General features: G+C 44.1%; 2 protein-coding genes across 3 annotated transcripts; one reads left to right on the top strand and one right to left on the bottom strand.

Moving 5' to 3' along the window:
* Positions 1 to 51030: 51030 nt before the first annotated feature.
* On the bottom strand, positions 51031 to 52197 carry LOC138637676 (trichohyalin-like). Its single transcript, XM_069726518.1, has one exon. It carries the CDS (start codon positions 52195 to 52197, stop codon positions 51031 to 51033), a length of 1167 nt encoding a protein of 388 aa, XP_069582619.1.
* A 550-nt stretch (positions 52198 to 52747) lies between these two features.
* CFAP36 (cilia and flagella associated protein 36) lies at positions 52748 to 115043 on the top strand. 2 transcript variants are annotated; one of them, XM_069768923.1, is made up of 10 exons: positions 52748 to 52830; positions 71807 to 71871; positions 91774 to 91875; positions 100585 to 100699; positions 101120 to 101207; positions 102697 to 102739; positions 102822 to 102897; positions 103244 to 103404; positions 112205 to 112354; positions 112503 to 115043. In XM_069768923.1, the coding sequence occupies exons 1-10, from the start codon at positions 52770 to 52772 to the stop codon at positions 112593 to 112595; spliced, it is 954 nt and encodes a 317-aa protein (XP_069625024.1). In that variant the 5' UTR covers positions 52748 to 52769; the 3' UTR covers positions 112596 to 115043. The 2 variants fall into 2 exon arrangements, with proteins under 2 accessions (XP_069625024.1, XP_069625023.1); XM_069768922.1 differs by lacking the exon at positions 52748 to 52830 and adding an exon at positions 53177 to 53395.
* The last annotated feature ends 29136 nt before the right edge of the window (positions 115044 to 144179 follow it).

Here is a 144179-nt window from a genome sequence, read left to right as displayed (position 1 = left end):
GTGAGGTCAGACTTGTGCAATAGGAAGCTACCAGGTGCCACTCCAGGGTGATGTCTGGCTGTGGCTGCTGATCCCACTAAGGAACGGAGCGGGCACGGCTGGCACTCTGGCTGACAGGCGGGTACGGCTGGGACACAGGCATGCAGACGGGTACAACAGACACTGGCGGGCAGGCGGACACGGCTGGCTCTCTGGTAGGCAGGCGGGTACGGCTGGAACATAGGAAGAACCGGTAGGGACCGGTCTGCAGGCAGGTCTGTGTAACAGGTTGGAACCTGTTCAGACAGGAGGACTAAGTAACAAGTAGAGAAAGACCGCAAGAGCGGATGCAGAGCGAAAGCACAAGAGCTAGAACCAAGAACAGAAACGCAGGAGGCTGAGTACAAGTAGAAGGTGGAACTAAGAGAAGAGAAGGAGAAGGCAGAGCCAAGGGCGGAGCCGCAAGAGGCAGAGCCAAGGGCGGAGACACTGGAGGCAGAGCCAAGAGCGGAGACGCTGGAGGCGGAGACGCTGGAGGCGGAGCCAAAAGCGGAGATGCTGGAGGCGGAGCCAAGAGCGGAGACACTGGAGGCGGAGCCAAGAGCGGAGATGCTGGAGGCGGAGCCAAGAGCGGATATGCTGGAGGCTGAGCCAAGAGCGGAGATGCTGGAGGCGGAGCCAAGAGCGGAGACGGAGCCAAGTGCAGAAACACAGGAGGCGGAGCCAGATAGAACCGCAAAGAGCGGAGCCAGATAGAACCGCAAAGAGCGGAGCCACAGAGCAAAGCCAGAGAGTGCGAAGCAAGGTCTGAGTGCAGAGCCGCAAGAGTGCGGAGTGTAAGCAGACTGAGAACACAAGGAAAGACAAAGCAGGGAAGGAAGCCACAGACAAGGAGACCGAGATAAGACTAAGTACAGACAAGACAATAGAACAAGACACAGGGACAAAGACACAGGGACCAGGATATTCTGCCTCCTGGAGGGCAGACTACAAGATCAAGGCAATAGCACAGAGAAAAGCCTCCAGAGAGGGAGTAACTCAGAGCAGGACCTGGCAAACTCAGAAGCAAGAAACAAACTGAGCTAACACATTGCACAGGCCCAGACCACAGTGTGGAGCTGCACTATATACAGGAGGCCTCTTGATAATTGGTCAGGAACTGATTAGACAGATGCACCTGATTCCTATAAGAACCAGAGAGTTCAGGCGCCGGCCCCCTATACACACAGCCATGAGGCATGCACAGAGCACAGACACAGAACATGGAGCTGGCATTAAACAGAAACCACATCATGACCTGGAGCAGTGGGTAAGAAAGTGTGAGAGATGTGAGGCCATGACGTGATGCCAGCAGAGTTGTTACACCGCAGCGCTTTACAGTTTAAATACATACATCCACATATGGGGCATTTCTACATTCAGCAGAAATTATGGGACAAAAGTATGGGGCTATTTATACCCATTTCCCAGTTTGAAAGTGTAAAACTTGAGGTTAACACACAATCTTAGTGGTAAAAATGTAAATTACTTTTTCTTCACTGCCCAATGGTATAAAAGTCTGTGACATATCTGTGGTGTTAATATGATCACTGTACCCATATATATATATATATATATATATATATATATATATATATATATATATATATATATATACAGTGGGGCAAAAAAGTATTTAGTCAGTCAGCAATAGTGCAAGTTCCACCACTTAAAAAGATGAGAGGCGTCTGTAATTTACATCATAGGTAGACCTCAACTATGGGAGACAAACTGAGAAAAAAAAATCCAGAAAATCACATTGTCTGTTTTTTTATCATTTTTTTTGCATATTATGGTAGAAAATAAGTATTTGGTCAGAAACAAACAATCAAGATTTCTGGCTCTCACAGACCTGTAACTTCTTCTTTAAGAGTCTCCTCTTTCCTCCATTCATTACCTGTAGTAATGGCACCTGTTTAAACTTGTTATCAGTATAAAAAGACACCTGTGCACACCCTCAAACAGTCTGACTCCAAACTCCACTATGGTGAAGACCAAAGAGCTGTCAAAGGACAACAGAAACAAAATTGTAGCCCTGCACCAGGCTGGGAAGACTGAATCTGCAATAGCCAACCAGCTTGGAGTGAAGAAATCAACAGTGGGAGCAATAATTAGAAAATGGAAGACATACAAGACCACTGATAATCTCCCTCGATCTGGGGCTCCACGCAAAATCCCACCCCGTGGGGTCAGAATGATCACAAGAACTATGAGCAAAAATCCCAGAACCACGCGGGGGGACCTAGTGAATGAACTGCAGAGAGCTGGGACCAATGTAACAAGGCCTACCATAAGTAACACACTACGCCACCATGGACTCAGATCCTGCAGTGCCAGACGTGTCCCACTGCTTAAGCCAGTACATGTCCGGGCCCGTCTGAAGTTTGCTAGAGAGCATTTGGATGATCCAGAGGAGTTTTGGGAGAATGTCCTATGGTCTGATGAAACCAAACTGGAACTGTTTGGTAGAAACACAACTTGTCGTGTTTGGAGGAAAAAGAATACTGAGTTGCATTCATCAAACACCATACCTACTGTAAAGCATGGTGGTGGAAACATCATGCTTTGGGGCTGTTTCTCTGCAAAGGGGCCAGGATGACTGATCCGGGTACATGAAAGAATGAATGGGGCCATGTATCGTGAGATTTTGAGTACAAACTTCCTTCCATCAGCAAGGGCATTGAAGATGAAACGTGGCTGGGTCTTTCAACATGACAATGATCCAAGGCACACCGCCACATTTCAAGGTCCTGGAGTGGCCTAGCCAGTCTCCAGATCTCAACACTATAGAAAACCTTTGGAGGGAGTTGAAAGTCCGTGTTGCCAAGCGAAAAGCCAAAAACATCACTGCTCTAGAGGAGATCTGCATGGAGGAATGGGCCAACATACCAACAACAGTGTGTGGCAACCTTGTGAAGACTTACAGAAAACGTTTGACCTCTGTCATTGCCAACAAAGGATATATTACAAAGTATTGAGATGAAATTTTGTTTCTGACCAAATACTTATTTTCCACCATAATATGCAAATAAAATGTTAAAAAAACAGATAATGTGATTTTCTGGATTTTTTTTTCTCAGTTTGTCTCCCATAGTTGAGGTCTACCTATGATGTAAATTACAGACGTCTCTCATCTTTTTAAGTGGTGGAACTTGCACTATTGCTGACTGACTAAATACTTTTTTGCCCCACTGTATATATACAGTACAGACCAAAAGTTTGGACACACCTTCTCATTTAAAGGGACACTGTCACCTGAATTTGGAGGGAACAATCTTCAGCCATGGAGGCGGGGTTTTTGGGTGTTTGATTCACCCTTTCCTTACCCGCTGGCTGCAATATTGGATTGAAGTTCATTCTCTGTCCTCCGTAGTACATGCCTGCACAAGGTGCAATCTTTCCTTGCGCAGGTGTGTACTATGGAGGACAGAGAATGAACTTCAATCCAATATTGCAGCCAGCATGCAGCCAGCGGGTAAGGAAAAAGTGAATCAAAAACCCCAAAACCCCGCCTCCATGGCTGAAGATTGTTCCCTCCAAATTCAGGTGACAGTGTCCCTTTAACCCCTTCATGACCTTGGGTTTTTCCATTTTTCCGGTTTCAGAACCATTCATTTTTTTATTTTTCTGCCAATATGGCCATGTGAGGGATTATTTTTTTGCGGGAAGAGTTGTACTTTTGAAGGACATTATTGATTTTACCATGATGTGTACTAGAAAATGGGAAAAAAATTCCAAGTGCAGTGAAATTGCAAAAAAAGTGCAATCCCATGCGTGTTTTTTGTTTTGCTTTCTTGCTAGTTTCACTAAATGCTAAAACTGACCTGCCATTATGATTCTCCAGTTCATTAGGAGTTCATAGACACCAAATATGTCTGGGTTATTTTTTATCTAAGTGGTGAAAAAAAAATTCCAAACTTTGCTAGAAAAAAAAAATGGCGCCATTTTCCGATACCCGTAGCATCTCCATTTTTCGTGATCTTGGGTCGGGGTGCGGGCTTATTTTTTGTGTGCCGAGCTGAAGTTTTAGTGATACCATTTTGGTGCAGATACGTTTCTTTGATCGCCCGTTATTGCATTTTAATGACCAAAAAAACGTAATTTGGGCGCTTCTATTTTTTTTCTCGCTACGCCGTTTAGCGATCAGGTTAATCCTTTTTTTTATTGCTTGATCGGGTGATTCTGAACACGGCAATACCAAATATGTGTAAATTTGATTTTATTTTTATTGTTTTATTTAGAATGGGTCGAAAGGGGGGTGATTTCAGCTTTTATATTTCTTTTATTTATTTAATATTTTTTTAAACTTTTTTTTAACTTTTGCCATGCTTCAATAGCCTCCATGGGAGGCTAGAAGCTGGCATAGCCTGATCGGATTTGCTACATAGCAGCGATCATCAGATCGCTGCTATGTAGCTGAATTACAGGCTTGCTATGAGCGCCGACCACAGGGTGGCGCTCACAGGAAGCCGGCATCAGTAATGATAGAGGTCTCAAGGAGACCTCTGGTTACTATGCCAACGCATCGCTGACCCCCGATGTGATGGGGGTCGGCGATGAGCGCATTTCTGGCCGCGCAGCCGGAAGCGGTAGTTAAATGCTGCTGTCAGCGTTTGACAGAGGCATTTAACTAGTTAATAGCGGCGGGTGGATCGCAATTCCACTCGCCGCTATTGCGCGCACATGTCAGCTGTTCAAAACAGCTGACATGTCGCGACTTTCATGTGGGCGTGAGGTCAGAAAGGGGTTAAAGATTTTTCTGTATTTTCATGACTATTAAAATAGTACATTCACACTGAAGGCATCAAAACTATGAATTAACACATGTGGAATTATATACTTAACAAAAAGTGTGAAGCAACTGAAAATATGTCTTATATTCTAGGTTCTTCAAAGTAGCCACCTTTTGCTTTGATGACTGCTTTGCACACTCTTGGCATTCTCTTGATGAGCTTCAAGAGGTAGTCACCGGGAATGGTCTTCCAACAATCTTGAAGGAGTTCCCAGAGATGTTTAGCACTTGTTGGCCCTTTTGCTTTCACTCTACAGTCCAGCTCATCCCAAACCTTCTCGATTGGATTCAGGTCTGATGACTGTGGTGGCCAGGTCATCTGGAGTAGCACCCCATGACTCTCCTTCTTGGTGAAATAGCCCTTACACAGCCTGGAGGTGTGTTTGGGGTCATTGTCCTGTTGAAAACAAGTCTCTTCTGCTTGTTGCCTGTCCTTAGCAGTGGCTTCCTAGCAGCTATTTTACCATGAAGGCCTGCTGCACAGTCTCCTCTTAACAGTTGTTGTAGAGATGTGTCTGCTGCTAGAACTCTGTGTGGCATTGACCTGGTCTCTAATCTGAGCTGCTGTTAACCTGCGATTTCTGAGGCTGGTGACTCGGATAACCTTATCCTCAGAAGCAGAGGTGACTCTTGGTCTTCCTTTCCTGGGCCGGTCCTCATGTGAGCCAGTTTCTTTGTAGCGCTTGATGGTTTTTGCCACTGCACTTGGGGACACTTTCAAAGTTTTCCCAATTTTTGGACTGACTGACCTTCATTTCTTAAAGTAAAGATGGCCACTAGTTTTTCTTTACTTAGCTGCTTTTTTCTTGCCATAATACAAATTCTAACAGTCTATTCAGTAGGACTATCAGCTGTGTATCTATCAGACATCTGCACAACACAATTGATGGTCCCAACCCCATTTATAAGGCAAGAAATCCCACTTATTAAACCTGGCAGGGCACACCTGTGAAGTGAAAACCATTTCCGGTGACTACCTCTTGAAACTCATCAAGAGAATGCCAAGAGTGTGCAAAGCATTCCTCAAAGTAAAAGGTGGCTACTATGAAGAACCTAGAATATAAGGCATAATTTCAGTTGTTTCACACTTTTTTGTTAAGTATATAATTCCACATGTGTTAATTCATAGTTTTGATGCCTTCAGTGTGAATGTACAATTTTCATAGTCATGAAAACACAGAAAAATCTTTAAATGAGAAGGTGTGTCCAAACTTTTGGTCTGTACTGTATATATATATTTTTTTTCTCTATTTAGTTATTGGATGTTGGCTGCATCCAGACTGATCTTGCACTCCTCCCATTGACCTTGCAGGTGGTGGTAATCAACTCTACCTGCCCATATATTGTCGGTTCAGCCCAGAGTGACATGTTTTGTCCATAGTTATAGGCTGGTGGCCCAAAGGTGACATGTATGGTAGAGTAGGACCCATCAGGAGATCACCTTGCCGTGGTTGATGGGCACACATGAATTGGCCAATTTATGCGCTAAGAATCTTCATTTCATCTATCACTGTAAGTTTTATGAAAAAAAAATTTTTGAAAAAAATTTGTGAAAAATATTTTTGAGAAGTATAATTCATATTGAATATTTGTCTGTGATTTCACATGGCCTAGATTCATGTACATGTGCTGCTGTGTTCTTTATCTCTCCCTCTCGCTCTCTATATATATACATACATACACACAGTGTATGTATATATACAGTGGGGCAAAAAAGTATTTAGTCAGTCAGCAATAGTGCAAGTTCCACCACTTAAAAAGATGAGAGGCGTCTGTAATTTACATCATAGGTAGACCTCAACTATGGGAGACAAACTGAGAAAAAAAAATCCAGAAAATCACATTGTCTGTTTTTTTAACATTTTATTTGCATATTATGGTGGAAAATAAGTATTTGGTCAGAAACAAAATTTCATCTCAATACTTTGTAATATATCCTTTGTTGGCAATGACAGAGGTCAAACGTTTTCTGTAAGTCTTCACAAGGTTGCCACACACTGTTGTTGGTATGTTGGCCCATTCCTCCATGCAGATCTCCTCTAGAGCAGTGATGTTTTTGGCTTTTCGCTTGGCAACACGGACTTTCAACTCTCTCCAAAGGTTTTCTATAGGGTTGAGATCTGGAGACTGGCTAGGCCACTCCAGGACCTTGAAATGCTTCTTACGAAGCCACTCCTTTGTTGCCCTGGCGGTGTGCTTTGGATCATTGTCATGTTGAAAGACCCAGCCACGTTTCATCTTCAATGCCCTTGCTGATGGAAGGAGGTTTGCACTCAAAATCTCACGATACATGGCCCCATTCATTCTTTCATGTACCCGGATCAGTCGTCCTGGCCCCTTTGCAGAGAAACAGCCCCAAAGCATGATGTTTCCACCACCATGCTTTACAGTAGGTATGGTGTTTGATGGATGCAACTCAGTATTCTTTTTCCTCCAAACACAAGTTGTGTTTCTACCAAACAGTTCCAGTTTGGTTTCATCAGACCATAGGACATTCTCCCAAAACTCCTCTGGATCATCCAAATGCTCTCTAGCAAACTTCAGACGGGCCCGGACATGTACTGGCTTAAGCAGTGGGACACGTCTGGCACTGCAGGATCTGAGTCCATGGTGGCATAGTGTGTTACTTATGGTAGGCCTTGTTACATTCGTCCCAGCTCTCTGCAGTTCATTCACTAGGTCCCCCCGCGTGGTTCTGGGATTTTTGCTCACCGTTCTTGTGATCATTCTGACCCCACGGGGTGGGATTTTGCGTGGAGCCCCAGATCGAGGGAGATTATCAGTGGTCTTGTATGTCTTCCATTTTCTAATTATTGCTCCCACTGTTGATTTCTTCACTCCAAGCTGGTTGGCTATTGCAAATTCAGTCTTCCCAGCCTGGTGCAGGGCTACAATTTTGTTTCTGGTGTCCTTTGACAGCTCTTTGGTCTTCACCATAGTGGAGTTTGGAGTCAGACTGTTTGAGGGTGTGCACAGGTGTCTTTTTATACTGATAACAAGTTTAAACAGGTGCCATTACTACTGGTAATGAGTGGAGGAAAGAGGAGACTCTTAAAGAAGAAGTTACAGGTCTGTGAGAGCCAGAAATCTTGATTGTTTGTTTCTGACCAAATACTTATTTTCCACCATAATATGCAAAAAAATGATTAAAAAAACAGACAATGTGATTTTCTGGATTTTTTTTTCTCAGTTTGTCTCCCATAGTTGAGGTCTACCTATGATGTAGATTACAGACGCCTCTCATCTTTTTAAGTGGTGGAACTTGCACTATTGCTGACTGACTAAATACTTTTTTGCCCCACTGTATATATATATATATATATATATATATATACATATAGTATATATACACAGTGGTGTGAAAGAAGTGTTTGCACACTTCCTGATTTCTTATTGTTCTGCATGTTTGTCATACATAAAGGGAACCTGTCACCAAGTTTGACGGATGTGAGATATGGCCACCACCTTTCAGGGCTGATATACAGCATTTTATAATGCAGTATCTATGCCCACAACCTAACCTGAAAGACAAGAAAAAGACCTTTTATTATACTTATCTGCGGGGCGGTCTGGCCCGATGGGTTTCGCTGTTTTTGATCTAGAACCTCCCTTCTTCTTGCGATACTGTCCTCATTCTTGCTTTTTCCCCCTATGCTTGGTTAAAAAAAAGTAACCATTACTGACTACCACATTTTGTGTTCTTGATATCTTTTAGTGTTTCTTAAAGCCAGAAAGTTACCATTTGAAATGACTTTACTTTTGTGCCATGTCTCTGAACTGCTTTTTTTTCTACAAAATTAAACAACTGAATGAACATCCTCCAAGGCGAGTGATTCCATAATTTTTGCCAGGGGTTGTAGATAACTGTGTGCTATTTTATGTAGAGATGAGTCCTGGCTGGAATAAGTGATGGCGGTCTGCACTAAATGAAGGAGAAAAGCGAAGTTGAAGGACTTCAACTAGAGACATCACCAGTGAGTCAGTGTGTTATCTGTACACTGACACTATATACTGTGTACAAAGCTCGTTTGTATAATGTCACTGGTGATCACTGAATTACATGTGCACTATATACTATATACAGAGCTCTTGTGTATCATGTCACCGGTGATCACTGTATTACCTGTACACTAACACTATATACAGAGCTTACAGAGCTCCTGTGTATAATGACACTGGTGATCACTGTATCAAATGTACACTATTTACTATATACAGAGCTCCTGTGTATAATGTCACCAGTGATCCATGTATTACCTGTACACTGACACTATAGACAGAGCGTCTGTGTATAATGTCACTGGTGATCACTGTATTACCTGTACTCTTACACTATACACTGTATACTATGTACAGACCTCCTGTGTATAAAGGCAGTTATGGTAATATTAGTTTTTTTTAATTAATGATCTGTATTGAAGAACTTGGTCACTATGTGGTGGCAATATGTGGTCTCGTCATGATATGGCAGTATTTCCTCCTTGTATGTGGTATTATTCTGTCACTATGTGGTGGTAATTTGTGGTGTGGTCATGGTTTTTGCGATATTTGTTTCTTGTGTGTGGTATTATTTGGTCACTATGTGGTGGTAATGTTATCTGGTCATGGTGTGGTGGTACTTGTCCCTTGTATGTGGTATTATTCAGTCTCTGTGTGGTGGAAATGTGTGGTCCGGCCATGGTGTGATGGTATTTGTCCCTTGTATGTGTTTTTATTGGTTATTTAAAAAATGTATGCGACATAATCCCTTAAAGAAAAATAAAGAAATATATACCTAAAAAGTGTACTGGATATTTTAAGAAACATTTAATAGGTTAGAGTAGAGTAGGACTTGCCAAAAAGTCTAACTTTTCATGGTGGCGGAACTGGTAATGTGTGATTGGTGAGGACGAGGTGCAGAAGTGACATTTTTCTATTGAGGGGTGGAAGCGGAGCTAGGGTGGAGCCTGGGCAGAGTCTCAAGGGGGACCCAAAAATTTTGCCACTATGGGGCCCTAAAATTCCTAGTGGCAGCCCTGGGTATCTGTGTACTACAACTCACTATTGTCCAAATATCCATGGTTATTATTCTGAAAATATCTATCATCACAAAGCATAGAAGTGCTCTCACACCTTTTCTAGTTATCTGAGAGTGGGCATCGCAGGCCTATCTTACAGGGGTTGTCCACTACTAGGAACCCTTCTTGATCAAAATGTTTAGCCCCGATAAAATAATAAAGCCTATACTCAACTCCCGTGCCGTTCCTGTGGTGTCGGCACTCGCTCTCCCCGGGGCTCTCATGAGGTGTTGTGGCAGGTGACGCCAGCACCCAATCAGTGCTGTCATGACTGTGCCTGCCTTTAGACAAATTGAACATGAAGAGGAAGTCCAGGCTGCAACTGATCTTGGAGTTCCTCTTCATGTTTGCTTTGTCCAAAAGCGGAAACAGTGATGACAGCCCTGATTGGGCGCCTGCGTCACGTGTCACAGCAGCACAGGAACCCCCAGAGAATGAGGGCCGACACCGTGGGAACGGTGATGGCACGGGAGGTGAGTATAAGTTTTATTATTTTATTGGGGCCCAGTGAGGGGTATGACAAGAAGTTGGACAAATAGTAGACAACTTAAGTTCTTTTACTGGAATCTCACCTACTGGAAACTTCTTAGCCTTGTGTGTTATGAATTTACCAAACTCATACCAACATTTTAAGCTACCCGTAAGATTTACCTGTAACAATGGACACTCTGCCCACCCCACAATTTGGACCGGAACCACATGGATTGTGGTGAGGTTTCTTCCATTGTAAATGGGCTGAATCAAATGTCTCTTGGAACAGCTGTAGTTGAAAGCCTCATGTTAGGCTAGTGACACTTATTGAGAATTAGGACAAGGGATGCATAGTCCAAAGGAGCATTATCATCACTACTGCTGCCAGGGTTCAGGACATTTTTGCAGTGACTGGCGTGGATCCAAGTATCTTTGCCTTGGAGCTTGAAAGAAATGGCAGTGGTCAGTAGTACCGTACTTGAAATGACTCACTCTTTCTGGGTTCCAGTGGTCTCCTCACATGACCACGACCCAGTCTCTTGGTATGTCTGGGATGGAGTAAAAAACACAATTATGAGAAACAGTAAGATGCTTGTGCAACTCCAAGACAAATTCAATAAAGTGACTGTAGGAGACCTGCAGCTGCTGCGGGAAATACAACCCTGTTTTATGGACACTACAAAACAGTATTTCATACAGGGACAGCTTCTTTCTACCTCTCAGGGCCATGCTCACTGAATGGAATGGTAAGTAATCTACTCAGTGTGTTTCTTCCATGCACTTTTGGATTTTTAATTTCAGAGTGCCATTAAGGCTAAGTGCACACGTTGCAGAATTGCCACGGAAATTTCCGCGGCAAATCCGCAACTCCTGCCGCGGGTATATCGCATGCGGAATTGGCATAGTAAAAAGATAGAACGTTAAAAATAATAAAAAAAACAAAATCATGATATTCTCACCTTCCGTCATCCCCGCGATGCTCCGGTCCCAATAATGCATTGCGGCAATGACCTCAGATGACGTAGTGGTCTTGCCAGACCGCTACATCATCACAGGTCATTTTCGCAATGCATTATTGGGAATGGAAGCATCACGAGGAGCAGGAAGACTGCCGGGGACACCGGAAGGTGAGAATATCATGATTTTTTATTTTAATTCTTTTTTTAAACAATTATATGGTTCCCAGGGCCTGGAGGAGAGTCTCCTCTCCTCCACCCTGGGTACCAACCGCACATGATCCGCTTACTTCCCGCATGGTGGGCATAGCCACATGCGGAAAGTAAGCGGATCAATGCATTCCTATGTGTGCGGAATCCCTGTGATTCAGCACAAAGAATTAACATGTTCCTTTTTTTCCCGGAATGCGATTCCGTCGCGGAAAAAATCACAACATGTGCACAATTGCGGATTGTATTCTAATAATAGGATGCTTAATGTAAGCGTTTTTTTGCGGTTTTATCGTGTTTTTATAACGAAAAAACGTGAAAGAAAAACAAAAAATCCTGAACGTGTGCACACAGCCTAAGGCATTCCAGCTACCAACTACTTTGTGGGTGATGGTGAACATGGAAAGGCTGTTCTATCCCAAAAGTGGCCATGATTTGTTTAATCAATTCCCCAGTAAAGTGGGTGCCTGTTTTCCTCGCTATAGTTTTCAGCACCCCATATCTACAAACCCCTCACTGGTAATTTTTATATTTTGTTCTAACTTTGGTCACGGCCCAAGCTTCAGGCCACCTTGGGAAGAGAGCAATGCATACCAGGACATATCAATAAGTGGCCACCTTAGGTAGCTGTATGTAGTCCACTTGCAGTTTCTTAAAAGGGTAATCTGGTTTTGGTGCGTATTTCTTTGGGATTCGAATAGGCCTATCGGGGCTATGTTTCGCACAAACGAGACATACTTTGTAACCACATTCGTGAAAACTGGGGAGCACCAGTTTTGTAGCATCACTGCACACATCATACGCTTTGTGCAGCGGGAAAACATGGGGAACAAGCAGCATGGGAGGCAAATCCTGCAATACCCCTGACAATGACCGTACATCACCCACTTAGACCCATACGCTTTGTCTGTGGGGGGGTGCTGGTTCTGGAAGACCTGCAGTAGTTTGTGATCAATGGCAACTGGGCTAGTGCGGTAACATTCTCTTTTGTTAAAACTGGCTTTCCGCACTTTTAGTTACTGAATCCCCTGAGTCTGCTATGGCCAATATACTTATCAGGCATTCCCTACTGCAAAACTTATTTGTTCCTGTGTGTGCTGATAGCTGCCCTTCTGGGAATGGTGAGTGTTGTGAGTAGCTGATCTACTGCCTGATAGGTTTGCTCTCAAAGGCCAGAAAATTACAGCTCCTCCAAATGGTTCCAGTAGTGTATCATAACTACCATTCGTCAAACTCAATCTGACAGGTGCCCCGCCCCTAGCAAAGTGTATCAAAGTGTGTAACCCCTCCCCTCCTCTGTCTGACAGCTGGTAGCCAGCTGTCCCTGAGTCTGGCTGGCTTCCCCTTTTGATATAGTTTGATACAGTTTGATATTATCCCCGGTATTTCTTTTATATTAGATTTTGATAATCCCCTATTAGATGGACCAGTTATATAATTATATCCTAGTTGTTTGTGAGCTCTGTAATATGTATTTTAGAAGCATTGTTCTCTGCTGCGCGATTAACACAAACTTGTTTTATTTTATATCCTATTAGATTTTCATATTATATGTATGCGGCTGTAGTTGCTATGAGTATCAGGGCATTGTGTGTTATTCATGTTTTATAACACACCATGTTGTTTTACATATTTTATATCCTAGTCGTGTATTTATTTTACACGTGGTTTATAACACCATTCTCATTATATGGGGCATGTTATATATATGACCCATGTTACAACACCCGCAAGTATGAAGCGGTGTGTTTTATACGTTTATAAAAAAACAAAGACACGATATTGTAAAAGTTTAAAAGATTTTATTGATACAAAATAAATACATCTCAAAGACATTTCAATACTATAAAAATTCTTACAGAATATAAAAAGTAAAAACATTAAATAGTACAATGAACATACATCATTACACTTCTTACAAAATAATTAATATAGCGTTACAAGGCGAGTACAGCATTTATCCAGTACATTCATTACATCGTGAGCCACATGGTTTGTAGCAACGGTAGAGACCTTTTTTTAGGTAACAGAGTTCCGCGTGTGGAACCTAATGACGGGGAAGATTGAATTGTACGTGGCAACGGGGTTAACTTCTGGGGGGTAGATACAGCGTGTGCCTCAGTGTTGGAAATTTTTAATTCATCTAAAAGCTTCCTAGTAGTGGGGTTACCCACAACTGTAGACGGCATATTTAGCTCGGCCATAGCCTGCATAAATGAATCCCAACCCGGAGGTAAATTCCGGCCGGGCAGAGCATGACTCTGCGTTGTACTATGTACCAAATCCAGTAAGTTAGACCCTGGTATTACGGATCCTTTGAAAATAAATTCAGCTTTATTATTCCAGGCTGTGACATTTTTATTCTGCAGCAACCTGTTTAGTAAAAATTCAGCATTCTTTTTATATCTTTGGTTTATATGGCTGACAATTTCAGCGATCTCTTGATTTTTATCAAAGTCGGTATTTGGCAATTGTTGCTGACCAGGATCACGAGTGCTAACGAGATTTAAAGCCGTTACTTCTTTTGAGCTGTGCCTCGTATGTACCAAGTAGCGTTGTAGCACAGAGCTATACATTTTAATTTTCACATCATCGGGAATGTCACGACGCTGTAAAATGTCGCTAATTTCACCATCAAGGCGTCGAATAACACTGTCGCCTATGTTATCTGTAGCACCGGGTCTTAGTTTGTCTAGCTCCTGTTTGGGCACTAGATACATTTTCTCTGTATGCTCCATTATCTTCCGGCGAGCAGGCTTGTTATTATTGGAATTGCAAAAGCTAAAAGAGGGCCGATAAACCCGCCGGCCTGCTTTAGTAGTCGCTTCTTTTTCTTTATGGGCTGAGATCTGTCGCTCAGGGTTCTTATAGCTTTACGCCACTTCTTTAATATACCTTTTTGGCGCTCTTTCAGCGGAATCCTGCCTTTTAAGATATTTAAAGCAATCTCGCCTATGGCTGTAATTAAATCATTGCTTGCATTGCGCAAAATAGACTTTCTGACAGCGGGGGTTGCTTTCATCAGAGTTTTTAAGAGAGCCCAGTTACGCCGGAGTCTCTCAGACATCTTTACATCACAACGCACACAGCATAGAATGTCTGATACCGGCTAAAATTCACTTTTTAGAAGTGTTTTTCTTTTGAACATAAACAGCAGGCAACGCGGGTGGAAACAAGCCAGTCCTTAAGCGCAGATCCTCAGGGGTATTAGCTCTCAAATCTACAAGCATATACCCGTAAGGGTCCCGCGTGGCATCCTCAAAAGCTTCTAGGAAAAAACGTGTTTTTCCGGGATACATCTGACGAGCTAGAGTTAAAATTTGTAATTTATCTCGGAGGTTATTAAAAAGCACCATGTATTTTGTGTTTAAATTTATCGTACAGCTTTTCTTACCCTGACAAAATATGTTTTGCACCAGGTAGAAAATGCTGAGATTTCTGTGGTGCACATACTTGGTAAAGGCTTTTTCTATCTCACTAGCACTCTCCATGAGATCATCAACAATCGCCAAATACCGACTCTGATAAAAATCAAGAGATCGCTGAAATTGTCAGCCATATAAACCAAAGATATAAAAAGAATGCTGAATTTTTACTAAACAGGTTGCTGCAGAATAAAAATGTCACAGCCTGGAATAATAAAGCTGAATTTATTTTCAAAGGATCCGTAATACCAGGGTCTAGCTTACTGGATTTGGTATGTAGTACAACGCGGAGTCATGCTCTGCCCGGCCGGAATTTACCTCCGGGTTGGGATTCATTTATGCAGGCTATGGCCGAGCTAAATATGCCGTCTACAGTTGTGGGTAACCCCACTACTAGGAAGCTTTTAGATGAATTAAAAATTTCCAACACTGAGGCACACGCTGTATCTACCCCCCAGAAGTTAACCCCGTTGCCACGTACAATTCAATCTTCCCCGTCATTAGGTTCCACACGCGGAACTCTGTTACCTAAAAAAAGGTCTCTACCGTTGCTACAAACCATGTGGCTCACGATGTAATGAATGTACTGGATAAATGCTGTACTCGCCTTGTAACGCTATATTAATTATTTTGTAAGAAGTGTAATGATGTATGTTCATTGTACTATTTAATGTTTTTACTTTTTATATTCTGTAAGAATTTTTATAGTATTGAAATGTCTTTGAGATGTATTTATTTTGTATCAATAAAATCTTTTAAACTTTTACAATATCGTGTCTTTGTTTTTTTATAAACGTATAAAACACACCGCTTCATACTTGCGGGTGTTGTAACATGGGTCATATATATAACATGCCCCATATAATGAGAATGGTGTTATAAACCACGTGTAAAATAAATACACGACTAGGATATAAAATATGTAAAACGCCATGGTGTGTTATAAAACACGAATAAAACACAATGCCCTGATACTCATAGCAACTACAGCCGCATACATATAATATGAAAATCTAATAGGATATAAAATAAAACAAGTTTGTGTTAATCGCGCAGCAGAGAACAATGCTTCTAAAATACATATTACAGAGCTCACAAACAACTAGGATATAATTATATAACTGGTCCATCTAATAGGGGATTATCAAAATCTAATATAAAAGAAATACCGGGGATAATATCAAACTGTATCAAACTATATCAAAAGGGGAAGTCAGCCAGACTCAGGGACAGCTGGCTACCAGCTGTCAGACAGGGGAGGGGAGGGGTTACACACTTTGATACACTTTGATAGGGGCGGGGCACCTGTCAGATTGAGTTTGACGAATGGTAGTTATGATACACTACTGGAACCAAAATCATGTGTGACTCTTTAAAACATATCTTGAGTTCAAAATACAATAATTTCTTTACCTTTTCACAGATTGTATGCTGCAGTGAGTGCCTTCAGCTCAGCCTCTTGTGCAGAGCAGCAGGACGGAAGTGGTTCATGCATTACTGCCTTACCATTATAGACTACTGTATGCCCGGTGATGAATCATCTTTGATCTCTGTACCAAACTCTGGATCAATCTACAAAAATACTCAGCAGAGGGGTTAGTGAATGGTACATCAGTGATATTTGCCAATCCTTAAGTTTGTGCCTCCATCAATGCCTGACAGTCATAGTTACATAGTTATAGTTACATAGTTATTAAGGTTGAAGGAAGACTATATGTCCATCTAGTTCAACCCATAGCCTAACCTAACATGCCCTAACATGTTGATCCAGAGGAAGGCTAAAAAAAACCATGTGGCAAAGAGTAAGCTCCACATTGGGGAAAAAAATTCCTTCCCGACTCCACATACGGCAATCAGACTAGTTCCCTGGATCAACGCCCTATCAAGGAATCTAGTGTATATACCCTGCAACATTATACTTTTCCAGAAAGGTATCCAGTCCCCTCTTAAATTTAAGTAATGAATCACTCATTACAACATCATACGGCAGAGAGTTCCATAGTCTCACTGCTCTTACAGTAAAGAATCCGCGTCTGTTATTATGCTTAAACCTTTTTTCCTCCAACCGCAGAGGATGCCCCCTTGTCCCTGTTTCAGGTCTGTGATTAAAAAGATCATCAGAAAGGTCTTTGTACTGTCCCCTCATATATTTATACATTAAAATAAGATCACCCCTTAGTCTTCGTTTTTCCAAACTAAATAGCCTCAAGTGTAATAACCTATCTTGGTACTGCAGACCCCCCAGTCCTCTAATAACCCTGGTCACTCTTCTCTGCACCCGCTCCAGTTCAGCTATGTCTTTCTTAAACACCGGAGACCAGAACTGTGCACAGTATTCTAAGTGTGGTCGAACTAGTGACTTGTATAGAGGTAAAATTATATTCTCCTCATGAGCATCTATGCCTCTTTTAATGCATCCCATTATTTTATTTGCCTTTGTAGCAGCTGCCTGACACTGGCCACTGAATTTAAGTTTGTCATCCACTAATACACCCAGGTCTTTTTCATTGACGGTTTTGCCCAGAGTTTTAGAATTAAGCACATAATTATACATCTTATTACTTCTACCCAAGTGCATGACCTTACATTTATCCCCATTAAAGCTCATTTGCCATTTATCAGCCCAAGCTTCTAGTTTACATAAATCATCCTGTAATATAAAATTGTCCTCCTCTGTATTGATTACCCTGCAGAGTTAAGTGTCATCTGCAAATATTGAAATTCTACTCTGAATGCCCCCTACAAGGTCATTAATAAATATGTTAAAAAGAAGAGGGCCCAATACTGACCCCTGTGGTACCCCACTGCTAACCGCTACCCAGTCCGAGTGTGCTCCATTAATAACCACCCTTTGTTTCCTATCCCTGAGCCAGCTCTCAACCCACTTGCACATATTTTCCCCTATCCCCATTATTCTCATTTTATGTATCAACCTTTTGTGTGGCACCGTATCAAAAGCTTTTGAAAAGTCCATATACACTACATCCACTGGGTTCCCTTGGTCCAATCCGGAACTTACCTCTTCATAGAAACTGATCAAATTAGTCTGACATGAACGGTCCCTAGTAAACCCGTGCTGATACTGGGTCATGAGGTTATTCCTCTTCAGATATTCCAGTATAGCGTCCCTTAGAATGCCCTCCAGGATTTTACCCACAGTAGAGGTTAAGCTTACTGGCCTATAATTTCCGAGTTCAGTTTTTGTTCCCTTTTTGAATATTGGCACCACATTTGCTATACGCCAGTCCTGTGGCACAGACCCTGTTATTATGGAGTCTTTAAAGATTAAAAATAATGGTCTATCAATGACTGTACTTAATTCCTGCAGTACTCGAGGGTGTATCCCATCCGGGCCCGGAGATTTGTCAATTTTAGTGATTTTTAGACGCCCCCGCACTTCCTGCTGGGTTAAGCAGGTGACATTTAATTGGGAATTTTTATCACTAGACATTTTGTCTGCCATGGGATTTTCTTGTGTAAACCAGACTATTTTTAAGGGGGCCAACACTATCATTTTTTAGTTTCTTACTATGTATGTAGTTAAAGAATATTTTAGGATTATTTTTACTCTCTCTGGCAATGAGTCTCTCTGTCTCAATCTTTGCTGCCTTGATTTGCTTTTTACAGAATTTATTTAATTTTCTGTATTTATTTAATGCCTCCTCACTACCTACTTCCTTTAATTCTCTAAATGCTTTCTTTTTGTCACTTATTGCGCCCCTTACAGCTCTATTTAGCCATATTGGTTTCCTCCTATTTCTAGTATGTTTATTCCCATACGGTATATACTGTGCACAGGTCCTATCCAGGATGCTAATAAACGTCTCCCATTTTCTTTGTGTATTTTTGTGTCTCAGGATATCGTCCCAGTTAATTGCACCAAGATCCTCTCTCATCCGTTGGAAATTTGCCCTCCTGAAGTTTAGTGTCCTTGTAACCCCTCTACTACACATCTTTTTAAAGGATACATGAAAACTTATTATTTTGTGATCGCTATTTCCCAAGTGACCCCCAACCCTTATATTTGATATGCGGTCTGACCTGTTGGTTAATATTAGGTCTAGCAGTGCCCCCCTTCTTGTTGGGTCCTGAACCAGTTGTGAAAGGTAATTGTCAAAAACCGATTACCTTTGCTGGAACTGCAGGTTTCTGTTCCCCAAACTATTTCATGGTAGTTGAAGTCCCCCATAATAATGACTTCTCCTTGAGTCGCAGCTTCATCTATTTGCTTTACGAGGATATTCTCCATTGCTTCCATTATTTTTGGAGATTTATAACAAACCCCTATCAGTAATTTATTATTTTTTCCCCCTCCCCTTATCTCCACCCACAGGGATTCTACATTTTCATTAAATTCACCTATATTATCGCGCGGGATGGGTTTTAAGGATGATTTTACATATAGACACACCCCTCCCCCTCGCTTATCTGTACGGTCATTTCTGAACAGGCTATAGCCCTGCAAGTTAACAGCCCAGTCATGGCTCTCATCCAGCCACGTTTCAGATATCCCCACCATGTCATAATTATGCTCCAACAACATTAGTTCTAATTCGTCCATTTTGTTGGCGAGGCTTCTGGCATTAGTATACATGCACTTTATGTTCCTCTCTGTACTTCTATTTCTTAAATTATTAACTGTTCTGACCCAACCCCCCAGTTCAACTGAACTTTCTCATCTGTAAGTTTGAAAAACAGGGAAGGGTTTTGGTTCACAGTTCCACCTTTTTTTGCCAACCTGATATTCTCCTCCCTTTTCTAAATCCACTGGTAATAGTGTAGCTGAATTTAGAACATTACATCACTTGATAGTTATATGGGAGGGTGTTAAATGGAGAGTGCCACGCCGTTCTGTCTGTATTTGGTTTTCGGCTTGACAATACACGTTTGCTTTAACCCTTTACTCTGTTCCCCCTAATTTGAGCTGGGATACTGTTGGCTGTTACCTGAATGGAGCCTTCTCAGTTCGCAGCTCTGCTGCGCAGTCGTACATGGGCATTTAGGTATTTGCCCTGCTGCATACCTTCCTCATGTGCAGTCCCTGGTTGCTGCTGTGAAGCTGTCCGCGGGTTGTGAGGTCATTTGCAGCTGGTGCATGATTTTCCACGTGGATCAGTGTATGCAGTTTCAGTCAGGTGCCCTGAGCCTCAGATCCTGCACTGTTGGTGCTGTAATGGTTTCTGTGTTTGCTTAGGGCGTGCGCGGCCACACCTCCCCTGCTTTTATCAGGGTTACGGTGTGTACGTCAAAAGCTGTCCCCAGTCAATTGCTGAGGGGCAGCTCATATATAAAGTTCCCCTGCCCTATGTCTGAATTGTGTCTGCTGTGATTATGTTCCTGGAATCCCTCTTCATCTGGAGCCTCACTTCCAGTCACTTTGAGTCTCTTGAAACTGGTGTTTCTGCTGAGCATCTACTACTCTGTGCTCTGACTGCCATGCGGTGTTAACCCCGTCTGGCTTATGTCCAGTATGGCGGTGTTTGCACTATCACGCTTGAGTTCTTTCCTAGGTCCGATGCCCGGAGCCTGACGACCGCAGTCTGGAACCTGATGACCGCTGTCTGGAGCTTGGAGCCGGATGACTCTGGTGGTGCCTTTAGGTCGTGCCGGATGTCCGGAACCAAACGACTCCTGTCTGATGTCTGCCGGTGACCCTGGGTCCAGATGTCCTGTCTGAACCCTGATGTCCTGCCTGTGTCTTGATGACCTCATGGACCCTGATGTCCTGATATCCTGTCTGTTCCCTGATGTCCTCCCTGTGTCTGATATCCTGATGTAACTGATGCCCTGGGCTGCCACGCCAGTGTCCTAGCCGACGACCTGGGCTGCCACGTCAGTGTCCCAGATGTCTATCCGTGTTCTATGTCCTGATGTAACTGATGACCTGGGCTGCCACGCCAGTGTCCCAGCTGATGACCTGGGCTGCTACGCCAGTGTCCCAGATGTCTATCCGGTATTCCTGTGTCCTGATGCCCTGCCTGTGTCCTGAGGTCTTTCCTGAGTCCAGATGTCCTGATGTCTTGTTTGTATCCTGATGTCTTGCCCGCACCCTGATGTCCTCATCTACCCTGATGTCCTGCCTGGGTCCTGATGTCCCGCCTATCTTTGCCTCGGTAATCCATTGGTGCCTTGGGGTCCACTGGGTGGTACCCTTCTGAGGTGTGGAATCAGGAGCCTGACATCGTCATGTTTTGTTTATGTACTGTGTGACTTTACTTTAGTAAACTTTACTTTCTCTATGATTTACATAGATTATTATTATAGTATGTAAAAGATTGTTAAAAATGAATTGCATTCGCATATGGATGCTAGACGAGAGAAAAAACGCACACTAGCATAGCACTCTCCTCACATACGGAATGACATACGCATGACACTCGCCAACTTTCCTGGCTGAGAATCTATGAGCCAAATGTGAGTGAACCATAAAGGTGTTGTCTGTTACTGGACAACTGCAGCTTAATAAAGTAAAAATAATGAAAACTAATTTCCTACAACTATGCCATCCTAGTGATGTCGGCGACTGTGACGTGACACGTTGTGTCACATGCAGGCTGCAGGCAATGAGCGGCCGATGATCAGCAGCAGCTCAACAATGTTCCGTCAGAATTTACGTCCGCTCTGATAAAATAATAAAGGATTTGGATCCAGTTTGCACTTGACACAAGTCACGTCACACTTTGGTAATAGCGGAGCTGGCATCACTGGAAGGAGGTGAGGATACACTGTTTTTGTTTTAATAAAAGTTTTAATAAACTTTATGCATTTTTATGTATTTTTCCTAGTCACGCACCTTTCCATAGACACACTAATTGGCAGCAGCAGTAATGTCCTCCAAAAGAATAAGAGCTTTGCTTTGTACAGTGTTTTTCAATTGTAGGAGACTGATGGACAGGTCCGGTCACATGCATCTCCACCAGTGGCTATTTTGAGACCAGAAAAGCTGTGAAGTCATTGAATAAAGCTGCACTAAGAAATGCAGGAAGAGAACCTGTAAGGACACAGTCATACAGCTGTATTGGACCAATATCTGAACACTGCACAAACTGACCGGCAGCTCTCTCGGCTTGAGCATGACACCTTCATGTATTTCTATGCAGCTGTCATGCTTAGGTCAGGAGCGCCACCGACCAGTCTATGCAATGTGTTCTCCGATCTCGGTCCGATTTGTACGGTGCCTGACTGCACCCTCATACTTACAGTTGGCTCAAAAGTTTACATACCCCATCAGAAGTTTTGATTTCTTGCCATTTTTTCAGAGAATATGAATGATAACCCCAAAACTTTTCCTCCACTTATGGTTAGTGGTTGGGTGAAACCATTTATTGTCAAACTACTGGGTTTTCTCTTTTTAAATCATAACAACAACCCAAAACATCCAAATGGATTCTGCCTGGGTATGTAAACTTTTGAGCACCACTGCATATATCAGTCAAACATGTTCCCACCACATATGGCAAAAGTGCATTGGCATTTTGTTTTTCTGTTCGCCGTTGTGGGCAGAATTTAGGGATTCCAGATATTGTTGCCCAAATTATCATTTTCGACTTTTCAAAAAGTTCAGTCCCCGTGTGGAGTGATTTTATGTATGCCAGAAAATGCTTGTGCAATTCTTTTTTGTACAAAAAATAGTTGGAAAAATGTTAAAGACAAAAAAAGATTTTAGACTTAAAAATTCATGGACCACATATACCAGTTTGAAAAATTTGGTCCAAAAAAATTCAGCGAATACCACAATACAACAAAAGAAAAGTGACTTCTCAAAATTGCAAATGATGAATCGGACCCAATATGGTCAACTTATTTATGGACTATTTAGTAAGTCAGGTAGAGGATGCTGAGAGGATAATACTACAGTGCACCATAGAGTCAGGCCAACAGGCAATAAGATTATTTTACTATCCACTTGTAAGTAATAAGATTAGTCGTTAGATGCCTTAAGTTAATATTAGAAGTGCTTGGCAAAGGCCCATATAAAGAACAACTGAATGCCAGAGCACTGTATGATAGCGTATTATAAGGTTTATCTATCTATCTATCTACAGTGGGGCAAAAAAGTATTTAGTCAGTCAGCAATAGTGCAAGTTCCACCACTTAAAAAGATGAGAGGCATCTGTAATTTACATCATAGGTAGACCTCAACTATGGGAGACAAACTGAGGAAAAAAATCCAGAAAATCACATTGTCTGTTTTTTTATCATTTTTTTTTTGCATATTATGGTGGAAAATAAGTATTTGGTCAGAAACAAACAATCAAGATTTCTGGCTCTCACAGACCTGTAACTTCTTCTTTAAGAGTCTCCTCTTTCCTCCACTCATTACCTGTAGTAATGGCACCTGTTTAAACTTGTTATCAGTATAAAAAGACACCTGTGCACACCCTCAAACAGTCTGACTCCAAACTCCACTATGGTGAAGACCAAAGAGCTGTCAAAGGACACCAGAAACAAAATTGTAGCCCTGCACCAGGCTGGGAAGACTGAATCTGCAATAGCCAACCAGCTTGGAGTGAAGAAATCAACAGTGGGAGCAATAATTAGAAAATGGAAGACATACAAGACCACTGATAATCTCCCTCGATCTGGGGCTCCACGCAAAATCCCACCCCGTGGGGTCAGAATGATCACAAGAACGGTGAGCAAAAATCCCAGAACCACGCGGGGGGACCTAGTGAATGAACTGCAGAGAGCTGGGACCAATGTAACAAGGCCTACCATAACTAACACACTACGCCACCATGGACTCAGATCCTGCAGTGCCAGACGTGTCCCACTGCTTAAGCCAGTACATGTCCGGGCCCGTCTGAAGTTTGCTAGAGAGCACTTAGATGATCCAGAGGAGTTTTGGGAGAATGTCCTATGGTATGATGAAACCAAACTGGAACTGTTTGTTAGAAACACAACTTGTCGTGTTTGGAGGAAAAAGAATACTGAGTTGCAGCCATCAAACACCATACCTACTGTAAAGCATGGTGGTGGAAACATCATGCTTTGGGGCTGTTTCTCTGCACAGGGGCCAGGACGACTGATCCGGGTACATGAAAGAATGAATGGGGCCATGTAGCGTGAGATTTTGAGTGCAAACCTCCTGCCATCAGCAAGGGCATTGAAGATGAAACGTGGCTGGGTCTTTCAACATGACAATGATCCAAAGCACACCGCCAGGGCAACGAAGGAGTGGCTTCGTAAGAAGCATTTCAAGGTCCTGGAGTGGCCTAGCCAGTCTCCAGATCTCAACCCTATAGAAAACCTTTGGAGGGAGTTGAAAGTCCGTGTTGCCAAGCGAAAAGCCAAAAACATCTCTGCTCTAGAGGAGATCTGCATGGAGGAATGGGCCAACATACCAACAACAGTGTGTGGCAACCTTGTGAAGACTTACAGAAAACGTTTGACCTCTGTCATTGCCAACAAAGGATATATTACAAAGTATTGAGATGAAATTTTGTTTCTGACCAGATACCGTACTTATTTTCCACCATAATATGCAAATAAAATGTTAAAAAAACAGACAATGTGATTTTCTGGATTTTTTTTTCTCAGTTTGTCTCCCATAGTTGAGGTCTACCTATGATGTAAATTACAGACGCCTCTCATCTTTTTAAGTGGCGGAACTTGCACTATTGCTGACTGACTAAATACTTTTTTGCCCCACTGTATCTATCTATCTATCTAGATGTACAGTACCTTGGAAAAGTATTCATACCCAATGAACTTTTCACGTTATACCAACAAACTTAAATGTATTTTATTAGGAATTTATGTGATATACCCACACACAGTAGCAAGTATTTGAGACGTGTAAAAGAAATGATACATGGTTTTCTAATTATTTTAAAAATATAAATTTGAAAACTGTGACATGCATTTGTTTTCAGCCCTCTGAAGTCTGATATCCCAAAAAGTAAAATTGTGAGTAACCAATTGCCTCCGGAAGTCACGTAATTCGTAGACTGAGTCCACCTGTGTGTAATTTATTCTCAGTATAACTACAGTTGTTCTGTGAAGGCCTCAGAGGTTTGTTTGAGAACATTAGGGATAATACGGCACCATGAAAACCAAGAAACACACCAGACAGGTCAGGGATAAAGCTGTGGAGAAGAGCAAAGAAGGGTTAGGTTGTAAAAAAAAAAACCCAAGCTCTGAACATCTCACAGTGCACTGTTCATCCATCATCCAAAAATGGATTATGGCACAACTGCAAACCTACCAAAACACTGCCATCTAAACTGATATCACAAGCAAAGAGAGTACTAATTAGAGAAGCAGCCAAAGGGCCCTTTGTCACTCTGGAGGAGCTGAAGGGATACACAGCTTAGGGTGGACAATCTGTCCACAAAATAACTATTAGTCCTATATTCCAGAAATCTGGTCTTTATGGAGAAGAGGCAAGAAGAAAGCCATTTTTGAAAGCAAGCCATAGGAAGTCCCATTTGCACTTTGCAAAAAGCCATGTAGGAGACACATGTAACATGAAGAAGGTGCTCTGGCCAGATGAGACCAAAGTAGAACTTTTTGGGGTAAATGCAAAACACTAAATCACAACTAACACTGCACATCACATCACTTGTAAGCCTCATTCCACCAAACCACTGCACGACCACCTCTACCCTCACCTACTGTATCGTAAACCCATCCCTTGTAGGCTGTGAGGCCTTGTGGTCAGGGTCATCTTTTCTTGTGTATCGGTAGGTGACATGTTTTGATCAAGATTATTGTACGTTTTTTATTATGTATACCCTTTTGACATGTAAAGCTCCATGGACTAAATGTCGCTATAATAATAATCACCCTAAAAACATCATCCCCACCGTCAAACATGGTATTGGCAGCATTATGCTGTGAGTATGTTTTTGTTCAGCAGGGACAGGGAAGCTGGTCAGAGTTGATGGGAAGATGGATGGAGCTAAGTACAGGGCAATCCTGGAGAACCTGATAGAGTCTACAAAAGACTTGCGACTTGTGCATAGTTTCACCTTACAGCAGGACAAGGACCTTATACATACTGCCAGAGCTACAATGGAAGGGTTAAAGATTAGTGATGAGCGAGTATACTCATTGCTCGGGTTTTCCCGAGCACGCTCGGGTGACCTCCGAGTATTTGTTAGTGCTCGGAGATTGTTTTCATCGCGGCAGCTGAATGATTTACAACTATTAGCCAGGCTGAGTACATGTGGGGGTTGCCTGGTTGCTAGGGAATCCCCACATGTACTCAGCCTGGCTAATAGCTGTAAATCATTCAGCTGAGGCGATGAAAACTTAATCTCCGAACACTAACAAATACTCGGAGGTCACCCGAGCGTGCTCGGGAAAACACAAGCAACGAGTACACTCGCTCATCACTAGTTAAGATCAATGCATATTCATGTGTGTGAATGACCCTATTACCATCCAGGACTATATCCCATTGAGAATCTATGGCAAAACTTGAAAATTGTTGTTTGCAGAGGCCTCCATCCAATCCCATTAAGCTACAGTCAGTTTGCACAGAAGAATGGGCAAATATATAAGCCTCTATATGTGCAAAGCTGGTCGTGTCAGACCCCAAAATACTTGCAGCAGTATTTACAGCAAAAGATGGTCCTAATAAGTATTGACTCGTGGGGGCTGAATACAAATGCACATCACAATTTTCAGATCTATATTTTTTGAATTTTTAGAAAACCATGTATCATTTCCTTTACACATCACACTTACTACTTTGTGTTGTATCTACTATATAATTGTCTAAGGGGTACTTCCGTCTTTCTGTCTGTTCTTCTGTCTGTCTGTCTGCAACTTCCGTCACGGAAATCCCGTGTCGCTGATTGGTCTCGCCAGCTGCCTGTTCTGGCTGTCGCGACCAATCAGCGACGGGCAAAGTCCGGCCGAGAATTAGTCCCTCCCTACTCCCCTGCAGTCAGTGCCCGGCGCCCGCATACTCCCCTCCAGTCAGCGCTCACACAGGGTTAATGCCAGCGTTAACGGACCGCGTTATACCATGGGTAACGCACTCCGTTAACGCTGCTATTAACCCTGTGTGTCCCCAACTTTTTACTATTGATGCTGCATAGGCAGCATCAATAGTAAAAAGATCTAATGTTAAAAATAATAAAACAAAAAACCTGCTATTCTCACCTTCCATAGTTGCGAGACCGCTAAGTCATCTGGGTAATTTCGCAATGCATCCTGGGAACGGAAGATGGCGGCAGCCGCGCGCGCATCGGCACAGCTTCGCTGGACGCTGGAGGGTGAGTATATAACTATTTTTTATTTTATGTATTCTTTTTAACAGGGATATGGTGCCCACACTGCTATATACTACGTGGGCTGTTATATACCGTGTGGTGTTATGAATTCTGTGGCAGAGCTCCCTCCTGTGGTCACAAGTGGTACTTCGGCTGATTCTCTCTGTGAGCTTCCGTTGGTGGAGGAGAGTGGTACTGCGGCTTCTGAGTTTCCTTCCTCAGGTGATGTGGTGAAGTCGTTAGGTGCTGCTCTATTTAACTCCACCTAGTGCTTTGATCCTGGCCTCCAGTCAATGTTCTAGTATTGGACCTGTTTCCTCCTGGATCGTTCCTGTGGCCTGCTGCTCTGCATAGCTAAGTTCCGCTTTGCTATTTTGTTTGCTGTTTTTTCTGTCCAGCTTGTCTATTTGTTTTTTCTTGCTTGCTGGAAGCTCTGGGACGCAGAGGGTGTACCTCCGTGCCGTTAGTTCGGTACGGAGGGTCTTTTTGCCCCCTTTGCGTGGTTTTTTGTAGGGTTTTGTGTTGATCGCAAAGTTACCTTTCCTATCCTCGCTCTGTTCAGAAAGTCGGGCCTCACTTTGCTAAATCTATTTCATCTCTACGTTTGTCTTTTCATCTTAACTCACAGTCATTATATGTGGGGGCTGCCTTTTCCTTTGGGGTATTTCTCTGAGGCAAGGTAGGCTTATTTTCTATCTTCAGGCTAGCTAATTTCTCAGGCTGTGCCGAGTTGCATAGGGAGCGTTAGGCGCAATCCACGGCTGCCTCTAGTGTGGTTGGAGAGGATTAGGGATTGCGGTCAGCAGAGTTCCCACGTCTCAGAGCTCGTTCTATGTTTTTGGGTTATTGTCAGGTCACTGTATGTGCTCTGACCTCTATGTCCATTGTGGTACTGAATTACCTTATCATAACAGTGTGGCTGCTATATACTACCTGGCCAGTGTTAGATACTATGTGGGCTGTGTTATATACTGTGTGATATATAATAATCTACCGCACTCCCTAGGTGGAATATCTTTTCAAAATGCTAATTTATTTAAATACAACAACAGACATTAGCTCAAATACGAGGTGATTGGTATACAGTGCATATGCGACACAACAGTGGTGACGTTTCGACCCTCCCGGGTCTTAGTCTAAGGTCGCTGTGAAAATAAAACAACATACAAAAATAAATACAATAAACATAATATTTACAAAATATCATCTTGGAAGTAGTTTACATTTGTATACATACTAGTATTATTAGCCCAAGGTAAGGTAACATTTACATATGCTATGAGGCTAAAATGGTTGTTTCACCGAACCTAATGTAATACATGAACCGGTATCTACAGAGAACCCCATCGGTGGTAATCGGATATTACCTTAATCCAGGTACTGTGAATGGTAGATTATTATATACTAGATTGTGGCCCGATTCTAACGCATCGGGTATTCTAGAATATGCATGTCCCCGTAGTATATAGTAACATAGTAACATAGTTAGTAAGGCCGAAAAAAGACATTTGTCCATCCAGTTCAGCCTATATTCCATCATAATAAATCCCCAGATCTACGTCCTTCTACAGAACCTAATTGTATGATACAATATTGTTCTGCTCCAGGAAGACATCCAGGCCTCTCTTGAACCCCTCGACTGAGTTCGCCATCACCACCTCCTCAGGCAAGCAATTCCAGATTCTCACTGCCCTAACAGTAAAGAATCCTCTTCTATGTTGGTGGAAAAACCTTCTCTCCTCCAGACGCAAAGAATGCCCCCTTGTGCCCGTCGCCTTCCTTGGTATAAACAGATCCTCAGCGAGATATTTGTATTGTCCCCTTATATACTTATACATGGTTATTAGATCGCCCCTCAGTCGTCTTTTTTCTAGACTAAATAATCCTAATTTCGCTAATCTATCTGGGTATTGTAGTTCTCCCATCCCCTTTATTAATTTTGTTGCCCTCCTTTGTACTCTCTCTAGTTCCATTATATCCTTCCTGAGCACCGGTGCCCAAAACTGGACACAGTACTCCATGTGCGGTCTAACTAGGGATTTGTACAGAGGCAGTATAATGCTCTCATCATGTGTATCCAGACCTCTTTTAATGCACCCCATGATCCTGTTTGCCTTGGCAGCTGCTGCCTGGCACTGGCTGCTCCAGGTAAGTTTATCATTAACTAGGATCCCCAAGTCCTTCTCCCTGTCAGATTTACCCAGTGGTTTCCCATTCAGTGTGTAATGGTGACATTGATTCCTTCTTCCCATGTGTATAACCTTACATTTATCATTGTTAAACCTCATCTGCCACCTTTCAGCCCAAGTTTCCAACTTATCCAGATCCATCTGTAGCAGAATACTATCTTCTCTTGTATTAACTGCTTTACATAGTTTTGTATCATCTGCAAATATCGATATTTTACTGTGTAAACCTTCTACCAGATCATTAATGAATATGTTGAAGAGAACAGGTCCCAATACCGACCCCTGCGGTACCCCACTGGTCACAGCGACCCAGTTAGAGACTATACCATTTATAACCACCCTCTGCTTTCTATCACTAAGCCAGTTACTAACCCATTGTAGCATGGCTAAAGGGTGTGTAGTTGATGGGAGGTATGTGCCACATAAGTGCCTTGTTGCTGTAATGTAGCCCGGAATATTGCGTTGTTTTATATAACCATATGTTTGTGTTTCAGGACCTGTGGTGATGTCAGACCACATGGCTAATCATGTGATAGATTACTGGGTGTGGTTAGTCCTATATAAGACTGGCTAATCCTTTACACAGCAGATATGTGTGGAGGTGAAACCCTCCTGAGTGTGTTCGGCTTCAGGACTGAGCCGGATGAACTGGACACCTGTTTTCCTTTGCCTGAACCAAAGGCTATTTTGCTTTCTGTTGTTTTGCCTCATGGTTTATGAAGCAATAAACCCAGTGAACTTTAAAGGAACACGTCTCCTGAGTGTCAGCCTTCGCAGCTGAGTGAGTGAAATCGCTACAATTGGTGGAGAATGCGGGCAGCGTTCCCAGCGGAGACGTGAGTTTATTTTTGAATGTCCTGGGTCAAGGCTGTTGCAAGCCAGCAAGCATTGCCGGAGAAAATGGAGGACCTGCTGAAACACTTGGTCCAGCAGGAGCAAAGGCAGCAAGAGATACAACAGAGCCAGCAGCAGATACAACAGAGCCAGCAGGAGCAACGGCAGAGTCAGCAGGAGCAACGGCAGCAGTTACAACAGAGCCAGCAGGAGCATCAGCAGCAGATGCAGCTTCTGGCAACCGCCATCCAGGGCAAGGCGAGCGCCCCAACCCCAGGTTTGGCTGATGACACCCACGTCCGGAAGACGGTAAGACGTGCATTGCAGAAAATGACTCCCGGGGATGATGTTGAGGCCTTCCTGACGGTGTTTGAGAGGGTCGCTGAGAGGGAAAAACTTCCGCCAGAGCAGTGGGCAGAGGTACTTGCGCCATACCTGACGGGAGAACCCCAGAAGGCGTACTATGATTTGACCTTGCAGGATGCCAAAGAGTATCACAAATTGAAAGCCGAGATTCTCGCACGTCTGGGGGTGACACTGACTGTCAGGGCACAGCGAGTTCACTCCTGGGGCTATCACCGGGACAAACCACCTCGTTCCCAAATGTTTTATCTGTTGCACCTGGTCCAGAAATGGCTGCAGCCAGAGACCTCCGCGCCTGCACAGATGGTAGAACGGGTGATGATGGATCGGTTTGTCCATTCCCTCCCGAGGCCTATACAGTCTTGGGTTGCCCAGGGTGATCCCCAGAATGCCGACGAGCTGATCGGACTGGTTGAGAGATACCAAGGGTTGGAAGGCTCCTTCGGGAGGCAGCCCATGCCGTACTGGGGGTCCCAGAGGGCAGCTGAGTCCCAAAAAGGGGTGGTGCGTCCAAGGTCACAAAGGGCGGGGGAGGTGGTGCCCAAGGTCCCCACGGGTGATGTTATTTGTTGGAGGTGCCACAAGCCAGGACATATAGCTGCCCGTTGTTCCCAAGCCACTGAGCAGATGGACTGCAGCATGGGACGCCGTTGTTCATACTATGCGTATCCAGTCTGTAGTGTGAACTCTCCATCCAACGAGGGACCTCAAGCGTGTCCCGTAAAGGTGAACGGTCGAGCAGTAACGGCACTGTTAGACTCGGGGAGCCTAGTGACCCTGGTGAGGGCCACTTTTCCTCTTCATCTGCTCCCAGGAAAGAAGGTCGGAGTGCGGTGCATACATGGTGATGCAAAGGACTACCCTATGGCCAGGGTGGACATTGAAACGGCATGTGGCACTGAATCCCACATAGTCGGCGTAGTTCAGGACTTGTTGCACCCTATAATTATTGGCCGGGATTTCTGTTTGTTTTGGGATTTGTGGGGAAAGGGTTCTGAGCTCCCTGGCAGGGAATCAGTGAACCCTGGAACGGTATCGCCACACCCAGAGGCAGACAGCTTTCCTTTTTGTGTTCTGGTTGGGGATGAGGAGGAAGTATCCCCTACATCTGACATTCTGGAGTTAGAGGTTACCGGTGAAAATTTTGGGACTGCCCAATATAGGGACCCCACTCTGAGGGAAGCCTTTAATAATGTCACAGTTATTGACGGGGTGGTACAGGAGCCGGGGGCAGACAAAAGATTTCCCCATTTTCTGTTGAGGGGGGAATTGTTGTACCGGGTCACGAAAATAAGGGAGGAGTTGGTAGAGCAGTTGATAGTGCCGGGTCCGTATAGACGGAAAGTGTTGGACATGGCCCATTCACACATCTTGGGTGGACACCTAGGGGTGGAAAAAACGCAGGAACGGGTTGTGCAGAGGTTCTATTGGCCTGGGTGTCACCGGGAAATAGTGAACTATTGCAGGTCCTGCCCTACATGTCAGCTAACTGCTCCTACTCCTCATTTCCGGAACCCCCTTGTGCCACTGCCCATTATTGAGGTACCGTTCGAGAGAATTGCCATGGACTTGGTCGGTCCCTTAGTTAAATCAGCTCGGGGCCATCAGTATATATTAGTCATCCTGGACTATTCCACACGCTATCCTGAGGCAATTCCCTTGAGGAATTCTTCCTCAAAGAGCATAGCCCGCGAGTTGGTCCATGTCTTTTCCCGGACAGGTCTGCCAAAGGAGATCCTGACTGACCAGGGTACACCTTTCATGAGCAAGGTGATGAGGGAGTTATGCAAAGCCCTGAAGATCTCCCAGTTGAGGACCTCGGTGTACCATCCCCAGTCAGATGGTCTTGTTGAGAGGTTTAACAAGACTCTAAAGAGCATGCTGAGAAAAGCTATAGAGAAAGACGGTAGAGACTGGGATTGTCTCTTACCCTATCTGATGTTTTCCATTCGTGAAGTTCCACAGGCCTCCACAGGGTTCTCACCGTTTGAGCTTCTATATGGCCGACATCCACGAGGACTCCTGGATATAGCCAAGGAAACCTGGGAAGCCGAAGTCACGCCCCACAGAAGCGTCATTGAGCATGTGGCCCTGATGCAGCAGAGGATTGCAAAGGTGATGCCTATCGTGAAAGAACACCTTCTCCAAGCACAAGAAGCTCAAGCCAGGGTCTACAACCGGTCTGCAAGAGTGAGGCAGTTCAATTCGGGAGACCGAGTTCTGGTGTTAGTTCCAACGGTGGAAAGCAAGTTCTTGGCCAAATGGCAAGGGCCATATGAGGTTGTCGAGAAACTTGGTGAGGTAAATTATAAAATTCACCAACCAGGAAGACGGAAACCATTCCAAGTTTACCATGTCAACCTCATCAAGCCATGGCAAGATAGAGAGCCGACAGTTACTCCGTCATTGTTAAGCAACCCAGAAGGTGAGGTTGGAGCGGTTACTATAGCAGAGACGCTATCGAAAACCCAGAAACAGCAGTGCCGGGAGTTACTCCAGAAAAACAGGGACCTGTTTTCAGAATTGCCAGGATACACGAAGGTCATAGAGCACGAGGTCCTAACAGAGCCCCATGTGCGGGTGAATGTGAAACCTTATCGTATTCCTGAGGCTCGTCGAGAAGTTATCTCCAAGGAAGTGGAGCGTATGTTGAGGCTTGGAGTCATTGAGGAATCCAAGAGCGGTTGGTCAAGCCCAATTGTCCTGGTCCCAAAACCTGATGGAGAGTGGAGGTTTTGCAACGACTATCGGAAGTTGAATGAGGTCTCCAAGTTCGACGCTTATCCCATGCCCCGTATTGATGAGCTCATCGAAAGGCTTGGGCACGCCAGATATATATCCACCTTGGATCTGACAAAGGGGTATTGGCAGATCCCCATGGCGCAGGAAGCCAAGGAGAAGACAGCCTTTTCGACACCTGATGGATGCTTCCAGTATGCCCGGATGCCGTTTGGCCTACAGGGAGCTCCGGCGACCTTCCAGAGGGCTATGGATAGAGTTCTTGCACCCCATAAGGCCTACGCTGCTGCGTACCTAGATGATATCGTCATCTTTAGCCCGGACTGGGAGAGTCATCTGGAGAAAGTCCAAGCGGTGTTGGATGCTATAAGAGAGGCCGGATTTACTATAAACCCAAAGAAGTGTGCCTTGGGTAAAGAAGAAGCTAAGTACCTTGGATACATAGTGGGTCACGGAGAAATAAAACCCCAAATCAGTAAAGTGGAGGCAATTCAAACGTGGCCAAAACCAGTTTCCAAGAAGCAAGTTAAAGCCTTCCTGGGAATCGTGGGATATTACAGGAGGTTCATCCCAAACTTCGCCACGATGGCTGCGCCTCTGACTGACCTGCTAAAAGGGACAAAACCAGTAATGGTTAAGTGGTCCGAAGAAACAGAGTCAGCCTTCCAAGAAATGAAAAACGCTTTGTGTAAGCAACCCGTTCTGATGGCCCCAAACTTCAAGAAAGAGTTTATTCTTCAGACAGATGCCTCAGATGTTGGGGTGGGAGCAGTCCTTTCCCAAGAACTACATGGGGAGGAGCATCCTGTTCTCTATCTGAGTAGGAAGCTGTCCTCATCTGAAAAGAACTACTCAGTCGTTGAGAAGGAGTGCTTGGCCATAAAATGGGCAGTGGACACATTACGGTACTATCTGCTGGGACGTAAATTTAGACTGATATCCGACCATGCCCCACTTAGGTGGATGAGGGAAACGAAGGGTAGAAATGCTAGGGTCACCCGTTGGTTCTTATCCCTGCAGGACTTCAGTTTCCATGTGGAACATCGGGCCGGAAAGCTGCACGGTAATGCGGATGCCCTATCAAGAATCCCTTGTTTAGTGGGAGAAAGTGCCAAGCCCCACGGCTTTAGGCAGAGGGGGGAGGTATGTAGCATGGCTAAAGGGTGTGTAGTTGATGGGAGGTATGTGCCACATAAGTGCCTTGTTGCTGTAATGTAGCCCGGAATATTGCGTTGTTTTATATAACCATATGTTTGTGTTTCAGGACCTGTGGTGATGTCAGACCACATGGCTAATCATGTGATAGATTACTGGGTGTGGTTAGTCCTATATAAGACTGGCTAATCCTTTACACAGCAGATATGTGTGGAGGTGAAACCCTCCTGAGTGTGTTCGGCTTCAGGACTGAGCCGGATGAACTGGACACCTGTTTTCCTTTGCCTGAACCAAAGGCTATTTTGCTTTCTGTTGTTTTGCCTCATGGTTTATGAAGCAATAAACCCAGTGAACTTTAAAGGAACACGTCTCCTGAGTGTCAGCCTTCGCAGCTGAGTGAGTGAAATCGCTACACCATTTACACACAATTTCCCCCAGACCAAGCATTCTCATTTTGTGTACCAACCTCTTGTGCGGCACGGTATCAAACGCTTTGGAAAAATCGAGATATACCACGTCCAATGACTCACCGTGGTCCAGCCTATAGCTTACCTCTTCATAAAAACTGATTAGATTGGTTTGACAGGAGCGATTTCTCATAAACCCATGCTGATATGGAGTTAAACAGTTATTCTCATTGAGATAATCCAGAATAACATCCCTCAGAAACCCTTCAAATATTTTACCAACAATAGAGGTTAGACTTACTGGCCTATAATTTCCAGGTTCACTTTTAGAGCCCTTTTTGAATATTGGCACCACATTTGCTATGCGCCAATCCTGCGGAACAGACCCTGTCGCTATAGAGTCCCTAAAAATAAGAAATAATGGTTTATCTATTACATTACTTAGTTCTCTTAGTACTCGTGGGTGTATGCCATCCGGACCCGAAGATTTATCTATTTTAATCTTATTTAGCCGATTTCGCACCTCTTCTTGGGTTAGATTGGTGACCCTTAATATAGGGTTTTCATTGTTTCTTGGGATTTCACCTAGCATTTCATTTTCCACCGTGAATACCGTGGAGAAGAAGGTGTTTAATATGTTAGCTTTTTCCTTGTCATCTACAACCATTCTTTCCTCACTATTTTTTAAGGGGCCTACATTTTCAGTTTTTATTCTTTTACTATTGATATAGTTGAAGAACAGTTTGGGATTAGTTTTACTCTCCTTAGCAATGTGCTTCTCTGTTTCCTTTTTGGCAGCTTTAATTAGTTTTTTAGATAAAGTATTTTTCTCCCTATAGTTTTTTAGAGCTTCAATGGTGCCATCCTGCTTTAGTAGTGCAAATGCTTTCTTTTTACTGTTAATTGCCTGTCTTACTTCTTTGTTTAGCCACATTGGGTTTTTCCTATTTCTAGTCCTTTTATTCCCACAAGGTATAAACCGCTTACACTGCCTATTTAGGATGTTCTTAAACATTTCCCATTTATTATCTGTATTCTTATTTCTGAGGATATTGTCCCAGTCTACCAGATTAAGGGCATCTCTAAGCTGGTCAAACTTTGCCTTCCTAAAGTTCAGTGTTTTTGTGACTCCCTGACAAGTCTCCCTAGTGAAAGACAGGTGAAACTGTACAATATTGTGGTCGCTATTTCCTAGATGCCCGACCACCTGCAGATTTGTTATTCTGTCAGGTCTATTAGATAGTATTAGGTCTAAAAGTGCTGCTCCTCTGGTTGGATTCTGCACCAATTGTGAAAGATAATTTTTCTTGGTTATTAGCAGAAACCTGTTGCCTTTATGGGTTTCACAGGTTTCTGTTTCCCAGTTAATATCCGGGTAGTTAAAGTCCCCCATAACCAGGACCTCATTATGGGTTGCAGCTTCATCTATCTGCTTTAGAAGTAGACTTTCCATGGTTTCTGTTATATTTGGGGGTTTGTAACAGACCCCAATGAGAATTTTGTTACCATTTTTCCCTCCATGAATTTCGACCCATATGGACTCGACATCCTCATTTCCTTCGCTAATATCCTTCTACGGGGACATGCATATTCTAGGATACCCGATGCGTTAGAATCGGGCCACAATCTAGTATATATATATTTGTGTCGGGTATTCTAGAATATGCATGTCCCCGTAGTATATGGACAATGATGATTCCAGAATTCGCGGCAGACTGTGCCAGTCGCTGATTGGTCGAGGCAACCTTTATGACATCATCGTCGCCATGGACACCATTATGACATCTACGTCGATACTGTGCCCGTCGCTGAATCAGAAACGTGAGATGTCTACGTCCTTTATGACATCATCGTTGCTGTGCCCGTTGCTGATTGGTCGAGGCCTTGCGGCCTCGACCAATCAGAGACGCGGGATGTCTACGTCCTTTATGACATCATCGTCGCTGTGCCCGTTGCTGATTGGTCGAGGCCTAGCGGCCTCGACCAATCAGAGACGCGGGATTTCTACGTCGATGCTGTGCCGGTCTCTGATTGGTCGAGGCCTGGTGGCCTCGACCAATCAGAGACGCGGGATTTCCAGGACAGACAGAAAGACAGACGGAAAAACCCTTAGGCAATTATATATATAGATTGCTACTAGACCACACGGTCTGTCATACCAGCACCCCCACCCTTATATAGAGTGCAGGCTAATATTATACATTTATATACTGTGTGGGCTGTGCTATATATTACTTGGCCAGTGTTATATTTTGCATGGCCTGTGTTATATACTACGTGGGGAGTGTTATATACTACGTGGCTGCTATATACTGTGTGGGCTGTGTTATATACTGCATGGGCTGTGTTATATACTGTGTGGGCTGTGTTATATACTGCGTGGGCTGTGCTATATATTACGTGGCCAGTGTTATATACTGTTTGGGCTGTGTTATATACTACGTTGCCTGTGTTATATGCCGCGTGGCTGCTATATACTGCTTGGGCTGTTATATAGTACGTGGGCTGTGTTATATACTGTTTGGTCTGTGTTATATACTGCGTGGCCTGCATTGACGTATCAGGTATTCTACAATATGTATGTATGTATGTATATAGCAGCCACATAGTATATAGCACAGGCCACGTAGTATTTGTCTGCTATATACTACATGGCTCTTATATACTTTGTGGCCTGTGCTATATACCATGTGGCTGCTATATGCATACATACATATTCTAGAATACCCGATGCGTTAGAATCGGGCCACCATCTTGAATCATATAAAATACAAATAAAAAAAATTACTATAACATATACCTTCACATATAACATATACCATATATACTCGAGTAAAAGCCGAGATTTTCAGCCCATTTTTGGGGGTTGAAAGTCCCCCTCTCGGTTTATACTCGAGTCATACCCAGGGGTCGGCAGGGGAGGGGGAGCGGGGGCTGTCTAATTATACTCACCTACTCCTGGCGCGGTCCCTGCAGGTCCCTGGTTCCCCAGCACCGCAGCTTCTTCCTGTACTGAGCAGTCACATGGTACCGCTCATTACAGTAATGAATATGCAGCTCCACCTCCCATAGGGGTGGAGCCACATATTCATTACTGTAATGAGCGGTAACGGTGACCGCTCAATACAGGAAGAAGCTGCGGCGCCAGGGAAGCAGGGACTGCACAGCGTCTTCTGCAGTGACGCTCAGGACGTAGGGCGCGATGACATGGTTAGTGCACGCCCTCTGCCTGAACATCAGTGCAGAAGACGCTGAAGATGGAGCGGCACCGGAACGAGGAAAAGTGAATATTGAAAGTGCCGGGGGCCTGAGCGACGGAAAGGTGAGTATGTGATTTGTTTTTATCGCAGCAACAGTAAATGGGGCAAGTGTCTGTATGGAGCATCTTATGGGGCCATAATTAACGTTTGTGCAGCACTATATGGTGCAAATACCTTTATGGAGCATCTTATGGGGCCATAATCAGCGTTTGTGCGGCACTATACAGCGCAAATATCTTTATGGAGCATCTTATGGGGCCACAATCAGTGTTTGTGCAGCACTATATGGCGCAAATATCATTATGGAGCATCTTATGGGGCCATAATTAACGTTTGTGGAGCATTATATGGGGCAAGTGTCTGTATGGAGCATCTTATGGGGCCATAATCAAGGTTTGTGCAGCATTATATGGGGCAAATATCTTTATGGAGCATCTTATGGGGCCATAATCAACATTTGTGCAGCATTAAATTGAGCAAATGTGTCTATGGAGCATCTTATGGGGCCATTATTAACCTTTATGCAGGATTATATGGGGCGTATTTTAATATGGAGCATCTTATCGGGCCATCATAAACTTTATGGAGCATTATATGGGGCTCCTGATTCAATATGGATATTCAAAACACTTAATGTACTGATGTCTCAATTGATTTTACTTTTATTTTGTATCTATTTTTACTTTTACCAGTAGCTGCTGCATTTCCCACCGTAGACTTATACTTGAGTCATTAAGTTTTCCCAGTCTTTTGTGGCAAAATTAGGGGGGTCGGCTTATACTCGAGTATATACGGTATATTATAGTGGATAATTGTTCTACTAATAAGACTGGCAACATTTATGCACTGGATATTATAAATGACATCCTGGCATTGTTGTGCCTATCAAATCACGGAAAATTTGGTGGAATTATACACAGTACCGTACAAAAGTTTTAGGCAGGTGTGTAAAAAATTCTGCAACATAAGAATGCATTCAAATGTGCAAGTGTTAATAGTTTATTTTTATCAATTAACAAAATGCAAAGTGAATGAACAAAAGAGAAATCTACTCAGATTAGCATTTGGTGTGACTTTGCTTTCAAAACAGCATCAGTTCTGGTCACAATCACACATAGTTTGTGAGGGACCTTGGCGGGGAGGTTGTTCCAAACTTTTAGGAGAAATGACTACAGATCTGTGAATGTAGGATAGCGCAAATCCTTCTGTTTCTTCACGTAAGCCCAGACGGTCTCGATGATGTTGAGATCGGGGCTCTGTGAGGAACATATCGCTTATAGAACTGCTTGTTCTTCTTTACTCGACGATAACTTTAATTTTATTCTGCAGCAAGACAACCACCCCAACAATACAACCAATTTCTTTGAAAACTATCTTCAGAATAAGGCCACGTTTACACGCTGAGTATTTGGTTGGTATTTTATATCAGCATTTCTAAGCCAAAATCAGGAGTGGCACAATCAGAGGAAATGTATAATAGAAACACATCACAATTTCTGTATTTATCACCCACTCCTGGTTTTGGCTTACAAATACTGATATAAAATGCTGACCAAACACTGAACGTGGCCTAAAGTAGGAAGTCTAAAATGGAGTACTTATAATCACAGGAAAGCACAGGGACTAGATTTTTGTGATCATTGTACTGGCTTCCATAGTACAATTGAGAGCTTGCATTTTGGAGGTCACAAACCATCTTCTTCCTTTACCTTTGTAATTAATCAATGTAGTTCAATGTTTTAGTTCTTCAAAAATTGGTCCTAAAAATGGTTCCATCAGTGCTGCCACCAGGAATTTCAGGGACCCATACTGTCAAACTTTTTGGGCCCCCTTGAGACTCCACCCAGGATTCACCACAGCTCTGCCTTCACCCCTTGAACCTTCCAGAGTCCCACCGCCCACTCTTGGAAAAACTCCACTTCTGCACCACATCCTCACCAATTACACATTAACAGTTCCCAGTGAGCACCATATCACATACATAGCCAGCAGCTTTTGTTTTGGCCAAAAGATTTGTCAGCCACCACAACAAGGAGACCCTTTTGGCAGGGCCCTACTCTAACCTACTAAACACGTAAAATATCCAATACTCTTTGAGGTATATTTTTTTTATTTTTCTTTAAGGGAATGTGTCACATACATTTTTTAAAATGACCAATAATGCCACATACAAGGGACAAATACCATCACACCATGGCCGGACCACATACTACCAACACATAGTGACCGGATAATAGCACATATAAGAAACAAATACTGCAAAAACATAACCACACTACAAATTACCACCACAGTGACAAAATAATACCACATACAAGGAGGCAAATACTGTCACACCATGACCACACCACATATTACCATCACATAGTGACAGAATAATACCACAAACAGGGGACAAATACCACCACACCATGACGAGACCACATATTACCAACCACATAGTAACAGAATACTGCAATACAATAAAAAAACAATACTAATATTACTATACGTGCCATTATACACAGGAGCATTGTATATAGTGTCAGTGTTCAGATAATACAGTGATCACCAGTGACATTATATACAGGAACTCTGTATATAGTGTCAGTGAACAGGTAATACAGTGATCACCAGTGACATTCTACACAGGAGCTCTGCACATACTATAAAAAGTATATTGTCAGTGTACAGATAACACACTGACTCACCGGTGTTTTCTCTAGTTGAAGTACTTCATCGTCGCTTTTCTTCTTCATCCAGTACAGACTGCCATCACTTCTTCCAGCCAGGACTTCTTCCAGAAAATAACAGTCATCTAGAACACTGCTGTAGAGCAAATTCCCCAACTTCTACACTACACCAGATGAAGAAAAAAGCGACATAGTGTCGCCCTGAAAAGTAACAGGACCTCTCCCCCTCACTGAAAACAGTATGCTAAAAAATAAAATACATCACAAGCAGTAATAATATCCCTTAATTAGCCCCTACAGTGATAATATCCCACAACCTGGTCCCATAAGTACTCCATTCTGGACCCATGTTTCATTCCTGAACCCTTGTGTTCTCCCATTCCTGGCCTCTTGTGTTCTACAATCCTGGCCCCATTTTACTTCATCCTGCCCCCATGTGCCTCCATTCTGCCATGTGTCTCCATTCTGCCCCATGTCTCAATTCTGCACCTATTTGTCTCAATTGTGTCCCCATGTCATCTCCATTCTGCCCCCATGTCTCATTCCTGTCCCCTTGTGTTCTCCCATTACTGTCCCTGTGTCTTCTATTACTTGCCTCATTTTACCTCATCATGACCCCATGTGTCTCCATTCTTCCCCCATGTGTCTCCATCCTGCCCACATGTGACTCCATTCTGCCATGTGTCTCCATTTTGCCCCACGTGTCTCCATTCTGCCATTTGTCTAAATTCATCCTCCATGTCTCCATTCTACCCCCATTTATCTCCATTCTGCCCCCATGTCTCTTCATTCTGCCCCATATGATCTTCCATCCTGCATTCATAGGCTTTACAAACAACAAAAATTAGAAAAGTTTTGCCTTACGTGGTCGTGGTCCAGCAGAATTCTCTCCCTAATCTATTTGAGACACTTACAAGCCGATGCATGAGAGTGATATCATATGCCGGCAACGTGCACGCCAAGATCAGCTGCCAGCCTGTGATTGGCTGGCGGCTGTTAACCATTGCCACACGGCAAAGTATTTCAACTTAACGTGCGTCCTCAGTTGCTGAACTGGCAGAAACCTGGCGCTTGGGCCCTGTGAGAAGCAAAAAGTGGGAGGGCCTGGTCTGGGCCCTCCTCTGCTTACTGGACCCCATATGCCTGTAAGGGCAGTAGTGCCCTGATGGTGACCCTGGATTCCATACGTTATGTTTTTGTGGAGGCTTCCTGTTTACAGCTCAAAATTTAGAAATTACGGTATTTTCTACATTCAAAAGACAATCCAGAAAAATACAAATTTTTTTTCTAGTGTTAGCTATTGGCCTCTTGTAAGGGAGTTGATTAAAAAAGGGCTGCTGCACTCAAATACTGTATATCCTTGAACTGTATTGCAGCATATAACTAATAATGCGATTAAAATATTCTGGATACTGGCTCTTTGAAAAGAGTAATGATGGCTCTTCAAAAGGAATGTATTATTAAAAAAAATCACCCATTATTTTATCATTGCAAAGTAATTTTTTTACTTCTCACCTTCTAAGGACTGTTTTATTATTTATTATGCTTCCCTATATAGCGCCATCATATTCCACAGATCTTTCCCCATTGGGGCTCACAATCTAAATTCCCCATCAGTATGTCCAAAGGGTTTAGGAGGAAACCCATGCAAACACGGGGAGAACATACAAACTCCTTACAGATGATGTCCTTGGTGGAATTTGACCCCAGGACCCAGTACTATAAAGCAACAGTGCTAACCACTGAGCCACTGCGCTGCCCATATTTTTTTTTCTGCTCACAATACCGTGATATGGGCCTGTTTTTTACATGCTGGGATGTAGTTTAGAATGGCATTATTTATTTTACCATATAATGCACTGAAAAAGCGAATGGAAAAAAACAGAACTTCCACTGTACCTTTTTGGGTTTTGTTTTTATGACATTAGCATTGTGGTAAAAATAATCTAGTAACTTTGCTCTATGCATAAGTACAGTTACAGTTGGTTGTGTTAAATGGTTGTGCGTGACAGTGTAGTACTACCCCAGAAGAAGGCTAACTGGCGAAACGTGCGTTGGGTCTTATGGTGTGTGCTATATCCTACACTACAGGTATAGCTTCACTTGTATTATGTTTACTGTCGTTGAAGTGGCTTGGGTCTCTTGTTCTATTTTGGGTGTGGGTCTGTTCTAGTGGTGGTAAGTGTCTAGCCATGTAAGGTTTCATATCTAACCATAGGTACTTACTCCCTGAGTTTTAGATACCCCCCACTCTATTTATCTGCTCTATCTTCCCATTTCCACTGACGACATACCAATGACTTTGTAAGCTCCGTGTGGATGTTGTTAACATTATGGCACCACCTTGTGGTTTCTCGCTTTTTTAATGTTTAATCTATGTATGCTTATCCTTTTTGATATTCAATCAAATTTATGTTTGTACTTTTCTGGTTCTAGTATACATTTTTTGCTATAAGATGGTATAGGTAGTTATGCTGATATCAAATTTATATACTGTATTTTTCGGATTATAAGATGCACTTTTTCCCCAAAAATTTTGGGGGTGCATTTTATAATCCGAATGTAGCTTACGGTGGAACAAGGTCCCAGGGTCGCTGCTGAAAGAAACATCCGGTGGGGGCGGGAGTGGAGCGATGCTGTGGGTCCCAAGCTGGTAGGAGGGGATGGTTGGCAGTGTGGGGGCTCAGCTGACATTTTGTGAAAGCCCAGAGCCCCCACACTTTCCATGCTTTTCAATGTGGTGGACTCCGGGGAAATGGTCACAAGAGGCGGTGCATGCACAAATTGAGATCTCGGCACCAAGATCTCGTCTCCCGCTGCATAAAAGATTCCACAACCGCTACATAAAAGATTCAATGTTTTAAAGCGATCACACACATACAGATAATTTTTTTCACTATATTCTAGATTTTAAATAAATTTGCCTGCTCTTCTCATCTATCTTCAGTTCTTTTTTCTGTTGATCACTCTCTCATCGTTGTGGCACACCAGCATCATATCACCCACGCCAGTTCTTACAACTTCCTTGAGTTCTAGCCCATTTGTACATTGGCGTTCTCATACCACGATGAACAGTATATATTTTAATCGATTAAATGAATCACTGCAACATATATACAGTGGAGCAAAAAAGTATTTAGTCAGTCAGCAATAGTGCAAGTTCCACCACTTAAAAAGATGAGAGGCGTCTGTAATCTACATCATAGGTAGACCTCAACTATGGGAGACAACCTGAGAAAAAAAAATCCAGAAAATCACATTGTCTGTTTTTTTATCATTTTATTTGCATATTATGGTGGAAAATAAGTATTTGGTCAGAAACAAAATTTCATCTCAATACATTGTAATATATCCTTTGTTGGCAATGACAGAGGTCAAACGTTTTCTGTAAGTCTTCACAAGGTTGCCACACACTGTTGTTGGTATGTTGGCCCATTCCTCCATGCAGATCTCCTCTAGAGCAGTGATGTTTTTGGCTTTTCGCTTGGCAACACGGACTTTCAACTCCCTCCAAAGGTTTTCTATAGGGTTGAGATCTGGAGACTGGCTAGGCCACTCCAGGACCTTGAAATGCTTCTTACGAAGCCACTCCTTCGTTGCCCTGGCGGTGTGCTTTGGATCATTGTCATGTTGAAAGACCCGGCCACGTTTCATCTTCAATGCCCTTGCTGATGGAAGGAGGTTTGCACTCAAAATCTCATGATACATGGCCCCATTCATTCTTTCATGTACCCGGATCAGTCGTCCTGGCCCCTTTGCAGAGAAACAGCCCCAAAGCATGATGTTTCCACCACCATGCTTTACAGTAGGTATGGTGTTTGATGGATGCAACTCAGTATTCTTTTTCCTCCAAACACGACAAGTTGTGTTTCAAGATTCAAGATTCAAAGAAGCTTTATTGGCAGGACCAAATACACATCAGTTTTGCCAAAGCAAGTGTATAGAGGCAATAGGGATAGGGACTGAGGGGATGTTGGGTAGGAGCTGTGGGGGGAGGTGGATGGGGCAGATCCAGGGTGGGGGCTATAGTCCATGGCATAGGGGAGATGGATGGGGCAGATCCAGGGTGGGGGCTATAGTCCATGGCATAGGGGAGGTGGATGGGGCAGGTCCAGGTTGGGGGCTATAGTCCATGGCATCATAGTTCTCTTTCTCGCAGTCTATGACATTCGCTCACATACCGCGCTGCTATCTCCACCGCTCTCTCTTCTTCTCTTTCTACCAAACAGTTCCAGTTTGGTTTCATCAGACCATAGGACATTCTCCCAAAACTCCTCTGGATCATCCAAATGCTCTCTAGCAAACTTCAGACGGGCCCAGACATGTACTGGCTTAAGCAGTGGGACACGTCTGGCACTGCAGGATCTGAGTCCATGGTGGCGTAGTGTGTTACTTATGGTAGGCCTTGTTACATTGGTCCCAGCTCTCTGCAGTTCATTCACTAGTTCCCCCCGCGTGGTTCTGGGATTTTTGCTCACCGTTCTTGTGATCATTCTGACCCCACGGGGTGGGATTTTTCGTGGAGCCCCAGATCGAGGGAGATTATCAGTGGTCTTGTATGTCTTCCATTTTCTAATTATTGCTCCCACTGTTGATTTCTTCACTCCAAGCTGGTTGGCTATTGCAGATTCAGTCTTCCCAGCCTGGTGCAGGGCTACAATTTTGTTTCTGGTGTCCTTTGACAGCTCTTTGGTCTTCACCATAGTGGAGTTTGGAGTCAGACTGTTTGAGGGTGTGCACAGGTGTCTTTTTATACTGATAACAAGTTTAAACAGGTGCCATTACTACAGGTAATGAGTGGAGAAAAGAGGAGACTCTTAAAGAAGAAGTTACAGGTCTGTGAGAGCCAGAAATCTTGATTGTTTGTCTCTGACCAAATACTTATTTTCCACCATAATATGCAAAAAAAAATGATAAAAAAAACAGACAATGTGATTTTCTGGATTTTTTTTTCTCAGTTTGTCTCCCATAGTTGAGGTCTACCTATGATGTAAATTACAGACGCCTCTCATCTTTTTAAGTGGTGGAACTTGCACTATTGCAGACTGACTAAATACTTTTTTGCCCCACTGTATGTTCGTCATGGTTTTATTTTATATTTTTATTTTATATTTTTTCATTTGGATATTTTACTGTATTATATGCAAGGATATTTCTTCTTTTTAACCTTTTATCACCATTATTTCATCCCAATCATCTGTAATGTATAAATGTTCATGACGAACTTTGACACATCATGTGCCCCGTGTTTGTTCACCAGTATAAATGTGACTGCATTTTGTTAACCGACATAAGGTTTTGTCCTGAAGAAGTATGGAGTTTCCAAACGAGTAGACACAATAAAAACCGCTGAAATATCCCAGCGTGGACCTGGATTTACCTTTATTCACCAGCAGCGTGGATTTTCCACATTTGATCTTTTTTACTTAATTCAACTTGGTTTTTGGACCTGCAGCAGCTGGGATTATATGCCTTCTTAATGTTGTTTGATCTCAACATAATCAGGTTAGCATAACCTTTATTTGCTTGAATTTTAACACAAGATAAGACTAATGCGCTTTTTTCCTACCTTAGCATTATAAAATACACTGTAATACCATAGGACTGCAGTCTGTTGTATAATTGCCAGGGCTGGGCTTCACAGGGTTACAAACATGGCAGACACATGGACATTCAGTAGAGACTCAGGGCTTGTCTCCCATCATATACATCTAGGACATCAATGCCTCACTGCTTTGTAATTGCAAAAGGAACTGCCAGCAGCGGAGCTTGATGATTTACATGCCCAAATTTCTTCAAGGTAGAATCTCAGACAACCATTAATTATGCAAAGGTATGTAAGTGTGGGTATTTGTTCGCATGGCACTCATACTCTATTCTGAATAAGTTGAGATATTTTTTAAACGTTGTTCCCATTTTTTCACCATTTGCAAATCATTAACATATCTATCCTTCCATAACTGGTTTCCATAACTTTTCCTTCTTAGTGTTGCAGTTGACTATCATAAACTGTCCTAAAATAATAAATCTTTATTGATAAATCTAAAGAACCAATACACTGGTTCACACCACAAAAAACGGACAAAAATGACAAAGAAAACAAAAACAGAACAATGTGCTCAAAAACTACACACTAAGTTAAAAATGGGGGGACTAGGTGTCCCTACTTAGTACTGTGCTCACAGCCTACCTGTCTGTGGAGGTTGGCACCCTACGGGGGAGCGTTGTGGCGCCCCCACTCCGCGGCGGCTGTCCCTGGGTTACTGATGCACCCTACAATGACCACGGGACACCCACTACCCACCGCCTAGGGCCCACTGTAGGCTAAACAGAGTAGCTCCTATACTAAGGGAACACTAGATCCCCACAGACTAAAAACAAATGTGCGGAACACATACGGCACATCGATATTGACGTATTTGTTAGGGAGTATTTATATGGGCTCAGTCTTGTATAGGTACATAGTGCCAGTCGTGGCCGATCCCATTGACTATGGCTGAACCCATAGACCAGTGTCACCCACAAATGCGTACATTCACATATCTCGATATTATGTTACATGCACTTATCTCCCTCTGTACGCCGTTTGCCTCAGATCACGGCGCCTCAACGCGTTTCGCCCTCCGCGGGCTCCTCAGGAGGCAAGATACACTGGCATAGTGTGTCCTGATGTGGTGTCATGGCTGAATCGCCCTTATTTCCCCGCTCTTTAAACTTCTGCCATACTCGCGGCGTGCTAGATAGCCCCGCCCCCTACCTGCGCATTTCCGGTGAGTATGATGTAACCACGCATGCTCCTATCGGCCCCCAAAGAAGCCCACCAGCGGCGGCCCGGCATCCGACTACCCGCCACTCTTGCACTTCCGGTGACTCGCTAGACAGCCCGCACTGCTTCCGGGTCGTCCCTCACCTGTCCCAACTGCGCATGCTCCAGCTATGCAAACTGGCACTGCGCACATCTCCTAATGTTTACTGCGCTTGCGCGTCTTTATTCTATATGCCATTACGATAGAGTAATGCGAAGATCAGCATTTTAATCAGGCATTCGGGCTATGCCTCATTTTATCCCCCGTACATCCCACTCCTTTATTGATTAGGTATTTTGACGTCCGAGGATAACACCATACCACACCGCCACAGATCATTAGCGCATGCGTATGGCCACAATCCACCAGACATCACTTTCTCACGCCAGAGTTGGGGAGGGAGAGGGGGGGGGGGGGGGTTGGTCGGTTGGGGGAGGGAGGATGGGCCTCACCAGCCCTTATGATTAGGTCACGCCTCCTCTAGAGTCCTAGCCAAAGCATAGGAACAAGTAGTACCTGTACCCCCACTTGTCCCCCGGTGCATATAGCACCTGCGCACTGTTCGTGTATATGACATACCAGGGAGTACTCAAGTCTTATTACGATTAGACGGTAACTCGGATTTATTTACGGCAGTGGTGTCATAAGAGCGGGGTATTATATATGAATATTGATACAAGGATATTGCACACCAATCTATGCTGCTCCCTTATTCCGTCGGGAGACTCCAGACAGAAAGTTGGACATATGCACGGCTATAAAATATTGACCCCCAGCTAACCTTTATATTATGACTGTACTACAAAAAGCAGGCATATGGCTACGTTCACATTAGCGTTGCGCCGCTGTTGCGTCGGCGACGCAGCGGCGACGCGCCCCTATGTTTAACATAGGGGACGCGTGCGTTTTTTGGGTGGCGTTTTTCGCCACGTGCGTCGTTTCCGACGCTAGCGTCGGACGCAAGAAAATGCAACAAGTTGCATTTTCTGTGCGTCCGATTTTTGTCAAAAACGACGCACGCGTCGCAAAACGCGCGCGTTTTTGCGCGCGTTTGCGCGCGTTTTAACATGCGTCGCGCGTTGCGTCGCCGACGCAGGGCGGCGCAACGCTAATGTGAACGTAGCCTATGATAATTGGTCATTCAGTCCTCTAGGTTCAAGACTCCCCATTCTGAATATCCATTCACATTCTCTCCTTAGAATGGTCTTATCTGTATTTCCACCTCTGGGGTTGATGTTCACCACTTCTATCACAGTAAAGGTCACACTTTTGACATCTCCCCCATGATGGGTTTGTATATGCTTTGCTAGTGGGGTATCCCGGTTGTTTCTGATATCTCCCATATGCTCCCCCACTCGTCTCCTAAATTCCCTTTTTGTTTTACCTATGTAATCTTTTGGGCAAGAGCATTTCGCCATATACACCACCCCTGTAGTTTTACAGTTGGAGAAGTTCCTCTGATAGTACACTTTCCCTGTGGCCGAACTATGAAATGATTTCCCTGGTTCCATCCATCTACACATGCTACAGTTGCCACATTTGAAGAACCCACATGGCTTTCTGTCTAGCCAGGTGCCGCTTGGTTCTGGTCTTCTATATTGGCTATGTACAAGCATGTCTCTGAGCGACTTTCCTTTCCTGAACGTTATGCTGGGGTACTCTTAGTAACTTAGTGTAGTTTTTGAGCACATTGTTCTGTTTTTGTTTTCTTTGTCATTTTTGTCCGTTTTTTGTGGTGTGAACCAGTGTATTGGTTCTTTAGATTTATCAATAAAGATTTATTATTTTAGGATAGTTTATGATAGTCTATTGAGATCCTATTTGGCATTACATTTTCTTCTATATTTTAGTGTTGCAGTTGCCATCACAAGGTTGAGAAGTATAGGTCTTTTATCAGATCAGAGTGTTGGAAGCAGGATCAGAGTGTGATTACCGTAATCGGATCAATTTTCTCACATAAAAAAAAAAAAGTTGCGTGACCCCTCTGTGCCTCCATACTGTAATAGCGCCCCTCTTTGTTCCTTCATGCAGTAGTAGCGCCCCTTCTGTACCTCCACAGTTCATTTGAATTCTAAATGCACCCCCACACAACAATCTCCTCCATTTGTGTTCCCATGGGGTTCTTCTATGCCCAATGAAGAATAAATATTAACTACATCAGCCTGCTTCCATGATGACCAGGCTACCGAGGTGAGTTGCGGAGCAGAGGGCTCCCTGCTCCCCATATCTTCTTACTGCATCCCTGACCTGAGGACACAAATATAGTTGAAAGCAGTTTCTCTCTGGGAGATTTCCAAACTCTCACGGGAGTACAGGAGGTGTACTGTTTCTGGGAGGCTTACGGATATTCCGGGAATTTGTATGTTCTATAAATTTTATTGACAATATAGGGAAATTGCCAAAGCAAAGCCACTTTGTTGCGGAGCGTTCACATTGAATTCTGTATTCCTGTCGGAACATACATTGAAATACTCCTGCAGAACAGGGTCCGGACGCATGTGCCAACGCGGCCATAGATTGTAATGTGAACATTGTAATGTGTAATGAGAACGAATGTGCTCCTACAAGAGGCGGACACTGCTCAATAAAGTGCAGGTCAGAGCACATTCACCCTGCAAACACCATTAGTCTATGGCCCCTTCAGCGCATGTGTCCAGGCCCAGTTTTGAGGGAGACTTCAGACATATACCCCGAGGAGGATACAGAATGCAATGTGACAGACATATGCCCCGACGAGGATACAGACTGCAATGCGACAGACATATGCCCCGACAAGGATACAGAATGCAATGTGACAGACATCCTTATGCCGGGGTCACACTACTGTTTTTATTCTCATCTGAGAAAATTGGTCTGATTATGGAAATCACACTCTGATCAAAGCTTGCTCAGACCGAGACCATAATGTGCTCTGATTTTCTGATGTGAGAAGTTGGAAAAACATTTCTGCAAATCCTACATGCTGCAATGTTTTCCTCTGATCGGCTCCATTGGTCCGAGTGTGATCTGATGTTTTGTTGAATTGCACTCTGACCGAAAATACTTCTCTACGAGCCCTTACAAAGAGTTATAAAAATGGGTGTTTCCAGCACAGGGCTCTGCTGTCTCCGGGCACCGTGATCACCAGCTGCATGCTCTGCCATCTCGGGTGCGTCCTACGGTCAGGGCTGCAAGATCCGCTGTCATGGGACGCCATCCTGCGCCGTCTTGGGGTGCCGTGCCCCACCGTCTCCATACTACATGCTCCGCCGTATTCATGCTGCATCCTCCGCCGTCTCTGTGCTGCATGCACCGCTGTCTCGGGGCACCGTCCTCCACCATCTCCGTGCTGCATGGGGCGCCATGCCCCATTGTCTCCGTGCTGCACGCTCCGCCATTTTGGGGCACCGTCCTCCGCCATCTCCGTGCTGCATGATGCGCCATCCTGTGCCGTGTCGGGGCACCGTGCCCTGCTATCTCAATGCTGCATCCTCTGCTGTCTCCGTGCTGCATCTTCTGCTGTCTCCGTGCTGCATCCTCTGCCGTTTCCGTGCTGTATCCTCTGCTGTCTCCGTGCTGCATCCTCCGCCGTCTCTGTGCTGCATCATCCGCCGTCTCCGTGCTGCATCCTCTGCTGTCTCCGCGCTGTATCCTCTGCCGTCTCCGCGCTGTATCCTCTGCCGTCTCCGTGCTGCATCCTCCGCCGTCTCCGTGTTGCATCCTCCGTCGTCTCCGTGCTGCATCCTCCGCCGTCTACGTGCTGCATCCTCCGCCATCTCCGTGCTGCACCCTCCGCCGTCTCCGTGCTGCATCCTCCGTCGTCTCCGTGCAGTATCCTCTGCTGTCTCCATGCTGTATCCTCTGCCGTCTCCGTGCTGCATTCTCCGCCGTCTCCGTGCTGTATCCTCTGCCGTCTTCGTGCTGCATCCTCCGCCGTCTCCGTGCAGTATCCTCTGCTGTCTCCGTGCTGTATCCTCTGCCTTCTCCGTGCTGCATCCTCTGCCGTCTCCGTGCTGCATCCTCTGCCGTCTCCGTGCTGCATGCTCCGCGTCTCCGTGCTGCATCCTCCGCCGTCTCCGTGCTGCATCCTCCATCGTCTCCGTGCTGCATCCTCCGCCGTCTCCGTGCTGCATCCTCCGCCGTCTCCGTGCTGCATTCTCCGCCGTCTCCGTGCTGTATCCTCTGCCGTCTTCGTGCTGCATCCTCCGCCGTCTCCGTGCAGTATCCTCTGCTGTCTCCGTGCTGTATCCTCTGCCGTCTCCGTGCTGCATCCTCCGCCGTCTCCGTGCTGCATTCTCCGCCGTCTCCGTGCTGTATCCTCTGCCGTCTTCGTGCTGCATCCTCCGCCGTCTCCGTGCAGTATCCTCTGCTGTCTCCGTGCTGTATCCTCTGCCGTCTCCGTGCTGCATCCTCCGCCGTCTCTGTGCTGCATTCTCCGCCGTCTCCGTGCTGCATTCTCCGCCGTTTCCGTGCTGTATCCTCTGCCGTCTTCGTGCTGCATCATCCGCCGTCTCCGTGCAGTATCTTCTGCTGTCTCCGTGCTGTATCCTCTGCCGTCTCCGTGCTGCATCCTCTGCGCTGCATTCTCCGCCGTCTCCGTGCTGCATTCTCCGCCATCTCAGTGTTGCGTCCTCCGCCATCTCAGCCCCCAGACACACTGAGCAGTTGTCAGATGCCACCACATGACCCCATACAATCCCGACAGAATACGGGAAGGAGACCCCGTACAGACGTGTTTGGGCACCTTGGGTTTTTGGAAAAGTTTCTACAGAATAAAATTAAGTCCAGTCACATAAATGGCTTTTCTTTGGTGGACGCACAGATGTCTGCAGGCCCCGGCCACATTAAAGGGAATCTGTCACCCCCAAAATCGAAGGTGAGCTAAGCCCACCAGCATCAGGGGCTTATCTACAGCATTCTGTAATGCTGTAGATAAGCCCCGATGTATCCTGAAAGATGAGAAAAAGAGGTTAGATTATACTCACCCAGGGGCGGTCCTGCTGTGGTCCGGTTCTGGTCTGATGGGCGTCGCGGTCCGGTGCCTCTCATCTTCATACGATGACGTCCTCTTGTCTTCATGCTGCGGCTCCGGCGCAGGCGTACTTTGTCTCCCTGTTGAGGGCAGAGCAAAGTACTGCAGTGCGCAGGTGCTGGGCCTCTCTGACCTTTCCTGCGCCGGAGCCGCAGCGTGAAGACAAGAGGACGTCATCGTATGAAGATAGGAGGCCCCGAACCATTGGACCAGAACAGGACCACAGCAGGACCGCCCCTGGGTGAGTATAATATAACCTCTTTTTCTCACCTTTCAGGATACATCGAGGGCTTATCTATAGCATTACAGAATGCTGTAGATAAGCCCCTGATGCCGGTGGGCTTAGCTCACCCTCGATTTTGGGGGTGACAGGTTCCCTTTTATGTTATTTTACAAGCATTTTGCAGCATCATGTAAGCAGCTGTAGAGCACGGAGCACAAACGCAGCAGAGCGGAGTCTTCCCATATTATCACCGGATGACAGCTTAGCTCTCCCGCATCCTCAGGCGCAGCCGCTCACCGTGCAGGATGCGCGCTCCCGACTGTTTAGCGTTCGCTGTGACGCCGGTTGTCCAGGAGACGCCTCCGCCCTCAGCGCCTGCGCGTGCACGGTCCCTCACACTCCATCCGGGGTCCTGACTCTAACGACGCAGCCGAGACCTAGAGGAGGCTCCCGGTGTGTGCGGCCGGAGAGCGGCTCCCGATGGCCGAGGACGCAGAGTGGGTGCTGGAGAGCGTGCTGGCCTTTCTCGGTTGCCCGGCCTGGTCTGCGCCAGTCAGCGGCTTCATAGAACACAAATGCTCAGGTACCGGGCGCCCTTCTCCCGTCATGCATTGCTGTTATCTGTGCCTGTATACAGCTGTGTGCCCTGTGTACAGCGCTGTGCGGGGTGTGGGCGGTAACACGGGAAAGTAAGTGAACCCTCTCTAGTCCTTGAGCTTGGACAATCGCCAAACGTGCATTCACTAACCCCATGCACCGTGATCGCCAACCCCATGCTCCGTGTTCGCCAACCCCATGTGCCATGATCGCCAACCCCATGTTCGCTGACCCCATGCTCCGTAATCGCCGACCCCATGCTCCGTGTTCGCCAACCCCATGCGCCGTAATCGCCAACCCCATGTGCCATGATCGCCAACCCCATGCTCCGTGTTCGCCAACCCCATGCTCCGTAATCGCCGACCCCATGCTCCGTGTTCGCCAACCCCATGCTCCGTGTTCGCCAACCCCATGCGCCGTAATCGCCAACCCCATGTGCCATGATCGCCAACCCCATGTTCGCCAACCCCATGCGCCGTGAACCCCATTATTATTATTATTATTTATTATTATAGCGCCATTTAGTCCATGGCGCTTTACATGTGAGAAGGGGTATACATAATAAAAACAGGTACAATAATCTTGAACAATACAAGTCACAACTGGTACAGGAGGAGAGAGGACCCTGCCCGCGAGGGCTCACAATCTACAGTAGGCGAGGGCAGAGCTGGTTAAGCAGCGGTTTGGTCGATCGGTGGTTACTGCAGGTTGTAGGCTTGCCGGAAGAGGTAGGTCTTAAAGGGAACCTGTCACCTGAATTTGGTGGGACTGGTTTTGGGTCATATGGGCGGAGTTTTCGGGTGTTTGATTCACCCTTTCCTTACCCGCTGGCTGCATGCTGGCTGCAATATTGGATTGAAGTTCATTCTCTGTCCTCCATAGTACACGCCTGCGCAAAGCAATCTTGCCTTGTGCAGGCGTGTACTACGGAGGACAGAGAATGAACTTCAATCCAATATTGCAGCCAGCATGCAGCCAGAAGGTAAGGAAAGGGTGAATCAAACACCCGAAAACTCCGCCCATATGACCCAAAACCAGTCCCGCCAAATTCAGGTGACAGAGTCCCTTTAAGGTTCTTTTTGAAGAATGCGCTGTTATCGCCAACCCCATGCTCCTTGTTCGCCGACCCCATGCGCCGTCATCGCCAACCCCATGCGCTGTAATCGCCAACCCCATGCTCCATGTTCGCCGACCACATGCGCCGTGATCGCCAACCCCATGCTCCGTGTTCGCTGACCCCAAGCGCCATGATCGACAAGCCCATGCTCCTTTTCCACTTTTGTCTTTTTTTTTTTTTTATTTAAAAAAAAAAAATCCTTTTTAGTTTTGGGTCCTTACATTTGTGTGTCTGTAACTTTTGTTTACTTTTTTCTTTTTACGACCCGCTGAGCATCATAAAGATCTCTCGGAGAACTTATTTTTTCTATTTCTTTCTCCTTGTGCATTTTTCCATTGTAGCGGAGGCATCCAAATGACCTTAGTCACAAGATAAACCAGCCCCACGTCACTGGCAGAGCTGGCGGGCAGATGTCCAGTGGTCATAGGTCTCCGGCATTACCGATGCCTCTTGTGATGCAGTGACCCCTGTGGCAGCTAGGGGGCGCTGTGTGTGCTCCTCGGGATATGCATGGAGGCGTATCTGTTGTGATAATGGTGGTGAAACAGTGATTGGCAGAATTCTGAGTGGCCGATGTTCGCCGCAGAGGGAGTCTGCGTGGTAAGTCTGATGTAATGTTGTTGTTTTGGGACCTGTAGTCCCACAAGTGTTTGTGTAGTTGTAAGGGAGACTTACTAGGCTAGTTATGTGAGATGGGTGGGACAAACTAGCCACACTTCCACACTCCCACCCAGGGGAGTGGTTAAAGGTACAGTGGGGCAAAAAAGTATTTAGTCAGTCAGTAATAGTGCAAGTTCCACCACCTAAAAAGATGAGAGGCGTCTGTAATTTACATCATAGGTAGACCTCAACTATGGGAGACAAACTGAGAAAAAAAAATCCAGAAAATCACATTGTCTGTTTTTTTAACATTTTATTTGCATATTATGGTGGAAAATAAGTATTTGGTCAGAAACAAACAATCAAGATTTCTGGCTCTCACAGACCTGTAACTTCTTCTTTAAGAGTCTCCTCTTTCCTCCACTCATTACCTGTAGTAATGGCACCTGTTTAAACTTGTTATCAGTACAAAAAGACACCTGTGCACACCCTCAAACAGTCTGACTCCAAACTCCACTATGGTGAAGACCAAAGAGCTGTCAAAGGACACCAGAAACAAAATTGTAGCCCTGCACCAGGCTGGGAAGACTGAATCTGCAATAGCCAACCAGCTTGGAGTGAAGAAATCAACAGTGGGAGCAATAATTAGAAAATGGAAGACATACAAGACCACTGATAATCTCCCTCGATCTGGGGCTCCACGCAAAATCCCACCTCGTGGGGTCAGAATGATCACAAGAACGGTGAGCAAAAATCCCAGAACCACGCGGGGGGACCTAGTGAATGAACTGCAGAGAGCTGGGACCAATGTAACAAGGCCTACCATAAGTAACACACTACGCCACCATGGACTCAGATCCTGCAGTGCCAGACGTGTCCCACTGCTTAAGCCAGTACATGTCCGGGCCCGTCTGAAGTTTGCTAGAGAGCATTTGGATGATCCAGCGGAGTTTTGGGAGAATGTCCTATGGTCTGATGAAACCAAACTGGAACTGTTTGGTAGAAACACAACTTGTCGTGTTTGGAGGAAAAAGAATACTGAGTTGCATCCATCAAACACCATACCTACTGTAAAGCATGGTGGTGGAAACATCATGCTTTGGGGCTGTTTCTCTGCAAAGGGGCCAGGACGACTGATCCGGGTACATGAAAGAATGAATGGGGCCATGTATAGTGAGATTTTGAGTGCAAACCTCCTTCCATCAGCAAGGGCATTGAAGATGAAACGTGGCTGGGTCTTTCAACATGACAATGATCCAAAGCACACCGCCAGGGCAACGAAGGAGTGGCTTCGTAAGAAGCATTTCAAGGTCCTGGAGTGGCCTAGCCAGTCTCCAGATCTCAACCCTATAGAAAACCTTTGGAAGGAGTTGAAAGTCCGTGTTGCCAAGCGAAAAGCCAAAAACATCACTGCTCTAGAGGAGATCTGCATGGAGGAATGGGCCAACATACCAACAACAGTGTGTGGCAACCTTGTGAAGACTTACAGAAAACGTTTGACCTCTGTCATTGCCAACAAAGGATATATTACAAAGTATTGAGATGAAATTTTGTTTCTGACCAAATACTTATTTTTCACCATAATATGCAAATAAAATGTTAAAAAAACAGACAATGTGATTTTCTGGATTTTTTTTTCTCAGTTTGTCTCCCATAGTTGAGGTCTACCTATGATGTAAATTACAGACGCCTCTCATCTTTTTAAGTGGTGGAACTTGCACTATTGCTGACTGACTAAATACTTTTTTGCCCCACTGTATATAATGTGACCAGGGTGTGGGTCACATGTTCCTGTGTGGTTCCAGTGTTTGGATCTGGACGGTGCCTATTCCTGGTAGCCTGTGTTGGATTTCCTGGGAGTAGGAGTCCTGAAGAGCACATGGTGGGGCTTCAGACCTGGTGGCCTGGGGTGTAGGACTAACGTCCTGAATAGCACCTGAACAGGCCACATGTGTGGTTCCTGGGTTCCTTTGTTGGAGGACCTGGGAGTAGGCTTCCTGAAGTGCACAAATGTGTTGGATTTCCTGGGAGTAGGAGTCCCGAAGAGCACATGCTGGTGTGTTGGGAGGTCCTGGGAATAGGATCGGAGCCCTGAATAGCGCACAGTAAGACTTTGGTTCTGGATGGTCTGTGTTGGGGAAGCTACCGTCCTTCGGTGGGTCTGGACTGACTAAGATATGCCGCCAGGCAAGTTGGTGATCCCTGTGAGGCAGCTTTCCCGGAAGAGTGGACTGACAAGGAGTCAGCAGGTGGAGCAGGAGCTCCCGTCAGGTACCTATACTGTTGTGAATTCCGCTCTTGGGCTCCCTCCGGTGGTTGTAAGTGGCACTTTTGTGAGTTCTGCTCTTGGTATGGCTGGCTTGGTATGGCTGCTCCTTGGAGTTAGCTGTCTTCAGCTGCTTCCACTGATCGTCTTTTCTGCTCGGCTATTTATGCCTGGCTCTGTCCTTCAGCCAGTGCCACTTGTAAATGGTTCCTGGTTGGATTCACATCTCTTTGGAGTTCCCTGTTATCCTGACCAGTTCTGCAAAGCTAAGTTTTTGCTTGCTCTTTTCTGTTCACAGATTGTGGACTTATCCATTCTGTGCTTCTATGTTTGTCCAGCGTTATCAGTATGAATTAATTCGGTCTTGCTGGAAGCTCTGGGAAGCAGATTTACCCTCCACACCTTTAGTCAGGTGTGGAGATTTTTAGTAAACTCTGCGTGGATTTTTGTAGTCTTTTATACTGACCGCACAGTATTCCATCCTGTCCTATCTATCAAGTTAGACTGGCCTCCTGTGCTTATCCTGGTTTCATTCTGTGTATGTCTTTTCCCTCTCCACTCACAGTCATTATTTGTGGGGCGCTAATCTATCCTTTGGGGATTTTCTCTGAGGCAAGATAGTTTTCCTGCGTCTATCTTTAGGGGTAGTTAGCTCTTAGGCGGTGACGAGGTGCCTAGGGAGAGTTAGGAGCATCCCACATCTACTTCTAGTGTTGTGTTGAGCTTAGGGACTGCGGTCAGTACAGTTACCACTTCCTTCAGAGCTCGTTCCATGTTGCTCCTAAACCACCGCATCATAACACTATACAGACTGTTGGTGCTTGTGATGTTCTATGAACTGTGTGGTCTCCCACGGTAACTGAACGGAGTGAGGTTCGGCGTGTTTAGAGACCACGACCCAGTGTCATGCGCTGTATGTGACTTGGGATATTGGTGAACTGTACGGCGTACGGACACCCATGGTAACTGGGCGAAGTGAGAGGTCCAGCATGTTTAGTGTCTGTGTGACAAAGCCGTATAAGAAGTGTTAAGATAAAGCTGCAAGTTAATATCACCGGTTGGTGCCTGTTGTGTTTTATGAAATGTATAATATGAACTGTACACAACCCGGTTTATGACACTTTAATAAACCGTATGAACCGTTTTGTTTGGAAAAACCGTGCCCGTGTGCTTGAATCCCGTGCCAAGCGAGTGTCCCCCAATACACTCGGTGAGTGCAATCTTACATTCTGTACACTACATAACGCTCACCGAGAGCTCAGTGCACAGTAAGGGAGACCGCAGAAGCGGTAATACTTGGTAACAAACTGCTTTTGGGTGCTGACCTAATTCTGTGCTGAAAACTTACAATGATATGTGATTAAAGCCCGGGACCAAGTGCCGTAATTTATGATGCTGGATCATTATCATGTGGCATTTGAATGGGTTACTATTAACGGGACAATTTGGTCACACAGAGGAAATATGGGGGTCCCCTTTATCAGGAAGAGTAAACAGTGGCTGCAGCCCATGAACCGGTTAATATCTTATACCGGAGATGTTGTGAGCGCCTTGTAATGCCTGATTGGGTAATGTTTAAGTAAAAAGGGCAGCACACTGCAGCGCCAAAACATGCAAACTTGAAAACACGAAATTTGAACTGCATTACTGCACTAGAAATATGAAAAATGAGAGCTTTTAGCGCATAAAAATGGCCATATTTATGTGTACCTCGTAGCCACTTTACGGCATCTCTCTTATACGAGGTCCTACGCTTGACCTACCTCATTGAGAATAAACGTCTCCATCTGAACGGGTACATGTGAAACCTCTTTTTCATATTTCTAGTGCAGTAATGCAGTTCAAATTTCGTGTTTTCAAGTTTGCATGTTTTGGCGCTGCAGTGTGCTGCCCTTTTTACTTAACTATATACGAGTTGGCGACTCTGGGTTCAGCACCTGTTCACACTCAGTCTATGTTTGGATGTGCAGGTCAGGTTTTTGAAATGTATTCTCTAGCCTTCTGATCGTGCACTCCCGCCTCCTAGCCACAGGTGTTTTAATTATAGTAGGTCTAATACCCCTCCACAGAGAGTGAGAATTTGAGTCCAAGAAGAGGTTTCACATGTACCCGTTCAGATGGAGATGTTTATTCTCAATGAGGTAGGTCAAGCGTAGGACCTCGTATAAGAGAGATGCCGTAAAGTGGCTACGAGGTACACATAAATATGGCCATTTTTATGCGCTAAAAGCTCTCATTTTTCATATTTCTAGTGCAGTAATGCAGTTCAAATTTCGTGTTTTCAAGTTTGCATGTTTTGGCGCTGCAGTGTGCTGCCCTTTTTACTTAACTATATACGAGTTGGCGACTCTGGGTTCAGCACCTGTTCACACTCAGTCTATGTTTGGATGTGCAGGTCAGGTTTTTGAAATGATTGGGTAATGTGTCCTCAGTGCTCTGGTCCCAAAGTGATAAAAACTAATAATGGCGACCTACTCGAGATGTGCTGTACCCTGGGAGTAGCTAAAGTTTTCTGAGTTCGAATACAATCTACCACACAGCTGGACAATGTCAGCAGTAATTGGACAATGTCAGAGTGTGCAGGACGGACACCCAAGTGATAACAACCAGTTATCAATTTAGGCCTTACTTCGTTATCTTTGATAGAACACATACTCGGTATAATCTATGGAGCTTTTCATACGTTGCCTTCACCCATGATAGCACACCTGAGAGAGGGATCGGCCCACCAAAGACAGGAAACCTACAGAAATGAAAGGACGGCATCATTCCCCCGCATCAGTTGGTTTCCTGTCCTTGAGCAAAACCTTGTGCTGAAATCCTGCGGTGATGATAGAAGGTAAAAGTCTTATCCAGCCGTATCACGGCATTTGGGAAAGAAGGCTACATGACTGTGGCCCTGGACTTCAGGTCTCTGGAAGCGCCGTTTACAGTGGGCTCCAGTGTATCTGGGGGCGGCAGAGACTAAGATTTGTTGCATGTCTCTAACCGCCACAGGGGGGTTTATTTCCCCCCCTCCCTTTCTTTAAATTAAAACAAAAACAGACCGTTCATTCAGAGCTGTCATCAATCTGAAGATCCTAACCAGTGGATAAATCAAAAGTGCCTGAGAGTTGCCAGTCTGTCAGTGGCTCCAAGAATCTTCACCAAAGTAATAGCCAAGGTGATGTCTACCTTCATGTCTGTAACACCATTACTGTTCCTTACCTAGATGACTTCCTGATAGTGGGGAAATCAGAGGAGCGCTGTGCAACACAACTGGAAGATGTAAGAGTCATCTTAGAAGGTCTTGGCTGGATTTTAAACACAAGAATACAATCATTCATGGTCCTCATTCTAAACTCCAAACTTCAGATTTGTCTTTTGAAAACAGAATAGACAAGGTAGTAGACCTTGCCTCACAGCAATTGAAGTTCCAAAAATGACCCAATATAAGGCAATGTTCCTGTTAGGAACTCTAACATCCTGCATCCCAGGGGTTGATGTGGGCTCAGCTCCACGAGGCAGCTTCAGTGGTAACTTTTGTCTGCACAGAGGTTGCTAAAAGGATGTTTAGAAGAGAAGGTGGAACTTTCTTTAGAAACCAGGAACTCCCTCTCGTGGTGGACAGACAGGGCAAACCTAACATCAGCGGTCAGATAAAGTCAGTGAGTGACATGATCACAACCGATGCGAGCAATTCAGGTGGGGGGGAACACCTGAAAGATCACACAATTCGCCGTCACTCTTCAAGAGGGGTCAGTCATCAAACCTTGAAAGAGTAGGGGCTGGTGAAAGAGCTCTAAAGGGCTTTCTTTCTTTCCTCCTTGCTCGCTATGTCAGTGTCCAGTCAGAGAACCGAGCTACGGTGACGTATATCAACCACCAGCGGGAACAAGGTCTCACTCCCTAATGAAAGCAGCAGACAAACTTTTCCAGCTGCCAGAGTAAGACTTTCTGTCCCTAACAGCGCTGCACATAAAGGGGCATATGACACCAAGGGAGACTTCCTAGTCTGCAAAAGACTGAAACAAGGGGAATAGAGCCTAAACTCCCAGATGTTTCAGCGGATAGTTCACTTGTGGGGGTTGCCAGAAATAGACTTGTTTGCCGACAAACAGAACAGGAAGGTGAGAAAATTTTGTTCACTGAACTCAAGGGAAAACCCTTGTGCAGTAGATGCCCTTCACATCCCTTGGAACATCAGGACTGCCTATGCCTTTCCTCCCATAGCTATGATCCCAGCAGTCTAGAAGAAGATCACGGAGGATCAGGCGAGAGTGATTCTGATTGCACCTTTCTGGCCAAGAAGGCCATGGTTTTCCCTATTGAGGATAATGTCAAAGTCAGATCCATGGATCCTGCTAGAGATCTCAGACCTTCTCACTCAGGGTCCAGTATGCCACTCTCAAGTGAAGGGCTTCCTTGTAGTAGCAATGAATGTGAGAGGGCAATGTTTAGTCGGAAAGGTTTTTTCTTAGGCTTAGTCTCCACTTTGCTAAAGAGTAGAAAGCCTTTAACACCAAAAACTTACAGTAGGAGGTGGAGAAAATGTCTGGAATCTTCAGGGACAGCTTTGGGAAAGAAGGCTCCAGTCGGTTCCATCTTACAGTTCTTTCAGAGGGGTTTGAGCTGGAGTTGGCTACTATTACCCTCAATTTTGAGGTTTCAGCCTTGGGTACATTATACAGCTATAACCTCACGGCTAATAAGTGGGTATCAAGGTTTATAAAATCCTGTGATAGATCCAGGCCAGTCCCAATTCCAGAGATTCCCTCATGGGATTAAAACTTAGTACCTTGACCAAAAATCCATTTGAGCCTTTACAGCAGGGATGGGGAATGTCCCCGCAGCCACTTTTATTGGCCGCGGGCTCTTTAATTCTGCAGAGGTGCATACAGACGACCACTCTGTGGCCCGTCGCTGCCCCCATCATAGACGTCGATACAGTTGAAAATCAGTGATGGAGGAGAGAGCGTCAGATGCTCCCTCTCCCATCACTCCCCCTCTGCTTGTGACTCAGCCGGCGCACGATGACGTCACTTCATCGTGCACCAGCGCTGTATAAGCAGTGGAGCCAATGAGACCGGAGCAGCAGAGCCTGGAGCAGCGCGGGGAATGAGGAGGAGGAGTGAGTGTGTGTGTCTGCACTATACTGTGTTTTGGGGGAGCTGCGCCGGCACTACACTGTGTTGATGGGGAGCTGCACTGTACTGTGTATTGGGGGAATCTGCACTATACTGTGTGTGGGGGGAACTGCAGTATACTGTAATAAACCAAGACAAATACTCCCGGTCTGACACAGTCTATTTAATAACGAGTGTTCCATGACGATCTCCCCTATAGAGCTGTCACATCAGGAGATTTGACTGCTCTATAGACTTCCTGTGACACACTGACAGGAGACAATGGCTCCTGCAGTGTTATCACTGAGGGTTCAATGGCCTCTCACTTTACGGCACTGCTGCGTGGGAATTTTCCCACGCAGCGGTGCTGCAAGTGACAGTATGAACTATACTGCACTCACAGTGGCGGAGATATACATTCCGTCATTGTATCCTGGAGCCCCTGGAGAGCGGTAGCATCTGCCGATGTGACTGCTCTCTACGGGAGATCGTTATGGAAGACTCGTTATTACATGGATTACATCAGATCAGGGAGTATACTGTTGGTTTATTATTTTTAATTTTTTTTTACGGGTGATCAAGGACTTTGGGGATTAGCTGTATGGTGAATATATACTGTATGTTGTATGTACTGTATGTCTATATGGTGTTTTTTTTTTTTTTGTTTGTTTTTTTTTTACACTTGAACACAGCTAGCCGGATGATGGGACAGTAGTAGTCCCATCATCCGGCTACTGTCACTGTAGCAGGCATAGCCGGATGGGACTAGTAGTCCCATCGGAAAATGCCTGACACACACATATAGCCCAGCACACACACACAGACACACACAGCCCCGCACACACACACACACACACAGCCCCGCACATCTCTGCGCGCACACACACACATTCTCCACCCACACACAGTATCCGCCCACACTCCACCAACACCCTCTTCCTCGTCCCGATCTGCAGAGTTTCTCGCAGGCACATCCGCAGCAAAACCATATATCTTTTTTAAACCTGCGGTTTGGCTGCGGATTGCCCTGACACAATGGAAGTCAATGGGTGCAGAAAAGCAGCAGATCCGCAAAAAGAATTTACATGCTGCGGAAAAAAAAAAGCTGCGATTCCTCACATTTTTTTTTTCCGCAGCATGTACACACCCTACACTGCGGATTTGATGCTATTCCGCGCTTCCAAAAGCGCTGCGGATCCGCATCAAAATCCGCAACGTGTGCACATAGCCTAAGCTTGTTTTCACCTTCATGACCAGGCCAAATATTACAAATCTGACCAGTGTCACTTTGTGTGGTAATAACTCTGGAACACTTCAATGGATCCCACTGATTCTGAGCTTGTTTTTTTGTGACATATTGTACTCATGACAATATAACATTTCTTCAATATGACTTGTTTATTTGTGATAAAAATTGAACTTTGGTGAAAATTTGGCAATTTTTCAAGCTTTGAATTTTTATGCCCTTAAATCAGAGAAATATGTCACATAAAATAGTTAATAAATAACATCTCCCACATGTCTACTTTACATCAGCACAAATTTTGAAACAATATTTTTTTGCTAGGAAGTTAAAAGGGGAGAAAAATTAACCAGCAATTTCTCATTTTTTACAACAGCATTTACAAGACCATTTTTTTAGGGACCACATCACATTTGAAGTCCGTTTGAGGGGCATATGACAGAAAATGCCCATAAGTGACACCATTCTAAAAACTGCACCCCTCAAGGTGCTCAAAAAACTTCTTGACTGGATTACCCCTTCAAGCGCTTCACATGAATTACTGGAATGTGGGAAAAAAATAAACATTTAACTTTGTTTTCACAAAAAATGTTACTTTACCCTCCCTGACAGTTATGTCGCTTATCCATGTTATGTAAATAAAAGCTTATAACCTGACGTTAAATTCATCCATTTAGAAAAAACTTTTGTCTTTCCAAAATCTAACCATTCTGTGTCCATTAACTGATCAATATTTCTGCATTGATGCCAATTTATTTTCATAACCTAAACCACATTTCGGAGGGTTTCAGCTTTCAAAAGCATAATTTATACAACCAATGGATGAATTTAACTTCAGGTTATAAGCTTTTATTTACATAACATGGATAAGCGACATAACTTCTGTCAGGGAGTGTAGACTCAATTTTTTTATTTTCACAAAGGTAACAGGATAAAATGGACCCCAAAATTTCTCTGAGTATGCCGTTACCCCATATATGGGGGAAAAAAACACTGTTTGGATTCACAGCAGGGCTCGAAAGGGAAGCAACACTGTTTGATTTTTCAAAATGAAAATTGGCTAGAATCAAAATGTTTTGTATAAACAGTAGAAACCCCCCACAAGTGACCCCATTTTGGAAACTAGACCCTCCCCTCCTGATCTAGTGTTTCCTGGTATGTAAATTGTATAATGTAGTGGCATACGTAAGTTGTGTAGAGTGCATCAGGTTGGCCTAGTGAGTTATGCAAGTCAGAAATGAATTTAGTAGTCCAAGTATGTGTGGTACAGTGTGAAGCATTCTTTTATACAGTCAGTTTTATCGCTTTGATAAGTGTCCTTGCGTATCCCCGTTCTGTAAAACACTTAGTACCTTTTTTGCAACCTTCCTTTCTTTGTGTTTTGAGAATGCATGTCCACTGTCTGGATTGATGGCGCTTTGGACGGAGCGGAAAAACTGCTCAGCCCAAAGCGCTGCCCCCTTCTGTACGCGCGGTGATTCCGGATGTGTTCATTGCAAACATTCGGAATCGCCGCACCCCATACATAGGACCCTATAATTTAACTTACGGCGACGGAGCGTCGCCGCAAGGTAAACAGACATGCTGCATTCTGAAAAGATGCGCTGCATGTCAGTAAACGCAGGGCCGCCGAATGCTTATTTGCACACATAGTGGAGACGGGATTTCATAAAATCTCCTCCACTATGCTGTAACATCTGGATGCTGCGGGTTGGATGCTGCGGTTGTACACAGCGTTCAATCCGCAGCTAATCCGGATGTAATCCGGCCCGTAGACAAATACCCTGAAGGATTTCCCCAGGAAATGTTGGCCTGATACAATTCAAGCACCTTCAGTGCCAGAAGTACTGGATCCTGCACCTTCCTGACTTCAAAAGAGTAATCATAGAATGTTAAGAGTTGGCAGGGTCCATTCACCATCTTGGTAGCTCTTCTGTGAACTTTCAATATCTTTTTTTAAATGTGGTGCCCAGAACTGGATGCAGTATTCCAGATGAGGCCAGACCAAGGAGGAGTAGAGGGGGATAATTGCGTTACGTGATCTAGTCTTTATGCTTCTCTTAATACATCCTAGAACTGTTTGCCTTTTTTGCTGTTGTATCACACTGTTGAATCGTGCAGTCTGTGGTCTTTTAGCATTCCCAAGTTTTTTTCACACGTGTTGTTGCTTATTTCTATTCCTCCCATTTTTGTAGATGTAATTTTAGATTTTCTTGCCCAGATGTAGAATCTTGCATTTCTTCCTGTTAAATACCATTCTATTAGTCACTGCCCATTGTTCAAGCTTATCTGGATCCTTCTGAATGATTTCTGTCTTCTCTGGAGTTAGCTAGCTCTCCTAGCTTTGCATCTTCTGCAAATTTGATTAGTTTACCTTCAGTTACCTTATCAAGATAATTTACAAAAATGAACAACACTGGGGCCAACCAGTGTGCAACCATTTATTACCACTCATTGATTATGATCACTGAGCCAGTTATGAATCCTATTTTAACTGTAGCCATGTCAATCCCATACTTGGTCATTTTTTCAATAAGGATAGTATATATACTTTATCAAATGCTTTGATGAAGTTGAGACATAATATAACCATTCTAACCATTCTGTGTCCATTAACTGATCAATATTTCTGCATTGATGCCAATTTATTTTCATAACCTAAACCACATTTCGGAGGGTTTCAGCTTTCAAAAGCATAATTTATACAACCAATGGATGAATTTAACTTCAGGTTATAAGCTTTTATTTACATAACATGGATAAGCGACATAACTTCTGTCAGGGAGTGTAGACTCAATTTTTTTATTTTCACAAAGGTAACAGGATAAAATGGACCCCAAAATTTCTCTGAGTATGCCGTTACCCCATATATGGGGGAAAAAAACACTGTTTGGATTCACAGCAGGGCTCGAAAGGGAAGCAACACTGTTTGATTTTTCAAAATGAAAATTGGCTAGAATCAAAATGTTTTGTATAAACAGTAGAAACCCCCCACAAGTGACCCCATTTTGGAAACTAGACCCTCCCCTCCTGATCTAGTGTTTCCTGGTATGTAAATTGTATAATGTAGTGGCATACGTAAGTTGTGTAGAGTGCATCAGGTTGGCCTAGTGAGTTATGCAAGTCAGAAATGAATTTAGTAGTCCAAGTATGTGTGGTACAGTGTGAAGCATTCTTTTATACAGTCAGTTTTATCGCTTTGATAAGTGTCCTTGCGTATCCCCGTTCTGTAAAACACTTAGTACCTTTTTTGCAACCTTCCTTTCTTTGTGTTTTGAGAATGCATGTCCACTGTCTGGATTGATGGCGCTTTGGACGGAGCGGAAAAACTGCTCAGCCCAAAGCGCTGCCCCCTTCTGTACGCGCGGTGATTCCGGATGTGTTCATTGCAAACATTCGGAATCGCCGCACCCCATACATAGGACCCTATAATTTAACTTACGGCGACGGAGCGTCGCCGCAAGGTAAACAGACATGCTGCATTCTGAAAAGATGCGCTGCATGTCAGTAAACGCAGGGCCGCCGAATGCTTATTTGCACACATAGTGGAGACGGGATTTCATAAAATCTCCTCCACTATGCTGTAACATCTGGATGCTGCGGGTTGGATGCTGCGGTTGTACACAGCGTTCAATCCGCAGCTAATCCGGATGTAATCCGGCCCGTAGACAAATACCCTGAAGGATTTCCCCAGGAAATGTTGGCCTGATACAATTCAAGCACCTTCAGTGCCAGAAGTACTGGATCCTGCACCTTCCTGACTTCAAAAGAGTAATCATAGAATGTTAAGAGTTGGCAGGGTCCATTCACCATCTTGGTAGCTCTTCTGTGAACTTTCAATATCTTTTTTTAAATGTGGTGCCCAGAACTGGATGCAGTATTCCAGATGAGGCCAGACCAAGGAGGAGTAGAGGGGGATAATTGCGTTACGTGATCTAGTCTTTATGCTTCTCTTAATACATCCTAGAACTGTTTGCCTTTTTTGCTGTTGTATCACACTGTTGAATCGTGCAGTCTGTGGTCTTTTAGCATTCCCAAGTTTTTTTCACACGTGTTGTTGCTTATTTCTATTCCTCCCATTTTTGTAGATGTAATTTTAGATTTTCTTGCCCAGATGTAGAATCTTGCATTTCTTCCTGTTAAATACCATTCTATTAGTCACTGCCCATTGTTCAAGCTTATCTGGATCCTTCTGAATGATTTCTGTCTTCTCTGGAGTTAGCTAGCTCTCCTAGCTTTGCATCTTCTGCAAATTTGATTAGTTTACCTTCAGTTACCTTATCAAGATAATTTACAAAAATGAACAACACTGGGGCCAACCAGTGTGCAACCATTTATTACCACTCATTGATTATGATCACTGAGCCAGTTATGAATCCTATTTTAACTGTAGCCATGTCAATCCCATACTTGGTCATTTTTTCAATAAGGATAGTATATATACTTTATCAAATGCTTTGATGAAGTTGAGACATAATATATCCACTGCATTTCCCTGATTCACCCAGTCAGTGATTCCATCATAAAAGGAAATTAGATTAGTCTGGCATGACTTGTTTGCTACAAACCCATGCTGACTCTGGTTAATAATGTAGTCTTATCCAAGTACTTGCATTCATGCTGTTTAATAATTTGTTCAAAGATCTTTCCTGGTATAAAAGTAAGGCTCACTGGCCTGTAATTTCGTGGCTCCATCTTCTTTCCAGTTTTGTAGATGGGCCAACATTAGCTCTTCTCCAAATCTCTGGGACTTCTACTGTTCTCCAGGATTTTTCAAAGATTCTGGCTCGTGGTTCTGCAATTTGTTAATTTGCTAACTCTTTCAATACCCCAGGGTGTAATTTATTTGGACCAGGACATTTAAAATCACTTAAATTAGCTGTGTTCCCTCACCATCTCTCTGTTTATAGATAGTGTGGTTTCTTTTACTCCTTCAATGGCACAGTCAAGATCAGTTGATGTTACATTTGCTTTCTTAGAAAACACAGATGCAAAATAGGAATTTAAAAGTAAAAACAAACATCATTTTTGGCCACTTTCCCCTTTTTCGTCCTGTAAAAATCGAATAGCATATTTGACTTTTCTTGTGCTTTCGGGCCCTGATCACTACCCCATACAACTGAAGGTACAACGTATTGGTCTGGCCTGCACATCGTGATGGCACATAAGCGTTGTACATGCACATCTTGCATATCCGTAAGATGTGTACGACCAGCTTCTTGTACCAAACCTTGGCATTTCTCTTGGCACTGTACAGCTGGAGGACTTAATCAGAGAGCAACTCTTCCCATGTTCTTGTTGTACCCCAGTACACAGTCTGATTTGGTGACCTGTGTAGAGGTACCTCGTACAGCGATGGGTGAGCTGCCATTGCCATATATGGTGGTCAAGAAAAGGACATCCCTCTTGTACTTGACAACCAGTATGTTTTTGCCATGTGCATTGGCCTCTGCTCTCACTCTTTCTGAGCAGCTGCCCAATTAGTGTCTTAGGGAGGCCTCTCTGATTTTTGCAGACAGTATTGCATGCTGCGTTAGCTCATTCAGAGAAAGACTCAAGAGTGGGATGCTGGTATAAACGTTATCTAGAGGGGATAACCTTTATCCAGCAGTGGGTGCACCAAATCTCACAATTTTCCCACTCACTCTCAGGACAGGGGGTTCAATCTGGATGTCCTTCCCTTCATAAACTCTAAACCTGTGGGTGTACCTTGAGGTACTCTCACAGCTTGTGGAGTTTAATTCCGTACCTGGGCAGGTATTGCCAGATTTGACCTTCCCCTTGAAATGTATTAGGGAGTCATCCACGCAGATGTCCCTTTGGGGAACGTACACCTCAGCAAACTTGTTTCTGAAGGGCTCAATGACCTGCTGAACTTTCAAAAGATGGTCAAAGTTGGGGTCATCTTGGGGAAGACATTGTGCTTTATCAATGTAATGCATTTTTTTTTTGGATTGACTCAAATCATTTACGGGTTATAGCCATGCGGAACACTGCAGAGTTGTATAATACATCAACACTCCAACATTGCCGAAGTTCTGACTTCTTCACTAACCCCAGGCCCTATAAGGTCCAGGCTCCAAAACGTCATAATTTCTACTGCATCTACAGTGGTCCAGTTATTAAATGATGAGCATACACATTTGGGCAGAAAGGAGGGGTGGATTAGGAAAGATCAGGAAAATCTTATTTCTTTAGCAGCAGCAGGAACACCAGCAGTGATGGCACAGGCTTGAAAAAGTCTATGGCACCACAAGGTCAGGCACAAAGCTCAGAACTGCGCAGTGACCACCCTGTACAAGTCCGCAACTAGAATGAGGAAGTGTAGGCCGGTCACTAAGGGGTCAGATGGCGTCTGCACACTCTGATTGGTGCAATCTATGTCATCGTCCAATAACACCATTCACAGCTGGCCCTGGTGATGCCGTGGTTGCTGGGCTCCAGCCTATGATCGGTGCTCTTACAGCACTGTTTGTAGGGTGGACATCAGTGTTCATTGCCTGAAACACAGAAAATGCTGTGATTGGTTGTTCAGAATTGAACGGTCAGTCCCAGCGATCGTAGTTGTGTGGGGTGTCGCCAACCTCTGGGCCTCCATGATGTGCCCTGCTGCAAGATTGAGCAGGCACCTGAATGCGATCACTGCGACTCAGGAACTTAGATAAAAATATTCTTTATTCAATAGTCTCTAAAGCGGACGTATCGCCAGATTTCACAATAGACACGACATACATTATTACATAGCTCAACTAAGTGCATCAGCCTGTTTAAAGGGAACCTGTCAGCAGGATTGTGCACAATAACCTACACAGTGTCAGGTCGGCGCCTTTATACTGAATAAAATAATTCCTTGGTTGATGAAATCAGTCTTGTGGTTGTTAATTGTTTTCAGTTAATAATATGCTCGCGCATATTTTGTGTTCTGCTTTGGTATTGACCAGTATGACTTCTGACAGGTTGCTGATCCCTCACTGACCTGCCCCCTAGTTTACGTAATGAATATGTGTGCATACTGGAGAAGAAAAACCTTCTGCACGCAGGTGCCGGCCGTGGAACCTACGATACAACATAATCGCATGCTGTGGTTGAGGTCACCTGATAGTAAAAAAAATCCATTTGAAAATGGCGCCTGCTGTGCCTGCACAGGCGCCGGCAGCACCATCTTGCTAGAGGCAAAATTGTTTTCCTCCTCCAAGATGGCGCCTGCTCAATATCAGCTATCGTACCACCTCTATATACACCGATAGCTGCCACTGCGCAGGCGGGCGCCATTTTCAAATGTTTTTTTTTTCTACGATCAGGATAACCTCAACCACATTTATTATTAACACAGTATGCATGCAATTATGCTGCAGCGCATGGGCCACGACTGGCGCCTGCCTGCAGAAGAGGTTTTTTTTTAAAAGAAATGTACGTATATTCATTATGTAAACTAGGGGGGAGCCGTGAGGGATCAGTGACCTGTCAGCAGTCTGCATTATGAATATCTAATCAGAGCACCACATGCAGACCCCCACAGGCCGCCCCGATGCATGGCATATCATTAACTCAGAACTGAAAATAAAGATTAAACAACAACCACAAGACGGATTTCATCAACCAAGGTGTCATTGTAATCAGTATAACGGCACCGACCTGACACTGTGTAGGTTACTGTGCACAATCCTGCTGACAGGTTCACTTTAAAAATGTATGTATTTCGTATTGTAGTGACAGATCCAGTATAACAACCATACAGCAAAGCTGATAAGTGAGCCACAGAGAGCCAAAAATTTCAGCTTTTTGTGACTGCTCTAGTGGCCAGGATAAAAAAAAAAATACAATACTTCAAGATTTTTCACTTTTGAAAGTCGCACAAAAAAGTTAATTATTAAGAACATGTTGGTAATAAAGCGTGGCAGAAATACTGTGATTTTCTGACTTTAGGCTCCCTTTAGAATGCTAATCAGATCAGATTGTGGCCGGGAATAAAAAAGTTTGTGTACTCTACTGTCCGTTTATATTGTATGGGTCTACCATGCTGACACCTTTTTTTTTTTTTTTTTTTTTTTAATTTCTGATTCCAGTGTTTGATGACGAAGAAGAGAATAAGTTGTCGTACACAGAAATCCACAATGAATACAAGGATCTGGTAAATATCACATATATTATTACTAAAAAGTGATCTTGGAGTTATTAGGAGCTTTGCTGGTGCTCTTGCCGAAAGCATTGAATCACCTGTAAAGTGAATGTGCCACTTTTTAAGTTGTCTCTTTTTTTTTTCCCTACACATCTTTGCTCATCCAGATGTTTTAGGCTATGTGCACACGATGCGGATTTTGCTGCGGATCCGCAGCGTTTCCGTAGCTGCGGTTCCGCAGCAGTTTCCCATGAGTTTACATTACAATGTAAACCTATGGGAAACAGAAAACGCTGTGCCCATGCTGCGGAAAAAAACGCGTGGAAACGCAACGGTTTACATTCCGCAACATGTCACTGCTTTCTGCAGATTCCGCAGCGGTTTTACACCTGCTCCTATAGAAAACCGCAGGTGTAAAACCGCAGTGAAATCCGTAAAAAAACCGCAGCGTTTTTGCCCTGTAGATTTATCAAATCCGCTGCGGAAAAATCCGCAGTGGACCATTCTCTACGTGAAATGCAACCTTTGTTGGTGCATCATACTCCAGTCCATCTGTAGTAGGGCACTGGAGGAGGTTGAATTTGGCACATTTTTTGTGACTGTTCAAAATATTTGAGACTTTTCATGCTGAAAAGATGCAAAACCCAGTTAAAGACCAGTTAAAGACCAAAATAAAGAGCCTTTTTGATTTTTGGATTGCATTCTTGAACCACTTGCTAATTTGAAGAATTTGTCGCAAAAAACACAATGAATACCACAAGACAATAAAGGATCTTCAATAAATCCCAAATAATGAATGTGCCCAATTTCCTTATCTTCTTTTTATGTTACCTTGGATTTCTGTACATACAGTTGTTTTCTTAGCAAATGTGAAGACATTTAACCCCTTCATGTCCCAGCCTATTTTGACCTCAATGACCTGGCCATTTTTTGCATTTCTGACCAGTGTCCCTTTATGAGGTAATAACTCAGGAACGCTTCAACGGATCCTAGCGATTCTGAGTGTTTTTTCGTGACATAATGGGCTTCATGATAGTGGTAAATTTAGGTCCATAATTTTTGCGGTTATTTGTTAAAAAATTGGAAATTTGGCGAAAATGTTGAAAATTTTTCAATTTTCAATTTTTATTCTGTTAAACCATTGAGTTATGTGACGCAAAATAGTTAATAAATAACATTTCCCACATGTCTACTTTACATAAGCACAATTTTGGAAACTAAATTTTTTTTGTTAGGAAGTTATGAGGGTTAAAAGGTGACCAGCGATTTCTCATTTTTACAGCAAAATTTACAAAACCATTTTTTAAAGGGACCACCTCACATTTGAAGTCAGTTTGAGGGGTCTATATGGCTGAAACTACCCAAAAGTGACACCGTTCTAAAAACTACACCCCTCAAGGTGCTCAAAACCACTTTCAAGAAGTTTATTAACCCTTCAGGTGTTTCGCAGCAGTAGAAGCAACATGGAAGGAAAGAATGAACATTTAACTTTTTAGTCACAAAAATGATCTCTTAGCAACAACTGTTTTATTTTCCCCAGGGTAAAAGGAGAAAGTGGACCCCAAAAGTTGTTGTCCAATTAGGCCCGAGTACACTGATACCCCATATGTGGGGGCAAACCACTGATTGGACGCACAGCAGAGCTCGGAAGGGAAGGAGTCCATTTGACTTTTTGAATGGAAAATTAGCTCCAATCGTTAGCAGACACCATGTTTTGTTTGGAGAGCCCCTGTGTGCCTAAACATTGGAGCTCCCCCACAAGTGACCCCATTTTGGAAACTAGACCTCCCAAGGGACTTGTCTAGATATGTGGTGAGCACTTTGAACCCCTAAGTGCTTCACAGAAGTTTATAACGCGGAGCCGTGAAAATAAAAAATATTTTTTCCTATCGCCACGACAGCACCCATTACGAGAGAGGGGATCCACCCACCATCAGGACAGGAACCTACAAGTTAAAAAGGGGCGGTCCCCCTCGCCTATCCAGTTTTGGGTTCCTGTCCTGCACGGGAGCCTGCAGGTTGAAAACTCACCCAAGTCCATCAGCTTCTGCGCGTTCTCTGCGGGAATGGCAGAGATGGGGGCACTGGAAGCAGCATCGGGGGTGTACTGCTCGCAGACCCCCCCTCGACTGGACATAAGGATGTTGCGATCCCAGGGGCCGGGGAATGCCGCCCTGGGTCGCGTGAGCGCGGCGCTGCTCAGGCGCTCATCCCGGGAAGATAAAGCGCTCGTGACCCGAAAGTAGTTGCAATACTTCCGGGGGAGGCCGGGAGGAGGCGCGCGGCATTTCTTAAAACAGAGCCTCAGCAGGTGAGCAGTGTGCGGCGAGATGTCCTCTGTGGGGGACGCAGAGCACCTTCAGGTGGAGGTGCCCGAGCAGCAAAAGAAAGAGCGGTAGTAGCCGTTCAAGAAGCAGCAGCGGTGTGGTATGGGGGCAGCAGAGTTTGAACACCCCAGCGTCACGTGGCAATTCACCTCCTCCGGAACCGGTACTCCTTTGGTCAGCCTTTGGTGAGTGTGTGATCTACACCTGGTAGCTGATTTGTTCCGTTTCTTGTGCTTTGTTATGGGTTAAAAAAAAACAACAAAAACCAAACACAAGCAGTATGCATTATGCACAATACCTTTGCCAGACAGCTATGTTAAAAAGCTGTGTCAGGCGTGTATTTGCCGTACTTTAGAGGAAGAAGCTCCCCTCCGTACATCGGATTTAAGAGCGGTTATCAGGGAAGAAATCAAATGTTCCCTTAAAAGCAGACGGCATGAAAAACCTAGTATGGGCTTATCATCTGATTCCAGCCTATCTCTACAGGAGGGTGAATGTTCAGACTCTTCATCGCCATCCTCCTCGGATGAGGAGGGAAGACCATGCTTCTCTGTAGAAAATATGGATGCGTTAGTAAAGTCGGTTCCCACGACGATGGGCGTCGCAGATAATAAGGAACCTAGATCCACCCAAGATATAATAATAATAATCTTTATTTTTATATAGCGCTAACATATTCCGCAGCGCTTTACAGTTTTGCACACATTATCATCACTGTCCCCGATGGGGCTCACAATCTAGAAGATATTATGTTTGTAGGGTTATGTCAGAAAAACCACAAATCCTTCCCGGTGGTAGACACAGTTAAAGATCTTGTTAGGCGTGAATGGGATTAACAGGATAAGGGGTTTTTACCATCATCCGCAAAAAGGAGATACCCCTTTGATGATGAACTTTTGTCTGAGTGGGTAAAAGTCCCTAAAGTGGACGCTGTGGCTTCCACATCAAAGTCAGCCACTCTACCACTGGAGGATGTAGGCCTTCTTAAAGACCCATCTGACAGAAAAGCAGACATGTTAAACCTTAAAGAAGGTTTGGGAATCATTATCTGGAGCATTTAAGCCTGCAATTGCCAGTACCTGTACTGCCAGATCTATTATAGTCTGGGTAAGTCAGTTGGAGGACCAGCTTAAAGCTAAAGTTCCTAGAGATAAATTGCTAGACTCTCTATTTCAAATCCGTGAAGGGGTAGCATACCTGGCGGATGCATCGGTAAACTCTTTGAAGTTGGAAGCCAGATCGGCAGGTCTTTCGAATGCTGCCCGGCGAACTCTCTGGCTTAAAACCTGGAAAGGTGATGCTCAAGCTAGAGCAAAATTGTGTACTATTCCATGCAGGGGCGAGTACCTATTTGGCCCTGTGCTGGATGATATCCTTGCAAAGGCAGAGGATAGGAAAAGGGATTTCCTAAGGTATTTAATCCTAATTTCAGAAATGCCTTCAGAAGACGAATGCCTTTCCGGAGGTCTCGTTCAAACCGAGATTGGGAACCAACTGAGCAAAAGAAAAAAAGGTGCATACTTCGGGGGCTCTTCATCATCAAGACGCAGGCGCAACTATAGATGAAACTGATCTCCCAGTGGGTGGTAGATTAAAATATTTCTTTAACCAATGGGCCAAGATAACATCCAGTAGCTGGATCTTAGGTATATTTGCATCAGGGTTTAAAAGAAAGGATTATTCACAAAGTCAGGGCAGTGAGAAAAAACCAGATCTAACATTAAGAGATGCAATGTCCCTCCTGGAGTCATTTACATCATGTATACCGGCTGTTCAATGGACTCAATTCCATACTCGTGTACTGCAATCCGAGATCCTCGAGGCAGAAAGAAAACTTCAAAGTCGCCTAATTGGGAAACTCAGGCTATCGACTGCTACTCTATACGACCTAAAGTGGTGGCTGGACATGTACCACTTGTCAAAGGGGTTCAATGGGGAATCATACCGGACAACGTAGTCATGACAGATGCCAGCCCAATTTGTTGGGGAGCTCACATGGGGGACGTTCTGGCCCAAGGGCGGTGGTCAGTCCTAGAATCCCAAAGTTCTTCAAACTTGAAAGAACTCGCAGTCAGATGTGCGCTCCTTCACTTGCTACCGCCCCTGTGGGGTTCACATGTACAGTGAAGACTGACAATAGTGGCCTACCTCAATCATCAAGGGGGGGACAAGATCACAATCTCTAATGTCCACCACTGCAGAGATACTCACTTTAGCCGAAGCTCACTTCCTTTCCCTTTCAACAGTTCACATAAAAGGGGAGCTCAATGTGGAAGCAGACTATCTCAGCCGACATTGCCTACGCCAGGGGTAATGGTCTCTGGACCGGCAAATATTCAAACAAATAGTCAGGCTCTAGGGATTACCAGTTATAGATCTGTTTGCTACAAGGAGAAACAGGCAGGTCAGGAAGTTTGCATCGCTTCAGGTGACAGACCATGCATAGTAGACTCCCTTCAAGTCCGTTGGGATTTCCCACTAGCATATGCGTTTCCCCCAATGTGCTTGATTCCTCTCGTTCTCAGGAAGATCAGGGAGAAGTCGAGAGTAATTCTAATTGCCCCCTTCTGGCCCAGGAGACCATGGTTTTCTCTACTCAGAGCGATGTCAGTAACCGATCCTTGGGTGTTACCTGTGAGTCTGGGGCTCCTTTCTCAAGGTCCATTTCGTCATCCCAATATGTACGGTCTTCAATTGACGGCGTGGAATTTGAGAGGGAGTTACTAAAACGGAGAGGATTTTCAGAAGCCTTAATATCTACTTTATTAAATAGCCGAAAGGAGGTTACTACAAAAATTTATTCTAAGGTCTGGAAAAAATTTCTTGCATTTCATCCGCATTCCCTAACAGACCATGTTCCAATTCCGGCTGTTCTGGAATTCTTGCAGAAAAGCCAGGAATTGGGGTTGGCAGTCAATACTCTTAGGGTTTAAGTGTCAGCTTTAGGAGCCCTATATAACAGCAATGTGGCGGGAAATAGATCGATTTCTAGGTTTATTAAAGCTACTGAGCGTAGTAACCCAGTTCATATTGCTTGATTGCCACCATAGGATCTAAACTTGGTGTTAGATGCGTTAACACAACCCCCTTTCGAGCCATTAGATTCTACCTCAATTAAGATTCTAACCCTAAGGGTACCGTCACACAGTGGCACTTTGGTCGCTAGGACAGCACGATCTGTGACGTTCCAGCGATATCCTTACGATCTCGCTGTGTCTGACACGCTACTGCGATCAGGGACCCCGCTGAAGATCGTACGTCGTAGCAGATCGTTTGAAACTTTATTTCGTCGCTGGATCTCCCACTTACATCGCTGAATCAGCGTGTGTGACGCTGATTCAGCGATGTCTTCACTGGTAACCAGGGTAAACATCGGGTTACTAAGCGCAGGGCCGCGCTTAGTAACCCGATATTTACCCTGGTTACCAGTGTAAATGTAAAAAAAAAAAAACACTACATACTTACATTCCTGGTGTCTGGTCATGTCCCTCGCCTTCAGCTTCCCGCACTGACTGGTGAGCGCCGGCCAGCCGTAAAGTACAGCGGTGACGTCACCACTCTGCTTTCCGGCTGTCCGGCGCTCACTGTCAGTGCAGAGAAGCACAGCGCCGAGGCACGCGACAGGAATGTAAGTATGTAGTGTTTTTTTTTTTTTTACGTTTACGCTGGTAACCAGGGTAAACATCGGTTACTAAGCGCGGCCCTGCGCTTAGTAACCCGATGTTTACCCTGGTTACCGAGGACTTCGGCATCGTTGGTCACTGGAGAGCTGTCTGTGTGACAGCTCTCCAGCGACCAAACAGCGACGCTGCAGCGATCGACATCGTTGTCGTATCGCTGCAGCGTCGTTTTAGTGTGACGGTACCCTAAAGACAGCTCTTTTGTTAGTCTTAACTTCTGCTAGACGGGTTAGTGATATCCAAGCGTTATCAGTGGATCCTTCCTATCTAATGGTCTTTCAGGATAAAATTGTTTTGAGACCAGACCCAGCAAAGGTAGCTTCTAGGTCTCATATTTACCATCCTTTTACGATAATCCAGTTACAGCAGAAGAGCAGAAATTTCATACTCTAGATGTTAAAAGAGCAGTATTAGATCTATTTAAATAGGACACAAAGCTGGAGGCAGAGTAGGGCTCTGTTTGTTTCTTTCCAGAATCAAAAAAGAGGTTCGAGTGTCACAAAAAGTTCTATCACCAGATGGATCAAGGATGCGATATGTTTTGCCTATTCTGCCAAGGGGGAAACGCCACCAAAAGGCATCAAGGCCCACTCCGCTCGAGCTATGGCCTCATCCTGGGCGGAGAAGGCGGATGTTCCCATTGATATGATATGTAAGGCAGCAACATGGTCATCTCCTTCCACCTTTTATAAACACTACCGCCTTGATCTATCAGCCAATTCCAGCCTAGACTTTGGGCGTTCAGTACTTAGTGCTGTGGTCCCTCCCAGATAAATAGTCTCTGAAAGTCTCTCATAATGGTTGCTGTCGTGGCGATAGGAAAACCGGTTGTTACTTACTGGTAATAGGATTTTACAGAGTCCAGGACCGCACACGCACATTCCCCCCGTAGTTAATCACTGATTTCGTGCACTTTTTGAAAGGTGTGCTTTTCAGATTTCACTCTGTAGGGGTGATTTAGTGTTGTTTAAGGAATAATTATCATGTACTAATTAAATGGCGGGGGGAACACAAACTGGATAGGCGAGGGGTACCGCCCCTTTTTAACCTGTAGGTTCCTGTCCTGATGGTGGGCGGATCCCCTCTGGGTGCTGTTTTTTGTTTTTTTTTACTCAAAAATAATTTTTTTTAGCCCGCAATTTTTTTATTTTTACAAGGGTAACAGGAGAAACTGGACCCCAAAAGTTATTGTCCAATTTGTCTTGAGTACGATGGTACCCCATATGTGAGGGGAACCACTGTTTTGGCATATATTGGGGCTCGGAAGGGAAGTAGTGACGTTTTGAAATGCAGACTTTGATGGAGTGGTCCGTGGGCATCATGTCTTGTTTGGAGAGCCCCTGATGTGCCTAAACAGTGGAAACCCCCCAATTCTAACTCCAACCCTAACCCCAATACACCCCTAACCCTAATCCCAAACCTAACCCCAATACACCCCTAACCCTAATCCCAAACCTAACCCTAACACACACCTAATCCCAACCCTAACTTTATCCCTAACCCTAATTTTAGCCCCAACCCTAACTTTAGCCCGACTCCCTTTAGCCCAACTCTAACTCTAATGGGAAAACTGGGGTGAGAGGGGGTGATCACTGGGGTGGGGGGCAGATCAGCGGGGCGGGGGGCAGATGAGCAGGGGCAGATCAGCGGGGCAGGGGGGCTGTCAGGCGCTGGTGGGCTGAAGAAATGCAGGAGCCGGCAGCAGCAGGGGGGTTATCAGGGGGGCAGGTGGTGATCAGGGTGATCACTGGGGCGGGGGGGGGGGGGTGATCACTGGGAGCAGGAGGGAGCTGTCAGGAGCAGGGGGGCAGGAGGGGGCTGAGGAGATATAGGAACCTGTAGCAGGGAAGGATGATCACTGGGGCAGGGGGGGGATCGGACGGCGGGGAGCAGCAGAGGGGAGCACCTGGCGGCTGCAGGCAGGAACCTCACTGTCCAGCTTCTACAGAAGGGATGAAGCTGGAGAGTGATGGCAGCCATATTTCACTCCGACCCTCCACATCTGATTGGAGGGATAGCGTCACATGGACGCTAGCTCCAATCAGATCTGGGGGGTGAAACAGAGGTCACCAGAGCGATAGCGGCCACGGGGGGGGGGGGGGGGGGGCAAATCCACCCCCACTGGGGTCAGCTAGAGGTCCTCACGTACCTGCAGGTCGGGTGACATTTCAGTGACCCCGGTCACCCGACCCGCAGGAACGCGATCCAATCATGACGCATATGCTGCATCACAGGTCGGATTGGCACCGACTTTCATGACGCATACGCTGCGTCATAGGTCGGGATGGGGTTAAAGACCCTGATATTTTATTAGGCCTCAGCACAGAATTACTCATAAGTAAGAAAATATGCGGCACTCACCCCAAATTCTGCAGTGGAAAGCGTGAATTTTAATGGAAAACTTCAACAGATAAACACCCGTTACAACATAAGGTAAGCAGGAGGGTGCGGTGTTGGAGCTTGGACGACGGCCGTTTCGCACAGCAGGTGCTTCAACGGGTCCAGATGGTAGATTGCTACACGTCATTTCCTTATAAAGGTTTCTTGACGTGCAAGCGTTATTCAGAAAGTGAAAATACATACATATCAAATGTGTGAAATAGTGACAAATTATAACATAATCTACATAAACAGAACCTGCAATATAAAGGATTAATGCAATTAGTATTTTATACAACATTAAATATTAAATATTCTTATTAGTAATATTGCTTTTTATTTTTTACTTTTTAAGAGCTATATTTATAGTATTTTTCCGACCTATACTATTATAAAAATACAGACATGTCAAGCCTGTCGTTTAATCCTATCGGACCTTGTGCGTTAGCATTTAGGATCCATTTGGCTTCTTTTTGTAATAGTAGCCTGTCTTGATCACCTCCCTGCGGGGGAAATTTAACTATTTCAATGCCTGCAAAACTGAGCAACTCAGGGTTGGTTTCATGTTTCTCTCTCATGTGTTCTATTAGTCTAAAGGTACCGTCACACTTAGCGACGCTGCAGCGATACCGACAACGATCCGGATCGCTGCAGCGTCGCTGTTTGGTCGCTGGAGAGCTGTCACACAGACCGCTCTCCAGCGACCAACGATCCCGAGGTCCCCGGTAACCAGGGTAAACATCGGGTAACTAAGCGCAGGGCCGCGCTTAGTAACCCGATGTTAACCCTGGTTACCATCGTAAAAAAACAAACAGTACATACTTACATTCAGCTGTCTGTCCCTTGCCGTCTGTTTGCTGCACTGACTGCTGGCCGCAAAGTGAAAGCAGAGCACAGCCACAGCGGTGAGTCACCGCTGTGTGACTCACCGCTGTGCTGTGCTTTCACTTTCACTTTGCGGCCAGCAGTCAGTGCAGGAAATAGACGGCAAGGGACAGACAGCTGAATGTAAGTATGTACTGTTTGTTTTTTTACGATGGTAACCAGGGTAAACATCGGGTTACTAAGCGCGGCCCTGCGCTTAGTTACCCGATGTTTACCCTGGTTACCAGTGAAGACATCGCTGAATCGGTGTCACACACACCGATTCAGCGATGTCTGCGGGGAGTCCAGCGACGAAATAAAGTTCTGGACTTTCTTCCCCGACCAGCGACAGCACAGCAGGGGCCTGATCGCTGCTGCCTGTCACACTGGACGATATCGCTAGCGAGGACGCTGCAACGTCACGGATCGCTAGCGATATCGTCTAGTGTGACGGTACCTTTAGACAGCCTTTTCCCGTTCTGATTGAATTATAGTGCTCTCTGAACCTCACAATCAAAGGTCTTATTGTCTTGCCGATATAGAAATACCGGCACGGACAGAACAAAACATACAGTGGGGCAAAAAAGTATTTAGTCAGTCAGCAATAGTGCAAGTTCCACCACTTAAAAAGATGAGAGGCGTCTGTAATTTACATCATAGGTAGACCTCAACTATGGGAGACAAACTGAGAAAAAAAAATCCAGAAAATCACATTGTCTGTTTTTTTTAACATTTTATTTGCATATAATGGTGGAAAATAAGTATTTGGTCAGAAACAAACAATCAAGATTTCTGGCTCTCACAGACCTGTAACTTCTTCTTTAAGAGTCTCCTCTTTCCTCCACTCATTACCTGTAGTAATGGCACCTGTTTAAACTTGTTATCAGTATAAAAAGACACCTGTGCACACCCTCAAACAGTCTGACTCCAAACTCCACTATGGTGAAGACCAAAGAGCTGTCAAAGGACACCAGAAACAAAATTGTAGCCCTGCACCAGGCTGGGAAGACTGAATCTGCAATAGCCAACCAGCTTGGAGTGAAGAAATCAACAGTGGGAGCAATAATTAGAAAAAGGAAGACATACAAGACCACTGATAATCTCCCTCGATCTGGGGCTCCATGCAAAATCCCACCCCGTGGGGTCAGAATGATCACAAGAACGGTGAGCAAAAATCCCAGAACCACGCGGGGGGACCTAGTGAATGAACTGCAGAGAGCTGGGACCAATGTAACAAGGCCTACCATAAGTAACACACTACGCTACCATGGACTCAGATCCTGCAGTGCCAGACGTGTCCCACAGCTTAAGCCAGTACATGTCCGGGCCCGTCTGAAGTTTGCTAGAGAGCATTTGGATGATCCAGAGGAGTTTTGGGAGAATGTCCTATGGTCTGATGAAACCAAACTGGAACTGTTTGGTAGAAACACAACTTGTGTTTGGAGGAAAAAGAATACTGAGTTGCATCCATCAAACACCATACCTACTGTAAAGCATGGTGGTGGAAACATCATGCTTTGGGGCTGTTTCTCTGCAAAGGGGCCAGGACGACTGATCCGGGTACATGAAAGAATGAATGGGGCCATGTATCGTGAGATTTTGAGTGCAAACCTCCTTCCATCAGCAAGGGCATTGAAGATGAAATGTGGCTGGGTCTTTCAACATGACAATGATCCAAAGCACACCGCCAGGGCAACGAAGGAGTGGCTTTGTAAGAAGCATTTCAAGGTCCTGGAGTGGCCTAGCCAGTCTCCAGATCTCAACCCTATAGAAAACCTTTGGAGGGAGTTGAAAGTCCGTGTTGCCAAGCGAAAAGCCAAAAACATCACTGCTCTAGAGGAGATCTGCATGGAGGAATGGGCCAACATACCAACAACAGTGTGTGGCAACCTTGTGAAGACTTACAGAAAACGTTTGACCTCTGTCATTGCCAACAAAGGATATATTACAAAGTATTGAGATGAAATTTTGTTTCTGACCAAATACTTATTTTCCACCATAATATGCAAATAAAATGTTAAAAAAACAGACAATGTGATTTTCTGGATTTTTTTTTCTCAGTTTGTCTCCCATAGTTGAGGTCTACCTATGATGTAAATTACAGACGCCTCTCATCTTTTTAAGTGGTGGAACTTGCACTATTGCTGACTGACTAAATACTTTTTTGCCCCACTGTATATCACATATTTGCTTTTACAGAAGATAAAATCTTTTACCCTATGTGTAATAGAACCTATTTTCAAAGGATTTTTTGTTACATGAAGGTGGCAGAATCTGCAATTGCCGCATTTATGGTTCCCTACAGCAGTATTACTAGTTAACCATGTATTTTTAGAAGACAATAATCTGTTATGCACCAATAAATCAGACAAATTGTGGGCACGCTTATATGCAAACTTTGGAGCATTTTTATATATTGATACAAGATCTTTTTCTGTTTGTAATATGTGCCAGTTTTTTCTGATGGAGGCATGAATAGCCTTATCCATATTACTGTGCTTAAAACAGAATGAAAAATTACTGTCAATTTTTTCACTTTTATTTTTTCTTTTTAGAAAATCGGATTGAGTATATTTATTTATCCGAGTTTCGGCTTCTTTTAGTAGCTGTGAAGGGTAACCTCTTTTTAGGAAGCGGGTTTTTAATTAATTTATCTGTTTATTAAATGTTATATCGCTGTTATTAATTTTACGCAATCTCGTCATTTGGCTGTATGGCAGTCCTCTTTTCGTGTGCAAGGGATGAGCACTCCCGAAATGGAGAATATTATTGGTAGCAGTTTGCTTCCTAAATACTTTGGTAAAAATATTTCCTTCTATAATTTCCATTTTGACATCCAAATATTCGAGATTGTCATTCCCAAAACAATAGGTAAATCTCATATTTTCACTATTGGAAAGATTCAAATATTCCACAAATTCCCTAAACTCTATTTCATTACCATCCCATATGATCATAATGTCATCCACAAATCTAGTATAGAATCGAATATGCTTCTCAGCACAGAATTAACAGAATTTTCTGGACCTATGACGTACTATTACATTATGTTGGTTCACAGTCTTTGCAGCAGGCTCAGGAGTGGAGCTTGCATTATTGTCGGCAGATGATGACTGTATAATTTAGCCATCATCTGCCTGTAACAGCACTGAGTGGAGCTCGGCTTCACCCGCTGCTTTTAACACCATAAATGGTACTGTCAAACTCTGACATCGACATTTGCAATAGACGGCCTTAGGGGCATAAGGTTCCACACTTCCATCAATTCCCTCGCGCCTGATCGATGGCTGCCGATTGGTTGCTATGGCAATCGGGGGTCTACTGAGGACTTCTATGCTTGCCATGCTGGAACGTCTATGAAAACCGTCCTGTGACTGTCGTTCATAGATCGTGATTGTTACTACAGTTGTGGCCATAAGTATTGACACCCCTGCAATTCTGTCAGATAATACTCAGTTTCTTCCTGAAAATGAGTGCAATCACAAATTCTTTGGTATTATCTTCATTTAATTTGTCTTAAATGAAAAAACACAAAAGAGAATGAAGCAAAAAGCAAAACATTGATCATTTCACACACAACTCCAAAAATGGGCCAGACAAAAGTATTTGCACCCTCAGCCTAATTATCCATCCTAAGTTGTTTAATACTAGGATGGTTGATGTTAAACTGATCCTCAGTTGCTGGGGGTGCTCCGCCATCAACAGGAAGTCGTCCAGATATTGTTCAATTAATATTCCTTGCTCCCTGAGAAAGGCCATAACTTCTGCCACCAGTTTGGTGAAAATGCGTAGTGCTCAGGAAAGACCAAATGGAAGGCATTTGAATTGGTAATGTTGAGTTTTTCCCTCTTCTACCAATGCAAATCTTAGATTGCTGTGAGGATGAATAGGCACGTCATAATACGCTTCTTTGAGATCTAACATGCACATTACCATATTCTCTTTGATCAATGGAGTCGTAGATCTTATAGACTCCATTTTGAATTTTTTGTATGATACCCATCTGTTCAGTGATTTCAGATTTATTATGGTACGATAGTCTCCTCACGGTTTCTTTTTTGAGAACAGGCCCGAATAGTAACCGAGACCCCATTCTGACTCTGGCACTAGAACCACTGCTCCTGAATGGTAACAATAAAAACGTCAGCTCGTCCCGCAAAAAAACAAAACAAGCCGTCATGCGACTGTTGGTCCAAATATGAAATAAATATAGCTCTCAAAATATGATGCAAAAACTAGTTTTCGCAATAAAAAGCATCTTATTGTGTGACAGCAGCCATCTTGACAGTGACATGGGCAGTCACTTTCTCTTACCTGGCACCTTGCCACTGCAGGGTAGGATTAGTAGTCGGATAGGGTAGGATTAGTTTTTTCATACTTTCCATATCTTTATATTAACTCCCCTGATGAATCCCCACCATTGGGGAAGAAGCGCGTAGGGAGTATATAGCCCCATATCATAGGAGGTATCACTATAGGGTCCACTTGGGGCCTGTCCTTGTTAGGACAGGAGCAATACTGGGGCACGACAGGGAGTCTAGGAAATCATTACATACCGCTTATGTCTCTCTCCCCATATATAGTCCCCTTTTTCTTTGTGTGTGTGGATCCATTTCTCGGCGAGGTACTTCCGGAAGGAGGCCGGGATCTTTTGTCCGTCAACAGTGGTGAGACCAAACAATTTTTTAATGAGCACTGGTTTGCACGAGCACTTTATTTGGTTTGTGATATTTGTCTTTTAAATAATTGATTAAAGGTTATGTTTTAATATTTGGGGACCCCTCCAAGCTATATTTGTTAGTTAACCCCTGAGGGTACTTTGAATTGTGGTGAGAACCTCACACCATAGCTGATATCATGCCTCCCAAAGATCGCAGTAAGGTTTGCTGCACATCTATCCTGCACTCTGCAATGAGCCGTTACATCGGGGTTTCCGTGTAGATCTCTGAAATACGTGATTCAAACAGAACCCCCAGTGGAAAATTCCCTATAATGATGCAGATGGTGGCACTGTGGACGCCATAGTACCTGTGATCCGGTGGTGTTCGTCTTTTTAGGATTGCATAAAAGTGCCGTCAGCCACAGTTCTGTGCACTTCTGAAAAGGACACCGCTGAACAGAGGCCAGACGGAGTCCAGAGTAACTCTACTGCCTCATTATAGTGAATGGGATCCCTCAGGGGGTTTCATCTGTCATGTCACTCAGAGATTTAGATGGAAACCCCAAAGTAAGTGCTCAGCGTAGAGCGCCAGATATATGTGATCCCAAACGTTATGTAAAATGTTCCCAATAAAAGCTTCAACTCAATACACAAAAAAAGCAAGTTGCCACTCAGATCTGTCATCTCTTAATGGAAATATAGGTGGCATCCACGTTACTGGTAGCACAAAGACTCCAGATCCAAATGCCCCCCCTCCATTCTGAAGCCCAGTGTGCCTAAACAACATTTAGTGCCTACATGTTCGGCATTTCTGTAGTGATAAGAGCCCGCCTAATTTACAGGTGTGTGTCTCCAGAAGTGAGAGCTGGGCATAATGTACTGGTGACTTCAACGTACTGGTCACAACAACAACAGTTTGCACTCAGCAACATCCACTGCTGCCTGTTTCTGGAAACCATCCATGGAGTCAAAATCATCAATACATCTGTAGATAAACTCCCAAAGGGTTATAATTTCCAAAATGTGGTCACTTGAGGGGGGATTCTGCTTTTCTAGCACTTAGGAGCTCTTTATATGGAATCTGCAAACTAGTCTATGAAAATTTGCGCTCCATTCCTCCCGAGTCTCTTCGTATGTTAAAGTAGAACTGTACATCCACATATGGGGTATTTCTACATTCAGCAGAAATTGTGGGACAAATTCTGGTGCCATATTTACCCATTTCCTAGTGTGAAAATGTAACATTTGGGGCTAATACACAGTCTTGGTGGTAAAAATGTTAATTATTTTTTCTTCACTGTCCAATGGTATAAAATTCTGTGACACACCTGTGGTATCAATATAATCACTGCACTCCTAGATGAATTCATTGAGAGGTTTAATTGGTAAAATGGGGCCATTTATGGGGGACTCTGCTGTTCTGGCACCTCAGGGGCTCTGCCAATGTAACATGGCACCCTCAAACAAGTGCAGCAAAATCTGCAATGTAATATGGCGCTACTTCCCTTCTGAACTTTGCACTGTGCCTCAAAAGTAGTTTTCATCCACATATGTGGTATCGATAAACTCAGGAGAAACTGCACAACATACTCTGGGGTCCATTTTCTCTTTTTTGCCCTTGTGAAAATACCAATTTTTAAGCTAAAAAAGATTTTAGTGGGAAAAAATTGTTTTTTTGTGTGGTAATTTTAGTTTATTTTCACGGCTTAACGTTACAAACTTCTGTGTAGCACCTGGGGGTTCAAGGTGCGCAATGCACATCTAGAGAAGGTCCCAAAGGGGTCTTGTTTCCAAAATGGTGTCATTTGTGGGGGTTTCCACAGTTTAGGCACATCAGGGGCTCTTCAAATGCGACATGGCGTCCACTAATTATTCCTTCAAATTTTGCATTCAAAAAGTCAAATGGCACTCCTTCCCTTCCAAGCCTTGACGTGTACCCAAACATTAAGTATTCCCCCACAAATTGTATGGAGCAATTTCTCCTGTTCCCCTTATGAAAATGCAAAATATGGAGCTAAAAAAATTTATTTGGGAAAAATGTTTTTTTTATTTCCACGGCTCTACGTTATTAACTTCTGTGAAGCACCTGTGAGTTCAAGGTGCTCAGTGCACATCTAGATAAGTTCCTTAAGGTGTCTAGTTTCCATAATGGTGTCACTTGTTGGGGTTTTCCACTGTTTAGGCACATCAGGGACTCTCCAAATATGACATGGCGTCTGCTACTTATGCAGCAAATTTTACATTCAAAAAGTGAAATGCCATCCTTTCCTTCCGAGCCTTGCCGTGTGCCCAAACAGTAGATTTTCCCCACATATGTGGTATAGGCATGCTCTGGAGAAATTGCACAACAACATGTATGGACCATTTTTTCCTGTTACCCTTATGAAAGTAAAAAAATATATAGGTCTAAAGGAAAATTTTTGTGAAAGAAAAGTAAATGTTTATTTTTTTCTTGCACATTCCAAAAATTCCTGTGAAGCACCTGAAGGTTAATAAACATCTTGAATGTGTTTTGGAGTACCCTAAGGGGTTCATTATTTAGAATGGTTTCACTTTTGGGTATTTTCTGTCATATAGACCCATCAAAGTCTCTTCAAATGTGAGGTGGTCCCGAAAAAAAAAATGGTTTTGCAAATTTTGTTGTAGAAATGAGAAATCGCTGTCCATTGTCCTCCGTACAGTATAATGCATTCCCCATAGTCCTCCATACAGTATAATGCACATCATAGTCCTCCATATAGTATAATGCACACCATAGTTGTCCGTATAGTATAATGCTCTCCCCAAAGTCCTCCATACAGTATTATGGCTACCACAATTTAAAAGAAAAAAATACAATTTTGTGTCAGATAGACCCCTCAAAGTCACTTCAAATGTGATGTGGCCCTAAAAAAATAATTTTGTAAATTTTGGTAGAAAAATGAGAAATCGCTGGTCAATTTTTAACCCTTATAACTTCTTAACAAAAAATGGTTTCAAAAATTGTGCTAATGTAAAGTAGACATGTGAGCAATGTTATTTATTAACTATTTTGTGTGATATGACTCTGATTTAAGCGCATAAAAATTAAATGTTTAAAAATTGTAAAATTTTCGCCAAATTTCCATTTTTTTCACAAATAAATGCAAGATATATTGAAGAAATTTTACCACTGTCATAAAGTACGATATGTCACGAGAAAACATTCTTAGAATCACCGGGATCTATTGAATCGTTCCAGAGTTATAACCTCATAAAGTGACAGTGGTCTGAATTGTAATAATTGGCTTGGTCAGGAAAGTAAAAACAGGCTTTGGGGTGAAGGGGTTAAAGGCATGAATATTAAAAGTTTGAACTTTGCAAAGTTTTCAAAATTTTTGCCAAATTTCCAATACTTTCACAAATCAGAACCCATGGGATCCGTTGAGTTGCTCCAGAGTTATTACCACATAAACTGACACTGGTCAGAATTGTAACATTCTGGTCATGAAGCAGGAAAAACAGGCTTGGTGGGTGAAGGGGCTAAAGTTTGAAGAGTGATTTTCTAAAATTTTGCCTGTAATTGTAACAAAATAGTAATAAATGCACGTTTAATGCTCAAATAAAAGCAAAGTCTAGACACCAACAAGATACTGAATCTGACCCTTAGTGCTCAATTGCGATGTTTTTTCGTGGTGCTTTTCACATAACCGATCATGTCATTCATTATGTGAGTTTGGATTTAGGCAAAGACATATGGTGAATTAATGAAGAATATCCAATCCCTGCATAGTTTACATGAGGGTTTTGACCTATGCATCCGCAGTCTGCAAGTCAGTTTCCTTTAAGACTTTTGTTCCCACATGGAGTGGATGAGATTCTATAAGTACCGTACGTATGTCTGCCTGCTCCCACTGTGTCTTATTGCTCTACATAGATTCCCAATATATAGGAGGAACGCTGATGTGTGCAGTGCAAAGTGTGGCTTCCTAGAGTGGCTACAATGTAACAGGAGATAATCTCTCTGATGAGAAGCAACTCATAAAATGCAAACCCGAGTTCTGCCACAGTAACGTTCACCACTACCCCCCCCCCCCCCCGAGGAAGGCAGACTCTGAAACGCGCGTCGTGGCAGGGCGCATCCTGGGGACGTCTCACCCATGGGCATAAGGCAGAAGTTGGGTGGCTATTGAGCTGACTTAAGTCTACAATACCTGTGTATATAGGTATGTGTGTATATGTATGTATGTATGTATGTATGTATATATATATATATATATATATATATATATATATATATATATATATATATATATATATATATATATATATATATATACCGTATTTTCTGGTGTATAAGTTGACTGGACGTATAAGACGACCCCCAACTTTTCCAATAAAATACGGAATTTGGGATATACCCGCCATATAAGACGGGGGTCATTTTATACGCCCAGTCATCTTATACGGTGTGTGCGGTCACCTGACCGCTCACGTGACCGCGACGTCATCGAAGGTCCTTCACTCACTACATTCTTAGGAACGGAGGCAGACGCTTGCACTGCTGAGAGCCAGGGTCCGTTGGAGGGGTGAGTATATCCATATTTTTTATTTTTTACATGAACATGGATCCCAGGGCCTGAAGGAGAGTCTCCTCTCCTTAAGACCCTGGGAACCATCCAGGATCGCTCCCTGCAGCCGTACCCGGCGTATAGGACGACCCCCGACTTTTGGGACGATTTTTAGGGGTAAAAAAGTCGTCTTATACGCCGGAAAATACGGTACATATACATACATATATATACAATGTGTATTTCATTATTTACCCTAATTTCAGGTTTCTGCTCCTTTGTAGCCCTCATATTTTGATTCTTTATTTTGCATTTGCACTTTACATTCATCTGCCATATGCCGGCACATATTTGCACGTCTGCACTTTTTTGATTGCATTGTATTCTCATTTTTGTGGCATAAATATTGCTATATTGACCATTGCTACATTATATTTTAATACCAACAAGATTATGTTATAATATGGATTGGCCACATTGCAATCATCGTCCCTTGTGTTGCTCTCTTTTTTTCTGTTTTTTTCTGGTATTTTGTTTCCCACCCCTCCTTATGGTTTGTGTATTCTACAATAAATATCTTCATTGTTTGAACAGCAGACATTTCTTCGGGTTCTTTTTCGTCGTTGGTCATTTTATTTCAGATTTGTCTTTTTGCATTGTCCATTGGTGCACTTATGATGGTGACAGTTTGGATTTAACATTTAAAGGGAACCTGTCACCCCGAAAATCGCGGGTGAGGTAAGCCCACCGGCATGAGAGGCTTATCTACAGCATTCTGTAATGCTGTAGATAAGCCCCCGATGTTACCTGAAAGAGGAGAAAAAGACGTTAGATTATACTCACCCAGGGGCGGTCCCGCTGCTGGTCCGGTCGGATGGGTGTCTCTGGTCCGCTGCGGCTCCTCCCATCTTCATTCCAAGACGTCCTCTTCTGATCTTCAGCACGGCTCCGGCGCACTTTGTCTGCCCTGTTGAGGGCAGAACAAAGTACTGCAGTTCGCAGGCGCCGGAAAGGTCAGAGATGCCCGGCGCCTGCGCACTGCAGTACTTTGCTCTGCCCTCAACATGGCAAAGTACGCCTGCGCCAGAGCCGTGGCTTAAGTTCAGAATAGGACGTCTTGGAAAGAAGATGGGAGGCGCCGCAGCGGACCAGAGACACCCATCCGACCGGACCAGCAGCGGGACCGCCCCTGGGTGAGTATAATCTAACGTCTTTTTCTCCTCTTTCAGGTAAGATCGGGGGCTTATCTACAGCATTACAGTATGCTGTAGATAAGCCCCTGATGCCGGTGGGCTTACCTCACCCGCGATTTTCAGGGTGACAGGTTCCCTTTAATTATTTATTTCTGTGCACTTTGCCTTTGAATTCTTGTAACTAATTCACAATAACTTTCAGTCTTTTATTTTGCCTGATGTAGTAGCTGTTGGTTAGATTGCAGTAGTTACCATTTTTTGTCATTTCTTCTAATCTTGCAGGTGGAGAAGCTCATACAGGAACATCTGACTGAAATGGGGATTAGTGAGGAGCAGTTTCAGCAAGCGTGCATATCTCCTCTCACTCAGACTCCGGACATTAAGGTGACTTAGAATTATCACCAGCCTGTTATAAATCGTGTATGTTTGCTTAAATAAATCATTAAAGAAAAATCTTGTAACTGTAGTCTGCAGATTTACATGTAGAACATTGTAAACAGCTGAGTAGTTCTCTGTTTTATGCCCAGGATATGTACACACCACAGCTTATATCAAAGCGCAAAATCTGATTTATTTTTTTAAACATGCAGATTTTGCGATCAAAGGGTGACGTCAAAACAGCTGACATGTGCAAGGAAAGATGTGGTCGCCGGTGTGCACATAAAAGGGAGAGACACGACATGCGCAGTACATGTAAGGCGCATGTCGTGAAGGGGTTAAAAATGTTTTCATCATTTGGCTTTTACAGGCTTTTTTTCCGGCACATTCAACTTTGATCTGATGTCATATAGTGGATATAAAAAGTTTCCCTGGCCCCCACCCCTGTTAAAATGCCAAGTTTTGTTAGGCAAAAGAATCCTTTCAGAGCTTTAGCCACTGTCACCCATAATCTGTACAAATCAATTAAGAAACTAAAGGCCCCGTCACACATAGCGAGATCGCTAGCGAGATCGCTGCTGAGTCACAAGTTTTGTGACGCAACAGCGATCTCAGTAGCGATTTCGCTATGTGTGACACGTACCAGCGATCAGGCCCCTGCTGTGAGATCGCTGGTCGTGTCGGAATGGCCTGGGCCATTTTTTGATCGTTGAGGTCCCGCTGACATCGCTGAATCGGCGTGTGTGACGCCGATTCAGCGATGTCTTCGCTGGTAACCAGGGTAAACATCGGGTAACTAAGCGCAGGGCCGCGCTTAGTAACCCGATGTTTACCCTGGTTACCATCCTAAAAGTAAAAAAACAAACGCTACATACTTACCTATCGCTGTCTGTCCTCGGCGCTCAGCTTCTCTGGTCTGGCTGTGAGCGCCGAGCAGCCGGAAAGCAGAGCGGTGACGTCACCGCTCTGCTTTCCGGCCGCTGTGCTCACAGCCAGACCAGAGAAGCAGAGCACCGAGGACAGACAGCGATAGGTAAGTATGTAGCGTTTTTTTTTTTTTTACTTTAACGATGGTAACCAGGGTAAACATCGGGTTACTAAGCGCGGCCCTGCGCTTAGTTACCCGATGTTTACCCTGGTTACCGGGGACCTCGGGATCGTTGGTCGCTGGAGAGCTGTCTGTGTGACAGCTCTCCAGCGACCAAACAGCGACGCTGCAGCGATCCGGATCGTTGTCGGTATCGCTGCAGCGTCGCTATGTGTGACGGGGCCTTTACTCAAATCTTTTTGGGTAGAAAAGGAAAAATAAAGAACCACGCCCCTAAACTAATACTTTGTTGAAGTACCCTTTGAATTTATGACAACATTCGGTCTTTTGGGTAGGCGTCTATCAGTATGACACATCTAGAATTGGCAATCTTTGCTCACTCTTCTTTCCAGTAGTTCTGCAAATCTGTCAGATTGTGAGAGCATCTACTGTTTAGGCAAACCCACAGATTTGTGTTAGATTCTGGGCTCTGGCTGGGGCTTTGATTTTCTACTGGTGAGGCCATTGTTTTGTTGATTTGAAGGAAAGCTTACGGTCATTGTCACGATGAAAGGTAAAATTCCTCTTCATCTTCAGCTTTTTAAGCAGAGGCCTGAAAGTTTTGTAGCAAAATTGACTTATTTGGAACTGTTTATAATTCCCTCCACCTTGACTGAAGCTCCAGCTACCAGAAAACAGTCCCAAAGCATAAAGCTACCTCCACCCTGCTTCATTTGTGGGTATGGTGTTCTTTTGGGGATGTGCAGTGTTGGCTTTGTGCCAAACATACATGACTTTGGCAGACTTGATGTAGATTTTGGCAAATCGTAGACCGGCTTGGATATTCTTCTTTGCAAGAAAAGGCTTCCATCTTGCCAACCTTACACTAGAGGCCATAAATGTGAAGAATACAGGAAATTGTTGTCACATGCAGTACTCGAGCAAAACTTGCCAGAAATTCATGCAACTCCTTTAATGTTGCTGTAGACCTCATTGCAGCCTTCCTGACCAATTGTTATTCTTGTGTTTTCACCAATTTTTGAGGAAGATCCATTCTAGGTTAGACCACTTTTGTATTAAATTTTAGTCACTTCTTGATGACCGTCTTCAACGTGTTCTATGGTACAGAGGACATTCTTTAAAGATTTCCCTGACCCACTTGTATTTATCACAGGATGCTGAAACTGTGCATGTGTAATAAGTCTGTGTAGGTTACTTGCCAATTTCCAACTCAGAACTGATAACGTTCTTGATTTTATTGGTGCTGAAGTGGTGTGAGGTTTGATAATGGACCCAGTGGAATACAGAGCAGTCGTCAAGTTCCTTTACTTGAAAGGACACACACCAAAGGAGACGTTCGATGAGATGAAAAAGGTTTATGGTGATTTCCCATCATATGATGTAGTCAAGAACTGGCATCGTCAATTCAAATGTTGTTGGACTTTGGTGCAAACAGCTCCAACTCCAGGGCGACCTTACTCTGCTATTGATGAAGATACCAAACAGCAAGTGGAGGGCGCCATTTTGCAAAATTGCCTCTTAACCATTCGCCACCTAGCCCAAAATATTAAGATTAGTGTGGGGTCCATGGAAAAAAATCATCCAAGACCATCTTTACATGCACAAGGTATCTTCTCGCTGGGTTCCTCGGCTGCTCACACTTTTCCACAAACAGGAACAAGTCGAATGCTCTCAGGCTCTATTGATGTGCCATGGAAACCAGGAGAACTTTGTAAAAAGACTGATCACACTGGATGAAAGCTGGGTCCATCACTATGATCCTGAGACTAAAGTTAAGTCGATGCATTGGAGTCATCATGACTCACCGCCTCCAAATAAGGCATGTGCCCAACCCTCAGCAGGCAAGGTCATGCTCACAGTATTTTGGGACCAGCACAGACTAGTATTGATGGATTTCCTAGCAAAGGGTACCATGATCACTGGGGCACACTATGCTTCACTGCTGCAGAAATTGCAGGAGGCCATCAAAACCGAGACGTGGCATGCTCACCAAAGGTGTCCGCCTTCTGCAAGACAATGCACCAGTTCACAACTCACATGTTGCCCAAATGGAAGCATGCTCCTGTGACTTTGAAATTCTACCACACTCCCATTATTCACCCGACCTCGCACCATCTGACTTCTACCTCTTTCCAAAAATGAAGTTATTTTTGAAGGGCAAGCATTTTCCAGATGATGAGACTGATTTCTGAAGTCACAACTTGGCTTTTGGAGCAACCTGTCGACTTCTACAGGCAAGGTGTTTACAGTTGCTTAAAGAGATGGGAGAAGTGTGTGTCCCTAGGTGGCACCTATGTAGAGAAGGAATAATAACTGTGCCAAGTTTCATTGCTCTCAGTCCACAGGAATTGGGTCAGGGGAAATCTTAAATGAACGCCCCTGGTATATCTAATGCCTTGGAAAAAATTTTTTCAGCCTTAGCATAACTGATATCTTTCAACAGTGAGGTGAGAACAGTCAGACTTTATATGGGATTAAAGGGAACCTGTCACCCCGTTTTTTCAGATTCAGATAAAAATACTGTTAAATAGGGCCTGCGCTGTGCGTTACAATAGTGTATGTAGTGTACCCTGATTCCCCAACTATGCTGCGAAATACATTACCAAAGTCGCCGTTTTCGCCTGTCAATCAGGCTGGTCAGGTCGGGTGGGCGTGGTGACATCGCTGTTTCTTCCCCAGCTTTCCGTTGGTGGCGTAGTGGTGTGCGCATATCCAAGTGCCGAATCCACTGCGCGCAGGTGAAGAAAAAGCGCGCGATCTGCGCTATTACCCTTGTCATCGGTGGGGGCGGCCATCTTCCTGAGGCTTCGCGTGCGCAGATGGAGTGCTCTGCTGCACGGGGCTTCAGGAAAATGGCCGCGGGATGCCGCGCGTGCGCAGATGGAGATCGCGGCGGCCATTTTTAACGCACAGCGCAGGCCCTATTTAACAGTATTTTGATCTCAATCTGAAAAAACGGGGTGACAGGTTCCCTTTAATAAGAATCGCTGTAAATGATGACATCTGTGTACTGACTACTATATAACATAAGTTTAAATGTGTTAATTTTGAACATATTTGCATTCATAAGTGTTTTCACGCTTATTCAGCCACATGGTTTCATTTTTGTTATTTTTATTTTCCCCCTCAAAATTGTTTTTCTCAATAGAGTTGTACAGATTATGGGTGACCTAAAAAGTTCAGAAATGGATCATCTTGGTATGATTTTTTTCTTTTTCTTTTTTAAAGACCTGTTATTTTAACCTGGGTTTGTAGATTTTTTTTTTTTTATATCCACAGTAAAGCTAAGTTCACACTTAGCGTTTTTGCTGCGCTTTTTTCTGCAGCAAAACCTGAGTTTTTTCCTACTGTAAATTTAGTGCAAGGGCACATGTAAGGTTGGCATGCAGCAGCTCGCACATGGCCACCATGTCATGAAGCTCCCAGTGTATAGCATTTGTGCTGCTGTTAATAGCAGAGGAGGTTTGGAGCTCTGCAGTTATGGAGTCAGCAGAGCTTTAGTAACTTTTATGCACTCTGTGGCCTCGTTCTGTAACTTCACTTCATGGTTGAGTTGCTGCGGTTCTTAAACTTTTCCACTTCTCCATAGTAGCTCTCACAGCTGATGGTGGGATATTTAGTGGTGAAGAAATCTCACAAATTGACTTTTGGCATCCTAATACATTACCATGTTAATATGAGTGAGCCATCCTGTGACAGATGTTAGTAGAGGCAGACTGTGCGGTATGGGCTGTTATACATTTGTGGCAATTGCTTTGAATGGAAAACGTGAATCCAATGATTAACCCCCTAATCCCATATGACGTACTATTCCGTCGAGGTGACCTGGGACTTAATTCCCAGTGACGGGATAGTAAATCATAGTGGCTCGTCCGCGCTCGTGGGGGGAGCGCGGCCGGGTGTCAGCTGACTATCGCAGCTGACATCCGGCACTATATGCCAGGAGCAGTCACGGACCGCTCCCGGCACAATAACCCATGGCATATTGCGATCAAAGATGATCGCAGTGTTCCGGCGGTACAGGGAAGCATCGTGCAGGGAGGGGGCTCCCTGCGTGCTTCCCTGAGACCCTCGGAGCAACGCGATGAGATCACGTTACTCTGAGGGTCTCCTACCTCCTCCTCCCTGCTCAGAGCAGGCGCCTGTAAGCCTCCAGCAGTGCATGTCAGATCGCTGATCTGACACAGTGCACTGCAAAGTGTCAGATCAGCGATGCCCCTTCCTGGGGCAATGTTGTAAAGTAAAAAAAAAATAAAAATTCCTAAATAAAGAAGAAAAAATATATATATTGTTCTTATAAATTTCTTTATCTAAAAAAACAAAAAACCATAAAAGTACACATACGTAGTATCGCCGCGTCCGTAACAGCCCGACCTATAAAACTGTCCCACTAGTTAACCCCTTCAGTGAACATTGTTAAAAAAATTCAAAAAACAACGCTTTATCATATCGCCGAACAAAAAGTGAAATAACACGCGATCAAAAAGACAAATATAAATAACCATGGTACCGCTGAAAATGTTATCTTGTCCTGCAAAAAAAGAGCTGCCATACAGCATCATCAGCGAAAAAATAAAAAGTTATAGTCCTCCGAATAAAACGATGCAAAAATAATTATTTTTTTTCTATAAAATAGTTTTATATCGTATAAAAGCGCCAAAACATAACAAAAAATATAAATGAGGTATCGCTGTAATCGTTCTGACCCGAAGAAAAAAACTGCTTTATCAATTTTACCAAACGTGGAACGGTATAAATGCCCCCTCCCCCCCCCCCCCCAGAAGAAATTCATGAATAGCTGGTTTTTGGTCATTCTGCCTAGCAAAAATCAGAATAAAAAGTGATCAAAACATGTCACGTGCCCGAAAATGGTACCAATAAAAATGTCAACTCGTCCTGCAACAAACAAGACCTCACATGACTCTGGACCAAAATATGGAAAAATTATAGCTCTCAAAATGTGGAAACGCAAAAGGTTGGGGCTAGGATTAGGGTTGGGGCTACAGTTAGGGTTGGGGCTAAAGTTAGGATTAGGGTTTGGATTACATTTATGGTTGGGATTAGGGTTAGGGGTGTGTCAGGGTTAGGGGTGTGGTTAGGGTTACAGTTGGGATTAGGGTTAGGGGTGTGTTGGAGTTAGGGGTGTGGTTAGGATTGGGATTAGGGTTAGGGGTGTGTTGGGGTTAGGGGTGTGGTTGGGATTAGGGTTAAGGGCATGTTCGGGTTAGGGGTGTGGTTAGGGTTATGGCTAGAGTTGGGATTAGGGTTAGGGGTGTGTTTGGGTTAGGGTTTCAGTTAGAATTGGGGGTTTTCACTGTTTAGGCACATCAGGGGCTCTCCAAACGCGACATGGGGTCCGATCTCAATTCCAGCCAATTCTGCGTTGAAAAAGTAAAACTGTGCTCCTTCCCTTCCGAGCTCTCCTGTGCGCCCAAACAGGGGTTTACCCCAATATATGGTGTATCGGCGTACTCAGAACAAATTGGACAACAGCATTTGGTGTCCAATTTCTCTTATTATCCTTGGGAAAATAAAAATTTGGGGGGCTAAAAAAAACATTTTTGTGGGGAAAAAAATTATTTTTTATTTTCACGGCTCTGCGTTATAAACTGTAGTGAAACACTTGGGGGTTCAAAGTTCTCAGAACACATCTACATAAGTTCCTTGAGGAGTGTAGCTTCCAATATGGGGTCACTTGTGGGGGGTTTCTACTGTTTAGGTACATTAGGGGCTCTGCAAACGCAATGTGACACCTGCAGACCATTCCTTCTAAGTCTGAAGTCCAAACGGCGCTCCTTCCCTTCCGAGCCCTCCCATGCGCCCAAACGGTGGTTCCCCCCCACATATGGGGTATCAGCGTACTCAGGACAAATTGGACAACAACTTTTGCAGTCCAATTTCTCCTGTTACCCTTGGGAAAATACAAAACTGGAGGCTAAAAAAGATTTTTTTTAGGAAAAAAAAAAAAAGAATATTTTCACGGCTCTGCATTATAAACTGTAGTGAAACACTTGGTGGGTCAAAGTGCTCACCACACCTCTAGATAAGTTCCTTAGTGGGTCTAGTTTCTTTCCAAAATGGTGTCACTTGTGGGGGGGTTCAATGTTTAGGCACATTAGTGGCTCTCCAAACGCAACATGGTGTCCCATCTCAATTCCAGTCAATTTTGCATTGAAAAGTCAAATGGCGCTCCTTCCTTTCCGAGCTCTGCCATGCGCCCAAACAGTGGTTTAACCCACATATGGGGTATCGGCGTACTCAGACCAAATTTTACAACAACTTTTGGGGTCCATTTTCTCCTGTTACCCTTGGTAAAATAAAACAAATTGGAGCTGAATTAAATTTTTAGTGAAAAAAAAGTTAAATGTTGTTTTTCTTTTAAACATTCAAAAAATTCCTGTGAAACACCTGAAGGGTTAATAAACTTCTTGAATGTGGTTTTGAGCACCTTGAGGGGTGCAGTTTTTAGAATGGTGTCACACTTGGGTATTTTCTATCATATAGACCCCTCAAAATGACTTCAAATGAGATGTGGTCCCTAAAAAAAAATGGTGTTGCAAAAATGAGAAATTGCTGGTCAACTTTTAACCCTTATAACTCCGTGACAAATTTTTTTTTTTTCCAAAATTGTGCTGATGTAAAGTAGACATGTGGGAAATGTTACTTATTAAGTATTTTGTGTGACACATCTCTGTGATTTAAGGGCATAAAAATTCAAAGTTGGAAAATTGCAAAATTGTCAAAATTTTCGCCAAATTTCCATTTTTTTCATATATAAACGCAAGTAATATCAAAGACATTTTACCACTGTCATGAAGTACAATATGTCACGAGAAAACCATGTCAGAATCATCAGGATCCGTTGAAGCGTTCCAGAGTTATAACCTCATAAAGGGACAGTGGTCAGAATTGTAAAAATTGGCCCAGTCATTAACGTGCAAACCACCCTTGGGGCTTAAGGGGTTAAAGCGAACCTGATGGCTATAGACTAGTCAAACAGGCGTTTCCCCGGCAGCTTCTACCTGTCCGCTGGCCAAGATTGACAGGTATCTGCTTGGTACGCTTATATGGAAAGACTTCTAACTCCAGAGAAGCCTGTCAACAGCGCGGCTCTGTCGCAGAGGAATATTACAGTATGTTTCTCTCTGAGCCGGCTGAGGTCATACAGCCAGTGACTGATATTTGCTGCCCCATGTATCAGCTGTCACATTGACTTTAGGACGTCACTCCCCATACTTGTGCCCATGTCGGGTGTATTAGATGGTTTTCACGTGTTGCCTATTTATAACGAATTCTCTGATTTTATATATTTATATCCACCATATTTACTAAAACCAGCAGCGCTGTCAGATCAGTATTGTATTCTGCAATAAATATGTATTGTCTCCTGTCCTGACGGGACACACATGCTGTGTTTTCTCCTGCTATAAATCATTCCAGATAGTCTGTGAAGGATAACGCAGATTAAGAGATAATACAATTGTAATCCTCCTATTGACCTGAGGTACGTTAATCTATATGGAAATCACCGTGTGCTGTTACTTTCTGAACTGCCGTAAACTAAGCTTTAATTGATGTGACTGGGAATTATCAGAATAGTCGTAACCTTCAGGCTGTGTTGTGATACATCATAGATGGACCTAAATTGTCTTGTCCTTATTTTCTAGAACATGTTGCAGTCTGTGGTCGCCGTAGAAGATTTTCTCGTCTTTAAAGAAATGATGCTGCAGAAGAACCTTGAGCTTCAGCTACAAGCCATTCAGATAATCCAGCAACAGAATGGTAATACATGGAGATTTCTGCTCTTCATTTTGGGCTTCACCTTTTTCAAAATGCAACTCTGACACTTTTGCGATACAAGCTGCGTATGTTATTACATAGATATGCTAGACCTGAGGAGGCTGGTGTAATTACTGTGAAAATCCAAGAGAGAATGACTGTATAATCCTTTCTGAAAGTTTTCCCACATGATTATTAAAATTGACTTATCTTGGTATCCGGAAGGAAAAAAAACATCCTTTCTGACATGGATTTTCACACAAAGTACACCAGCCTCACCAGGCAAAGAAGTCTATTTAATACTGTATTAAGTTTGCATTGAGAAAGAGGTGATGGATGCGCGTTTAACATGTCTCTAAGAACTACCTGTGTTTATTCTTTACAATATACAAGCATAACCGTTTTCATATTTTTTGGAAATAGGTGATCTTCCAGAATGCCTGAAAAATGGGACAGATTTTATTTCAGACCTTGAACAAGAGGAGATAAAAATGATCTCTGAAGCTTTAAGGTGAGTAAAGACCTTTTTGGGTATTCTGCAAGTCTGTATTTGCATAAATTAGACATTTAACACCGAAAAAGATAGTCACATTGTATATTTGCAGATAAGGAGCATGGGCCATAATATATTATTTGTTGTAGTGATGGTCATTGCGTATCTTTATACAAGTTACATTAAGTATACCGTGTGCATATTGCACAGTTTCATTCACTTATAACTTGTGTTCTGGGGGCAGCATAAGCCCTGTTCACCTCTGTGTTGGCGCGTCCATCACAAATTTGGACATCAATACTGAACAAAAATGCACAGCATATTGCTTTACATTGGAGAAGCAATGAACACTGCGGTGGAAACCCAACAGTCCCCATTATAGTATTGCGGCCCCCATTGGGCATCATGGATGCTATAAGAATGATCTGGCGCTTCTGTCGTTTTCTTCTTATGATAGGCTGATTGGCTACAATGGGCGTTGGTCATGTGGCAGCCTTTTCTTTCACATTGAGGTGATGTAGCGTTTTTGTATCCTCCAACACATGAGCATCAGATACCTCAGCAGTCAGCTCATATGGCTGGGGAACATTACATGCAGCCACACTCTACACTAGCAGCTGTACTACAAAGTGGCCAGTCATGTGGTTGGCGTAAGAGCAGCACTCCTCTCTATCAAGGTTCCATATGTCCTAGCTGTGGCATATGGAAAGGGAGTGTAAGGATGAGACAGGGCCTATAACGTTCAAACATGGTGGTCCTAGGAGGATAACTGCACTTTCAAGTAACTTTTCAACTGTCCTCTATGCACCTGAGGACTAATACCATTTTTGGCCATAAAAAGATTTATATTGTGCATTTCGCTAGTTTCCCCGCTGTCTGTTAATTTGCAAATGACTCCGCTTGAAAAGAAGAGACTAGCTGCTGTGATCTCTTAAATACACAAAAGAGCACAGAGAGGGATTTCTGATAGTCATTCCTTAGCCAACACACAGAGATAAGCATGGAGAATATTATACTGCAATACTGAACGGTGTAGATGTGAATCCAGCTTTAGGTTGAAGTAAAAGACTCGTCTTCCTTTGCCTGTTTTCTCACTCTGCTCTCCTCTCCATAGAGTAAAATAGAAGGTTAAACCTGCTAGTAATCAGTCCTGTCCATGTGAGCCAGTTTTTCAGAGTGGGAGATTAGTTTAGGTAGAGGGTAAGAAGTAGCTTCTAAATAGAACAGAGCAGCACGGTGGCTCAGTGGTTAGCACAGTTGCTTTTCAGCGCTGGCATCCTGGGTTTAAATCCCACCAAAGACATCATCTGCAAGAAGTTTGTATGTTCATCCTGTGTTTGCGCGGGTTTCTTTTGCGCAAAGTTTAACCCAGCTGTGTATTTGTACATGTGAGGCAATATTTGCTCTGTATTGTGGTATAAAGAAGCGATATACTATATTGATCTTTAGAGTATTGGGTGTTCTCCATGTTTCTTTAATTTATACAAGGCAAACCTGCTTTTTCTAGGATATCAAGAGAGGAATACGAACAGGAACAATTGCGCAGAAAGGTTGGAAAATTAATTGAATAATAAATAAATTGCTGTTTCACAATGAACTATATCTGACTTATGTCCTTTTTTATTTTCACAGGACAAAAATGGATCAGATGTCAATAAAAATCTCCCTAAAATGTCTACACATAACAAAATGACAAGTCCAGAGTCAGGTAATAGCAGGATTTTCAGCCAACTTTACTAACTTTAGTGCGCACGGGGGTTAAAATTTGCCCTGGATTCACTAAGTAAATTTGTAAGGGAAAGTGATGCATTAGATGTCGGCTGTTTACTAGCTATATTTCTTTTCAAGCTCGATTTCTATGTGGAGCTGTGCAAAAATGTACAGACACGATTGCAGCAAATTATTAGCAACTGCACAGCATATTGTAAAAGCTTGATTACTTTTGTATGAAAAGTTATTGGCACAAATATAGTTGTAAATACATTTTTTTAGGTTTCCCATTTTTCAAGTTTCCATTGTCACTTTTTTACTTTCACTGTGTTCCTTATTTGCAGAACAAGTCAAACCTCTTCAGACCATCGAGCGGTCCTTATCGGAGGAAGAACGTCCATACAAACCACCGTCTGTACGATTTAAGGAGCTCAGTAGCACAGAAGCCGCTGAAGCCTGGATGGAGCAAGCCAGGAAAGAAGCTGGTATACAGGGCACCTTAACTGTAAGAACTTAAGTTTCTTTAGTTATGTTTTTAATCACACGTCCTAAGGATGATAACTGTGGAGAATATTAATGCTTTCAAGACCTGGTGACTCTTTTTTTCTACTCTTATTTCAAAAGCCATAATTGTTTATTTTCAACAGTCTTATGAGGGTTTGCTTTTTGCAGGACGATTTGTAATTTTGAGTGACACTATTTATTTTACCATATAATGGGGACCGCTGTAAAGACAGATGGGTCATCTAAATTCCGCTGTCAGGAGCTGGTTCTGGTTGCTTCTGTTACCGGCAAACGCTCCGAAACTCTATTTTCCCTGTCCTTGCTGTCAAAAAACATTCCCACAGCACGATGCTGCCACCACCATGTTTCACTGTAGGGATGGTGTTTTTTGGGTGATGAGTGTGTTGGTTTGGAATCGGACATAGTGTTTACCTTGGTGGCCAAAAAGTTCAATTTTGGTCTTGTCTCACCACAGCACACTCCATACATTTGGTGAGTCTCCCAAGTCTTTTAGCACAGGGGTCCCCAACTCCAGTCCTCAAGGCCCACCAACATGTCATGTTTTCAGGATCTCCTTAGTCTTGCCCAGGTAATAATTGCATCACCTGTGCAATGCAAAGGAAATCCTGAAAACATGACCTGTTGGTGGGCCTTGAGGACTGGAGTTGGGGACCCCTGTTTTAGCAAACTCAAAACAAGCCTTATAAATTTTGTGTGTAAGTAAATACTTTTTTTTCTGCTCATTCTTCTATAAAGACCACCTCTATGGAGTGTACGGCTTACTGTGGTCGTATAGACAGATACTCCATTCTCTTCTTGGGAACTCTGCAGCTCCTTCAGGGTTACCTTTGGTCTTTGTGCTTCCTCTATGATGAATGCCCTCTTTGCCAGGCTGCCCGTTTTGATGAGCGGCCCTCTCTTGGCAGGTTTGTGCCTCTTGCTTAATGTAGTTGCAGTCTCTGTGGCCTTTCAGAAAAGGTGTGTGTATATACTGACAGACCATGTAATACTTAGATTGCACTTACGGGGACTTCCATTCACTAACTAAGCACGTGAGTTATAAAGATAATTTCTTGCACCAGAAATGTTTAGGGGCTTCATAACAAAGAGTGAATACAGAAGCACATGCCAATTTCTAATTATTTTATCCCATAAATCTAATTTATGCCTATATTTTTCTTACTACACTTCACCAACTTACCGTAGGTTATTTAGTGCTGATGCATCACACACAAAAATAGTTAAACACCGGTTGTAATGTAGCAAAATGGGTAAAAGGCCAAGGGGTGAATACATTCGCAAGCCACTGTATGTAAAACCACACAGGCGGCTGTACATATATAGATCGCTGACAATCAGATCAGCCAGGCAGGGCTCTGTAAAGAAGCAGAGAAGGTAAATGACACACTTAGATTATCTTGCTGATAACACAGAAAGGTGGGGCTTGTCAGGAGCGCACAGGACAGGGAGGAGGGGTCTGCAGCACCGAGGTGAAGCAAGTGCTGCTGGGAAATTTAGTTTTAGCTGTTAACAATAGGACCTCTCATTTGATGCACCGAGGAGATAGATGGAAAAAAAAAAACAGAAATTTATAAGCAGCTCAATGTGTTTGATCTCTAATTTTCATGGTAAATGAACAACAGACCTACCGCTTCTGGGAGAAAGTGAGAGAGAATAAAATAAGATGTTTTTCAAATATATGTCATTAGTAAATCAGATGATTTCCCTTTAGTACCCTAAATCAATTTGCCTATTTTGTGATCCATAGAAAAGAATAAGAGAATCTATTCACCTATTTGTCTTACAAATTACAGGAGTTATCCTGGCAAAATAAAACTTTGCCAAGGTGACCGGATATGAGGAAAAAAAAACAACCTTGGTCATAATCATCTACTGCCACCTACCCGGATAAAGCATAGGCCGCCCCATCATATGCGCTGAGACAGGAAGTGCTGATGTCACCGTTCCACTAGCTGCTGGAACACTGCGCACTGTTGTTGACTGCAGCGGTCAGGTGACTGAGTACTACGTCATTATAAAATATCTAACTGTACGCTGCACAGGTCACCTGACATACTGCCGCCAATCACTGGTGCACTGATCCTTCTTCCCCCCACGTAGTACCTACGGCACTGAGGGTCTGGCACAGTTTGCATGGTGGCACAGGGAACCAACTGCTTCCTGTTCCACCTTTATATTCAATGGAATTTGTACCCTGACAGTGCAGATACAGGAGACATTGAGATGCCAGGTTGGTAGTGTTTTGCAGTACGCCACTGTGTCCACGAGTAGCCAAAGGGCCGTATGTTGCGTGAGGGACACATTTTGCTGAATCTGTTCTAGAGGAGACTATACACTGTGTGCAGAATTATTAGGCAAGTTGTATTTTAGAGGATTATTTTTATTATTGATCAACAACTATGTTCTCAATCAACCCAAAAAACTCATAAATATCAAAGCTTAATATTTTTGGAAGTTGGAGTGTTTTTTTTTTAGATTTGGCTATCTTAGGAGGATATCTGTTTGTGCAGGTAACTATTACTTAGCAGAATTATTATGCAATTTAATCAAAACCAAATATATTCCCATCTCACTTGTTTACTTCTAAATTTTGTGCAGTTATATTGGTTTACCTGGTGAAAATAAAGATTTCTGAAATGCAAAAACAACCACCCCAAAAATTAGTGACCAATATAGCCACCTTTCTTTATGATGACACTCAGCAGCCTCCATCCATAGATTCTGTCAGTTGCTTGATCTGATTACGACCAACATTGCGTGCAGCAGCCACCACAGCCTCCAGACACTGTTCTGAGAGGTGTACTGTTTTCCCTCCCTGTAGATCTCACATTTTATGAGGGACCACAGGTTCTCTATGGGGTTCAGATCAGGTGAACAATGGGGCCATGTCATTATTTTTTCTTCTTTGAGACCTCTAGTGGCCAGCCACGCTGTGGAGTAGTTGGAGGCATGTGATGGAGCATTGTCCTGCTTGAAAATCATGTTTTTCTTGAACTATACTGACTTCTTCCTGTACCACTGCTTGAAGTTGTCTTCCAGACACTGGCAGTAGGTCTGGGAGTTGAGCTTCACTCCATCCTCAACCCGAAAAGGTCCCACATGTTCATCTTTGATGATACCAGCCCATACCAGTACCCCACCTCCACCTTGCTGGCATTTGAGTCGGAGTGGAGCTCTCTGCCCTTTACTGATCCAGCCTCTGGCCCATTCATCTGGCCCATCAAGAGTCACTCTCATTTCATCAGTCCATAAAACCTTTGAAAAATCAGAATTAAGATATTTTTTGGCCCGGTCGTTTTTCTGCCTTCCTTACCTTGGCCATGTCCCTGAGTATCGCCCACCTTGTGCTTTTTGTTACTCCAGTAATATTGCAGCTCTAAATTATGGCAAAACTGGTGGCAAATGGCATCTTGGCAGCTTCACGCTTGATTTTCCTCAATTCATGGACAGTTATTTTGCGCCTTTTTTGCCCAACATGCTTCTTGCGACCCTGTTGGCTATTTGCCATGAAACGCTTGATTGTTCGGTGATCACGCTTCAAAAGTTTGGCAATTTCAAGACTGCTGCATCCCTCTGCAAGATATCTCACAATTTTTGACTTTTCAGTGCCCGTCAAATCTCTCTTCTGACCCATTTTGACAAAGGAAAGGAAGTTGCCTAATAATTATGCACACCTTATATAGGGTTTTGATGTCATTAGACAACACCCCTCCCCATTACAGAGATGCACATCACCTGATTTACTTAACTGGTAGTTGGCTCTCAAGCCTGACACAGCTTGAAGTAGGACAACATATATAAAAAGTATCATGTGATCAAAATACAACTTGCCTAATAATTCTGCACACAGTGTAGATACTTGTAAAGGGTTAATCTACAAAGGGACATGGCTGCTTCTGAATGGTTCATGAGTGTATCACTCAATGACCACCGCAGATAGATTGAGGAGCTAGAACAGTATTTGGCACCATAGCTTTTTCTTCTAACCTCCTGCAGCTCCATAATACACAAGAATCCAACTTCTATTGCTCGATCCAGCATGAGGACGGCAGAACAGATCTCCTGGGTGTATACATGCTGCACACTTCCAGTCTCTCCCAGCATGAGGACGGCAGAACAGATCTCCTGGGTGTATACATGCTGCACACTTCCAGTCTCTCCCTGCACAGTGCTATTTCCAGTCATTGAGGCAGGAAGTCTCAGAAATCTTTCAAGAAGTTTAGACCCTGGAGCCCAACTTTAGCCTCTGTTCCATATTTCTCAAAGTGCCATAGCTTTTATTACTAAATTATGGAGGGAATCTGTAAACTTTTATAAATATATTTATATTTTGGTCTTTAACCCCTTCATGACCCAGCCTATTTTGACCTTAAAGACCTTGCCGTTTTGTACAATTCTGACCAGTGTCCCTTTATGAGGTAATAACTCAGGAACGCTTCAACGGATCCTAGCGGTTCTGAGATTGTTTTTTCGTGACATATTGGGCTTCATGTTAGTGGTAAATTTAGGTCAATAAATTCTGCGTTTATTTGTGATAAAAACGGAAATTTGGCGAAAATTTTGAAAATTTCGCAATTTTCACATTTTGAATTTTTATTCTGTTAAACCAGAGAGATATGTGACACAAAATAGTTAATAAATAACATTTCCCACATGTTTACTTTACATCAGCACAATTTTGGAAACAAAATTTTTTTTTGTTAGGAAGTTATAAGGGTTAAAATTTGACCAGCGATTTGTCATTTTTACAACGAAATTTACAAAACCATTTTTTTTAGGGACCACCTCACATTTGAAGTCAGTTTGAGGGGTCTATATGGCTGAAAATACCCAAAAGTGACACCATTCTAAAAACTGCACCCCTCAAGGTACTCAAAACCACATTCAAGAAGTTTATTAACCCTTCAGGTGCTTCACAGCAGCAGAAGCAACATGGAAGGAAAAAATGAACATTTAACTTTTTAGTCACAAAAATTATCTTTTAGCAACAATTTTTTTATTTTCCCAATGGTAAAAGGAGAAACTGAACCACGAAAGTTGTTGTCCAATTTGTCCTGAGTACGCTGATACCTCATATGTGGGGGTAAACCACTGTTTGGGCGCACGGCAGGGCTTGGAAGGGAAGGAGCGCCATTTGACTTTTTGAATCAAAAATTGGCTGCACTCTTTAGCGGACACCATGTCACGTTTGGAGAGCCCCCGTGTGCCTAAAAATTGGAGCTCCCCCACAAGTGACCCCATTTTGGAAACTAGACCCCCCAAGGAACTTATTTAGATGCCTAGTGAGCACTTTAAACCCTCAGATGCTTCACAAATTGATCTGTAAAAATGAAAATACTTTTTTTTCAAAAAAAAATTCTTTTCGCCTCAATTTTTTCATTTTCACATGGGCAGTAGGATAAAATGGATCATAAAATTTGTTGGGCAATTTCTCCCGAGTACGCCGATACCTCATATGTGGGGGTAAACCACTGTTTGGGCACTCGGCAGGGCTCGGAAGGGAAGGCGCGCCATTTGACTTTTTGAATGGAAAATTAGCTCCAATTGTTAGCGGACACCATGTCGCGTTTGGAGAGCCCCTGTGTGCCTAAACATTGGAGCTCCCCCACAAGTGACCCCATTTTGGAAACTAGACCCCCCAAGGAACTTATCTAGATGCACATTGAGCACTTTAAACCCCCAGGTGCTTCACAGAAGTTTATAACGCAGAGCCATGAAAATAAAAAATAATTTTTCTTTCCTCAAAAATGAGTTTTTAGCCTGGAATTTCCTATTTTGCCAAGGATAATAGGAGAAATTGGACCCCAAATATTGTTGTCCAGTTTGTCCTGAGTACGCTGATACCCCATATGTGGGGGTAAACCACTGTTTGGGCGCACGGCAGGGCTCGGAAGGGATGGCATGCCATTTGGCTTTTTAAATGGAAAATTAGCTCCAATCATTAGCGGACACCATGTCACGTTTGGAGAGCCCCTGTGTGCCTAAACATTGGAGATCCCCCAGAAATGACCCAATTTTGGAAACTAGACCCCCAAAGGAACTAATCTAGATGTGTGGTGAGGACTTTGAACCCCCAAGTGCTTCACAGAAGTTTATAACGCAGAGCCATAAAAAAAAAAAAAATTATTTTCTCAAAAATGATCTTTTAGCCTGCAATTTTTTATTTTCCCAAGGGTAACAGGAGAAATTTGACCCCAAAAGTTGTTGTCCAGTTTCTCCTGAGTACGCTGATACCCCATATGTGGGGGTAAATCACTGTTTGGGCACATGCCGGGGCTCGGAAGTGAAGTAGTGACGTTTTGAAATGCAGACTTTGATGGAATGCTCTGTGGGCGTCACGTTGCGTTTGCAGAGCCCCTGATGTGGCTTAACAGTAGAAACCCCCCACAAGTGACCCCATTTTGGAAACTAGACCCCCAAAGGAACTTATCTAGATGTGTGGTGAGCACTTTGAACCCCCAAGTGCTTCATAGAAGTTTATAATGCAGAGCCGTGAAAATAATAAATACGTTTTCTTTCCTCAAAAATAATTATTTAGCCCAGAATTTTTTATTTTCCCAAGGGTAACAGGAGAAATTGGACCCCAATAGCTGTTGTCCAGTTTCTCCTGAGTACGCTGATACCCCATGTGTGGGGGTAAACCACTGTTTGGGCACACGTCGGGGCTCAGAAGGGAAGTAGTGACTTTTGAAATGCAGACTTTGATGGAATGGTCTGCGGGCGTCACATTGCGTTTGCAGAGCCCCTGGTGTGCCTAAACAGTAGAAACCCCCCACAAGTGACCCCATTTTAGAAACTAGACCCCCCAAGGAACTTATCTAGATATGTGGTGAGCACTTTGAACCCCCAAGTTCTTCACAGACGTTTACAACGCAGAGCCGTGAAAATAAAAAATCATTTTTCTTTCCTCAAAAATGATGTTTTAGCAAGCATTTTTTTAGATTTACAAGGGTAACAGGAGAAATTGGACCCCAGTAATTGTTGCGCAGTTTATCCTGAGTACACTGATACCCCATATGTGGGGGTAAACCACTGTTTGGGCACACTTCAGGATTTCCAGTGTTTTTTGTGCGGATTTCACCTGCGGATTCCTATTGAGGAACAGGTGTAAAAAGCCGCGGAATCCGCACAAAGAATTGACATGCTGCGGAAAATACAACGCAGCGTTTCCGCGCGGTATTTTCTGCACCATGGGCACAGCGGATTTGGTTTTTCATATGTTTACATGGTACTGTAAACCTGATGGAATACTGCTGCGAATCCGCAGCGGCCAATCCGCAGCCAAATCCGCACCGTGTGAACATAGCCTAATTCTAAAGGTATGTGCACACGCTGCAGAAAACGCTGCAGATCCGCAGCAGTTTCCCATGAGTTTACAGTTCAATGTAAACCTACGGGAAACAAAAATCGCTGTACACATGCTGCGGAAAAACTGCACGGAAACGCAGCGGTTTACATTCCGCAGCATGTCACTTCTTTGTGCGGATTCCGCAGCGGTTTTACAACTGCTCAAATAGAAAATCGCAATTGTAAAACCGCAGTGAAATGCGCAGAAAAAAACGCGGTAAATCCACCATAAATCCGCAGCGGTTTAGCACTGCGGATTTATCAAATCCGCAGCGGAAAAATCCGCAGAGGACCAGAATACGTGTGCACATACCGAAACCCTAACCCTAGCCCTAACCCTAACCCTAACCCTAGCCCTAACCCTAACCCTACCCCTAACCCTAACCCTATTCTAACATTAGCGGAAAAAAAAATTTTTCTTTATTTTTTTTATTGTCCCTACCTATGGGGGTGACAAAGGGGGGGGGTCATTTATTATTTTTTTTATTTTGATCACTGAGATAGATTATATCTCAGTGATCAAAATGCACTTTGGAACGAATCTGCCGGCCGGCAGATTCGGCGGGCGCACTGCGCATGCGCCCGCCATTTTGGAAGATGGCGGCGCCCAGGGAGAAGACGGACGGGACCCCGGCTGGATCGGTAAGTATGATGAGGTGGGGGGGGACCACGGGGGGGGGGAGGGATCGGAGCACGGGGGGGGGGGGGGGATCGGAGCACGGGGGGGGAGAATCAGAGCGCGGCAGGCGTGGAACGGAGCACGGGGGGCGTGGAACGGAGCACGGGGGGGCTAGAACGGAGCATGGGGGAGTGGAACGGAGCACGGGGGGGTGGATCTGAATGCAGGGGGGGGTGATTGGAGCACGGGGGGGTGATTGGAGCACGGGGGGAGCGGACAAGAGCACGTGGGGGAGCGGAGCACTGGATGGAGGGGAGCCGGAGCAGTGTACTGGCCAGATCGGGGGGCTGGGGGGGCGATCGGTGGGGTGGGGGCACACTAGTATTTCCAGCCTTGGCCGATGATATTGCAGCATCGGCCATGGCTGGATTGTAATATTTCACCCGTTATAATGGGTGAAATATTACAAATCGCTCTGATTGGCAGTTTCACTTTCAACAGCCAATCAGAGCGATCGTAGCCACGAGGGGGTGAAGCCACCTCCCCTGGGCTAAACTACCACTCCCCCTGTCCCTGCAGATCGGGTGAAATGGGAGTTAACCCTTTCACCCGATCTGCAGGGACGCGATCTTTCTGTGACACAGCATATGCGTCACAGGTCGGATTGGCACCGACTTTCATGACGCATACGCTGTCACAGGTCGGGAAGGGGTTAACCTTTATGAAGTTTCCCAGGAGATTATAGACCCTCTTTAAGTCTATAAGATTCTGACTGCTCAAAATAAATATAAAGCATACCACAATTTCTCTGCAGGACTTGAATCAAACAGAGAAGGAACAACTCCGGGAACGTGCCGAGTATCTCAAACAAAAAAGGGCGGAACTTATAGCACGGAAAGCTGATTCTAGGAAGGGAACCCAAAGCACTGAAGATCAGATGGAAAAGGCGTCCTGCTCAAGACAGGTAACATGATTTTAGTGGTAGTTATCAAAAGAAAATCTGTCCACTCCCAAATGTTCCTGAATACAACACAAAAATGGAGACCGGGCCAGAGTATCCAGCACAGTCAGCTGCCTCTGGAATTTTTATAACTGTTTTTTATATTTTGTAGCTACAAAAGGAGATGACTGAAGAGGAATTGAAGAACTTGCAGAAAAGGAAGCAACTTGCCGAAAAGCTTAAAGAGGAAGTGATTAACAAGTGAAGTCGCTACTGCTTTGTACATTCTTCCATTTATCTACTTGCCAAAGTGATTCATATACACATTCTGAAAGCCTTAATTAAAAAACGTAGTCATAAGCCCTAAATACATGGATTATGTAATAAATGGAGCAACCACCCCCAATATTTACAAAGGCTTAGATCCTTGCACGATATTCTCCCAATATGCTATTCATGCTCGATAGCTAGGAACACCTCTTGTCGGGAGAACTGTGTCCCAATTCAATATTTGCAAGGGTATATGCAGCCCATCTCCATTGTGGTCTCCTATATGAGCCGAATGTAGATGTCCCAGGTTGCTGAAGAGAGGTTATGGGGGCGAGAGGTAATTCAGACCACCTCCTATCAAAGCCATGGCAAAGCTTAGATGTTCCATAAATATATAAGGCAAGTGAGCCATTTTACTTGTTAAAGGCTGCCAAAATATGCATGTGTCTGTTTACAGAAAGAGAACTCGTACTTGTTAAAGCCCCATTAGGATGAGCTGCATGCTAACTTTTTTGATTTTTTTATTACTTGACTCCAATTCTTTGGAATTGCAAATGAAAGGTGGAATTTGGCTGCAGTTTACCTGAGCCACTCTCCCCTATGACTACACATGTACCTGTGTGCCCATCAGTTCAGCATTGCCAGCTGTGCATTGGGTGGATCCCAGTTTGTCTTACACACTAAGGTCGTGCCATGGAACTTACTAGTCACCAGCTGTTACATTGTAATGAATGGAACATGGACGTCTTACTCAACATAGAGTATCAGACATATCAGCTAGGGTTTAGCATATGGCTCAAAAAGCAATCCAGGGGAAAATGGTGTGCCCCATATCAGGCATGCATTAAATCAATGTTGATACTTGGATAGTCTTTGGCTATGTGCACACGTTGCGGATTAGGCTTATGAATTTCTGGTGCGGATTCTGCCTCTTCTGGCAGAAAACACCCCTGCGGATTTGTCGCGTTTTTTGTGCGCTTTTGCTGCGGTTTTCTTGCGGATTTGCTGCGTTTTTTTACCCCTGCGGTTTTCTATGGAATGGGTACAAAAATGCTGCAGATTCACAAAAAAGAAGTGACATGCTACTTCTTTTAAACCGCAGCGTTTCCGCAGCGGATTTTCCGCAAAGTGTGCACAGCATTTTTTTTTTCTCATTGATTTACATTCTACTGTAAATCAATTGCGGATCTGCAGCATTTCTGCACCTCAAAAAACGCTGCGGATCCGCAGAGAATCCGCAACGTGTGCACATACCCTTAGCTATAAGAGGGATAATTCCAGATTACGTTGTCTGACATATTGGTAGAACACTCAATAACATTTTAATTGGTTTGGATTCAACCTATGACCAGTGAGTAAAATGAGGTTTCCCTGGCTGTTCGACCACCGTCCTATAAACTCTCTGTGCTGGGAACAACCCTGCTTCATTCAAGTAGATGAGGTTATAATTCCTTGCACAGCGGGAGGTTAGGAGTAGTGCAGTGCAGCGGAAAAATCACTGAATGCTCCTAAAGGTTCCCATACACATTCCATGAGTCTGTGGTACCGGCCAGTTATCTGATGGGCATGGGGACCTCCTGACTCTTCCCAACAGATGATGTCAAAGGAGAGAAAGATGGGGCAGTTATATTTTTTTGTTTTCAAGAGTGTCTGGGAACAGCTTTCTCTCCTTAAAAAATGCATGGCTGAGACTAGTTGGGAGCGATAGCTGTTGAATGAACGTTGGTTCGGCAGATTGCTATCTTCAGTTTGTCCAGTTTAGAGATCAGTGGGGTTCCCAGCAGTTAGACCCTCCCAACCCAATGGTAGTCAGTCACATAATATAGTGAAAAAAAAAAAAAAATGTAGACTGGATGGGAGACTATTTCAATCAATACAGAAATCTCATACTCTGTAAAGCTCCTTTCCCAGAGTGATTGATGGCAAATCTCCATTATGAGCAATATAATCTAGTCAAAGTTCCTTTTATAACATATTCTATCACTGAAGGTCCAACATTGCTCCTCTGAGTGGGAACAAGTACGCATTGATTAGAGGGAAAGTCATATACAGTAATATTTTGATAAATGTTGTCATTCGGTAAATTTGAGCTAAGGCTGTGTGCACACATTGCAGTTTTAGTGTTTGATGCGTTTGTTTGTGCGGATTTGTGACAAAACAAGAAGCAAAACCTGATGCCAGCAAAGTGAATGAGAAACCTGAAGTGTCATGGACACATTGAGTATTTTTGACTTCAAGATTTGGTGCAGCAAATAATCTGCTGCATGTCAGTTCTCTGTGCGTTTTTCCCCATTGACCTAACCCCAATCAAAAACACAGGGAAAAATGTAGAAAAAACATGACCCCTTGCATTTTTTTATTTAGTAGATATGTATTTTTTTTTCTACTTTTGATGACATAGATTGTATATGCACAAAAGCAATAAATCTACAGCAAACTGTAATGGAGTGGCTTTTTTATGTTCACCTAGATTTTCTTGTACTTTAAAGCAGATTCCACAATTTAAAACTATAACCGTTTATAAATGGGTATGACCTGAGAAGACTGGTGTACAATATACTGAAAAAACAGAAAATACATTGCAAGGGTGTGGTGGAGAAAAGAACAACTGGGTTTTAAAGGGAACGTGTCACCTCCCCCAGGCGGTTTTAACTAAAAGAGCCACCTTGTGCAGCACTAATGCTGCATTCTGTCAAGGTGGCTCTTTTAGTTCTGGTCCCTGCAAACGCTGAAATATTCGCTTTTATAATGTGTCAGGGGGGCATGTCTTTTCCCCCCTGACACAAACTTCTCTCAGCCGTCACTCAGGGCCTCCATGCGCCTCCTCCATTTCCTTCCTGAACGTTCCCGGCGCTGTAAGTTTTTTTTTTTTTTTCTTTTTCAGGCATGCGCAGTTTGCGCTGTCCTTCGAACTTACAGCGCAGGCGCCGGGGACGTTCAGGAAGGAAATGGAGGAGGCGCATGGAGGCCCTGAGTGACAGCCGGGAGGCGTATGTCAGGGGGGAAAAAAAAACATGCCACCCTGACAAATTCAGGTATGATGGGCACAGTATAAAAGCGATTTATTTCAGCGTTTGCAGGGACCACAACTAAAAGAGCCACCTTGACAGAATGCAGCATTAGTGCTGCACAAGGTGGCTCTTTTAGTTAAAAACGCCTGGGGGTGGTGACAGGTTCCCTTTCACATTGTTCATTGTGTAGACAAAAATTATTCTTCACATCTGTATGATTAAAGCCATACCAATCTTCTAAAGGGTATTTTTTATGATTTTTTTTTACATTGCTTAAAATACATTACTCAAAAAAAGTTAGGGATATTTGGCACTGTGAAGAAATTTCAAGATGAACCTAAAATGTACTCTAACCTTTTCATGTGAACTTAATGTGACCTTCTCTAAACTTGTCCAACGGTTTCAGTACTTTTTGTATAACTTGCCATAAGGGGATTGATGGGAAAATCCCCCAAAGGTTTTTGATCTTTGAATTGACCAATAAATGTAGGGCTTCAATTAGAAATTTTCCTCCTCCTCATGATTTCACACTTTGACATTATGAGACCAAGACGACATCTAAGGCTACTTTCACACTTCCGTCGTTTTGGAGAAAAAATGCATCCTGCAAAGTTGCTTGCAGGATACGTTTTTTCACCTTAGACTTGCATTAGCGACGTATGGCCACACGTCGCATCCATCGTGCGACGGATGCGTCATGTTTTGGCGGACCGTCGGCACAAAAAACGTTCAATGTAACGTTTTTTTGTGCGACGTGTCCGCCATTTTCGACCGCGCATGTGCGGCCGAAACGCTGCCCCCTCCTCCCCGCTCATCACAATGGGCAGCGGTTGCGTTGTAAAACTGCATCCACTGCCCACGTTGTGCTTTAGCACAACGTCCATCGGGCCGACGGTTTGCGATGGCCCTGTACCGATGGAAGTGTGAAAGTAGCCTTACAAACAATTGATCAACAGTACCTCGCCATTGTGAGGCATCAAGCAGGATGTTCTCAGATGGAAGTGGCCACTAAGCTTAGTGTCACCAATGGGTTCAATAGAGATACAAGTGACAAAAAGGCCACATCCCTCCCCCCCCACTGATGACTACTTCATTGTGAACAATGCCTGTTGAACCGAATGTTGAATGCCACACAACTCCAGGCACGTTTAAAGGTGAGAGGCACCGAAGTGTCACATCAGATCATTCAAACCCGTTTACATCAGCGTGGTCATGCTAGATAGCCTGCAAGGGTACCTGACCACACCACCAGGCCGAGGCATCATTGTTTTGCATCTATGCTTGACGAAGGACCAGTGGGCCTCAGTGCTGTTCACTGATGAATGTCAATTCACGCTGAGTAGAAATTATGGCTGCCAACAGTGTTGGAGACGAGCGATATGCATCAGCCACTGTTGTCACTAGACGAGTCTGTGGTGGTGATGTTACAGTGTGGGCAGATGTGTCTAGCAAATACAGAACTGCCCTACACTTTTGTGACAAGCCTCTACTACTTTATTGGCATCAGTAATCCAATAATTGGGCATCTGCAAGAACACAGGCCTAATTTCAGCTTCAGGGGCAAAAATGCTCCAGCTAATCAGGGTTGCATCATTAGGGAACGTCAGCTGGCGATCTGGGTACATCAAAGGGAGTGGCCTGTACTTTCTCCAGACCTGAATCCTAGAGAAAACCTATTGGATCAGCTGAGTTCCCATGGCTCAGAACTCTGTACCCCAGAACCTCAATGACCTGAGGGCCATCCTTTAAGAGTGGGATGCCATGCTTCAGCAGACAATAACTCAACTTGTGAACGGCACGAGAACGTTGTTGTCCAGCTGTGATTAATTCTCAAGGTCATATGCCAGGTTATTGAGACATTGACATTTTTAGTCGGGGGTATACCAACCATGGTTCTTGACTTTTGTTTTAATAAATTGTTTGAGATGAGGAAATCACCATTGCATCCTTCTACTGAAATTCCTTACTTTCATGATAAAATATCACTGTAGCGTGAACATTTTCCATATATTTCACCTGAAAGCCAAATATCCCTACATTTTTGTGAGTGGTGTAGTTTGGTTTGTGTTGCCATTTTACTGTCAATGGAGCTGCATGAGGGCATGATTTTTTTGCTACCATTTGCTGGTACTTTTTGATTGCTTGGTATAACATTTTTGGTGGAGTTGCAGTGACTGAACAATTGCAGTTTTAGCACTGATTTTGTTTTCTCCTTTACTGTTCAAGTTATAGTTATGACAAATAAGACTTTGCTATATCAAATTAGCTTTTTTTTTTTTTCTTCATGGCAATTTGAACTTGGAACTGCATTTGTCTGAGCACTTTTCTATGTACTACAACACCTTTATATCATCAAGTTTGTGAATACTTCAGAAAACTCAATTTCTATATTGATCTAAAACTACATCAGATTTTCCCACAAGTCCTAAAAGTAGATATAGGGATTAGACTATTTATATTCTTTTACAAATATTATACTTTGGGGGACATGTGATAATGTATGGGAACCTTTAGGATTTAGAAAATTTGAAGGTGAAATTAGAATCTGTTTTTTCATATCAGTGGGATGAAAATATGGTGAAAGTTGACCAGTTATTTAAAAAGAAAAAGGGATCGATCAAAGTCCGATCTTCACAATTTATGGAAGTGTATTGAGGCAGGAATAAAAGATTTCTGAGGACCACAGAAAACAGATTGTTGATGCTCATTAGAGTGGAAATGCTACATAATCTCTATAGTGAGTGGACTCCTCCAATCCTGTTCGTGTACAAAGCCCATTAATTACTTTCCCACAATCAATAGTAAAGCAAGGAGTTTACTTTTGTGCAAGGTCACAAATAAACCCAAAAGTAAAGGCTAGCTAAAATGAGAGGCCTTTGGCCGGCTTCACACTCAGCGTATGAAAATACGGTCCGTATATTACGTCCGTAATACGCTGAAATGTCCCGAAAATAGTGGTCCGTAGCTCCTCCGTAGGCAGGGTGTGTCAGCGTTTTTTGCGCATGGCATCCTCCGTATGTAATCCGTATGGCATCCGTACTGCGTGGTTTTCTCGCAGGCTTGCAAAACCAACATACCACTATAGAAGTGATCCACCGTGTACGGGCAGCACGGTGGCGCAGTGGTTAGCACAGCAGCCTTGCAGCGCTACAAACATCTGCAAAGAGTTTGTATGTTCTCTCCGTGTTTGCGTGGGTTTCCTCCGGGCACTCCGGTTTCCTCCCACATTCCAAAGACATACTGATAGGAATTCTAGATTGTGAGCCCAATCGGGGACATTGATGATAATGTGTGCAAAAACTGTAAAGCGCTGCGGAATATGTTGGCGCTATATAAAAATAAAGATTATTATTATTATTATTATGTGTCCCAAAAAGAAAAAAAAAAAAATATATACATACTGTGTATATATATATATATATATATATATATATATATATATATATATATATATATATATATATATATATATATATATATATATATATGTGTATGTCAGTAGACACATATATGTATATATATTAATATTTTTTCCAGCGCTATACAGCTTGAAAGCCGGTAATTCAATTACCGGCTTTTTCTTTCTCCTTCCTAAAACCCGACATGATTTGAAACATGGTTTACATACAGTAAACCATGTCTTCTCTCCATTTTTTTTTTGCAGATTCCACACTACTAATGTCAGTAGTGTGTATCTGCAAAACTTGGCCGTTCTAGCTCTTAAAATAAAGGGTTAAATGGCGGAAAAAATTGGCGTGGGCTCCTGGGAGCTTTCTAGGTAAGTTCCCACGATCTATGAACATCCAGCAGAGGGCGCCTCACCGCAAATGAAGCTAAATATAGATCATTGATCTATATTTAGCCTCATTCCCCGGGGTTTTGCAGCAAGGAGCAGCATTGCATTAGCGGAACTCCTTGCTGCAAAATGTTTTAACCCCTTCAGAAGGATTTACATCGTTGGACGTTACAGATCTGCGGAGGGTAAGTATATTGTTGGTTTATTATGTTTTTTTACTTACAGAACGAGGGTCTTCAGTGACTGGATTGGGCGTAGAATAAAATACTCCAACAACCATTGTTTTTATTTCATTAAAATAATTTTAAATAATGTGTTTGTGTTTTATTTAACCCTTTACTACAATTGGATTAATAATGGATAGGTGTCATAATTGACGCCTCTCCATTATTAATTAGGCTTAATGTCACCTTACAATAGCAAGGTGGCATTAACCCTTCATTACCCCATATCCCACCGCTACACGGGAATGGGAAGAGAGTGGCCAAGTGCCAGAATAGGCGCATCTTACAGATGTGCCTTTTCTGGGGTGGCTGGGGGCAGATATTTTTAGCCGGGGGGGGGCCAATAACCGTGGACCCTCTCCAGGCTATTAATATCTGCCCTCAGTCACTGGCTTTACTACTCTGGCGGAGAAAATTGCACGGGAGCCCACGCCAATTTTTTCCGCCATTTAACCCTTTATTTTAAGAGCAAGAACGGCCAAATTTTGCAGATACACACTACTGACATTAGTAGTGTGGAATCTGCAAAAAAAATGGAGAGAAGACATGGTTTACTGTATGTAAACCATGTCTCAAATCATGTCGGGTTTAGGAAGGAGAAAGAAAAAGCCGGTAATTGAATTACCGGCTTTCAAGCTGTATAGCGCTGGAATAAATATTAATATATATACATATATGTGTCTCACTGATATATATATATATATATATATATATATATATATATATATATATATATATATATATATATATATATATATATATATATATATATATATATATATATATATATATATATATATATATTCCTATTCTATGTGTACACATTTATTCTACCTATTGGACTGGAAGCTGTCAGTGTGATTTTACTGTACACCTCACTGAATTACCGGCTTTTCTCTCTAACAGCGCTGCGTATTTCTCGCAAGTCACACTGCTGGTCCGTGTGTAATCCGTATTTTTCACGCTTCCATAGACTTTCATTGGCGTATTTCTTGCGCAGTACGGTGACAAACGCAGCATGCTGCGATTTTGTACGGCCGTAGAAAGCCGTATAATACTGATCAGTAAAATACGGCAGATAGGAACAGGGGCATAGAGAATAATTGTGCCGTATTTTTTGCGAGTTTTACGGACGTAGTTTCTGCGCTCTTACGTCCGTAAAACTCGCAAGTGTGAAGCCGGCCTTTAGTTGTATAATAGTCTTGAGTCCATTATCAGGAAGACACGGAGCAGCAATGGTGTGCATGGCAGAAAGGCCACTGCTCTCTCGCAAACCAGACGAGCAGCAATGTTTTTAGAGATTACCTGAAGCCTATTGGAACAACATTTGGATCCTAAAGAGTTTGTTTAACCCCTTAATGACCAGAGGTATGTTTGGTTTTGCATTTTCATTTTTTGCTCCCCTTCAGAGCCATAACTTTATTTTTTGGTGAAAATGGCCATGCGAGGGCTTGTTTTTTGCAGGGCAAGTTGTACTTTTGAAGCTGGAAAAAAGGTAAAAAAAAAAGAAAATTCCAAGTGCAGTGAAATTGCAAAAAAAAAAAAAATGCAGTTTCACATTTTTTTTTTTACTAGGTTCACTAAATGCTAAAACTGACCTGTCATAATTCTCCAGGTCATTACGAGTTCATAGACACCAAACATGTCTAGGTTTTTTTTTTAATCTACGTAGTGAAAAAAAAAATTCCAAAGTTTGTTTAACCCCTTCCCGACCCATGACGCCACGTAGGCGTCATGAAAGTCGGTGCCAATCCGACCCATGACGCCTATGTGGCGTCATGGAAAGATCGCGTCCCTGCAGATCGGGTGAAAGGGTTAACTCCCATTTCACCCGATCTGCAGGGACAGGGGGAGTGGTAGTTTAGCCCAGGGGGGGTGGCTTCACCCCCTCGTGGCTACGATCGCTCTGATTGGCTGTTGAAAGTGAAACTGCCAATCAGAGCGATTTGTAATATTTCACCTATTATAACGGGTGAAATATTACAATCCAGCCATGGCCGATGCTGAAATATCATCGGCCATGGCTGGAAATACTAATGTGCCCCCACCCCACCCCACCGATCGCCCCCCCAGCCCCCCGATCCGGCCGGTACACTGCTCCGGCACCCCTCCGTCCTGTGCTCCGCTCCCCCCCGTGCTCTTGTCCGCTCCCCCCGTGCTCCAATCACCCCCCCGTGCTCCAATCACCCCCCCCTGCACTCCGATCCACCCCCCCCGGTGCTCCGTTCCACCCCCCGTGCTCCATTCCAGCCCCCCCGTGCTCCGTTCCACCCCCCCGTGCTCCGTTCCACCCCTCCCGCGCTCCGATTCCCCCCCCCGTGCTCCGATCCCCCCCCCCGTGGTCCCCCCCCACCCCATCATACTTACCGATCCCGCCGGGGTCCCGTCCGTCTTCTCCCTGGGCGCCGCCATCTTCCAAAATGGCGGGCGCATGCGCAGTGCGCCCGCCGAATCTGCCGGCCGGCAGATTCGTTCCAAAGTGCATTTTGATCACTGAGATAGATTATATCTCAGTGATCAAAATAAAAAAAATAATAAATGACCCCCCCCCTTTGTCACCCCCATAGGTAGGGACAATAAAAAAAAAATAAATTTTTTTTTCCCACTAATGTTAGAATAGGGTTAGGGTTAGGGTTTCGGTATGTGCACACGTATTCTGGTCCTCTGCGGATTTTTCCGCTGCGGATTTGATAAATCCGCAGTGCTAAACCGCTGCGGATTTATGGCGGATTTACCGCGTTTTTTTCTGCGCATTTCCCTGCGGTTTTACAACTGCGATTTTCTATTGGAGCAGTTGTAAAACCGCTGCGGAATCCGCACAAAGAAGTGACATGCTGCGGAATGTAAACCGCTGCGTTTCCGTGCAGTTTTTCCGCAGCATGTGTACAGCGATTTTTGTTTCCCGTAGGTTTACATTGAACTGTAAACTCATGGGAAACTGCTGCGGATTCGCAGCGTTTTCCGCAGCGTGTGCACATACCTTTAGAATTAGGCTATGTGCACACTGTGCGGATTTGGCTGCGGATCCGCAGCGGATTGGCTGCTGCGGATTCGCAGCAGTGTTCCATCAGGTTTACAGTACCATGTAAACATATGAAAAACCAAATCCGCTGTGCCCATGGTGCGGAAAATACCGCGCGGAAACGCTGCGTTGTATTTTCCGCAGCATGTCAATTCTTTGTGCGGATTCCGCAGCGTTTTACACCTGTTCCTCAATAGGAATCCGCAGGTGAAATCCGCACAAAAAACACTGGAAATCCGCGGAAAATCCGCAGGTAAAACGCAGTGCCTTTTACCCGCGGATTTTTCAAAAATGGTGCGGAAATATCTCACACGAATCCGCAACGTGGGCACATAGCCTTAGGGTTAGGGTTGGAATTAGGGTTGTGGTTAGGGTTGTGATTAGGGTTATGGCTACAGTTGGGATTAGGGTTAGGGGTGTGGGGGGGTTAGTGTTGGAGGTAGAATTGAGGGGTTACCACTGTTTAGGCACATCAGGGGTCTCCAAACGCAACATGGCGCCACCATTGATTCCAGCCAATCTCGTATTCAAAAAGTCAAATGGTGCTCCCTCACTTCCGAGCCCTGACGTGTGCCCAAACAGTGGTTTACCCCCACATATGGGGTACCAGCATACTCAGGACAAACTGCGCAACAATTACTGGGGTCCAATTTCTCCTGTTACCCTTGTGAATCTAAAAAAATGCTTGCTAAAACATAATTTTTGAGGATTCATAATTTTCACGGCTCTGCGTTGTAAACGTCTGTGAAGCACTTGGGGGTTCAAAGTGCTCACCACATATCTAGATAAGTTCCTTGGGGGGTCTAGTTTCTAAAATGGGGTCACTTGTGGGGGTTTCTACTGTTTAGGCACACCAGGGGCTCTGCAAACGCAACGTGACACCCGCAGACCATTCCATCAAAGTCTGCATTTCAAAAGTCACTACTTCCCTTCTGAGCCCCGACGTGTGCCCAAACAGTGGTTTACCCCCACTCATGGGGTATCAGCGTACTCAGGAGAAACTGGACAACAACTTTTGGGTTGTTTTGGGTCTGTAACCCTTGGGAAAATAAAAAATTCTCGGCTAAATAATTATTTTTGAGGAAAGAAAACGTATTTATTATTTTCACGGCTCTGCATTATAAACTTCTATGAAGCACTTGGGGGTTCAAAGTGCTCACCACACATCTAGATAAGTTCCTTTGGGGGTCTAGTTTCCAAAATGGGGTCACTTGTGGGGGGTTTCTACTGTTATGCCACATCAGGGGCTCTGCAAACGCAACGTGACGCCCACAGAGCATTCCATCAAAGTCTGCATTTCAAAACGTCACTACTTCACTTCCGAGCCCCGGCATGTGCCCAAACAGTGATTTACCCCCACATATGGGGTATCAGCGTACTCAGGAGAAACTGGACAACAACTTTCGGGGTCAAATTTCTCCTGTTACCCTTGGGAAAATAAAAAATTGCAGGCTAAAAGATCATTTTTGAGAAAATAATTTTTTTTTTTTTTTTCATGGCTCTGCGTTATAAACTTCTGTGAAGCACTTGGGGGTTCAAAGTCCTCACCACACATCTAGATTAGTTCCTTTGGGGGTCTAGTTTCCAAAATGGTGTCATTTCTGGGGGATCTCCAATGTTTAGGCACACAGGGGCTCTCCAAACGCGACATGGTGTCCGCTAACAATTGGAGCTAATTTTCCATTCAAAAAGTCAAATGGCGCGCCTTCCCTTCCGAGCCCTGCCGAGTGCCCAAACAGTGGTTTACCCCCACATATGAGGTATCGACGTACTCGGGAGAAATTGCCCAACAAATTCTATGATCCATTTTATCCTACTGCCCATGTGAAAATGAAAAAATTGAGGCGAAAAGAATTTTTTTGTGAGAAAAAAGTACTTTTTCATTTTTACAGATCAATTTGTGAAGCACCTGAGGGTTTAAAGTGCTCACTAGGCATCTAAATAAGTTCCTTGGGGGGTCTTGTTTCCAAAATGGGGTCACTTGTGGGGGAGCGCCAATGTTTAGGCACACAGGAGCTATCCAAACGCGACATGGTGTCCGCTAACGATGAAAATAATTTTTCATTCAAAAAGTCAAATGGCGCTCCTTCCCTTCCGAGCCTTACCATGTGCCCAAACAGTGGTTTACCCCCACATGTGAGGTATTGGTGTACTCAGGAGAAATTGCCCAACACATTTTGGGATCCATTTTATCCTGTTGCCCATGTGAAAATGAAAAAATTGAGGCTAAAAGAATTTTTTTGTGAAAAAAAAGTACTTTTTCATTTTTACGGATCAATTTGTGAAGCACCTGGGAGTTCAAAGTGCTCACTATGCATCTAGATAAGTTCCTTGGGGCGTCTAGTTTCCAAAATGGGGTCACTTGTGGGGGAGCTCCAATTTTTAGGCACACGGGTGCTCTCCAAACGTGACATGGTGTCCGCTAAAGAGTGGAGCCAATTTTTGATTCAAAAAGTCAAATGGCGCTCCTTCCCTTCCAAGCCCTGCCGTGCGCCCAAACAGTGGTTTACCCCCACATATGAGGTATCAGCGTACTCAGGACAAATTGCACAAAAACTTTCGTGGTTCAGTTTCTCCTTTTACCATTGGGAAAATAAAAAAATTGTTGCTAAAAGATAATTTTTGTGACTAAAAAGTTAAATGTTCATTTTTTCCTTCCATGTTGCTTCTGCTGCTGTGAAGCCCCTGAAGGGTTAATAAACTTCTTGAATGTGGTTTTGAGTACCTTGAGGGGTGCAGTTTTTAGAATGGTGTCACTTTTGGGTATTTTCAGCCATATAGACCCCTCAAACTGACTTCAAATGTGAGGTGGTCCCTAAAAAAAATGGTTTTGTAAATTTCGTTGTAAAAATGACAAATCGCTGGTCAAATTTTAACCCTTATAACTTCCTAACAAAAAAAAATTTTGTTTCCAAAATTGTGCTGATGTAAAGTAAACATGTGGGAAATGTTATTTATTAACTATTTTGTGTCACATATCTCTCTGGTTTAACAGAATAAAAATTCAAAATGTGAAAATTGCGAAATTTTCAAAATTTTCGCCAAATTTCCGTTTTTATCACAAATAAACGCAGAATTTATTGACCTAAATTTACCACTAACATGAAGCCCAATATGTCACGAAAAAACAATCTCAGAACCGCTAGGATCCGTTGAAGCGTTCCTGAGTTATTACCTCATAAAGGGACACTGGTCAGAATTGCAAAAAACGGCAAGGTCTTTAAGGTCAAAATAGGCTGGGTCATGAAGGGGTTAAAAACAAACAAAAAAACATTTTCCGATAGCTATAGCATCTCCATTTTTTGTGATCTTGGTTTGGGTGAGGGCTTATTTTTTGCGCACTGAGCTGACTTTAGAGATACCATTTTGGTGCAATAACGGGCGATCAAAAGATCGTATCTGCATTTTAATGCAATGTTGCAGCTACCAAAAAAAATTTAATTTCGGTGTTTTGATTTTTCTTCTTGTGCAATTAACCCCTTAAGCCCCGAGGGTGGTTTGCACGTTAATGACCGGGCCAATTTTTACAATTCTGACCACTGTCCCTTTATGAGGTTATAACTCTGGAACGCTTCAACGGATCTTGGCGATTCTGACATTGTTTTCTCGTGACATATTGTACTTCATTTTAGTAGTAACATTTATTCGATATAACTTGCGTTTATTTGTGAAAAAAACGGAAATTTGGCGAAAATTTTGAAAATTTCGCAATTTTCCAACTTTAAATTTTTATGCCCTTAAATCACAGAGATATGTCACGCAAAATACTTAATAAGTAACATTTCCCACATGTCTCCTTTACATCAGCACAATTTTGGAACCAAAATTTTTTTTTGTTAGGGAGTTATAAGGGTTCAAAGTTGACCAGCAATTTCTCATTTTTACAACACCATTTTTTTTTAGGGACCACATCTCATTTGATGTCATTTTGAGGGGTCTATATGATAGAAAATACCCAAGTGTGACACCATTCTAAAAACTGCACCCCTCAAGGTGCTCAAAACCACATTCAAGAAGTTTATTAACCCTTCAGGGGTTTCACAGGAATTTTTGGAATGTTTAAATAAAAATGAATATTTAACTTTTTTTCACACAAAATTTATTTCAGCTCCAATTTGTTTTATTTTACCAAGGGTAACAGGATAAAATGGATGCCAAACATTGTTGTACAATCTGTACTGAGTACGCTGATACCCCATATGTGGGGGTAAACCACTGTTTGGGCGCATGGCAGAGCTCGGAAGGGAAGGAGCGCCATTTGACTTTTAAATGCAAAATTGACAGGAATTGAGATGGGACACCATGTTGCGTTTGGAGAGCCACTGATGTGCCTAAACATTGAAACCCCCCACAAGTGACACCATTTTGGAAAGTAGACACCCTAAGGAACTTATCTAGATGTGTGGTGACCACTTTGACCCACCAATTGCTTCACAGAAGTTTATAATGCAGAGCCGTAAAAATAAAAAATCATATTTTTTCACAAAAATGATCTTTTCGCCCCCAATTTTTTATTTTCCCAAGAGTAAGAGAAGAAATTGAACCTCAAAAATTGTTGGCCAATTTGTCCTGAGTACGCTGATACCCCGTATATGGGTGTAAACCATTGTTTGGGCGTATGGCAGAGCTCGGAAGGGAAGGAGCGCCATTTTACTTTTCAATGCAAAATTGACTGGAATTGAGATGGGATGCCATGTTGCGTTTGGAGAGCCCCTGATGTGCCTAAACATTGAAATCCCCACAAGTGACACCATTTTGGAAAGTAGACCCCTTAAGGAACTTATCTAGAGGTGTGGTGAGCACTTTGACCCAACAAGTGCTTCACAGAAGTTTATAATGCAGAGCCGTAAAAATAAAAAATCATATTTTTTCACAAAAATAATCTTTTCGCCACCAATTTTTTATTTTCCCAAGGGTAAGAGAAGAAATTAGACCACAAAAGTTGTTGTGCAATTTGTCCTGAGTGCGACGATACCCCATATGTGGGGGTAAACCACTGTTTGGGCGCATGGCAGAGCTCGGAAGGAAAGGAGCGCCATTTGACTTTTCAATGCAAAATTGACTGGAATTGAGATGGGACGCCATGTTGCGTTTGGAGAGCCCCTGATGTGCCTAAACATTGGAACCCCTCACAAGTGACACCATTTTGAAAAGTAGACCCCTTAAGGAACTTATCTAGATGTGTGGTGAGCACTTTGACCCAACAAGTGCTTCACAGAAGTTTATAATGCAGAGCCGTAAAAATAAAAAATCTTATTTTTTCACAAAAATGATCTTTTCGCCCCCAATTTTTTATTTTCCCAAGGGTAAGAGAAGAAATTAGACCACAAAAGTTGTTGTGCAATTTGTCCTGAGTGCGACGATACCCCATATGTGGGGGTAAACCACTTTTTGGGTGCATAGCAGAGCTCGGAAGGGAAGGAGCGCCATTTGACTTTTCAATGCAAAATTGACTGGAATTAAGATGGGACGCCATGTTGGTTTGGAGAGCCCCTGATGTGCCTAAACATTAAAAACCCCCACAAGTGACACCATTTTGGAAACTAGACCCTCTAAGGAACTTATCTAGATGTGTTTTGAGAGCTTTGAACCCCCAAGTGTTTCACTACAGTTTATAACGCAGAGCCGTTAAAATAAATTTATTTTTTTTTCGCAAAAATTTTTTAGCCCCCAGTTTTGTATTTTCACAAGGGTAACATAATAAATTGGACCCCAAAAGTTGTTGTCCAATTTGTCCTGAGTACGCTGATACCCCATATGTGGGGGGGAACCACTGTTTGGGCGCATGGCAGAGCTCGGAAGGGAAGGAGCGCCATTTGGAATGCAGACTTAGATGGATTGGTCTGCAGGAGTCACGTTGCATTTGCAGAGCCCCTGATGTACCCAAACAGTACAAACCCCCCACAAGTGACCCCATATTAGAAACTAGACCTCCCATGGAACTTATCTAGATGTGTTGTGAGAACTTTGAACCCCTAAGTGTTTCACTACAGTTTATAACGCAGACCCGTGAAAATAAAAATTCTTTTGTTTTTCACAAAAATGATTTTTTAGCCCCCAGCTTTGTATTTTTACAAGGGTAACAGAATAAATTGGACCCCAAAAGTTGTTGTTCAATTTGTCCTGAGTACGCTGATACCCCATATGTGGGGGGGAACCACTGTTGGGCTCATGGCAGAGCTCGGAAGGGAAGGAGCGCCATTTGGAATGCAGACTTAGATGGATTGGTCTGCAGGCGTCACGTTGCATTTGCAGAGCCCCTGATGTACCCAAACAGTAGAAACCACCCACAAGTGACCCCATATTGGAAACTAGACCTCCCATGGAACTTATCTAGATGTGTTGTGAAAACTTTGAACCCCCAAGTGTTTCACTACAGTTTACAACGCAGAGCCGTGAAAATAAAAATCCTTTTTTTTCCCACAAAAATGATTTTTAGCCCCCCAAATTTTTATTTTCCCAAGGATAACAAGAGAACTTGGACCCAAAAAGTTGTTGTCCAATTTGTCTCGAGTACGCTGATACCCCATATGTTGGGGTAAACCCCTGTTTGGGCGCACGGGAGAGCTCGGAAGTGAAGGAGCACTGTTTTACTTTTTCAATGCAGAATTGGCTGGAATTGAGATCGGACGCCATGTCGCGTTTGGAGAGCCCCTGATGTGTCTAAACAGTGGAAACCCCCCAATTATAAATGAAACCCTAATCCAAACGCACCACTAACCCTAATCCCAACTGTAACCCTAACCACACACCTAACCCAGACACACCCCTAATTCTAATCCCAACCCTAATCCCAACCGTAAATGTAATCCAAACCCTAACCCTAGCCCCAACCCTAGCCCTAACCCTAACCCTAACCCTAACCCTAACCGGAAAATGGAAATAAATACATTTTTTTTAATTTTATTATTTTTCCCTAAGGCTAGGTTCACATTGCGTTAGGGAAATCCGTTTAGCACTAGCGGATTGCGCTAACACAATGTCTTTTTAGGTGTCGTGTTTAGTGGTCGCGTTAACGTCCCCGCTCTGGAAGATCGGGGATCGGACCTCGGGCGCGCCGCGGACGCTGCAAGCAGCGTCTGAGGCGCGCCACAAAAGAATGGCACCTTGCTAGCGCGAGCCGAAAATGGCACGCTCTAGCGATGCGCTACACCTGAAAATCACATTGCTGTCAATGGTTGTGCTAACGGACCCGTTGCACGGCGTTAATTGTGACATTTTCGCCGTGCAACGCTGTCCGTTAGCGTTAACCCATTAACGCAATGTGAACCTAGCCTAACTAAGGGGGTGATGAAGGGGGGTTTGATTTACTTTTATAGCGAGTTTTTTAGCGGATTTTTATGATTGGCAGCCGTCACACACTAAAAGACGCTTTTTATAGCAAAAAAGTTTTTGCGTCTCCACATTTTGAGACCTATAATTTTTCCATATTTTGGTCCACAGAGTCATGTGAGGTCTTGTTTTTTGCGGGACGAGTTGACGTTTTTATCGGTTACATTTTCGGACACGTGACAGTTTTTGATCGCTTTTTATTCCGATTTTTTTGTGAGGCAGAATGACCAAAAACCAGCTATTCATGAATTTCTTTTGGGGGAGGCGTTTATACCGTTCCGCGTTTGGTAAAATTGATGAAGCAGTTTTATTCTTCGGGTCAGTACGATTACAGCGACACCTCATTTATATCATTTTTTTTATGTTTTGGCGCTTTTATACGATAAAAGCTATTTTATAGAAAAAATAATTATTTTGGCATCGCTTTATTCAGAGGACTATAACTTTTTTATTTTTTTGGTTATGATGCTATATGGCGGCTCGTTTTTTGCGGGACAAGATGACGTTTTCAGAGGTAACATGGTTATTTATATCCGTCTTTTTGATCGCGTGTTATTCCACTCTTTGTTCAGCGTTATGATAATAAAGCGTTGTTTTTTGGCTCGTTTTTTTTTTTTTTTTCTTACGGTGTTCACTGAAGGGGTTAACTAGTGGGCCAGTTTTATAGGTCGGGTCGTTACGGACGCGGCGATACTAAATATGTGTACTTTTATTGTTTTTTTGTTTTTTTTTTATGTAAAGAAATGTATTTATGGGAATAATATTTTTTTTTTTCTGCTTTATTTAGGAATTTTTTTTTTATTTTTTTTTTTACAAGTGTGGAAATTTTTTTTTTTACTTTTTCACTTTGTCCCAGGGGGGGACATCACAGATCACCGATCTGACAGTGTGCACAGCACTCTGTTAGATCGGTGATCTGACATGCAGCCGGGCAGGATTAGAGCTGCAGCTGCAGCCTGATCCTGACCCGGAAGTGCTCCCTGCAGGACCCGGATGCAGCCCGGCGGCCATTTTGGATCCGGGGACTGCAGGGAGAAGACGCTCGGTACACGGTGAGCACATCACCGTGTACCGATCGTCTCAGGGAAGCACGCAGGGAGCCCCCTCCCTGCGCGATGCTTCCCTGCACCGCCGGCACACCGCGATCATCTTTGATCGCGGTGTGCCGGGGGTCAATGTGCCGGGAGCGGTCCGTGACCGCTCCTGGCACATAGTGCCGGATGTCAGCTGCGATAGGCAGCTGACACCCGGCCGCGATCGGCCGCGCTCCCCCCGTGAGCGCGGCCGATCGCATATGACGTACTATCCCGTCCATGGGAATTAAGTCCCAGGTCACCTGGACGGGATAGTACGTCATATGGGATTAAGGGGTTAAGCGATCAGTTAATGTTTTTTTTTATATATATATTGATAGATCGGGTGATTTTGAATGCGGCAAGACCAAATGTGTGTTTTGTTATTGTTTTATTTTGAATGGGGCAAAAGGGGAGTGATTTGAGATTTTAGTTTAAAAAATATATATATATTTGTTAACTTTTGGCATGGTTTAATAGCGGCCATAACCCGATCACTTCTGCTACATAAAGGCGATGATCAGATAGCCTGTATGTAGCAGAATTGCTGACATGCTATGAGCGCTGACCACCGGGTGGCACTTATAGCAATTCGGCAATGACAACCATAGAGGTCTGCTAGAGACCACTGGTTGTCATACCAACCCATGGTCATGTGACACAGGTGCCGATGGGAGGGATTTCTGCCACGCTTGCAGGAAGCACAAGTTAAATGCTGCTAAGTTTTACAGCCACATTTAACAGGATAACAGCCCCAGGTGGACCATGATTACACCCGCAGCTGTTAAGGTCACACATCAGCTGTTCAAAACAGCTGACGTGCCAGAAGAGATGTAGGCTCACCGCCGGAGCCCATATCAAAAGGGAGGGTGTCCGACATCGGCGTACTATTAGGCCCGGGGTGTCGGAAAGGGGGTAAACTCTTCTCATTATGTTTGAAGAAAAACAGCATAAAAGCCTCATTCCACGTGTGAAACAAGGTGGTGCCATATCAGTTTGGGCTTTTGCTGCATTTGGGCTATAAAGATTTACCAGAAATGAAAAAGATAATTCTGAATTGTAATCAAATTTTTAAAAGGAAAACGTGTCTGTCCATGAGCTAAGTGGAGAGAGAACATTGGTCAAGCAGAAAGCCCACCAAAGTAACAGTTTGAGCTACTCTGCAGGGAAGAATGGGCTAAAGATTCTCCAAGCCGATGTTATTTCTGCACAATCTCCACGTTTATTGTTGATTAGTCCTGTACAAAAGGTGTGGGGCCGCTGTCCGCATTTGCCTTCATAAGCAAACTATTCATCACATCAATAACGTTGGGGGAAAAAAACCAGCTGCAATTCCCTGCTGTCCTGTCTGTTTACTCACTTTTGCTTCCTCCCCTGCCCTAGAGCTGTGGTATGATCAGACCATGTCCCTGTACGGTCAGACACAGCCATTACACAGTACACAGCAGGGGCACATTTATAAGATTATCTCCGCACAGGTTTTTTTTTATTTATTTAAACATCCAATTGGGGAAATTATTATTGTTGCAAGATCTATTAATTAAAATGTACTTTGTTCGAGGGAAATCCCCTTGAAGCTGGTAGAGGCAGATGTCGGGCATGGTGCAAGCTCAGCTCCTGAACCCGCTCCATACACAGGCAATCAACAATGCACATGCCAGTGTTGTCAAGGGGTTACATGTATTGTTACATAGTACTGTTAAAGGGAATCTGTCACCTCATATTTTGTATATAAACTGCAGCCACCGCCATCAGGGGCTTATCTACAGCATTCTGTAACGCTGTAGATAAGCCCCCGATGTAATCTGAAAGAAAACAAGTTAGATTATACTCACCCAGAGGTGGTCTGGGTCCGGCGCCTCCCATCTTCATGCGATGACGTCCGCTTTGGTTCCTGTTGCGGCTCCTGCGCAGGCGTACTTTATCTGTCCTGTTGAGGGCAGTGTAAGGTACTGCAATGTGCAGGCGCTGGGCCTCTTGGACCTTTCCCAGCGCCTGTGCACTGCAGTACTTTACGCCTGCGCCGGAGCTGCAGCAGGAAGCAAAGAGGACGTCATCGCATGAAGATGGGAGGACCCGGACTGGACCGTGACGCCCATCGCATCGGACCGCCCCTGGGTGAGTATAATTTAACTTGTTTTTCTTACCTTTCAGGTTACATCGGGGGCTTATCTACAGCATTACAGAATGCTGTAGATAAGCCCCTGATGGTGGTGGCCGCAGTTTATATACGAAATATGAGGTGACAGATTCCCTTTAAACAAAAACCCTTTTGATCAGATAAAGTTAATGGGGGTATAGGTACAACCATAATACATAAACCAATGAGCACATTTTTAGCTCCAGAGTGTCACACTGCATGGATATTGAAAACAAGAATTTTATACATTTTTTTTTTTTAATAAAAAAAAAATAACCAACCAAAACCATCAATGAGTTCCAATGTGACCAATAACGGAGCTGTTCCAGATTAACATTTTTCATGGTTGAGGCCATATCCACTGTAGATAAGTTTTTTTCACCAGACAGGAGTGCCCAATTGTTTTTTTGAGGGGTCTTTACATTAAGCAGCTTTTGACCGCTTATGGAGGAAAACACGCACACCAGAAGACTTCATACACTTCAAATTTATGTTAAGGACCTATAACTCTGCCCTGCACCTCGCCAAACTGACCTACTTCACCACCCTGATCTCCTCACTATCCAACAACCCAAAGAAACTTTTTGACACCTTTCACTCCCTCCTCAGGCCAAAAGCACAAGCCCCTATCACAGACATTTGTGCTGATGACCTGGCCTCCCACTTTATAGAGAAAATAGACAATATCCGTCAGGAAATCAACTCCCAATCACCAAGTTTAGTGACTCCCATCCCTCCCTGGATTTCCCCTGGCTCACTCTCCACATTCGATCCCATCACAGAATAAGTAGTCTCCAGGCTCCTCTTCTCTTCCGATTACATGCACTACCGACCCTATTCCCTCACACCTCCAGTCGTCACAACTCACCTAACTACAATCTTTAATCTCTCCCTCTCCTCTGGCATTTTCCCCTCCTTCAAAACACTATCATTACTCCATTACTAAAGAAACCCTCCCTTGACCCAACCTGCACAACTACAGACCAGTCTCCTATCTCCCCTTCATCTCTAAACTCTTGGAGCGTCTGATATACTCCCGCCTTACTCATTACCTCTCCACTCACTCCCACCTAGACCCTTCACAGTCCGGTTTCCACCCCCTACATTCGACAGAAACTACACTCAAAGTGACCAATGGCCTTCTGACAGCAAAATGTAACAGTTACCACTCTCTGCTCATTCTTTTCGACCTTTCTGCAGCTTTCGACACTGGAGCCTAGAGAGTAGGAGAGTGTGGTCAACAGTCACTTGGCATTAAGGACACTGCTCTCTCCTGGTTTTCCTCCTACCTTTCTCCTTCGCCTCATTGGGGGACACAGACCATGGGTGTATGCTGCTGCCACCAGGAGGCTGACACTAAGTAATACAAAGAAAGTTAGCTCCTCCCCTGCAGTATACACCCTCCTGCTGGATCCCAGCTAACCAGTTCTTGCTTAGTGTCCGTAGGAGGCACACGGACGGGTCTGCTATTCAGACCCAAAGAACTCTTTTTACTTTAATCTTTTACAACGGACGAAGGGGGCGACGGATTCTTTCATGTTCCGATCTCCCCCGAACCAACAACAGGCGAGCACGGGAGTTTCACCTCTCCGTATCCTCTCCTGCGACGTGGGAAGCCACTGCCTGAGCTGATTCTAGGGGCGACGGGCCCCTTCAAGGGCACCGATCTCCCCCCTTCCTTATCAGACGAGCACTGGAGTTTCACCTTCAGTATCCTCTTCTGCAGCCAGGCCTATTGCCGGACATGCAGCCCTGTCCACCAGGTTTTACCCTCGGCTGTACAGAGGCACCTTCCAGCGTGGCGTCCGAGCAGCCCCCACTGCATCACCACTGAAAAAGCGGATGATGGAAGAAGGCATACTGTTCCTCTCCACCCCCCTTCTGCAGGGATGGTGGATGGAGGCTCCCCAACCCTGCACCGTCCTATCTACCCGGGCACAGCTCCTACCTGCAGCATCTGCCATCCCCTTCATATCGGGGTAAGTGCACCGTGAGGGATTGTGTCTTCTGGCAGTCATAGGATGGCTCCATAGCGGCAGGGTCCCCACAGAGCTTCGCGGCACTTTTCCCCACAGTCCGCGGGTGCGCGCCGGCCGAATCCATAAATTTAGTCCCCGGCTTCGGCCCTGTTTAGCCGCATCCCAGGAAGCCCCGCCCACCGCTTGCATCAGTCTAGCGGCTCCGCCCCCCTATTCAGGCGCTTCTCATTCAAGACGAGATCTCGGCGGCCATCTTCTTCCTCCTGCCATTTCCGGTCCCTAGTTCATCTGGAAGGGGCTGCTGCCGGCGGTTTTCAGCGCTGAAGTCAGCGCTATTCCAGCGGGGGACTCAATCTCGGTAAGGTGAATCGCACCCCTCCCCCGCAACCCCTCCCCCGCAACCCCTCCCCCGCACGCACCCCGGCAGCATAAAGGGACTAGCGTTCCCTGTTTTAAATACTTAAGACCTGCAATCTCTGGTTGTCCTGCAAGCTCCGGTCTTAAATGCACGGGCCTTAAGGGTTCATGACCTCATTCCCTGGTCTTAAAGACTCATGCCCAGTAGTCGCTGGGCTTGTAGGTGCATCCCCAGATTTTCATGGTTTTCTAATAAACACATGACCAGCATTCCCTGGTCTTAAGGGTTCCCTAGTTTAAAAGGGACACATTACCAGCAGAAGCCGGTCACCTTTCCCATAGTATTTAATCTAATGAGCTCAGGAGCCTCCGCTGCCGCCGATCCCGGCTCTTCCCAGAGTACCTAGTTCCCCTCAAGGGGCTCCACCTCTGGCATAATCCTTAAAAAATGCCCCGGTCTTGACCAGCATTCCTGGTCTTAAAAGCGCATGACCAGCATTCCGGGTCTTAAAGGCACATGACCAGTATTCCTGGTCTTAAAGGCGCATAACAAATATGCCCTGGTCTTAAGGGCACGTGACCAGCATGCCATGGTCTTAAAGGCACATGTCCAGTATGCCCTGGTTTTAAAGGCACATGACCAGTATGCCCTGGTTTTTAAAGGCACATGACCAGTATGCCCTGGTTTTAAAGGCACATGACCAGTATGCCCTGGTTTTTAAAGGCACATGACCAGTATGCCCTGGTCTTAAAGGAACACGACCAGTATACCCTGGTCTTAGAGGCACGTGACCAGTATGCCCTGGTCTTAAAGGCACATGACCAGTATGCCCTGGTCTTAAACGCAAATGACCAGTAGGCCCTGGTTTTAAGGGCACATGACCAGTATGTCCTGGTTCTTAAAGGCACATGACCAGTAGGCCTTGGTTCTTAAAGGCACATGACCAGCATGCCCTGCTTTTAAAGGCACATGAACAGTATGTCCTCCTCTTAAAGGCTCATGACCAGTATTCCCTAGTCTTAAAGGCGCATGACCAGTATTGACTGGTCTTAAGGGCACATCTTCAATCCTAAGCTGGTCACCCTAACTGAACTCTGGAGCACTCAACATGCTCCCTCTCCTATAATGGGAGCCGTCGGCTAGCAGGGGCCGCAAGTATTCTAGAAAAACGTACAGGTTCTAGAAAATGGAAGTTTTCTTTTCCTGATCTCTCCCCCATGATTTGTTGAGAACAATGCTGAATATGGATCGGATATTGCCTTGGATTGTCAGAGCTTCTGAGAAAGAGGGACTCTCCTATTTATACCATCAACAAATTGACGAGCGATGCACTGGACAGAAGCCTCTAAGTAGGATGCCATACCTGGTCGGATTTTTATGGGCGACGGGTCCTTTAAAAGGCACTGATTTCCTCCCACACCTTCAACAGACGAGCACACGGAGTGTCGCCTCCATGTATCCTCTTCTGCATCCAGGCCTAACGCCAGACAACCTGCCCTGTCCACTCGGGGACCTCAACTCTGAGGATGTACGGAGGTACACATTTTTAGCGTCCAAGCACCCCCCTTTGTATCACCACTATTTAGCGGATGATGCAAGAAAGCGGACGATTCCTCTCCACGTCCCTGTTAAGAGGATGGTGGATTGAGGGTTCCTAATTTTCTACTCTGCACGACGATGGCAAGAGACCTGCTGGTTGCAGTCCCGCATTCTGCCACTTGGCAGACTATCCGGGTAGAATTTCTTGTGGTATATCTACCAGTATTCCTACCCGATGTATCATAAATTAAGATACCACAGACGGTCGGATAGCAAATCTAGTTCGTTCCGTCTTGTGGTTTCGGGTTCAGCGCTCTACCCTTCCTTAGCCGCCACATGGGTTGCTTGACCAATAGTCTCATGGTCAGAGACTTTAACTACTTCGTTTTCAACAGTATAGCTGGCCAATCAAATCTTCTGAGCGGGAGACTAGCAAGGGATCGTATCTCCTCTACAGACCCAACCAGCAGTGGAAGCATTGTCCAGGACAGTCTAGATCTAAGGGATCTTGGTTCCAAAAAGGAGAGAATGAAAAGTGTCACCATTCCTGGACCTCAAACTTCTAACAACCTTTGACAAGGTCCTCCTTTTTTCGGATGGAGTTCCTCCGCTGAGCCATTACTTCAACAGAAAGAGGTGGACTTTTCTGGCATCCATCGACATTCGGGATTCTTACCCTCACATGCCTATTTCTCCCCTCTACAATAATCTCTTCGCCTTTCCATTCGCAAACAGCATTTTCAAGTCACGACCTTGCCCTCCGGCCTGGCTACCACACCAGAGTGGTCGCAAGGGTCATGACGGTTGTCATGTGCTTCTTGCACCCTAGAAGCATGGTCGTCCTGCCCTATTGGCAGCCAAAGTGGCTTCGTCAGGGGCAGGCTTTGGTGGCGCAACGCGTTGGGCTTCTGCCCCCTGGACCTCTGTATGGATGGGTATCATGGTCATGTTCTATCAGCGTCACCACTTTATACTTGTACAGAGATGGTAGCATTTTGCCCTCTATAAGTGGGCCTCTTGTGTGTTCCTCTATATGCTGTAGATTATTCCATACGCTGGTCTCCCTAGGATTGTATGCCCGGTTTGAGGGCCACTCCGGCACCTAGACATTATCTCGGTGTTTATGGGACTAATGCAATTGCACCTTATTTGAATCTCAGCATTTTGAGGTTTCATTATCTCTCGGCTGCCACCCCATTCTATAGGTGTGTGGGTCATAATATGGGCGCTTAATATAGATGTACTTCCCTGTTTTCGGACATTGCTTATTGTTTTCATTTTAGTTGGTTATTATGTCCAAAGGGGGTACATCCTCTACTTATATATTTGGATATTTGCCTGCCTATATAAATATAATATCTTATCTGGCCCACTCCGGCATTATGGTCATTATGCGAGTATATAGGTACACTTGCTATATATGGGCTTTGGCTTTTGCACATGCTCTAACAGGATAGCCTATTGTCCTTACTTTAGGCCTATATATGTTTACCTTGCTATATATCCTGCTGCATCTTTGTTATACACATGTATATAGCAGTTACCCATTGCAATAACGATACTATTTTTTATTGTGCCTGATATTCATGCTGCGAGCTGGGCCAGGTATATACCTCCACCCCTTTCATCATGTATTGATTTGTGTGACTATTAGCTGGTTATGCCATGTTTAGTACTACCATCTTGGAAATATATGTTTAGAACAGCTGTACCCATGAATTAAATAATTAGTTGAATTTCTAGCATATTACATGTCCGGGGGGAGGTTCCTTGTTGGAATCCATGATGTCACATTTGGGTGTTTTTAAATGTTTTTAATATTGTAATGTGTTGTTTGTTTTGTTTTGGTCGACATAATAAAATATTTGCTGTTATTTCTATATTTCTTCGGTTATTGTTTGGTGGTCCCCTCTACATAGCATGACATCTTCTTCTTGGTGTTTACGGATCTTACTATAGGTCATGCTGTGGGTAGAACCCCAGTTTTTTGGTATTGTATTCGATGGTGCCCTCCATCTTTCTGTTATACATACTGTTTTCTGCAAGTCAATCAGGCTTTCAAAGGGTAGTCTCTGAGCTCCTTCCTCGTCCAGAGCCTTCTCCTGGTCCAAGGGTTATTAGGGAATACCAATGCCAGTCTTCTTCTCCCGATCATTTCTCTGGAGATCTGAACGGTACGACTAATCCTACAGCAGTAAAAAAGAGGGACAGCACCACAGCAGTTGTGGAAAAAGAACCACTTGTTTATTCCACCTCTTGCAACGTTTCGGTCCTTAAGACCTTTGTCAAGCAGGTCTTAAGGACCGAAACGTTGCAAGAGGTGGAATAAACAAGTGGTTCTTTTTTCACAACTGCTGTGGTGCTGTCCTTCTTTTTTACATTTGGACTTGGATTTGGATACCGGGATGGATCCCCTGGTAAGGACATGCACCATATTATCCATAAAGATAGCACATGTTTAGGGTGCGGCTGGACTACTATTCTGTGGAGTAATCCTACAGCAGGTCCACTGCCTTTAGGCGGGTCTTCAGTTGGATAATGCCACGGCTGTGCCACACGTTAACCATCTAACAAGTACCCACAGTCAAGCGCCATGGCCAAGGTACCTCGCACTCTCTGATGAGCCGAGATCTATCATTCGGTGATCTCAACAGTACATATCCCTGGAGTAGAACACTGGGCGGCAGACATATTCAGCCGTCAGGGTTTCTCCTCAAGTGAGTGGGAACTTCACTCGGAAGTCTTCCATCGGATCTGCCTTCACTGGAGTACTCCAGATGTAGGTCAGATGGCGTCCAAGCTGAACGCCAATGTACTCCAGTTCATGGTTTGGCCTCGAGATCCAAGACCATCCCAGTGCATGCTCTGTTCTTCCATGGTACCAATTTCTATAACCCCTCTTCCACTACGTCAGATCTTTTCGGAAGCAGGAAGGGCCCCAGTGATCCCGGGAGACCCGCACTGACCACGTCAGGTTCTCTCGCTTGCGGTTCTAGTATTTTTCCATCTTATTGCGACAAAACTGGAAATATGGACTTCCTCCCAGGGAGCCTTAACCTGTAGTTCTTCCCTACCGCGTACCGTTAGATCCGTGGGACCTTAATGGTCCTGGGCATCTTACAGTGGACTCCTTTTTTGATCCGGACAGACTTTACTATCAGGGAAGGTCACTTCCCTTCTTTCTCTGCATTCTTGTCCTCCTGATGAGTCTTCAGAACTCAATGTTCTGTTCTTTGTCTTTTTTCCTTATTACCATCAAGGCAGGGTTGCCCTCAAGCCATCCCCTTCCATCGTTGCCAAGGTGGTATTGTATTCCCACTGTTGCAGGGGCATCGTCCTCTCATCTCTTTCGGCTCCAGTCCACAAAACGGAATGGGTTCTCCATAATCTGGAATAAGTGAGTGCTCCGAGTGGGTACGTATCGAGGACGGCGTCCTTACAAAGGTTGGACACTTTACTTGGGTTTCTCGATGGTAAGTAGGCTTCCTGACGGTCGCAGGAAGGGTTTAGCCGTTTCTTAGGCCATGTTAGCCTGGTGGATTCTTTTCTCCATCCAGGAGTCCTTCCGGGCTGCCTATTTTCCTGTCTGAGGGCTCTAGGCACCAGACGTCGGCAAGCACGACCGCAAGCTTGCGAATTCCTCCAGTCCGCATGCATTCTTGAAGCTCTATTATTCACATACTTCCACAGATGTGAGTCTGGGCAGGCGGACTTTGCAGGCCGCGGTCGCGCACTTGTAAGTAGCGGTTAGACGGCTTGATCTGATGTTGTTCCCACCCAGGGACTGCTTTGGGACGTCCCATGGTCTGTGTCCCCCAATGAGGCGAAGGAGAAAGCATTAAGCTACTTACTGGTAGCGGCATTTCTCGGAGGCCCATGACAGCACGACGAGAGAGGGGATCCGCCCATTAGGAACAGGAAACCTACAGATACAAAAGGGCGGTACCTCTCCCTTGCCTCAGTTGTATTTCAGAGTCTTGAGAGGATTACCGCGGTTAGTGGTACACAAAAATATACACTATATACAGATTATATACAAAAATAGCAGACATCTATTGGGACTGGTATCATATTGTGAAATATATACATTTATATGGAGTGCAACCCCCAGTGAATAGGGAGGGAACTAAGGGTGCTGTCATGGGCCTCCGAGAAATGCCGCTACCATTAAGTAGCTTAATGCTTTACTCGGACTCCCATGACAGCACGACGAGAGAATTACAGAGATGTAAACTTCCTTAGGGAGGGACTATGGCCTGTAGCACCCTTAACCCAAATGTGAGATCAGAGGAAGCCCCCAAATCCAACCTATAGTGCTTAAAGAAGGTGGACGGGGATGACCATGTGGCCGCCTTACATATCTGGTCGATTGATACTCCAGACTTTTCCGCCCAGGATGTAGCCATGGCCCTGGTGGAATGCGCCCTCAGATTCTGCGGAGCCGGACCTCCACCTGCAGTGTAAGCCAAAGAGATAGCCTCCCTAATCCACTTTGCTAGAGTGTATTTTGATACCCTAAGTCCCTTTCTAGGGTTTTGGAAGGATAGAAACAACGCATTATCCTTCTTCCATGTGTCAGTAATAGAGATGTATTCTAGCAGGCATCTCCTAACGTCTAATGTATGAAGAAGTTCTTCTTTAGGGTTGGAAGGATTGGGAAGGAAGGATGGTAAAACTATCTCTTGTGTCCTGTGGAACTGTGATGACACTTTTGGTAAATAGGCTGGGTCCGGTCTGAGGATTACTCTGTCTGGTAGAAACTCCGTATAAGGGGCTACCCTGGAGAGCGCTTGTATGTCTCCTACTCTACGGGCAGATGTAATTGCCACCAGAAAGGCTGTTTTAAGAGATAGGGCCTTAATTGAAGCTGTTTGTAATGGTTCAAATGGCTCTCTAGTCAATGCTGACAGGACTAGGTTGAGATCCCAAGGCATAGATCTATCCTTATGTATGGGTCTAGCTCTAATAGAAGCTTTAATGAACCTTGAGATCCAATAATTATTGGCGATGTTACATGAAAATAGAGCCCCTAGGGCCGAGACCTGTACTCTTAGGGTACTAGTGGATAGATTTAATTCTAGGCCCTTCTGCAGAAACTCTAAGATTTGTTTTATAGGTATTCCCTCTTCTAAATTAAAATCAGAAGAGGCCAGAAATTTCCGCCAGGTCCTAGCGTAGATTGTTGTAGTTATCTGTTTTCTACTTTTCATAAGGGTCTCAATTAGACTCGAGGAGAACCCTTTGCTTTTTAGTAACGCCCTTTCAAAATCCATGCCGTTAAATGGAGACTCTTTACTTGAGGATGGCTGATCGGCCCCTGGTAGAGCAGATCTGGAATGTCCGGAAGTACCCAGGGGTCCTCCACAGACATGGTCCTGAGCCAAGTGAACCAGGCCCTTCTGGGCCAAAATGGGGCAATCAATATAACTCTGGCTCGATCTTCCCTTATCTTCCTGACTACTAAGGGGATCAGGCCCAGTGGAGGAAATGCATATGCCAGTCGAAAATCCCAACTGATCAGAAAAGCGTCTACCGACAGAGGATTTTCTCTGGGATTTAGGGAACAAAATTTTGTTGTCTTCCGGTTGTCCCTGGTAGCAAATAAGTCTACTTCTGGATGACCCCATTTGTGGACGATCTGATCGAACACGCCATTGTTTAGGGACCACTCCCCTTGTCTCAGGGTGTTGCGGCTTAGAAAGTCTGCTTTGATGTTTTCTTTTCCTCTTATGTGCAAAGCAGTTAGAGATAAGTAGTAACTTTCTGCTGTCTGGAACAGACGATCCGCCACTTTCATCAGTGACTCGGAATGAGTTCCACCCTGATGATTTATGTATGCGACCGCCACCTGGTTGTCCGATAGGATCTTGACATGATGACCCTGCAGATATGAGAGGAATTTTTTCACTGATAGCTCTACTGCCATTAACTCTTTCTGGTTGGAAGAGGCTGATGTCAGGGGAGGGAACCATAGGCCCTGAACTGTCATGTCATCTATGTGTGCTCCCCAACCCGTAGGGCTAGCGTCTGTAGTTACAACACGCGTAGCCTGAGACACCCAGGGAACTCCCGCCGATAAGTTCTTACTATCCAGCCACCACCTAAGAGATGTGAGAGCTTCTGGACCTAAGGTAATCTGATTCTGCAGGGACCCCTGTAAGATTCTATCATTAACCAGCACCTCGGATTGTAAAGGTCTGGTGTGGAACTGGGCCCAACGGACGGCGGGAATGCAAGAGGTTAAAGAACCCAGTAGAGACATAGCCTGTCTAAGGGTCATGGATGGTTTGTCAATTGCCCTAGACACCTGCTGTTGGATATGTAACAACTTGTCGGGTGGAAGACAACACTGTTGGGATTCTGAGTTTAATAATAGTCCCAAAAATCTTTGTATTTTCTGGGGCTGTAAACGAGATTTTTCGTAATTTATGATCCACCCCAGATGCTCGAGTTTGGCTGTGGCTGACTCTAGCTGAGAACGGCAATGGTCTCCAGAGCTCCCTACTATAAGAAAGTCATCCAAGTAGGGAATAATTAGGATGTTAGACTCTCGTAAGTGTGCCATGACTTCGGCCACTAGCTTTGTAAACACTCTAGGAGCTGATGATAAGCCAAAGGGAAGAGCTCTGAACTGGAAATGGCGAATCTGGCCCCCCATTGACACAGCTACTCTCAGGAATTTCTGGAAGTGTTCATGTATTGGAACATGATAGTATGCATCTTTTAGATCTACCACTACCATGAAACAGTGATTAAACAACATCTTTATTGCGGAGTTGATTGTTTCCATCTTAAATGACTCATTGACCAGAAACTCATTAAGACATCTGAGATTAATGATCGTTCTAAACGAATCGTCTGGTTTCTTAATCAGAAAAAGAGGAGAGTAAAACCCCCTCCCTCTTTCTGATTCCGGAATTTCAATCAACACTCTTTTGGAACATAAGTTGATAACCTCGGCTTCCAGGGCTGCTTGCTCAAGGGGAGAGGAACGTAATGGGGTCAATTTAAATCTGTCACGAGGCCAGAGATTGAAGTCCAGTTTTAGACCTTCAGTAATGATGCCTCTGACCCATTTACTGTTGGTAATGTTAAGCCAAGCTGG

The sequence above is a fragment of the Ranitomeya imitator genome, chromosome 5, assembly GCF_032444005.1.
Source record: "Ranitomeya imitator isolate aRanImi1 chromosome 5, aRanImi1.pri, whole genome shotgun sequence".
NCBI classification, from domain to species: domain Eukaryota; kingdom Metazoa; phylum Chordata; class Amphibia; order Anura; family Dendrobatidae; genus Ranitomeya; species Ranitomeya imitator.
The sequence above is the reverse complement of the archived record's forward strand: the minus strand, read 5'-3'. Positions and strand labels throughout refer to the sequence as shown.

Excerpts from the sequence above, each read along its gene's own strand:
- LOC138637676 (XM_069726518.1), bottom strand. The coding sequence starts at position 52,197 with ATGGCGGAGGACGCAACACTGAGATGGCGGAGAATGCAGCACGGAGAC.
- CFAP36 (XM_069768922.1), top strand. The coding sequence starts at position 53,293 with ATGGCCGAGGACGCAGAGTGGGTGCTGGAGAGCGTGCTGGCCTTTCTC. Across the intron at positions 100,700-101,119 it reads GATAATCCAGCAACAGAATG|GTGATCTTCCAGAATGCCTG; the intron begins GTAATACATGGA and ends TTTTGGAAATAG. Across the intron at positions 101,208-102,696 it reads ATGATCTCTGAAGCTTTAAG|GATATCAAGAGAGGAATACG; the intron begins GTGAGTAAAGAC and ends TGCTTTTTCTAG.